The sequence below is a fragment of the Apium graveolens genome, chromosome 8 (genome assembly GCF_009905375.1).
Source record: "Apium graveolens cultivar Ventura chromosome 8, ASM990537v1, whole genome shotgun sequence".
Lineage (NCBI taxonomy): Eukaryota > Viridiplantae > Streptophyta > Magnoliopsida > Apiales > Apiaceae > Apium > Apium graveolens.
The window spans coordinates 265,298,356-265,442,534 of NC_133654.1; the positions used below are offsets into that span (position 1 = coordinate 265,298,356).

Sequence of the window (144,179 nt, forward strand, 5' to 3'; positions counted from 1 at the left end):
AGATTGTCTCCCATGTTCGTATGTAAGCTATTATGTGTATTATTTTGTAAGTGTGAGAATATGTGTAAGAGTATGTGTACAGATATTTTCGTGATTATATCATGCGTGAGTGTTAAGATTAAGTTGATTAAAAATAATTGCTTTGATTTTTGAGTTGAGTATCCATTCTCTAATTGCCTCATTCAATATTTCTTTTGATCCTCATTCGGATATCCAGTTATGTTTTTACCCTCATCATTTTTAGTCTTTAATTAGTATTGCATTGTTTTATATCCGTATATGAGCCTTTCGCTTAGCGGTCCTTTGTTTTTCTTGTTTTCCTCCGACAAGTATTCTAACTTAGGTGGGCTACTTAAGGGGAAGAGTGTGAGTTCTGGACTTTGAGGAGTTTGATCTTTTCTTAGTTTTCTCTGAGAGTTTGTTGGCGTGGTTGTAATATAGTTGTTTTTTTAATTTAAGAATTGTAAGTTATCGGATTTTTGAGAATTTGTAAAGTTTATCGAATTTTAATGGAGTTTGGATTTAAATAAGTATTATCTTGAGAAATTTTATTCGTTGGGTTGTTAAATTACTAATCTGAGCTAATTATGTTTGAAAAATATGAGTATCCTAATGATCCTTTCTATCTCTTACAAGAATATATGATTAGACTCTGTCAAACTGGTATGAGCTCATGATTGAAAAATGAAGAAGATAAAGTTTGTTATAATTGAAAATGATAGATGATACAAAGAGAGATGTACTCGCAGCTCTTATATAGACCTAGCATCTGTAACTAACTAGTCAACTATAACAGAATTTAGTCAATTATGCTAATTAAACTAATCAGCATCATTATGCTTAACATGCTCCCTCAAGTGGAATGGCTGAAAGTAGTCATAGACATTCAACTTGTAACTCAGTTTGTGTAACAGAGAAGCTCCAATGGCTTTAGTGAACATGTCTGATGGCTGATCCAATGATGGTATGTGAGTAGGAATCACAAATACTCGATCAAATTGTTCACGGACCAGATGACAGTCGATTTCAATATACTTCGTACGCTCGTGGTAGACAAGATTAGAAGCAATATATATAGCAGACTGAGAATCAGAGTGAAACATAATAGGTAGCTCGGGAGAAATCAGCAAATCTTGAAGCACAGCAACGAGCCACATGACTTCACAACAGGTGTTATTCCTAGTGAACTAACAATGAGATTTACAGAAGGGGGGTTGAATGTAAATCTCAAAACTTTTTCAAGTTTTGAGTAGTTTATAAAGACTGTGTGTTCAAGATGAACAAGTGTGTGAATTGCTTTAAGCTGGTACAGACAGATATATATTCAAACACAAATGTAAAGAACACAATAAACCTTTAAAAACTTTTCTGGTGGATTTGTTGTTCCACCAGAGATGGTATTTCAGAAATTCTGTGATCTAAGAATTTGATCACAGCTGCATCCTAGTACAAACTAGATAATTTTTCTCTCAAGATTTTTCTAAACAGCTCTGGAAAAATTCTTTTCTAATTACTAGCTACTACTTGGTTTATATATTACCAAGTTTACAAGTGAAGACAAGGATATATAAAATAATAAAGTAAGATCTCCACTTGTTTCTTCTCCAGTTCACTCCAGTACTTTGTTGACTTGATGTCTCTTTATACTAGAGTAGAACGGCTGCTTTTTCTGATGTTCCTGAAATTAGGCTGCCACATTTCAGTTATCTCTGTTCACCCACGTGCCTCTGTTTGTAGGTACAACTACCACTTATCAACGGTTAATCAACAGAACATCCGTTGAAGCTTTCATCCTTTGATGCACTCATCCGTTGAAGGATGTTATCCGTTGAAGCTTTAGAGACATCCGTTGAAGTTTAGCTTCTCATCCGTTGAAGGTCTTTAAGTCATCCGTTGATACCACTTCATTTATACAAAATTACAAGGCATGAAATATTTACAATTGGCCTTCCTATCTGCATATCTTCTAGTAGTCAACATGACTCATAGTTTCTCTCAACTTCTAAGAATTACATCTTAAATACAGAGACTGAAATATGCTACAACACTAGACTTATTTCTAAGTAAAGCTACACCATCAACGGATAGCCAAAGTGGTCTTATCCGTTGAGGCTACAGACACTGAATTTCTACTTAAGTGTTTTATTAAACATATCATCAAACTAATGCACATATATTCCTAACAATCTCCCCCTATTTATGTCTATAAGAATTGTAGGCATAAATTCAGGGTTAACTTGATGATAACAAAACACTTAACAGATATATGAATTGAAACTAAGTAGAAATTTGAAAATGCTGCAAAAATGTATGTACTAGGAGGAAATTGAAGATTTACAGTATTTCCAAGGATACTCCTTTAGCCTGAGCAAATCATCTTTTTCTTCTTTGTTCCCTGGTTTTCTTTCCTAGCCCTTTGTCATTTTCCTCAATTTGGAGTTGGAGTTGTCTGAAGAATTCAGCTTCATCTTCAACACTGATATCCAACTTAGATTGCATTTCCTTGAGAGTTTCATTGCTGGCAATCTTGAGTTGGTCTTCAAGTCTGAAAAATCTTCTGACTCCTTTATCATCTCTAAATTCCATCAACCAATGAGGTGATTTGTGAATTGTAATTCCCCTTTCTTGAATGAGTAAAGTCCTGGGTAAAGCATTGGGCTCCCTCCAAGTTTTCCTTATATTGGCAATCTTGTTGAAAATTTCAGTCTTGGCAGTTCTGGTAAAGCCAGAATCCTTTTGTATAGCTGAAAAGACTCTAATCAAGGTAGAGTAGCCTTCATTCAGAATCCTGTGGAGAGGCCATGTTCTTTCCCCAGCTCCTTTGTATCTGAACACTAATCTCTCTGGTAGCTGTCTGTAAGCAGCTATTCCTCTTACATCCTCCAGCTCATCCAGATAGAGTTCAATGTTTGAAATTTCTTTTATGTCACAGATGTGAACATAATCATCTTTAGAAATGGATGGCTTAGGCTTAGGCTTTTGTTTTTGAGTGAATTTCTTAGAGGTTATGGGAGGTGTAGATTTGGGTTTTCTTTTCTGTTTCTTTGGTAGTGGAAGAGTGGTTAGAAAGGTAGGCAATTTGATGGTGTCCCAATCAATAGGTTCCTCTTTTGGAATGATTGGTTCACCATGGATGTTTATAGTGGGATTAGCAACAAGAGGTTCAGGTATGGAAGGTAGTGGTTTAGATATAGATTTGGTTACTTCAGTATTATCTTCACTCCTTCTATGTGCCTTGGCCTTTCTTCTGTTTCCCTTCTGCCATTCCTCTCTTTCTTCCATACTCTCACCAAATATACTCCCAAAAACCTCATCTAGGTTTGCAATCTTGTCTTCACCCCTGACTTCAATTCCTTTCTCTTCTTCAACTTGACTTGACTTTAGCTGTTGTTCAAGCTTTGCTTGTACTCTTTTGTCAGCCTTTAGTTGCTTGACTTCTTCCTTCTTGGCTATTGAGAATTTGGGATGTCCTTGCATCACACATATGCTCTTTCCCTCTCTAGAGATAATAGCCCTATTTCTCCTTACAGCCTCATCCATGGTCTCTTTGAGATAAGCAATACTCCTACCTAAAAGCTTGTTCTCATCAGCTTTTGGAGGAGGAAAGTCCACTTCTTTTAAAGGATTCTTTGTAGAGTCCTTATTGGATCTTTTATTGGGCTTGAGAATTATAGCTTGTAGTTCTTTGGAAGAAGCTTCTCCATCCTTATGTCTCCCTACTGGCTTGAGCTCCATGTTGATTGGTTCAATCTTTGTGCTATATTTCACAGATGTTGATTTATCTTGTGTAGAGCCAAACAACAGTTGCAACCTTTCATCAATTCTCCTCCTTTGCTCTTTCACTTGAATTTCAGCTGCTGCTAGCTGAATCAAATCAATTCCATCAGGCTTTCCTTTGATTTGAATGATTGGAGAAGTAGTGATGGCAGGAACTAGCACTTTAGATATTTTGATTTTTGTAGATGGCTCTCCTTCCCCTTCCCTTTTACTCTCCCCCTTTTTGTTATCATCAAGGAGAGGGGTCAAGCCTTGTGCTTTTGCCAGCTGCATTAGGAGACTGGTTTGAGATTGTTGGTTGTGAAGAATGGTGGCCACAAAATCTTCAATAACTTGAACTCTGTCTTCCAACTTGGCCAGCCTTTTCTCAGTAACTGATTCCTTTTTCAATCTCAAAACCAAGTCCTGCAATGTACCATAGGGCATGACTGAATCCAATTTTTCAGAACTGTAGGATTTCAAGTTAGCAATATCCTTCCTGAGATCATCCATACTCAGATTCTGCTTTACTTGCTGCAACTTCATGAGATGCAGTGAGTCCAGGTGAGCTTGAAGGATATCCTTGATACTTGCATGTGAAGTGTTCTGAATGGCCTGTTGAATAGTGTTGATTTGTTTGACTAAGGAGACATTGAATTCCCCTGATCTATACTCCTTTGTCAAAGCCCATTCAGGTAGATTTGGAATTGAACTAGGGCCTTCATCTCCCCCTAAGTTCATGCTTCCATCAAAAGAAACAGAGTCATCATCATCAGAATTTACTCCAAATTCCTCAGATGGCTCACCAGCTGTAGAAGGCATCTTGTTAATAGCAGCTTTATCCCTTTGAAGAGATTCTGTTGTGTGTACTAGATGTAGTGTCTTTTCTGCCTTCTCATTGCCCTGAGCAGCCAACATTTGATAGGCTGACACAGGATGAGTAAAAGTGTCAGCATCCAAGGAAATGTTATCAATTACAGCTTTGTAATGTTGCTGAAATTGTCTTTCCTTTTCAGCATCATCCACAATCATTGACTCACTAGCAATGGCTGGTTCCACCCTTATATCTACTGTACCTACCTTTCTCTCTTTTTCTCTATTTTCTTGCATCAGGGGCTCCCCCTGGCTCACACAACTCACTCCCTCACCTTCACCTACTAAGGTGGTACTCCTCTCACTTACTTTTGCCATGCTGGAAGAAATAGCATGCATTTTTGAGCTCTCAATCTCTCCTTTTGCCTGGGAGCAACCCAGCCTCTCACTCAAATTTTCACTCCCTTCCCTCAATCATAAGAGTGATTGCACAGTATTCATGTTTTCTACACTTGGAATTGATTCAGTTATGTGTGGAGAGACTATCAACGGATGTGGAATATCCGTTGAAGGTGAAACTGATGTTATCAACGGATAACTGCTGTTAAGCTTATCCGTTGAAGAGCAACCACTTGTCAACGGATGAGTGATATCCGTTGAAGAAGGAAAAGAAGATGAAATTGAAAGTGATATAACTGTTGAATCTGTGTAGATTGATTTGAGATGTGGTGACACAGATCCTTCAATTATATCTGAAAGAATTTGCGGGTGATCCAACAAATCATCTAAGAGATGATGATCACCTGTATTTGAGTGGGGCTCCTCCCTGAGTTGTAAAGAGGGAGAATCAGGAATTGATGGGAATAACATATCCACATCCAGAGATGGTGATGAAGTGTTTGGTGATTGATGTGTGATTATTGTGAGAGAATGGGGTTGTGACTCCACATTTATTGGAGCCACATCAAACTGAGTTTGAGAAGGCATAGATACAGATGGATGTATCTGTGCAGTGTGTGCACCCTGTGTAGAAGATTGGGTTCTAGCCTTCTTTCTTCTAATAAAAGCTTTTGTTGGTGAGTGTTTGGCTTCAGTGTCCCTCCCTCGTTTGTTCTGTGTTCCTGGTTGGGAACTATTTTCAATAGTAACATCCTTTTGGGAGGATGCAACTAGGGATGTGCTAGATACCTTTTCAACCACCACAGCTTTTTGAGAAACTGTGGCTTGGCTAGCTTGGGAAGCACTTAACTCTCCTTCCTTATCCTGGGGGTTTCTTTGATGTTCACCCCTCCCCTCACCACTCACACCCTGTTCACTCCCCTCAGGGTTAATGGTTGGTGTTACAACTGTTGTCTTTTGAGAAACAACAGAGGTGGTTTTCTTTGTCTTTGATGTTGAAAGTTTAGTTTTGGTGACCTTGGTAGAAATCTGTTGGGGCATTATCACAGATTTCATGGCCACACTAGAAGATAAAGAAATAGAGGGGTTGGAAGAAGTAGGAGTTGTAGAAGCAATTACCTCACCTACCTGAGGTGCATTCATGATTGGTAAATATACCAATGGCACACTGCTGTTGAGATCCATTCTCAATAAATCTGTAAGAACTCTTTTCTCTTGTGCCCAGCACTTGAGTTTATTATTCTCATTGATTATGACCAAACCTTCAGCAACATGGTTAGCCAATAACATAAAGAATCTAGCATAATAGATGTTATTAGGTCTATTAGCTTTGTTACCTAATCTAGTACCCAATTCTAGCATCACATAGTTGCTAAGGTTAAAATACCTATCAGAAACAAGCATATAGAGCATATTAACAAGAGATGAAGTTATGGCATCAAAATTACTAATTTTCCCAGAGAAAACCTTTATAAAGGCATCCCCAAGAAAACTCCATTATTTCCTAAGGCCTTTTCTTCTAATACTCCCTAAACTAGCAGAGTTAAGAGAATAACCTATGGAATCTAACATGCTGGATACATCATTATCAGTGTGTGGTGTCATGGCATTATTTTCAGGTAATTTAAAACATGCTTGTAAATCATCACAGTTAATACAGTGATTTTTACCTTTGAGAGTGAAGGAGATAGTCATATCTATGGAGTTGAACTCAGCAGTTGTCCAAATCTCCTCAACTACTTCACAGTAAATCGTTGGGGCTTCCAGCATTGCATAGCTAAGTTTACAGTTTTTGATGAAGTCCATCATTTTGTGATATTCTGAATGGGCTTCATTCTTTTCTACCAAAGCTATGAAATTGTTCTTCTCATAGATGAACCCAGATTGAGACATAATTTTCACGACTGGTGCCATTGTTGTGAGTAGAAATTGCAGAGAATAACTTGAAGGTTTTGCAGAGAGAAAATGGTAAATGCTTGAAATTTTAAGAAAGCGTAAAGTAAAAATGAAAAATCAGAAGGGCTTATATGCTTTCAAAAAAAAAATTAGTAAAAGATTAATCAATAAGTATATGTTAGTGAATTTCAGCCGTTTAAGAATAAACTGTAAGTATTCTAACAACTACCTTTAAAACCAATACATACAGACGTATGTATGAGTATCAACGGTTAAGAAAATAGAATCAACGGCTGTGAAACACCTGAATCGACTGATGTGACATTTCAACGGATAAGGCAAATTGTCATCCGTTGAAAGGTACTTCAGTTTTATCCGTTGACGGATAAAAATTCCAGAAATGTATTTGTCTTTCAACGGATAATGAATATCCGTTGATAGAGCAATTTTGACTTTCAACGGATAGGAAACATCCGTTGATGGTATAAACTTTGTTAAAAGTCAAATTTGTTCTAGCAACTAATATATTTCAGGCTTCAATTCAAATTGCAATAAGGACATGAATTTTAAGAGTAATTAAGCATACCTAGCTCACTTACTAATCTTGTGAATGTTGATTCATCAAGTGGCTTGGTAAATATGTCTGCAATTTGTTGTTCACTTGGAACAAAATGTAGTTCCACTGTACCATTCATGACATGCTCCCTAATGAAGTGGTACTTGATATCAATGTGCTTGGTTCTTGAGTGCTGTACAGGATTCTCTGTTATGGCTATGGCACTTGTGTTGTCACAAAAGATAGGAATTCTATCAACATGAAGTCCATAGTCAAGGAGTTGATTTCTCATCCATAACACTTGAGAGCAGCAACTTCCAGCAGCAATGTATTCAGCCTCAGATGTAGAAGTAGAGACTGAATTTTGCTTTTTGCTAAACCATGATACAAGCTTGTTTCCCAGGAATTGGCAGGAGCCTGTTGTACTTTTCCTGTCTATTTTGCAACCTGCATAGTCTGCATCTGAATAACCAATTAGATCAAAGCCAGATTCTCTAGGATACCAAATACCTAAATTTGGTGTACCCTTGAGATATCTGAAAATCCTTTTGATAGCTATTAAGTGAGACTCCCTAGGATCAGCTTGAAATCTAGCACACAGACATGTAGCAAACATTATATCTGGTCTGCTAGCAGTTAAATATAAAAGTGAACCAACCATGCCTCTATAACTTGTAATGTCCACAGACCTTTCAGTCTTATTTAATTCAAGTTTGGTGGCAGTGGCCATGGGAGTTTTTGCAGATGAACATTCCATTAAGTCAAACTTCTTTAAAAGATCATGAATATATTTAGTTTGACTAATGAAAATTCCATTACTAACTTGTTTAATTTGTAAACCAAGAAAATAGGTTAGTTCTCCCATAAGGCTCATTTCATAATTACTTTGCATTAGCTTAGCAAACTTTTTACAAAGTTTATCATCTTTAGAACCAAATATTATGTCGTCTACATAAATTTGAACAAGTATACTAGAGCCATTAACATTCCTAAAGAAGAGAGTTTTATCAACAGTACCTCTAGTGAAGTGATTCTCCAAAAGAAATTTTGATAAGGTTTCATACCAGGCTCTAGGTGCTTGCTTCAGTCCATAGAGTGCTTTCAACAGATAATATACATAGTCTGGAAAATTTGGATCTTCAAATCCTGGAGGTTGACTTACATAGACTTCTTCCTCTAATTTCCCATTTAGAAATGCACTCTTGACATCCATTTGATAGACTTTGAAATTGGCATGAGCTGCATAGGCTAGAAAAATTCTGATGGCTTCAAGTCTTGCAACAGGAGCATATGTCTCATCAAAATCTATTCCCTCTTGCTGAGAATAGCCTTTAGCAACCAATCTGGCTTTATTCCTTATGATAATGCCATTTTCATCCATCTTGTTTCTGAATACCCATTTTGTGTCAATAGGACTCTTGTTCTTTGGTTTGGGTACCAGCTTCCAAACTTGGTTTCTCTCAAATTGGTTTAGCTCTTCCTGCATAGCTAATATCCAATCTGGATCCAATAAGGCTTCTTCCACTTTCTTAGGTTCCTCCTGAGATAGAAAACTACTATACAGACATTCATCTTGAGTAGCTCTTCTTGTTTGCACTTTAGATGATGCATCACCAATGATCAGTTCAAAGGGATGATTCTTGGTCCATTTCCTTTGAAGTGGAAGATGTGCTCTAGATGAGGTGGCCTCAGTATTGTCATGATGTGAGACAGAGTGTTGACTAGTTGAAACTCCCCCTGAGTTGTTGGTCCTTTGCAGGGAACTTGGAGTTCTATCAACTGATGATGTAAATCGATTATCCGTTGATAAACTATGATCAACGGATGCTTCATTTAGTACTTCAACGGATGATACACCATGTCTTTCAACGGATACTGCATTGCCTCTATCAACGGATGCAGAATTCTGACTTTCAACGGATGCAGTATTTTGTGCATTATCCAAGGGCATGTTTTGAATCCCTTTTGAAGTGTTATCTCCATCAGTCTCCTCTTCACTATCATCACAATATATCTCAAAGTTGTCAAATTTGAGTCTATCATATTGTCCCTCATCTGTTAGTCCATCAATCTTTTTATCATCAAACACAACATGCACAGATTCCATAACAATGTTGGTTCTTAGATTGTAGACCCTATAAGATTTTCCAGCTGAATAACCAACAAATATCCCTTCATCAGCCTTTGCATCAAACTTCCCTTTATGGTCAGATTGATTCCTTAGTATAAAGCATTTACATCCAAAGACATGAAGAAAGTTTAGAGTTGGTTTTCTTCTCTTGAACAACTGATAAGGAGTCATGCCTTTAGCTTGATTGATCAAAGAGATATTTTGAGTGAAACAGGCACAATTAACAGCTTCAGCCCAGAAATATGTTGGTAACTTTGATTCTTCAAGCATTGTTCTGGCAGCCTCAATTAAAGATCTGTTCTTTCTTTCAACTACCCCATTTTGCTGAGGTGTTCTTGGAGCTGAGAACTCATGCATGATTCCATTTTCTTCACAGAACAGCCTCATTGATAAATTCTTGAACTCAGTTCCATTGTCACTCCTGATATTCCTAACCTTCAGGTCAGGATGATTATTGACTTGCCTGATGTGATTGATAATGATTTCACTTGCTTCATTCTTTGATCCAAGAAAATAGACCCATGAAAACTTTGAGAAATCATCTACAATCACTAAGCAATATCTTTTTCTTGCAATTGACAATACATTGACTGGTCCAAACAAATCCATATGTAGCAGCTGTAATGGTTCATCAATTGTTGTTTCAAGCTTCTTTTTGAATGATGCTTTCCTTTGTTTGCCTTTCTGACAAGCATCACACAAACCATCCCTTGAGAATTCAACAAGAGGAATTCCTCTTACTATGTCCTTTTTGACTAGATCATTCATTGTCTTGAAATTCAAATGGGATAGCTTCTTGTGCCATAGCCAACTCTCAACTGAACTTGCTTTGCTGAAGAGACAAGTAATAGATTCTGCATTTGCAGAGTTGAAGTCAGCTAAGTACACATTTCCTTTTCTAACTCCAGTTAGAACCACTTTGTTGTCTTTCTTACTAGTGACAACACAGGCTTCAGAATTGAAGGAAACTGTATTCCCTTTATCACATAGTTGACTGATGCTCAGTAAGTTATGTTTGAGACCATCAACTAATGCAACTTCATCAATGATGACATTCCTTGTTGAAATCAAGCCATATCCCATAGTAAACCCTTTGCTGTCATCTCCAAAGGTTATGCTAGGGCCAGCTCTTTCCTTAAACTCTGTGAGCAGGGAGAAATCTCCTGTCATGTGTCTTGAACAGCCACTGTCCAAGTACCATAGATTTCTTCTATTTCCCTGCACACCATAAAATCAATCAATTTGATTTTGGTACCCAAGTTTCCTTGGGTCCATTCTTGTTAGCCTTTCTCCTAGACTTCATTCCTCCTGCATCTCTAGACTTAGGTAACTTTGAGTCAACCTTGGTCTTAGATGTAGTTGGTTGAGGTGTAGGGTTAGTCACAGAATCATTTAGCACATTTGGAATATGATAAGGCATGGATTGTGCATACATGTTATTCCACATAGGCATATTGTATGGCATTTGAGGCATACTAAATGCAGCAAGATAAGGATTGTTAAAATATGGCATGTTTGCAAAATGTGCATAAGGATTCTGTTGAGACATAGTAGGCATAGCATGTAGAGATGATGCTGACATGTTAGGCATGGAAGAGGGTACAGTTATGGGGGTTTTTTTAATAGATTTACAATTAGCAGATAGATGATTAACACTACTACAATGCACACAGCTTTTTCTAGGAGCATACCTATCAGGTGTGTAATAGTTATGTTTGTTAACACCTACCTTCCCATTTCTGTTAGATTTTCTTTTAGTTTCCTTTTTATCCTCAACCATCTTGAGCCTATTATTTAACTGTTCTAAGGTCATGTGCCCTATATTCACCTTACTGACATCTTTGGATGTGCTTGCTTCTTCTTTAACAAAGTTCTTGGAAGTTGAACCAAACTTTTTGTTGAGTTTCTTTAGATTTTTACTAATAGAAACATCTGCCTGTTTTAATTGAGGAACCTTCAACGGATGCTCATTTTCTTCCTTCAACGGATAACCTTCATCATCCGTTGATTCCACATCCGTTGACAGCCCATCAATTAATTCCAGTTTCTTTTTGTTTTTATCCCAGGCAGTTTCACAGAATGATTCAATTCCTTGGACCTTGGCAATTTGAGCACTAACATCCCTAGATGTTTTCCAGGCTTTAATCACCTCTTGCTCTCTCTTTAATTGATTAGAAAGTATTTCTACTTTCTTAATAGATTCAGCTAGTTCATTCTCAACAGATATACAATGCAGCTTGGTTTTCTCTAGGTCAATCAACTTATCTTCTAACATAGCATTTCTATTACTTAAAAACAGATTGTTCTCTTTAATCCTACTATTTTCTTTAGCAAGAGATTTAAGAGACACACGCAAATGATACAATTCAGTAGACATGTCATTAAAAGCATCATTGCACTCTTCTTTAGTAAGTTGTGTTACATCAGTGGTGATTACCTGAGTTGTTACCTGATTGCTTGATGAACTAACTTCATTTTCCTCAGAATCAGCCATGAGAGCTAAGTTGACATACTCCACATCTTCATTCTCTTCCTCTCCATCAGCTGCCCAATCTTTTTTTTGAGTAATGAAAGCCCTTTCCTTTTGCTTGAGCAGATCAAAATATTTCTTCTTGTAATCTACTTGGTCAAATTTCTTCTTTTCAGAGGTTGGCTTTCTGCACTCACTTGCAAAGTGTCCACTTATACCACAATTGAAACACTTGAACTTTGATTTGTCCACCATGTTCTTATGAGGTTTAGTGGCTCTAGTGTTTTTCTTAAACTTCATCTTTGCAAATCTCCTGGACAGAAATGCAAGATGCTCATCAACACTATCAGAGTCATCTTGACTGGAGTTGTCTTCATTTTCAGCAACTTGCTCTTTTCCTTTGCTTGATTCCTGATATCTTGTACCATCTTTGGAGTTTGATGTAGATCTCACAGTTTCTTATCTGCATTCCCTCTCATTTTCAGCTACCAATGCAACTGAACTTCCTTTCTTTCTCCCCTTCTCCAATACCTCATCCTGTTCCAACTCTAGTTCATAAGTCTTCAAGATTCCATATAATCTTTCAAGAGTGAAGTCCTTATAATCCTGAGAGTTTCTTAAGGAGACAGTCATGGGTTTCCATTCCTTTGGCAAGGATCTTAAGAATTTAAGATTTGAATCCTTCACCTGGTACACTCTACCATACAGCTTCAATCCATTCAACAGCTTTTGGAATCTGTTAAATGTGTCATTTAAAGATTCATTTTCTTCAAAATGAAAATACTCATACTGTTGAATGAGAAGCTGCATCTTGTTCTCTTTTACTTGTTCTGTACCTTCACACAGCAGCTGAACTGTGTCCCAAACCTCTTTGGCAGTTGAGCAATTTATCACATTATCAAACATATCCTTGTCAAGACCATTAAACAAAATGTTCATAGCCTTCTTATCCTTGTGGACTTCTTCTGTGTCTTCCATTGTCCATTCTGCTCTAGGTTTTGGAATGGATTGACCAACAGCAATTGTGGCCGTAGCAACTGTGGCTACTTTGTGGGGAATGTGAGGACCATTCTCAATACAGTTTACATAACCTTCATCTTGGGAGAGTAGATGAAGGTGCATTTTCACCTTCCAGTGGTGATAACTGTCTCTGTCAAGAACTGGGATTTTTACTCCAATATCCTTCTTACTCATCTTTGTTAGATTCCAAGATCTTTAAACTCTTTGTTTGTCAAGAGCCTGCTCTGATACCAATTGTTATTCCTAGTGAACTAACAATGAGATTTACAGAAGGGGGGTTGAATGTAAATCTCAAAACTTTTTCAAGTTTTGAGTAGTTTATAAAGACTGTGTGTTCAAGATGAACAAGTGTGTGAATTGCTTTAAGCTGATACAGACAGATATATATTCAAACACAAATGTAAAGAACACAATAAACCTTTAAAAACTTTTCTGGTGGATTTGTTGTTCCACCAGAGATGGTATTTCAGAAATTCTGTGATCTAAGAATTTGATCATAGCTGCATCCTAGTACAAACTAGATAATTTTTCTCTCAAGATTTTTCTAAACAGCTCTGGAAAAATTCTTTTCTAATTACTAGCTACTACTTGGTTTATATATTACCAAGTTTACAAGTGAAGACAAGGATATATAAAATAATAAAGTAAGATCTCCACTTGTTTCTTCTCCAGTTCACTCCAGTACTTTGTTGACTTAATGTCTCTTTATACTAGAGTAGAACGGCTGCTTTTTCTGATGTTCCTGAAATTAGGCTGCCACATTTCAGTTATCTCTGTTCACCCACGTGCCTCTGTTTGTAGGTACAACTACCACTTATCAACGGTTAATCAACAGAACATCCGTTGAAGCTTTCATCCGTTGATGCACTCATCCGTTGAAGGATGTTATCCGTTGAAGCTTTAGAGACATCTGTTGAAGCTTAGCTTCTCATCCGTTGAAGGTCTTTAATTCATCCGTTGATACCACTTCATTTATACAAAATTACAAGGCATGAAATATTTATAATTGGCCTTCCTATCTGCATATCTTCTAGTAGTCAACATGACTCATAGTTTCTCTCAACTTCTAAGAATTACATCTTAAATACAGAGACTGAAATATGCTACAACACTAGACTTATTTCTAAGTAAAACTACACCATCAACGGATAGCCAAAGTGGTCTTATCCGTTGAGGCTACAGACACTGAATTTCTACTTAAGTGTTTTGTTAAACATATCATCAAACTAATGCACATATATTCCTAACAACAGGTATCAGCCATAGCTCGATACTCTACTTCTACAGAAGAATGAGAGATAGTCTGTTGCTTCTTACACTTCCAGGATACCAAAAAAGAACCAAGCAAGACACAATACCCAATTAAGGAATGCCTTGAATCAGGATCACCCCCAATCTGAATCACAATATAAATGAAGATTTAGAGGAATGTTGGCTGCAATTAACAACCCTTGACCAGGGGACTGTTTGATATATCATAACACCTTGAAAACAGCGTGCATATGATCTAAACGAGGCTGATGAAAAAACTGAGACAACACATGAACTGTGTATGATAAATCAGGTCGAGTGATTGTCAGATAAATCAATCGACCAACAAGCTGTCGATAAGCAGAAGCATCAGCCAAAGAGAGAAGAACGGATGTGTTGGCAAGAAGTTTATGATTCTGTTTAATAGGAATAGTAGATGGTTTAACAGCAGCTAAAATAGTGTCTCAAAGCAAGTCCAAGGCATATTTCCTCTGATTCAAGTAGAATCCCTTGGTTGACTTGGCATCTTCAATACCAAGAAAATACTTCAGATGTCCAAGATCCTTGATCTTAAATTGAGTCTGTAAGTACAATTTGACATCTCGAATTAATATCTCAGGCGAAACAGTGCAAAGAATGTCATCAACATAAACAAGAATAGCCATGAAGTTGTTATTAATATTCAATGTAAACGGCCTGTTTCCACTTTTGGACTGCAGAAAACCATATTTCTTTAGAGCAGAAAGAAAATTGGACAGACCATCTTCGAGGAGCTTGCTTGAGCCAATACAAAGATTTTTTAAGTTTGCAGACATAAGCATCAAAATTAGAAAGGCGTGTTGATGACAAGGTGGCATAACCAGGTGGAAAACACATGTACACAGTTTCAAGTAAGTCACCATGCAAAATGCATTTTTGACATCAAGTTGAGTGACAGACCACTGTTTAGAGGCTGCTACACTAAAGAGCAATCTGACAATAATCATTTTAGCGACAGGAGCATATGTATCAAAATAATCTCTGCCAAATGTTTGAGTAAAGCCTCGAGCCACCAGACGAGCTTTATACCCTCTATAGAGCCATCTGGAAGATATTTAATTTTCAAAAGCCATTTACAATAAACAATATGTTGATCTGTAGGTCTTTAATCAATATACCATGTGTCATTATCTTCAAGAGCGGCAATTTCAGTTTGTATTGCTTTAAACCGTCAGGATGAGATGCAGTTTGCTTAAATGTGTAAGAAATGGGAGTTTGATTGATAGCAGTGAGATATGCTTGATATTGAGGTGTAAACATGTCATAAGATAGATGAGATTGAAGTGGATACAGAACAGTAGAGGAATTACCTGAGTCTGAGATAGAAGAAGGAGCTGGTAAAATTGCATTGCTAACTGGCAGACCAGTGAAATCCTTGAACCTGGATGGTAGTTATTTTTGTCTAAGAGGTCTAGAAATTGGAACAACATTTTTTAGAGCAGTTAAAGACTTTGAAGAGATGTAAGGAAGAGATGTAGATGATTCAGCAAGAACAGATATGTTATCAACAATAGTATGAGTGTCTTCAGAAACAGAAACAATGATAGGAAATAAAGGAGTATCAGTACTAATAAGAACTGACTCATCATTTGGGAGTTTGTGATAAGGAAATGTGTGTTCTACAAAGATAACATCTCTAGAATAAAAGCATTTCCTGGATTGTAAATCTAAATTGTATACCCTTTTTTCCCAAAAGGATAACCAATGAATATGCCCTTAACTGATTTAGGTTGAAATTTATCAGATTCATGTGTTTTGGTAGCATAACATAAACAACCAAAATACTTGAGAGTAGAATAATGAGGAACATTCCAAAACAAAAGTTCAAAAGGAGTTTTGAACTGAAGATGTTTGACTGGTAACATATTAATAATGTGAGTGGCAGTTAATATGAAATCCCCCCAATAAGAATTGGATAAATTGGACTGAAATTTCAAAGCTCTTGCCACATTCAACAAATGTTGATGTTTCCTCTCCACAGTGCCATTTTGATGTGGAGTGGAAGGACAAGAGGTGTGATGAAAAATTCCAAGAGAAGCAAAGATATTTTGCAAATGATAATTGGTAAATTCAGTGTCATTGTCTGATCTTACAATTTTAACTGTTTTGTTGAACTGAGAGGTGACATAAGTCAAGAAATCTTTGGCTAGGGAAGGAACTTGAGTTTTATCAGAAAATAAAAAAAAAACTAAGTATTTTTAGAATAGTCATCAACTACAGTTAAGATATAACTATAGTTAATATGATTAAGTTGTCTATAAGGACCCCTGATACCATGTCAAACTGGTATGAGCTCATGATTGAAAAATGAAGAAGATGAAGTTTGTTATGATTGAAAATGATAGATTATACAAAGAGAGATGTACTCACAGTTCTTATATAGACCTAGCATATGTAACTAACTAGTCAATTATAACAGAATTTAGTCAACAATGCTAATTAAACTAATCAACATCATTATGCTTAACAGACTTTTATATTTCTTTCAACATCGTTTAAAGTTGTCCTTTTAAAGAGAAATAAATGTTGAAACATGAGTGTTTGTTCGCAGTAGCATTTGTTGAATTATAGTTCCATCGCAATCCCTGTATTCTTTGCTCATATGATAATTCCTGACAGTTTGCTATTAGTATTGGGTATGATCTTAGCATGTAATATATGTTGTTTCCATATTGCCCGTATTAGTGTTGATATGACCGTGTTACCATCTATAGTTACCATGCACAGTGTGGATCTCGTAAAGCGAAAGATTAAGGGAAAACAAATATATTATACAACGCACATTACTTGGTAAACAAATATATCATACAACGCACTGTAAAGAGTAGTCAGATTTCAATTTCATATAACTAATTTAACAGAAGATTTAAATAAATGAAATGTGAGCACAACTGAAAATTTGTCTTCCCTGCTAAAGACTATGAAGTGTATTATTACTTTATCAGTATGCTTCGTTCCTTCGTCTCTCCCGGAAGTAGAATAGTTACTTTATTAGTATGCTTCGTGCCTTCGTCTCTCCCAGAAATAGAATAGGAGTTGCTTTAAGCTTGTAATGATTTAGATGGATGTCGAATGATTGCTCTTAGAATCACCATTGACCATATAGCAGCCTAATCAAAGCTCCTGCTGTGAGCTTTGATTCTTGCAACTTCAATTTTTATCGGGTTAAGTGTCATTTTTAATATATCAAGACTTTTGAATGCTCTGCAACTTCTTTAGGGTCATGCCCTCCTGTCAGATTTTTTACTTTTTTTTGCTAATTAATTACACATACATAAGCCAGGAATTAATCGATCTCCTGACCTCCCGTACAAAATGACATGTGATAGATTTTAATTTACCACTATATTGGCAGTGATCTGCATTACACAAACACGAAGCTCTATGTCTCAGTATCACCAAGCACTACAACATATTTGCAATCATACAACTGTTTATTTGTCGTTGTGTGACAGGTAGAGTTTCCGTTGTCTATCCAACACTCGTGTGATCGAAACTTGGACAACGGTTGTCTATACACTTGTAATAAGTGAGATTCAACAACGTTTTTTAATAATGGTTACAATCAAGAACGCTTTTTTTAAAAAACTGTTATGTAAGCATATCAGCTTTTTTCAATCTAACGGCTAATATCTAATCTCATTTTAATCAAGGGATGTCATTCCGACACTTCAGCAATCCGAGTAAAATGTTTACAACCTATCATTGGGTGCCACCTCATCAAGTGGTACCCATTAAAGTTATAAAATAACTATTTCAGACAACTGTTTTATTCCGTTGTATGAAGGTATCTAAGACAACCCTTGTAAGAACTGTTGTGTGAATTACACAACGTAATATCTAAAAGCTTGTATGAGACCAACTAAGACAACACTTTTGTTTTAACATAAAACCGTTGTATAAGAATATCAACTATTTTTTGATCTAACGGCCCATATCAAATCTCATATCAATGAAGGGCTCTAATTTCGCCACCTCAACAATCCTTGTGAATGATTTACCACCTATCACGTGTTGCCACCTCAATGCGTGGTACCCACTGAAATTCCTTAGACAACTGTTTTCATTCCGTTGTTTGATGGTTTAGATGACAACCTTTCTGAAAAACCGTTGTCTGAATTACACAATGTAATGTCAAAACCGTTGTCTTATATCCCTATACGTTAACATAGTAACAACGGTTTGTAATCGTTATGCGAAAGATCTACTACAACACTATATTTAAAAAACTGTTGTCCGACTCGATGAGAGGATACAACTTGTACAACAGTTTAAAAAAGATGGATATCCGTTGTTTGTTCTGGAGCTAACACAACTATTTTTTCTACAAAATCAATTCACCATTGTATGATTTTTTAGGACAACCATTTTTTTTTAACCGTTGTCTGTCAACCGTTGTCTGATTGCAAATTTCTTGTAGTGAAGACTTGTAAATTTTTAAATTCCTGAATGCATCAAGCAGAATGTAATATGTACAAGAAGAGTACCATTGCTGGGTAACATCGTACCAGTGTCACCCACGCTACGATGCCAAGTAGATCACCAGGACATACATGTAGGCCTTGTAGCTAAAGAAGATTTAAACTCCTAACAGAGAAGTTACTGATTTCTTGGTCTCGTTCCATGAAAAATATAGGCTCTTTACCTGTAAATGTTATCAAGAATTCCAGCCATGAATATGCTCGTTACCTGTAAAAGTAGCATGGCCTTACTCGAGCATTTGGAATATACAAGCGAAATTTGTTGGAGTTCCTTTATACAATCTACCACTGAAGGTCTTTCCCTACTGTCAATTCGAACACAGGGTGATGCAGGTCTGCAAACATGGCAAGGACTCCATCTTGTATGAATTCTGTTTCATCTCGGGGTCTATATCTCTTACGTGCAACACTCCAGAGACACCTGCTATTCACATTATTTGGTACTGATAAACTAATTTCTTATGCCATTACTAGTACAATATCAGTACGACAGCATTTGAAGAAAAGAGTAATCTACACCTGCAGTACAAGATTTTTGTCATCGGCTTAGTTCAGGTACATCATACATGGCTCTCCGTCCAGTCAAAAGCTCCAAGAGAAAACAAGCCAAATGCTTAAACATCACTTTGTCAGGTGAGCTTGCCTGTCTGTTTCAAAGAAACGCAAAAATCAAGCTTCTGTGCTTGTCGATAAATTGAGAAAAAACAAAAGCCCGCTTACTAATTCACTTCCAGTCTTCTTTTATCCTTCTGGAAAATAAATTATTCACAGAAGTGTATATTAAAGATTTCTGTATTTGGTGAAGTCCCTGTGAACTATATATAGGGACTCATGAACTTTGACAAACTTTACAAGACTGTGCACTAACCTTGGTGCTTGATTGACAATATATGAAACTAAGGATATGTAGCTAGCATTCTTATGTAAGAATCAAAATAATTAAGCTATAAAGATACCATTTTAACTTCTTTATACCATTTTAACTTAAAATCAACATAACTACAAGCTTGCGGCTATGAACTATAAATCCCAGAGGTGTCCATAGTTTCCCGGTTAGGACCATTATATTCGACGGAGACCCCCAAGGGTCCATAGTTTCCCTGTCAGACCATTATATTCGACGGAGACCCGCCCGTCCATAGTTCCCCAGTTATGACCTACTCGTAAAAATCCTTGACCTTATCAAATATTCATAACTAAAACTTCTTAAACTAACAGCTTACATACTCAAACATAAAAGACAGTAATGTAAACTCATAAACTCTATGCACATCCACTTTCTTATTCATAGTCGAAACCCTCGACACAATATCAATGTCTTTGTCACAGTTTGGAAAATTCTCCTTCCACCAATCCTCACACAAACACGATTGCTAACTCTTAAATTTACTGATATCAACAATTGTATAATATAAATGCTAGTTTTTCAACTTGTTCGTATTTTCAATGAAGATGCGAATTATATTAAATATTAATGCATGCAGCAAGCATATTAAACGACGATAACAACAACTAGCAATCAATTCAGGTATTTTCAGGATTAGAACAGAATTACTAATATTCATAGCTCACTAATTCATCGGACCAATGTTGTTTCCTAAATCTAGACTACATATCATGATCATACCTTGGCTGTAATTCGTGCCGAGCGAGCTCAGTTTCGAACCGGGCATAATTCCAGTCGGAATTAATCGAGTCAAGCCGCGTCGGCTCGTTTAACTAAACTAGCTTAAACCTCTGCCCGAACTCGACTCCTTTAATTGCACGAGTCGAGTCGAGCCGGCTTGTTTAGCTAAACGAGCGAATTTTAACGAGTCGAGCGAGCCAACTCGTTTAATTTGACACTTAATCGCGCCTAAACCTCTACCCGAACTCACCTAGCTTAATTTCATTTCACGAGTCAAGCCGAGTTGGCTCAAATAATAAATGAACCGAAACCACTAAACTCTCGGCTCGTTTAACTAAACAAGTCAAGTCGAGCTCACATAAACGAATTCGAGAGCTCGCCCGACTCGAATTACAGCCCTAATCATACCCGTCCGGTCAGTTATATTTATTACATTGACACGTAGTTATAAATAAGGTTTAATGGCTACACACCTGAGTAATGTATAAGTTTATATTTAAGTAATAATAATTTTCCGAGTAATATTAAGTTTATAACAGGTCGATCGATAGCTGGATAAGCAGGGGATGATGCCAAAAGTGCACAGATAAATTTAATTTTTGTCTTTCTTTGTGTCAAAATTGAAGTTTGATCATTCAACGACACGTGTCCAGCTAAACACCTTTGAAGGTGAACACCTTTCTGCCACGTAGCAGGTATATTAATAAATCATTTTTTCTTTAGTACGTATATATTAATATAACCCTATCCAAACTCATTTCTTTCCTTAAACCTTCTCCCTCTCAAGTCTCATCTAATAAGTGTTACTCTTGTAAACGCACATATACAACGCGCAAATGGCCTTGAGGACTTTCCTTTTAGTAGTTCTGCTCTCCTTTTGTACCCTCCAGCTCCAGGTATATAACACACTAAAACAGTAGTAACACACCTCACTCTCAATTCGATCGAGACCGGTCAAATTTAGCCGTGTACAAAGAATTCGACCGTTTAATCTTGTTTTTCTAAGTTCTACCCATAAGTAATTTCTTTTTTTTACTTTTCAGGTTTATTCCCAGATTAACTATGATGAACAGGACCAATTTCCCCTGCAGGTTGTCATTATGCATCATCTTCTAGCTAGTACCTGCGCACACGAATTAATCGGTACATGTATTAATACGGGTTTCATGTCATTTTTCAGGTGGTAAAAGGGGCCAACAGGAGGCTCTTGACATATGTTGGTACGTTCTTCGGCTTAATTAATTACTTGCCTTTTTTTCTAATAAGATGTCCGAGTCATATTACTCGTCTCGACTAATCCTGAAGAGGGTTGTCATGATTCGGTTAACTTGATCTAATGAGTTGAAGTTGGTTATATATACAGATTGTAAAGGGCTATGCCAAGTGAGATGCGGGGCGCATTCAAGGCCAAACCGGTGCAACAGGGCATGTGGAACATGTTGCGCTCGATGCAAGTGCGTGCCTCCCGGTACTTACGGTAATCGCGAGGCTTGCGGCAAGTGTTACACCGACATGACCACCCATGGCAACAGGCTCAAGTGCCCTTAATTAGTTCCATCAAACATATCGTGGTGTGCCTTTTAAATTTGTATAGTAGCCTTAAATTGTTACTCCTTCCTGGTCTCGGCCAATTGTTATCGTTTCTGAGATAATGTCCCGTAAGTATTTTAAGATTAATATAAAGTATCATTTTATAACTTTTTTTAAAAATTTTATTTTTTTGAATAAAAATAGAATGTTTAAACTTCTATTCAGGAAAAGAATTTTTTTAAAAAGTTTATAAAATTGTTTTTTTATTTATGTTAAAATACTGTCGAACACTATTTTAGAAAGGATAACAAAGGGACGGAGGAAGTACTGCTTTGAAACGTCTATAAATTACCTAGCTAGGTGGTTGTTTTTTTAATATAATTGGATATTTAATTTTAAGTTGCTCTAATAATTAATATTATTGTATTTTGAATAAAATTTATTAATGAGATCATTGTTTCTTATAAAAAATGTTAATAGGAAGAATTATTCTGACGCGTATTATTATTATTATGTTCCACCTCCGAAATTTGTAGTGAAATTTTTTATTTGCGATGCGCTTTTTCATACTCTTTTAAAATGAATAAAAACAACTAGATTAAATTTGATCGAAATTCACTAGCATATTAATAATCATCTATTATTTTGTATAACCTTTTAAGAAATAAATAATCCAATAATTGAATTTGTAGCATGTTCGTGCAGCTTTTATTACCCAGTAAAAGTTTAAAATGACTAGAGAAAAATATATATACAAGGAAATGAAAAGGCCATCATATATAAAACATAAAAATTTATAGTTTCCATCTACATACGTATGTAAGAAAATTTATACTTTATGAACCATTTGTTGGTGGTTTGCTAGGAAGAGCTACACATTTTTACGTTGAAAAATAATTCATTTAATTTACTCCAATTTCTCGGTCAGGCAATAATAATGGCAAACTAAACTAAAGAAAAAAAATACACTCAATAAGTAATATAAGCAATGTAAATGTTTATAGCTATTGCCTATTGTCAATAATGTAGCCAAAACTTCTCATAGTAATAGTATGAATTTTATTTTCCCACAGTTATTTTATTTTCAATCACAAATAAAATATAATCCAAATGACAAACTTGCATGATCATAATTCATAATTATTTTATTTTCAACTACCAATATAATAATATAATTCAACTAAAAGACTTGCACGATCGTATATTTATGATTTATGTAAATTCAAGTGCCCGATGAAATGATATCGAAACCAACTACGTAGTTGTAAAAGAAATTTGTAGTTGCTCGAACTTGAATACTTGAATTTTTTATAATTTAAGATACAGTTGGATTGGTTTGTAGCTTGCAATTTCAAACATGCTCAAATTGACGAATACGGATTTTCGAATTCAGCCTAACAAAAATTTGAATTGAACACACACAACAAAGTTTAACATTTTGATGATAAAAAAAAATTAATAGTTTTACTTAGTACTCCCTCCGTCCCAAAATGATGTTCCTATATTGACTTTCGGTACTGCTCACGGTAAGCGATTGACTACTAATTTACGTCTAATTTATAATATCAAACATAGTCATGAATGATCTCGTTGGATTCGTATTTATCAGTACTTTAATACAGTGAAATTTTTATATTTAATACTAATACGAATTTAAAGATATTAACGATCAAAAGTGTGCATTGGCAAACGTGTCCAACACAAAGAGGAAACGTTTTTAGGGACGGAGGGAGTAACTAGTTAATACCATATTTGAGGAAGAAAAATAAGTAAACACCTTTGAACATTAAACAGATTAATGAAGATGTGATTGATAAATTGATGAATTATTGATAAATTGTTGAATACAATCGATAATATCAAAACGAAATTGATATATAGAATCGTTAACAATTTGTTTTGGTTGCTTATATTTTTTACTTGTTGATCCATATATAAAAAAAATTGACTAAATAAATCAAAACTTAATATTAATATTAAATAAATAAAATTTTGCTAATATATTCATGATAAGCAAAAACCGGTTTAGAAACACAAAAAAAGTTTAACATACGCATGAAACACAACATTGAAACACAACATTTTGCGCATAGATACTAGAGCGGTCAATTGGATCATGTCGTGTACTTTCGTGTCGTGTAATTTCGTGTTTCGTGTACGTAAACATGAAATCCATATCCGACTCGAAATGCTTTCGTGTACCCATATGTGAAACCCATATCCGATTCGAATCGTGTCGTGTACTTTTCGTGTATATTAAATAAAAAATTAATATAATATATATACATTAATTATATAAAAAATCTATTTTATGTATAATTTAATGAAATATGAAGAGTGTATATATAAATACCCTATATAAATATATATATATATATATATATATATATATATATATATATATTTACATAGTATTCTGTAAAAAATTGTAAATATTTATATTGTATTTATATTATATATATAAATATATGCATGTGTTATATATATTAATTTATAAATATATTTATCTCGTGTAATTTCGTGTACCTAAATTGAAACACATATCCGACACTAAATCTATCGTATAATTTCGTGTTCGTGTACATTCATGTTTCATATACCAAAAATTAAAACTCATATCCATATTTTTTGTGTCGTGTTCATGTGTTGTGTACGAAATTGCCTGCTCTAATAAATATCACTATAACAAATGCAGTATAAAATGTGAAAGTAAGTACAATAAGAATTTATACTATAAATATGAATGTGAAAGCAAGTACAATAAGAATTTTATTGTCCATCAATAATTTATTTTATATTCATGAATAGTGATAGGGATAAATAAGTCCTGATTTTATAATTAATGGGCTGATAGGCCCAATAATAAGATGTATAATATTCAGACCAGAAAGGTTAAGCCTGATGGACCAGATCAGGCCTAATGGAATAAAAAAGGCCCAAAAGCCCTGATTATTAATTAATTTCGTAATTAATTAATAAGGGAGAAATCAGATGTTGAAAAGAGTCCCGATAAGGATATAAATCCTTAGAGATTAGCCCCAAGGGGACCTAAAAGGATAAGGAATCAGCTTCCTACTTCCTAGGACTCCTAAGTCTATCCTAAATCAGAGGCTTGTCCATCAAGTCTCCTATACCAAGTCCAATTCAAGGACTCCCACATCTATATAAGGGGTCTCACCCCACAAATCAGAACTACGTTTTTTGACTTGATCCTTGGCAATCAGCAAGGTACGTAGGCATCTTGTTAAGGCGGATTGAGTCACGAAACACAAGAGCAGTCAAATCGAGTCTCGAAGCTCATGTTCCTTAGTATTAAATACAGCAATTATATATATTAGTTTTAATCCATAACATTTGGCGCCGTCTGTGGGAACAAACGAAACAACAACCATGGCGAGAACACGGAGAACAACCAGCACTCTGGAGGAGGGAACACCATCAGGGACAACCCAGGTGATTTCATCAACCGTGGAGGTTCCTCCCCATTCAACTTATGCATCTACTCAGGGGGAAGCCCAGACAGGGGCAACTCATCCTCAGCCACAAGGGACAACTCCCCCGACTATTCAAGGTACGAATCCTCAAGTTCAACAAATACATATACCTGTGAATTCTCGACCCGTCGGGTATGAATATTCAACTATTGTTACCACTAACCCCCCTTATGGGATGCCCCTTCGCCCTGAGGTTGGAGGAAGCGGATATGCTAGGCGAGGCGAAGCACGAGGGCAGTCACCCCCCTATATACGAGGTTTGGGTCCTATTCCTGAGGATCGGGAATTTTCTGGTCCTTATACTGAGAGAGACTCCGAATCTTCGGATGATGAAGCGGCCCCGAGAAGGAGGCGTCCTGGAAAAGAGCCAATGACCGATGGAAGGCAACGCCCCCAAAGCACCCCAGGGGCGAATCCCCAAGAAGTGCAGGAAAGGATCAGGGCTCATGAGGCTGAAATCCAAAGGCTGAGGCGTGATTTGGAGGCTCACCAGGCCACCAGACCCGAGATATCTCCTAGGGGGAGAAATCCTCCTCCTGTCATAGACCTGGATGGTCCGGTAAGAAGAAGGGCTGTTGTCCCAAGAACTGATCCAAGCAATCTCCTTCCCCTTGGAGATCCTGATGATCCAACTCCACCCTTCACAGAAGAGATAATGAATGCCCATATCTCAAGGAAATTCAAGATGCCCACTATCAAAGCCTATGATGGCACGGGAGACCCCGCTAATCATGTTAGGACATTCTCTAATGCACTGTTGCTGCAACCCGTGAATGATGCTATAAAGTGTCGGGCCTTCCCTCAAACCCTGTCAGGTATGGCTCAAAGATGGTACAGTCGTTTGCCCCCAAACTCTATTGGATCGTTCAGAGAGTTAAGTCAGGCTTTTATTAAGCAGTTCATCAGTGGAAAAGTCCATGAGAAAAGTTCAGCATCTCTTATGAGTATTGTGCAAGAAGCTAAGGAATCCTTGAGAGATTACCTGAATCGTTTTACAAAGGAGGCTTTAAAAGTCCCAGACCTTGATGATAAGGTAGCTATGATAGCACTGCAACAAGGAACTAGGGATGAGTTTTTCAAGATGTCCTTGGCCAAACGTCCCCCTGAAAATATGTTGCAGCTCCAAGAGAGGGCAGGGAAGTATATCAAGGTTGAAGAAAGCATGAGGAAGACCGTAGTAAGTAATGAGCCCACTGGAGGCAAGAAGCGGAAAACTGATCTGGAGTATATCGCTAAGGATAAGTATCCTAAAACCGAACAAAACCCTGATTCAACCCCCAAGAAGGGAGGACCTGGGCAAAAGTTCACCGAATACGCTAAGCTGAATGCTCCCAGAAGCCAGATCTTGATGGAGATCGAGAAAGATCGAGATGTTCGTTGGCCTAAGCCCTTGAAGGCCGATCCAGCCAAGCTAGATAAGAGCAAGTATTGCAGGTTTCACAAAGATGTTGGCCATGACACCGATGAGTGTAGGCAATTGAAAGATGAAATTGAGTTTTTGATTCGAAAAGGAAGATTGAACAAGTATACTGGAGATGGAGGGGACAGAAATAATAATGGAAGGAAGAACTTTGAAGATCGTAGGAGGAACCAAGACGATCAGGGGCGAAACCCCCAACCTAGAGGACCAGTTATAAACACCATTTATGGAGGGCCGAGACCTCGAGGGCCTGTGATAAACACGATCTTTGGAGGTCCAACTGCTGCTGGATTGTCCAAAAATTCCAGAAAGGCATATACTAGAGAGGTTATGCATATTGTTGGAGAAGCCCCGAAGAGGGCCAGGACAGAAGTAACATTGGCTTTTGATGATTCCGACCTAGAGGGTGTGAAGTTTCCCCATGACGACCCGCTGGTCATAACGCCGATAATAGGAAATAGCCCGGTTAAGAGGGTCCTTGTGGATAATGGTGCTTCTGTGGATATCTTGCTCCACGACACCTTTCTAAGGATGGGGTATAACGACTCCCAGTTGACACCAACCGACATGCCGATATATGGATTTGCTGGAGTAGAATGTCCTGTGGAAGGGATAATTAAATTGCCAACCACCATAGGTACGGAGCCAAGGCAAGCGACTCAGATGCTGGATTTCGTGGTGGTAAAGGCTAGTTCAACTTATAATGCTATCATGGGGAGAACAGGGATACATGCCTTCAAGGCAGTCCCCTCTTCCTACCATTCAATCATGAAGTTTCCCACCCGAAACGGGATTGGAGAAGAGAGAGGAGATCAAAAAATGGCTAGAAGCTGTTATGTGGCCTCTTTGAGGGCAGATGGAGTCGGGGGGCAGGTTCTTCCTATTGAAGATATGGATGTTCGAGAAAATGATGAGAATAGAGGAAGGCCAGCAGAAGAATTGGTTTCGGTTCCTTTAGATCCCAAGAATCCTGAGAGGATGACTTTCATTGGAGCCACATTAGAGGAGCCCCTTAGAGGGAAGTTAGTGAAATTTTTGCAAGAAAGTAGTGATGTGTTTGCATGGTCAGCAGCTGATATGCCAGGCATAGACCCGGAGTTAATTACTCACAAGTTAAACGTGGATCCAAGCCGGAAGACAGTAAAACAAAAGAAAAGAAATTTTGCCCCGGAAAGACAAGAGGCTATAAAGCAGGAAGTGGAAAAGCTCTTAGAGGCTGGTTTCATTGAGGAGATTCAATTTCCGGAGTGGTTAGCAAACCCTGTAATGGTGAAGAAGGCTAATGGAAAGTGGAGGATGTGTATAGACTTCACTGATCTGAATGATGCATGCCCCAAAGACTGTTTTCCGCTGCCTAGAATTGATACTTTGATTGATGCCACCGCTGGACATGAAATGCTGAGTTTCATGGATGGGTTTAGCGGATACAACCAGATCAAAATGCATAAGGATGACATTCCAAAGGTATCATTTATCACTGACTTTGGTGTTTATTGTTATCTTGTTATGGCGTTTGGTCTCAAAAATGCAGGAGCAACCTATCAAAGGTTGGTAAACAAAATTTTTAAGGATCTTATTGGTAAGACAATGGAAGTCTATGTTGATGACATGTTAGTCAAGAGTCTAGTAAAGACTGATCACATAACCCATTTGAGGGAAGCTTTTGAGGTCCTGAGGTACCACAAGATGATGTTGAATCCTACGAAGTGTGCTTTCGGAGTAGGATCTGGAAAATTCTTGGGATTGATGGTCTCAAAAAGGGGAATTGAGGCTAACCCCGATAAAATCAAGGCGATCCTGGACATGGAACCACCAAAAACCATCAAGGATGTCCAGAAGCTCACAGGAAGGGTCGCTGCGCTAGGACGATTCATCTCCAAGTCAGGAGACAAGTGCTTGTCATTCTTCAAGTCATTAAAGAACATTAAAGACTTTGTATGGAGTGAGGAAAATCAGAAGGCATTTGAAGAGTTAAAGAAGTATATGGGCCAGGCCCCGTTGTTGGCCAAGCCAGTCCTGGGTGAAGTTTTATTCTTGTACTTGGCTGTTTCAGAAAGCGCCTTGAGCGCGGTGTTGGTTAAGGAGGAACTGAAAGTCCAGAAACCCGTATACTATGTCAGCAAAATTTTGCATGGTGCTGAGTTGAATTATTCAGCCATTGAGAAATTCGCTTTAGCCTTGGTAATGGCTTCAAGAAAGCTGCGTCCTTATTTTCAAGCTCACCAAATTGAAGTGCTAACAAATCAGCCACTGAGAAATATCATTCACAGTCCCAAGGCAAGTGGGAGACTGATTAAGTGGGCAATAGAGTTGGGAGAGTTCGATCTCAAGTATAAGCCACGTATGGCCATAAAAGCCCAGGCACTAGCTGACTTCGTGGTGGAATGTACCATACCCAACCAAGAAGTCGGGGGGCAGGAAGATACCACACCTCAAGACAAGGGAGTCGACAATGGGGACAAGGAGAAAGAATATTGGGTTCTCTATTTTGATGGAGCATCAAAAACAAATTCCAGTGGAGCAGGGTTGGTTTTGCAAAGCCCTGATGGATTCTTAATTGAGTATGCCATGAAGCTAGACTTCCCAACCACAAACAATGAGGCAGAGTATGAAGCCCTGATTGCTGGCCTTGGTCTAGCTGGGACACTTAGAGTCAAAAACTTAAAGGTCCGTGGAGACTCGAAGTTGATCATATCCCAGGTAAAGGGAGAATTTGAAGCAAGGGATGATACGATGGCAAAGTATGTTCGCCTAGTAAGGGCTGTGATGACCCAATTTAATGAATGCCATGTTGAACACATTCCAAGGGAAGAAAATGCTAAAGCAGATGCGCTATCAAAGTTTGCTTCATCTGAGATTGAAGAAAGTTCAGGAAGTGTGTACTTCCGTGTTTTGAAGACACGAAGCATAGATATTAAGCTTGTGGCTCCCGTAGGCTTGGGGACGTCATGGATTGATCCCATCAAGGCTCACATTCAGACCGGTTGGTTGCCAAGCGATACAATTGAGGCACGGAAGTTAACTGTTCGAGCACTAAGGTACTCTTTGATAGATGGGATTCTATATAAAAGATCTTTCGTGGTTCCTTACTTGAGGTGTCTCAGGCCCGATGAGGCACGCTTAGCTCTTGAGGAAGTGCATGGAGGTATTTGTGGGCAACACTTGGGGGGCAGGGCCTTGGCTCATAAGATAACTCGTTTAGGCTTCTATTGGCCAGAAATGATGGCTGATGCCAAAGAATATGTAAAGAAGTGTGATCGTTGTCAGAAGCATGCACCAGTCGCCAGACAACCCCCCGAGATGCTGACCTCTATCAACTCACCTATTCCCTTTGCTATGTGGGGGATGGATATTCTAGGGCCTTTTCCTATGGCCACAGCACAAAGGAAGTTTCTGATTGTAGCCATTGATTATTTCACCAAGTGGATCGAAGCCAAACCTTTGGCCAAAATCACAACTAAGCAGGTTGCACAATTCCTGTGGGAAAACATTATGTGCCGATATGGAATTCCCCGTATCCTCGTCACTGACAATGGAACACAATTCAACAACGAGGAATTCAAGAAGTATTGCGAAGAAAATGAAATTGAGTTACGGTTCACCTCTGTGGCTCACCTGCAAGCTAATGGGCAAGCGGAGGTAGCAAATCGGATAATCCTGGATGGACTAAAGAAGAGGATCGAGAAGTCAAGAAATAATTGGGTAGATGAGATACTTCCAATATTATGGGCCTACAGGACTACTTGTAGAGTCACGACAGATGCAACTCCTTTCATGTTGGCATATGGGGCGGAAGCAGTAGTTCCCGTGGAGATATCACATTCCTCTCCAAGGATTCAGGCTTTCAACGTAGAAGAAAATGAGGAAGGGCAGAGGTTAGCCCTGGATCTGATCGATGAAGTGCGAGATAGGGCACATACAAAGATAGTAGAATATCAGAAAAAGGCTTCATTCTACTACAACCTAAGGGTTAAAGAAAGGTTTTTTAAACAAGGCGATCTAGTTTTGAGGAAGATAGAAGCATCTGGTGTAGGACAAAAAGGGAAGCTTGCCCCGAATTGGGAAGGGCCGTACAGAGTCAAGAGTGTTCAGGGTAGAGGAACCTACAAGCTGGAGACTATGGATGGTTTTGAAGTCCCGAGAACTTGGCATGCACAAAACCTGAAGGTTTACTATGTGTAGGGCAGTTGGATACGATTCTCACTTGTCATGATGGAGAGTAGGTTGAAAAGCACCTTGAAGCTTTGCTTAGGATTTATATGTCTTATTATGAAGTTTATTAAGACTTGTGTAAGGGATGAATCCCAAACAATTTTTGAAGCTCAGAGAATTTTTCGAAATATGTTTGAATCTCTATGGCATGGCAGTTAAATTAGATGCATGATATGAAAGCCCTATAAAAAGGCCCAATTCAAAGAAAAAAAAGGTTAAAACTTGTTGGGCCTGGAAGTATGTCAAGCCCAGATAAGGGCCCCAAATATTCAAAGCCCAGCACCCGGGGTCCAAAAACTGGAAGAAAATATATATGAGTATTATCTTCAAAAACCAGAAATAAGTCCCAAATCCAAAAAGGATTTGGATAAATGAAGGCCCAAAAATAAGGCCTAATCCTACTTGAGTTAGAAAAAAACCCAGTATAGGGATCAATAAATCAAGCCCAGGGTCAATACTAAGTGCCCAATTAAAGATCAAAGCCCAGAAGGGCCCAAGTTGAAACCCAATACAAGGTTTCATAAATCTAGCCCAGGTTTAGGGCAAAGATCAACCCAAAAAGAGGTAAGCCCAGAAAAGGGCCCAATTAGCAGAAAATTAAATGGCCCCAAATTAAAGACCAATTTAGGGTGGACCAAAGAAGCCCAGTTAAAAGTAAGGGGCCTAATACAAAAAGCCAGTCAAAAAAGGGGAAGGCCCAAGGTAAAGGCCTGGTTTGGAAAAGGCCCGGGGTCAAAAATAAGGTACCCATAAAAGAATTCAGGCCCAAATCTTAGGCTCAAATTTGAGATTGGAAAAAATCCAGCCCAGACTTAGGGCCCAAATCAAATATATGGAGTCACAGAAAGTAATATATCCCAAATCCCAGACCCAATTCGATCAGGTTTCATGTTGTATTCATCATCGAATTAGTTGAGATCGAAAAGGCTTCGACCAAGGCTAGAAAAGGAGGTTAATTCGGTCAAAAATATTTATCAAGACCAAAATGTTCCTGAGGAAATAATCATGCCCAGTTGACAACCCAAGTGTTGAAAGAGGCCCAATAGAAAGGCCTATGAAGCCCAGTAAGAGGATAAGCCCAGTTAAAATGAACCCAAAAGAATACAGCCCAGAATAAGGGCCCAAATCATAGAAATATATGCAAGAAATTAATAAATTACAGACCCATTCGACGAGGAAGTATAAGAAAATCCTGATTGAAGCTACTGAGGTCGAAATTTTGTTGATCAGGGCTGAAAAATAAGCCTAATTCGACCAGGATTGAGACTCATTCGACTAGAAATCAAATGGAAATCTTGGTCGAAACAATCCTGCTCGAAATTGCTTCGACCAAGGCAAGAAAGGCGGCTAATTCGGTCAAAACAAAGAATTCTGACCTCAAACCCTGACCAAAAAATTTTCTGGTCGAAAAAGGGAAAATAGCTGTTTTATTCGATCAAGAATGGCAGAATGTTTTTGACCCTGTCGACCAGGAAACCAAATAAAATCCTGGTCGAATGAGCCCTGCCCGAATTTGCATCGACCTGGGCAACAAATGAAGGTTAATTCGGTCAAAAAGAAGGACTCCTGACCGAAAGGGACAAAAATCCTGGTCGAAAAATTTCTGGTCGAAAATTGTAAAAAAAAAAAAAAAAAAAAAAAAAAAGGAAGGGGTGAAAATCCTGGCCGAAATTCGACCAGGATTCCTGATCGAATAGAACCTGCTCGAAATTCAATCGACCAGGGCATACTGAAGGTTAATTCGACCAGGATCCTGGCCGAATGGATTCCTGGTCGAAATCTGCATAAAAAAAAAAAAGAGAGAAGAAAAAAAAATCCTGGAAAATTACAAAAAAAATCAGGAAATTCCTTAAATAATTTCTGAAAAATGTTAATATTTTCAGAAATAAGGAATAAATCCAGTAAATTAAGGATAAATCCCAGAAATTAGGGAAAAAATCCAGAAAAATAAGGAAATTCCTTAAATAATTTCTGAAAAATGTTAATATTTTCAGAAATAAGGAATAAATCCAGTAAATTAAGGATAAATCCCAGAAATTAGGGAAAAAATCCAGAAAAATAAGGAAATTCCTTAAATAATTTCTGAAAAATGTTAATATTTTCAGAAAATTAAGGGAAAAATCCAGAAATTAGGGAAAAATCCAGAAATTAAGGATAAATCCCAGAAATTAGGGAAAAATCCAGAAAAATAAGGAAATTCCTTAAATAATTTCTGAAAAATGTTAATATTTTCAGAAATAAGGAATAAATCCAGTAAATTAAGGATAAATCCCAGAAATTAGGGAAAAAATCCAGAAAAATAAGGAAATTCCTTAAATAATTTCTGAAAAATGTTAATATTTTCAGAAAATTAAGGGAAAAATCCAGAAATTAGGGAAAAATCCAGAAATTAAGGATAAATCCCGGAAAATTAGGGAAAAATCCAGAAATTAAGGATAAATCCCAGAAAATTAGGGAAAAATCCAGAAATTAAGGATAAATCCCGGAAAATTAGGGAAAAATCCAGAAATTAAGGATAAATCCCGGAAAATTAGGGAAAAATCCAGAAATTAAGGATAAATCCCAGAAAATTAGGGAAAAATCCAGAAATTAAGGATAAGTCCCGGAAAATTAGGGAAAAAAATCCAGAAATTAAGGATAAATCCCAGAAAATTAGGGAAAAATTCCTGGAAATTAAGATAATTCCTGAATAAAAGGAAAAATCGTTGTAAACGTGTAGGTCGCTCCACACTTTACGCAAAAACGAAACCCTGCAAGGGAATGAATAGACTTAACTTCTGCGAAACCTAATCAATGTTTCCCAAAAGTTGGGGGGCAAATGATAGGGATAAATAAGTCCTGATTTTATAATTAATGGGCTGATAGGCCCAATAATAAGATGTATAATATTCAGACCAGAAAGGTTAAGCCTGATGGACCAGATCAGGCCTAATGGAATAAAAAAGGCCCAAAAGCCCTGATTATTAATTAATTTCGTAATTAATTAATAAGGGAGAAATCAGATGTTGAAAAGAGTCCCGATAAGGATATAAATCCTTAGAGATTAGCCCCAAGGGGACCTAAAAGGATAAGGAATCAGCTTCCTACTTCCTAGGACTCCTAAGTCTATCCTAAATCAGAGGCTTGTCCATCAAGTCTCCTATACCAAGTCCAATTCAAGGACTCCCACATCTATATAAGGGGTCTCACCCCACAAATCAGAACTACGTTTTTTGACTTGATCCTTGGCAATCAGCAAGGTACGTAGGCATCTTGTTAAGGCGGATTGAGTCACGAAACACAAGAGCAGTCAAATCGAGCCTCGAAGCTCATGTTCCTTAGTATTAAATACAACAATTATATATATTAGTTTTAATCCATAACAAATAGTATAGTTGTTTAACAGCAAATTATGCCTAAATTTATCCACTTAAAAGAATATTATATCTAAGTAAATTATTAATAATACCATATATCAAAATAGTAAAAAAAAATTAAAATTATTAACTTCAATGTATTGATTTACCAAAAAAAATTGTGAAATCTGTATGAACTTGCAGATTTAGAAGGAAAAGATATGCATCGGTCTGTATTGAGTCTGTTACAGTGGTTAAAAGAGAAGTAAAAGAAAACTATCTATACTTTGATACTTGTATACAAGAAACTGTTATTACATGTGTGTTCTGTGTGTGAATTCTGTTCCAAAAGCTAACTAATCATTATTACAAAAGCTAACTTAGGTATCTAAAAGCTAACTAATCATTATTACAAAAGCTAACTTAGGTATCTAAGAGTAACTCCGACAGCTTTCTTATATGGGTTTCTAACTTTAAATATAAGGAATTTGACATAAAAAATCACTCCAACACTGTCTTAGAAGTTACCTAAATCACTAGAACATCCCTCTTGTTACTTATTTTTAAGGAACCACTAACTATTTCTTATACTATTTTTGTTAACAAAAAATCATTTATCTCTCTTCTTTTTATTCTCTCTATTTCCACCTATGTATAGTATATATATGCCTAAATTTATTATTATAATAATAGCGTAAAATTCTATAGAGACCACCTTTTTTTGAGACCTTGGAGACCGCTTATGTTCTGCAAGCAAAATATTGCACAAAAACATTGCAAAATATATTATTTTGTGAATCATGCTCTACAAAGATCCTTATTTTATTCAAAATCTTGAATATCATATATGTACCGCATGTAAAATATTACAAAAATATTTTATTCTGCAAAACATGTTAACTTTGCAGAACATTTGTTTAGCTTGCAGAATATACAAATTTTACTTATTAAACTTAAATGATCTTCAACAATTTTAATGAATTAGTGATAATTGTAAAACATATTTCATAAAATAATATATTTTAAAATGTTTTGATTGCATGTATTCTCCAAGGTCTCCGACGAAAAAAAAGTAGTCTCCATAGAACTTTCTTCTATAATAATAATAAGGAATGAGGATAGGGATTATTGTTGGAGTTGAAACCATCCTAAATCACTATAACTCAATATTTTATAATATTTAGAGGGAATCTACTATAACACTGTTGGAGTTGTTCTAAGTACTTAGGCGCACTAAACATATACATTAATCTGGTGCATATATGTATGCGGTTGCAGGAGACAGAACAGTTTTAAGAGCCAGATTGTGAAGAAACTATCACAAAAATATGTATTTGGAGATTCAATTGATGAAGTGATTGGTGTATGGACCGAGGTATATTTATGTTGCTTGCTTTCTGATTACAGAGTTTGAACTAATTTACATTTTGAAAGAGTTTGAACTAATTGACATGTTTACATGTAATTTTTTTTTCCGGAATCTTTACATGTAATTTCAAACATGTAGGAAATTGAGCAATAAGGATTTAGGGGCGTTGGACGTTTGGATGCACTTTGAGAATGAGAAACGGGAATGGAAATAAAGGATATGAGAACACCAGTATTAATGAGAATGAAATGAAAAACAAGTGAGTTTAATTTAGCCATCAAGAGGTTCCCATTCCCACCACTAAATTAATAATCCAAACAGTCTATCTTGAATTTAAGGTTCAGATTTCCGTTAACCGGACAAATTAACCATCAACCAAACTTTCTATAAATTAATATACCAATTACCAAATCTAAATAAGTCTTTATTAAAAATTGAAATGAACAAAAAAAAGTGTAATATTTTGATGATACAAGACAATATTTCTGGTTCTGTAAGCAAACACAACTTGTCCGCCTCATGCACTTCAGTTGCAAGTGTTGAAGTGTTCTTATACAATCTACTCATAGTGCAGCAGTGCAGCTACAGAGTTAAAGTGGCAAATGAACATTAAAACAAACACTTATCTGAGTACAGTATTCAATCCAAGATAAACATGTACTAATTTGCAGTTGTAGTAGTGTATTTAGACAAATTTAGATAAAACAAGAGTGCTTTATAGAATGACAGAGCAAACTTGAGGAAAACATTCATCCGTCGGCTTGCAGTAAATTGAGGGAAGAATGTGGCAAGTTGTTCATTCAGATGGATCCTCTTGTGGATACAGAAAAGGCTTAGGAGGCAATACTAATTGTTCGATATCTCCTTCTAGCATTTCGATAACTTTGTTCATTGAAGGACGCTCACTTGGCTTCATTTGTATGCACCATAATGCTACTGTTATCATCTTTTTTACCAACATCCTTTCTTCCTCGGTAGCATCTCTCATCTCAAGCTCTCTTCCTTCGCTAAATTGGTCGTATATCCACGACGGGAAGTGGATTTGGCTAACATGATCTACAAATGGATTCAAGTTTTTCCTCCGTCCAGCCATTTCCATCAGCAACATTCCATAGCTATAAACATCTGCTTTGTATGAAATTCCGCCAATATTTTTGTAGAACATCTCTGGAGCCATGTATCCCATTGTTCCTCTTGCTGCTGTGAGAGTTACAATGCTATCATCCGTGGCATATAGTTTAGCGAGCCCAAAATCAGAAATTATTGGATTGAAATTCTTGTCAAGAAGAATGTTGTGAGGCTTGATGTCAAAATGTAAAATTTGCATGTCACAGCCTCGATGTAAGTAGTCAATTCCACTGGCTACCTTGTAGGAGATTTCAAACATCTTTTCCCAAGTCAAGGAAACAATTTCTTCTTTTATTTCATCTTCACGAAATATGTATTTTTCTAGAGATCCATTAGGCATGAACTCATAAATTAGAGCACGTTTTGGACCTTCGAAACAAAAACCAAGGAGTTGCACCACATTGACATGATGAATCCTTCCACTTGTAGCAACTTCGTTAATGAAATCTTGCCCAGTAGCCTTAGATTTTCCCAATATCTTTACTGCCACAAAAAGACCACTACGAAGCTTTCCTTTATACACAGTCCCGAAGCCTCCTTCCCCCAGTTTGTCTCTAAAATTATTTGTAATCTTCCTGATATCGGAGAAAGCATACCTTATAGGCATCAAGTTGTTTGGAGCCTGAAGAAAATCCTCAATGGTGTCGTACATTGATAAATGTCTTTTCCTAGCTGCATAAGCCAACAACGCGAGCAAAAAGGGTATCCCTAGAATAAATCTTGCAGCAAAAACAATTCCTGCAATTTCCCCTTTTTTTACAAAAAAAAAAGGGAAAGATAGTAATTTGAAGATAAGCAGAGGTAGAAATGACTTCAAAACCAATTTTATGGCACATCAAGGACATATCTTAATACAAATTCTCTTTGAATCATTATGATAATTTTTCTGTGATAAGTGATTCCTAATCAGAAATGTAGTAAAGCAAACACTACATTTCATTTTTCCTACAACTTTGAGTTCCAAAAATAGAAAAAGAACCATAGAAAGAAAGTGTCTTACCAATGTGATTTTGGATGTCTGAGCCTGTTACGCAACAAAGAGAGAAACAAAGTCAACAAAAATACTGATTTATTTCTAGAGTCAATTGAACGAAAAACTGCAATACTCACGTTTAAAATAAAGAACAATGTCATACAAGTTTTGACGCAAGCCTACATGGTTCATGCAAATTTCAGTTAGTAAACCTGAATCTGAGTATTTAGAAAACTAGTAAAGCAAAAGTCTGACAGATAATTTTTTTCCAAACCTGTCACTTTGCTGAAACAAGTAAAGGAATCAAATTTTGGAGTTGTAAATAAATGATGGAGGCGAGTTTTTTACTCACATGAAACTGAAAGATGGTATGATCTGATATGATAAAGAGTACACTCTTCATTGGGATCGCAATACCAAAGATGATGATCCAGATCATTAGTGTAACAATAGCCACATTTTAAGCAGTAGAAGTAACTCCAAGGAATATCAAATCCGCGAACCATTGCATCGTGAATTTCAAAAAAGTTATAGTAGATGTCGTTATAAGGCGAATAACACATGTTGTTACTAGGAGAAGTGCACAAGACCCAAGCTATCTTGCGAATCCTACAATTGTCAGCTATACTTGACATAAATAGATCTCCAACCACAACATAAGCATAAGAATAAACATAATACTCCCCCAATACTGAAGATGAAAAAGAAGAATTTGGTGAAGTAAAATTGATGTACCGGGTTGAAATCACTGGAGAAGAACAATCTAAAAATGTAAGAGGCTGATTAAACTCTTTAAGTGCATATCTACTATAATAATTCTGTGAACTTAAGTCTCCCATAGAGATAGAATGTGATGGTAGAGAAGAATAGTTATTCTTTTGCAGGCCTGGATCAATAACCCTAATTGAAAGATGAACATAGTTGATGCTATCAACATAATATTGCTTATCTGGAAGCAAATATAAGACCGTACGATTATTGATGCAAGACAGCCTACAAATGAAGAAAGAAGAATCACATTTCTGATTATCACCTTCAAGTGTAGAAGGACAACTTATGTTTTTGAAATTACCGCAAGAAGAAGAAGACAATGCAACAGCTTTGCAGCTGAATAAGCTTGAATAAGATAGTACTATAAAGATTTTTATAAACACTAAAGAGAGTTGAAGGGAGTCTGGAGTCCTTCCCATTTTTTTTATTTCTTAACTTGATAAGTAAATATTCATCTAGGTAGAGACTAGAGACCAAGACTTGTAGCATCCTTACCTCTTAATAGTCTTTTTATATTTGAAGTATAAATCTTTTCAAAGATTTAATTTCTAATGTGTAAAATTCATCAAAGAAAGCTGATTTCTACAAGTTCTTCTTTGCTGGCTGAAAAGTCCTGTGATATTAAAGAATGTTTCAAACTTTTGAATAAAAAATGTAGTGGAGGACTTGAGGTCAAGTTAGTAAACGGATGATTTGTGCAGTTATACTTCATAGGCGAAGACTTGAGGTCAAGTTAGTAAACGGATGGTTTGTACAGTTATACTTCATAGTTGAAGACTTGAGGTCAAGTTAGTAAACGGATGGTTTGTACAGTTATACTTCATAACTGAAGACTTGAGGTCAGGTTGGTAAACGGATGGTTTGTACAGTTATACTTCATAGTTGAAGACTTGAGGTCAAGTTAGTAAATGGATGGTTTGTATAGTTATACTTCCTAGTTGAGGACTTGAGGTCGAGTTAGTAAACGGATGGTTTGTATAGTTATACTTCCTAGTTGAGGACAAAGTAGTTTGGATTGGCTAATCAATGAATTTTCAAGTATTTGTTAATCTTTCTCTGGTAATACTAGTTGTTGCAATAAGAGGATCTGCAGCAGAAAAAGCAGAAGCTGCCGATGAGGAGTGCAGGACTGGAAGATGCACCCATCATGGCCCAGAAATTCGGTTCCCGTTTCAGCTCAAAGAATGGCAGCCTGAGCGGTGTGGCCTCCCTGGTTTCCGAGTTTCTTGTTATAGAGGAAAAACTATGCTGCACATCCAATATCTTGCAAACACAACTCTCCCAGGAATCCAGCTCCTCCTTTCTAAAGAACAATCCATCCGCTCGATCAACTACAAGTCCCAAGAGATAGAGCTTGATCCATACGATTTCACCAACACTCTGAAACTTGTTTCCACTTCAATTTCAACGCAGTCTACAACAGTTCCTCCGTTTGAAGGATTAGATTTAGAGGGCAGCAGTGCTTCATTTGTCAGCTGTTCCTCAAGAGTTGATGGTCAGTCGGATGTGCTTCCAGTAGTGCTCACTTCCCTGAGAGGGCAGGCTTTCCCAGTCTACTATTTGCAAGCCTACATTTCCTCTGATGTACCAATCATAACTTCCTGTACAAAGATTTTCAGTTCTTCTCTCCCAACTGGTCTTCTCGCGGGACGGTTTTCGCTAACCATTAGTTGGTCAACTCCAAATTGTGGGATATGTGAAGCCAAGGGGAAGTACTGTAAGCTGACGAACAATGGTACTAGTACTATCTGTTTATCTAAAGGTATGTTCATTACAACTCTAATTAATAATTTATTGATCTTGATGCATGCCAAAACTTTATGTGATCATAATATTCCTACCAACTTTCACATATTTAGAAGTTAACAGTGTGAATAATTAATGCTACTCAAAAAATTTACAGGCCATGGTTCAATTAAACCTATTGCAGTTATAATACCAGGTGCTACTATAAGTGTGCTTGTAGTCGTAGTACTGTTGTATTACATTATCAGATCCTACAAGCAAAAGAAATATGACGAACAGAGAATTGAAATGTTTTTGACGGATTACAAGGCCATGAAACCAACAAGATACTCCTTTGCTGATATCAAGAAAATAACTAGTCAGTTTAGTAATGAATTAGGACAAGGAGGTTTTGGCTCAGTTTATAAAGGTCAGATCACCGATAACATTATTGTTGCAGTGAAGGTCCTCAAAAGTGATCCGAAAGCTAATGGGGAGGACTTTATCAATGAAGTTAGCACTATAGGGCAAATTTATCATGTTAATGTTGTTCGCTTGGTAGGGTACTGCGCTGATGGCTGCAATCGAGCTCTTGTTTACGAGTTCCAACCTAATAGTTCTCTTGAAAAGTTCACATACAGTGGTAAAAGTGACCAATACAATTTCCTTGGTTGGGAGAAGATGCAAGAAATTGCATTAGGCATAGCCAAAGGAATTGAATATCTTCACCAGGGGTGCGCTCAGCAGATCCTGCACTTTGATATCAAACCTCACAATATCTTGCTGGACCAGAATTTCAATCCAAAAATATCTGATTTTGGGCTGGCCAAGTTGTGTTCCAAGGACGAGAGCATTGTGTCCATGACTATGGCTAGAGGCACCATTGGATATATTGCACCGGAAGTATTTTCGCGGAATTTCGGGAAAGTGTCATCCAAATCAGATGTTTATAGTTTTGGAATGTTATTACTTGAAATGGTGGGAGCAAGGAACAATACCACAGCGGGAAACAACACTGAAACATACTTTCCGGAATGGATTTTTCATCGTTTGGAGGGAGGTGAAGAAGCAGCAATTCAAATAGAGGAAGAGGCAGATTCAAACATAGCAAAAAAACTAACGATTATCGGACTATGGTGCATAGGGTGGCATCCGGTGGACAGACCTGCAATGAAACGCGTTATTCAAATGCTAGAAAGTGAAGAATGTCCGGCAATGCCACCTAATCCTTTTACCTCATCCAAAGTTAAGAAATATACAAATGATCTAGAAGTCATTTCTGAATCTGAATGACAAATTATACATTCCTATGTATCGTCTGTTTTGGCTTCTATGTCAATAAGCATGAAGATGTCATCGAGTCTGTTATGATCTCTGTAAAACTGTACTTTTCAAGTCCATGTAACTAATCTAGTTGTAATTGTTCAATTACACTTCTATTTGATACTTATAGTACATCTTTGATCTTCTACTATGTTTCTTGTCTATCTTGTTGTTAGATTACTCGTAATAAGTACACTTACTCTGGATTCAAAAAAAGTGTGCGTGTGTTATTAATTATCAAAAAAAAATACTTTAAAATAGCGGAAATAGAACGCAAGAACTAGAATGATACCATCTGTCCACGGCTACTGGAAATTGATTCTAATTTTTTGATTTAAGGGTTCTTGCTATAAGATAATTTGCGTCCACGACGTGTTTTTTGAAGACTAAACAAATAAACATAGCCCAACCTCTAGGCTCCTATTTGTTACTCAGTCTCACTGCATTGTTTACGTTACTTTTCAGCACGTTTTTCAATATTCGTTTAACTTTCATAATTTTTTTTTAAAAAAAATTCTGAAAAAAGTTTCATGTTTAAACTTTTATTCAGAAAAAAAAATTTAAAAAACATTATAAAACTATACTTTATTGAAGTCTCGAAATAGGTGCAAACAGTGTACGTAAAAAACTCACCGGACGGAGGGAGTATTTTCTTTTTTTTGAATAAAACGTACTTGCTTATACTAATTTAAATCCAACTCAAGGTTACATGAAATAAAATCTGGAGCAGCACTAAACCACTCCGTAGGACCTGACATAGAATATGCAGCTTGTGCTAATACATGAGCCACACTATTCGCAGATCGACTAGCAAAAACAATCGACACTTCCTTAAAGTGTTTAAGTCTACTACTACAAGTTTCCACAATAGTATCAAAGTTTGATCTCCCTCGATCCCTCTGAAATGCATCCACTAGTAGCTTGGCATCTGATTCAAAGATGCACTTTTCTGTTCTCCATCCTCGAATCCATTCTAGAGCTTCTTTCAAACTGCACGCCTCCGCCTCTCGCACCTGTGCAGTTCCATGCAATACATTGCATCTTGCTCGAAGAAAACGGCCTCTGCTATCACGAGCCACACAACCGATCCCAACGTTACTGCCTCCTGCACAAAACGATGCATCGATATTTATCTTTATCCACCCTTCCGGTGGTTTCACCCATGTTTTGCAGTGTTCAGTAGTCACACTCCGGTTTGCACCCTCTGAGGCTCGAGCACGTTTCCAATCAGCCACCAAATTAAGTGCCATGGCCTTAATACCAAAAGCAGACATATGGACTCTCTCCCACACCCATTTATTCCTCCTCGTCCATAAACTCCAACACATCAGACCCACCATAATCCATTGTTCCCGTGTACCCACTTCAAGCACTCGTTTAAGAATTGACATGACAGTATCATTTTGTATGACCCTGACCACATTTTGCAATCCCACTGAACACCATACTTCTCTTGCAATACCACAAGTAAACAGAACATGTACTGCATCTTCTACATCTGCATGACACCAGGAACAACAAGAAGAAACATTCACCATTTTACTCCGCAAAGCCATTGCCGTTGGTAAGACATTAATACATGCCCTCCATAAGAAATTAATCATCTTTCCCGGTATTTGCAAACCCCATATCTTCTTCCAAAAGATTCGATCCAACCCTGCATATTCACCTCGAATTTTCCTGTAGCAACTTTTAACAGAGAAAATTCCTTTGTCTTCTAATGCCCAATACCACGAATCTTCTTTACTCTGTATAGGAAGTGGTATTTGTAAAATGAGTCTCCTATCCCGTTCATTGAACAAATCTGAGACCACCTCCACATCCCATGTTCGTTGAGTTTCATCCATCAGATTCTGCACCTTGATATCCTGTAACTGTTCATATGGTTCCGTTGTGATATACCCATCATCCAGAGCAGGAAGCCAAGGCACCTTCCATACTGTAGTCGTCAAACCATTACCAATCCTCTTACGTACCCCCCGCTTCATCGTTTCCTGGGTTTCCATAAGACTCCGCCAAAGATAACTTGGATTTGAACCAAGTGAAGCATTTAAAAAATCTGAATTTGGATAATAACGTGCCTTCATGAGTTTACTAACCAAAGGGTTGCTCTCCACCATCAGCCTCCATGATTGCTTTGCCAACATCGCTATATTAAATTCATTCAATTTCCGAAAACCCAACCCCCCTTCTTCTTTGATTGTGCACATTTTATCCCACGATAACCATTTAATCCCCCCATTCGTTTCCCCCTTCCCCCACCAAAAGGCGTTCATGCGTTTTTCAATCTTGTCAGAAACTGTATTAGGTATCAAGAATAACTGCATCCAAAAATTAGGTATGGATTGCGCTGCTGTTTTGAGCAATGTAACTTTCCCATGTCTTGATATTATTTGATTGTTCCAGTTCTGTAATTTGTCATCCACCTTTTTTACCAGGAAGTCAAACTCCCCTGCCTTATTCCTTCCAACACGCATTGGAACCCCCAGATATCGTCCAGGTGTTTCTGTTTCTCGAACACCCAGTTCATGACAAACCGCATTCCTACATTCCACAGTCGTGTTAGGCGAGAATGTAACCACTGACTTGTTATAATTCACCATCTGACCTGAATTTTGTTCATAACGATTCAATATCCCTCTCATTACCCCTGCTTCACTTGCATTTGCACGAAAGAAAAAGTAACAATCGTCGGCAAATAGTAAGTGCGATATTGTTGGTGCCCCTCGTGCAACCGTACACCCATGTACCAACCCGACCTGCTCACTCCTTCTAATCATGGCACTTAACCCTTCCGCACACATTATATAAATATAAGGTGAAATAGGATCACCTTGACGTAATCCCCTTTGAGGCACAATATTACCAAAAGCACCATCCTCATGTGAGAAGCTATAAGACACAGATTGCAAGAACTTCATTACTCGAGTTATCCACAGCTCATGAAACCCGAATTTTACCATCATGTTGTAAACGAAGCCCCATTCCAAGCGATCATACGCTTTAGAAATATCAATTTTTAAAGCAGCCAATCCATTTTTACCTTGTGTCTTCCTCTTCATGTAATGATTTACTTCAAAAGCTAACATTGCATTATCTGTAAGTAATCTCCCTTCTATAAATGCACTCTGCCTATCAGATATAATCGATCCCAAGCACATTTTCAATCTGTTAGCCATAACCTTAGAAAGAATCCTCACCAATACATTACAAAGCGAAATGGGTCTAAGATCAGACATGGTTTGAGGCACTTTCACCTTTGGAATTAAGCAAATTACCGAATGATTTATACCATCAGGAAGAACACCTGTGTCTATGTACTGCTGACAAAACCGGACTACATCATCACTCACCACACTCCAAAAAGATTGAAAAAATGCAGGATTAAGCCCATCCGGACCTGGTGATTTGTCCGGATGCATAGAAAAGACTGCACTTCTGACTTCCTCTCGTGTAACCTTAGCTATTAAATCGTTATTTTCTGCTTCTGACACCCGTTTTACAGCCTCCCCATCTGCAATATTTCCATCCTCACCCGATGCAGTAAACAATTGAGAAAAGTACCCCTCTACAACCTCCTGAATCTCCTGTTTCGTTTCTCTCCAGACACCATTTACGTCCTTGATTCTTTTCATGCGATTAGACTTTCTTCTCCCAGACGCATACTTATGAAAAAACCGTGTATTATTATCCCCTTCCCGTAACCAAAAATTTTTTGCCCGTTGCTTCCAGTACACCTCCTGTTTCTCCAACAGATTCATGTATTGCCACCTAACTTCATTATACAGATTAATCCCACAAATATCTCTTCGTGAACGAAGTTTTCTCAGCCTTGCTCGATACTCCTTACCCTGTCGCTTGTATTCTGAAGCTAAGCCACCTCCCCACTCCTTCAAACGGACAGCACATAAATTAATTTTATTCACAATATCCAGGCCCAATGCTTCATTCCACCCATTCCGAACCACCAACTCACACTCCTTTTCACGTAACCATGAGTTCTCGAATTTAAATCTGCGCTCCTTTACTTGATATACCTGCTTATTCAAATTTAAGAACAACGGCAAATGATCAGACGTAGCTACTTCCAGATTTTGAACCTCCGCTTGTGGAAATAGACTGCACCAATCTTGATTTGCTAAACCCCTATCGAGTCTCTCTTGAATCCAGTTCGGCTTACCACGAGATTTTTCCCATGTATACTTATCCCCCACGTAGCCTAAATCCCTCAATCCACACTCATTTACTACATCAACAAAACCTTGAATCAAATGAAACGGATGAGGTCTCCCCCCTCTTTTTTCATCCGCACTCATCATATCATTAAAGTCCCCGATAATACACCATGGAAGATTCGATCTACCCGCCAAATCCTTCAATAAATTCCATGATTCTTGCCTTCTTCCCCGCTCCGGACAACCATAAAAACCAGTATATCGCCATCGCCCAACTTGCTCGTTTACCACTTCGAAATCAATGTAATGGGTGCCCCCATCTTTTATCTCACACCCTCCTTCATTCCTCCAAATTAACGCCACTCCACCACTATGACCTTGAGCATCAACCGACCAGCAATCAGCATAATTCAGAGCTTTACATAAATCACTTATTTTTTTCTTTTTTGATAAGGTTTCTGATAGAAAAATAATACTAGGTTTTATTTGTTGGGTAAGCTCTTTTAAAAACCGAATTGTACGTGGTTTACCCAGCCCACGACAATTCCACGATAACAGACTCATTGTTGTAGGCGGGCCTGCACAACAGGTCCCGCCTCTAGCAAGTTTTTTGGCCCGACATTAGATATATCCAGCCCATTTGACTCCACATTAATTATCGCACTTGTATCTACCATAACATCCTCATTCCCCCTCTTTCGTTTTGAATCCATGACAACTGTCTCATCCTCACTTATGTTCCCGCTCACCTCTATCCCTTCCATAATTTTAGCACTCAAATTATGTTGTCCACTCTGTTGAGAACACTGGCCAAACCGTATTACACCTGTCTCTCCACTAACTTCGGTAACTCGCCCGTCTATCTCCATGAATCTCTCACCCATATTTTTCGCCTGATCCGCACTACCTGGTACCTGAATTCCACCGGAATTCGAACGCCAATTCTGTCCTCCATCCCCACCATTACGTAACCACCGTGCTCCGATATTCTGATTCTTCCCCCCCTAGTAGGAGCTCGTAACCACGTCCCATATGACCTCTCGATAGTTTTATCAGGATTCGCATAGACAATGCCACAATCTCGGTCAGAATGTCCAAGCAAACCACATACAAAACAAAACGTACTTAATCGTTCGTATTTAAAATTTATCCATGACCATACACCTCCCTCCCTCTTGAGCTTCATTCTTCTCTTAATCGGCTTATCAACGTCCATTATAACACGAATACGATAGAATACTTTCCACCCTCCATGAATATTCTGAGAATCAGCCTTCACAAAAGTTCCCACATAGTTCCCTACATTCTCCAGTAACTTCTCTGACATCATGCCTACAGGTAGATCGTAAATCTGAACCCATATCTCCATTTTATTTAACTGGACTGAATGGGCATCCTCATTTGCTTCTAATTTGTGATGTAACAGAAGGTTTTGTTCGAAAGTCCATGGCCCCCCCTCAATGACTTTTTGTAAATCAAGAAAATGATAAAATACGAATGAATACCGTAATCCACCTAAATCATGAATCTCCATACCCTCCCTAGGTCTCCAGATGGATGCCAACACATTCTGCATGGCCTGAAAATTGATATTCTTATCTGTTAAAAACCTTCCAATCAACACAAATGTTGCTTGTCTTTGTGTATTCTCCGTTACCCCTTCGATCTGTTCTCCGCCTTCTTCCTCCTCCAATGCTAGACGTGCATACATCGCCTCCAAACTCATTGTATTTGACCCCATTTACGTAACTGAACAAACTAATAACAAATGATTAAACCCTTGTCACATGAACAAGACACTTGCAATTATGCAAGACTGGATTGGGTAGTTTAAGACACTTTTAAACTTGCTTTAACAAGATATTATGAAACATTCAAATTTTATCATGTGTTGGTGAATAGGGGAGCCAATTCAGTCCACACATCGGAGGGAGTATTTTCTAAGTATGAACAATTCAACTTTGGAATTTTGATAGCTACTCAAGCAATGACTGGTTGACTAGTAGTTGTCAGAATTAATTTGTTTTGCATCATTGATATTTGTATGTACTCTAAAATGACATTTTAAGTTTTTTTCATCATTTTTTTATAATATATGAAAGTGACTCAACAAAAATTTAAAATTATAAAGTATCGCAAAATATGATGTGATTATGCAGAGAGGAGAAGGAGAGAAGGTAGGGTTTTGAATCAATGCATAGAATATGATCCGAATAAACTTAAATTCTTAAAAAAAAATGACGAATGTAGTTATAATAATATATTAAATATTAATATATATCTAATTTTTATTGCAATTATTTCCGATTTTCAGTTATTCCTAAATTGGTAGCTCAACTGATTAGTTCCGATTTTTACAACACTGACCAGTAAATAATAAATAATGTAAATTGTTAGATACTAACGTGGTCGATGAATAAAAATACATGTAATAAACAAGACATGCTGATAAAATTGATTTTAGCTATGGAGATGATGACGACGACAAACACTTACTTCAAATTATTTTATAACTTAATTTACTCCAGTTTCTCAACAATCCTATTAACATAATTAAATACTTGCCTAAAAAACTATTGGTTAAATATTATTTAATAATGTCATTAATTTTAAAGATGAGTAGCAATTTAAAAAAATGTTGTATCTAGTATAGCATATAGAAATATATTTTGTATAATCACGGAGAGGGTATGATTCTTGAACTTGTAAAGTTGCGTGATCATAAATGAAAAAAATTGTAATATGTCAAATAGAAAACATGTATATATATATATTAATTAGAATAGATAATCATAACCTACACAAAATATAAAGGATTTTTTTCATAAATATCTAAATTGCAGAAAATATTTACAAAAATACGGATGAAGGGCAACCTCATATGCAACCGTTGCAATCTCATATGCAACCGGCGTCCGTATTTTTATAAATATTTTGCTAAAAAATGTTATTTTTGGTAAATTTCCATACTTTTAAACTCGGGCTTTGTATTAAAACGGGCTGTCCAACTTATTTGATAGGCCTACAATTGTTTTGGTGGCCCAATAAAATCGGACTTTAGCAGGGAACTTGGGCTTCACTGCAAGGCTGCCAACATAACTCCTTTGACCATTTGTTTGTTGATAAAGTACACAACATCCTCAAACTGATAAAACAAGTTCAAGATTTTTAAGATTAATTGTTGTCATAAAATGGCTTCAGTTATTACATCAATTTCATTTCTTGTACCATCTAGTATCTTATCAGTTTCTCACTCTTTATCTTCTTCAGCTACTTGTGCCTTACCTTGTAAAAATGGTCTTAATTTTAAGGATTCATCTTTTTGTTTGCATAATTCATTCTTGACAAAGAAAAGGAACAGCCCCAATAAGCTGATTTGCAATGCTGCTGAGTATAAGTTTCCTGACCCTATTCCTGAATTTGCTCAACAGGTACTTATATGTGTGCTTGAGAGAGAGAGATAGAGAGAGAGTATAAGTATGTGTGTGTGAGGGAAGGGAGAGAGAGAGAGAGAGAGAGACTTTGTGTGTTTGAGGGGGGAGGGGGAGAGAGAGAGAGAGAGAGAGAGAGAGAGAGAGAGAGAGTTTGTGTGTTTGAGGGGGAGGGGGAGAGAGGGAGGGGGGGGAGAGAGAGAGAGAGAGAGAGACTTTGTGTGTTTGAGGGGGAGGGGGAGAGAGAGAGAGAGAGAGAGAGAGAGAGAGAGAGAGAGATTATTGTGCGTGTAATAAAATTAATTATGTGTGTTTATGTAATGTGGTTGCAGGAGACAGAAAAGTTTAAAAGCCATCTGGTGAAGAAACTTTCAAAGAAAGATATGTTTGGAGATTCAATTGATGAAGTGATTGGTGTATGCACGGAGGTATTTCTATGTTACTTGCTTTCTGATTATAGAGTTTGAACTAATTTATGTTCCGGAAGAGTTTTGGTTCTAAAATTTAGAAAAATTTAAGATGCATTTGAGTTATATGTTTACACCTAAGAATATGAGTTTTTGATGATGAAACCATGACTTCAAATATGTGGAGATTGTGTTGATAGGTAAAGATGTAAGTTTGATGTTACTTTATATTTTCGAAACGATTGCTTAATGATGTAACTGTAGAATTATTTTAATAGGAGATTTTCATGCTTTTTTATGAAGTCTAGATTGATAATAGCAGTATCAGTATCTGAGGTAGCGAATCTCTGTTCATATATTTTTCCTTTCCTCGTTAAGCTATGAATCTTAGGATTGTTCATATTCGCTGCTCAAATCGGTGACTTCTTTCCACCTAATTAGAAATGTGTAAATATGTATAGTAGGGGGGGGGGATTTTCTTTTGTTTATGCCATGGCAATATACTGAGGTTATAATGTACACTGTGTGAGCTGTGTCCCTGAGAAATTTAGTGTATAGCATTGATGCTCTTAGAACTGCAGAAACGAGAGAAGATCAGAAAATGCTGAGTCCAATATGCTTGTTAGGATAAGTCCTATGATGCAAAACTAAGTTCCTCTCTGGTCACTGAATGACAGGCTCTATTGTTAGCAGATGTTACTGAATACTGAATATGCTTCGCCAATGTACTAATTGCTACTACAATAAAGCAGCGCATATTGCTGAATGATTTTTCTTTTTTTAATACCAAAAATGCTACTGTGGTATAAAATCTACGGAAACTAATTTCTCTATCTGTGCTCTCATTTTATTATCTCATGACTAAATATAAGTGGACAATATAGTAAAATCATACTGTTTAACAAAAGATTTTCTCGTCAAAGCATAAGGTTGAGAATTGAGAGGTGCGTTTAAGGGTTCATCAAAGGAGAAAGTAGTAAGACTCGTGCTTTCACCCCATCTATTCCTTTGTTTTATCGAAATTTTCAATTAGAGAAACCATTTTAGGTAGGATCAAGAATAGAGGGGGCCTTGCCAACAAATAGAAACAAAGGGGTCGTCTATATTTTCAAATCTTAATCTTTCAATCCCTTGAACTAATTGAAATTTCTACCGAGCAATCGAGCATTCTCAAATAGTGCATTGGTTACTTGGAATCCTCCTGGTGCTTATCTTGTAATGATGTAATTGATAAATTATTTTTACCTGGAGATATTCATGCTTACATAAGAAATATAGGATTGTAATAGAAGTATCAGCTTCAACAAATTTATGTTCGTGTTTTACCTCTGCCCTTGTTTAGGCTTGAACTTTCTTACCACTATTCATATGCCTTGCACATATTGGTGACTGGTTCCTCCTAACTACAGTATGTTCGTAAAACAAGAGGGAATTTTCCCTGGCATGACAATATACCTACGTTCCGACTTGCAAGCTTGGTAATTAGACATGGTCACTACTTTATGTTAATTTCAGTACACTACACGTAAGCTGTCATTGAAACATACAAGTTTATAGCTCTGGAACCCATAAATAGATCGAAAACTGAAGGGGAGAACTCCAGCATGTCTTTCGCATCTTGCGATGCAAAAATAAGTTCCTATATGTATCTGGTTACTGAATGATGTTAGTGTGTAGCGCAGTGCTGTAGAAAGACTGTTTTCTAACGTGAGTCATATAAATGGATGATGTTTATTTAATTGCTATTAACTTTGCTGATTGCTGATATTACATAGCAATATTGCTGAATGAGTTTTTATTTTTTTCTTTACATGCTAAAATTGCTACTGAAGCTTGTGAGAATTGCTATAAAGAGTTTAATTCTGTTCTGTCATTTGCAATTATCACATGACCAAGTACAACTGTACAAGTGCGCAACACCATAAAATCTTTAGTCACGAGATTAACTTTTCCCAACCACATTTGATTGAAGCAAACAGTACAAGGCTCGTACTTTATTCCCGACTTCCTTTTGTTGTTTGTGTCTGTTGTAGCATTAATAATCTCTGCCAATACGATTTCAACGTACAAGTTTAAACACATGTGAATACTTATCGATATTATTTTGATTGGCATTTGTTCTCAACAGATCTTCAATACTTTCATGCACACAGAGTATGGGGGTCCTGGAACTCTCTTGGTTGAACCTTTCATTGACATGGCTGATACTTTGAATGAGAGAGGCCTTCCCGGAGGCCCTCAAGCTGCACGTGCCGCTGTTAAGTGGGCCCAAGATTGTGTGGACAAAGATTGGAAGGACTGGAATAGCAATCACAGCAATTAGTAAATTAGTAGCAGAATAGTTTAGTATGTTTGAATGGTTGTGCCAGCGACATCGTTTGAGCTTGGCACATTTTTTAGAATTCTAAATACAGGACTCTTAAGAATCAGAAACAGAAGTAGTTTGTATTAGTAAATCATTTTTGGGTTGTTTGCATTGTTATAGTAATGTAAGTGGGATGTAGTCGTCTACTTTGTTAAAATTGACAGCAAAGGTCATCTGTGTTTTTCAGCATTGTTGGTCTAAGAAGTTCCTATTGTTGTTTATCTGTGTCCCATAATTAAAAGTATAAGAGTTCCTGACCTCTCTTCAGTTGAATACACTAAGATCTGCATACTTTCATAACTCATTATCAAGCCTAACAAGAATTTAGATTGGAATTGTATTTCTGATGTTTCCAAACTCCAAGAACATCTCAACTTAAGGAAACTTTCAAAATAACCATGCCTGAACTTAAAATAAAATAACTTGCTTTATGCACATATATATAGCATTGGGTGACTAATATGTTTCACACAATCACAGCGTGAGAAAGATCAAGTATTCAACCTCTATAAAGCTAGATTTCCCGTGTAGATGATACCACTGTATTTACATAAACCTTCACAATTTTCTCCAGTAACTAACTAGACATCAGTCGTAGAAGAAGAAGATCGAGCATGCATGTAAAAGAAAAGATGGAGCTGATCAGGAATCAGATTCCTTATCATCTATTAATTCATCCCTATCTACAAAACGCTCGAGCAACTCTTGCTCCCGCAGAACCAAGCAGCTGTCCCCTTTTCCAAACCAGGCATACCTTCGCTTAGCAATGTAGTCATAGGCAGCATCTCTTATAGGTCTTGGGACAATCATGAGAGAGCTAAGAGCAGAGTATGGTAGAGGCAAGTACGACAGCACCCTCAACGCAGCTGCAAAATGACAGAACATACAAAACTTATATACAACAGAAATAATCAACAAAATCTAAAGCAGTGAAAAGCAGTAAATTAAAAAATTGACAGATATAGTCATCCAGATTTTGTTTAAATTTTCTGGCATCCCAAAGCAAAGAGAACACACGTGGTTATAATAATTCTTTACGAGATTGTTATGGTGCAGGAAAGCATCAATAGAGAGTTCTAACCTGCAGATCCTTGGTGGTATGCTCCTGGGCCCTCAATGAATATGAAGCGACGAAGAACATCCTCTCGCTCAACTCCACACACTCTCATGTAAGGTTCTGCAGCCTTAGACTGAAGACAACAAAACTTAATTTTCTTGTGTTTGTCTACTCGAATGACCTGCTTCACCCCTAAAGAGAAGAAACATAAAAGACTATAACATATGCATGGTCTAAAATTGGTGGTCTCGAGCAAAATTTGATAATACACTAACTCATCTTCTTCAAAAGAAAGACTTGAATACGAGCATGCAAATATTATCTTTCGATCACCATGTTTAGCCAACAGAATGCAAACTTTATAAAATTATACATGTGAAATATTTTGATGGTTATTAGCTGAAAGCGCACTATATAAACATAATGTGAAAGATCAATATTTAGTGTCAATGCAAGGAAATATACCCCAAAAACAAAAACTAAGCAAACTCACTCATTCAGTGCCAAACTGTACAAGCAACAGCGAAAAGTCTTATGATCATTTATATATATATATGGGCTACAAAAAATTGTAGCGAAAAATAAAACCAAAAGTGAAGAACAGTCCCAAATGTAGAGGTTAAGTAGTCGTGAAACACGAAACCTCAACACAGTAAAGCATGTACTTTATCCCTTCATCAAATAAAAGAACATTAGCTAAAAAAATATCAATACATATACCAAACAATAACACAGTACAAATGCAAATAAGATTGTCAAGCCAAATGAGTTCAAATATTCACTCAACAGCACACATCCTGTCCTGTTATCACAATACTCATATACTAATAATTTAAAATCATCTCCATTCGTCAAACATCTTCATTTTTACGTAAATTCCTAAAATCCTCCTCGTAGTTACTATGTTCTAACTTTCCCCATCAACTTACAAACCACAATCCAAAAAATACATCATATGTAATCAAAACACAACTTAAAAACACTCAACACCTTCTTGTTAGCACTCCATCATTTCTTCAAACTTAACTCAGCTTCTTCTTAACATAAAAGCACTTCACATTTCTTTCTGCTTAAATGCACTTTCTCCAAACTATTAAAATGGTACACTCATAGTACTCAAGCTCACAAGTTCAAAATTACAACCATCACTTTTTACTAAAAACACTCTAGAACTTACATCACAACATTATGCACAGTCATCGCAAACTAACTTTTTTCACAACTATTAAACAGTTAATCTCATAGTGCTCAAGCTCACAAGTGCAAATCACAACAATCATTTTTTACTAACACTCCGAGAACTTATATTACGACATCATGCACAGTCATCACAAACTAACTTTTCACAACTATTAAACACTTAATCTCAGGGTAATCTAGCTCCAAAGTTCAAAATTACAATAATCATTTTCCACTAAAAACTCAAGAACTTACATTACAACATTATGTCCAGTCATCGGAAACTAACTTTTTCAAACTATTAAACACTTAATCTCATGGTACTCTAGCTCAAAAGTTCGCAACTACAATTAGAGCGGGCAATTTGGTACACGACACGTGAACACGACACGAAAAATACGGATATGGGTTTTAATTTTTGGTACACGAAACACGAATGTACACGAACACGAAATTACACGATAGATTTAGTGTCGGATATGGGTTTCAATTTAGGTACACGAAAGTACACGAAATTACACGAGATAAATATATTTATAAATTAATATATGTAACACATGCATATATTTATGTATATAATATAAATATAATATAAATATTTACAAGTTTTTATAGAATACTATGTAAAAATATATTTATTTATATATACACTCTCCATATTTCATTAAATTATACATTAAAATAGATTTTTTTTTATATTATATGTATATATATATTATATTAATTTTTTATATAATATACACGAAAAGTACACGAAAAGTACACGACACGATTCGAATCGGATATGGGTTTCACATAAGGGTACACGAATTCATTTCGGGTCGGATATGGGTTTCATGTTTACGTACACGAAACACGAAATTACACGACACGAAAGTACACGACACGACCCGATTGCCCGCTCTACCACAATAAGACATTAAGACATTATGCACAGTTATTGCAAACTAACATTACACTACAAAAAAAACTCGAAAACTTTCTAAAAATAGCATGATCCCCCAAACACAAATCCTAAAACCCTTGAACCCTAATTACTCATCAAACACATCAAAACACAAACAATTAAACAAATAAACACATCAGATGTTCAAATTTATATATTTATATATAAATTAAAAAGATGATGATGATATTTTTATACCGCCGTGACAGAGATGACAAACGCCGTCATAAACAACGACACGTGGCTGAAGAAGAGTGGGCTCCACTAAAGGCTTCACAGTAGCCGTGACATCGTCTAGTAACAGATCATCTTCGGCAGCTGCGGCGGCGGTTCCGCCGGAAGTTAGAATATTCCGGCGAGTTGAGAGAAATGAACAGCGGCGATTGAATGGTTTAAGTGTACGGATTGTAGTTCTCAGCATCGTTTTGTGACCGTCGGATTGATTTGATTGGATGACGATGCTTATTTATTTCGTGATTTTTTATTTCATTCGTTTCTTCCGCTCCAAGTCAGGTACGAGTGGGTTAGCAGTTCTCCGAATTAGTGGAGATGCGTGAAAGCGGGTTTTGATATCGGATTAAAAAAAAAATCCCCCGACCTGAGGGTATAAATGTGAAATTGGAAAAAGAATATTATTTTAACGAATTTATTATTTTATTTTAATTTAATAATAATATAATAAAAAAAAATAAAAAAATTATCCAATAAATACTGTGCATAAAACAATTCTTTTTAATATTTTTTTTATCGTAGGTAACCCGCAGCCGCTACCATTCGGGTGCGTACTGGATAAACCCTACGGGCTCACGCAATAGCCTGCAAACCATGTGAACCAAGCTAAACCACATTTAAGCGACAGATTCTGACTCAGTAGGCATAATCATAAATTCTCTTTTCGTGTGATTCGAATCTGTGACCAATAAGATAATTTTCCTCTTTTTAACCAATTGAGTCAACCCTTGCGGGTCTCTTATATAAAATTGTTCTCAACCGAACCGAGTCAAACAACACACGGAGGTTTATGCGTTTGACTTCGAGTTTGATTAAAACGTTTAGGTTGGAGCTCTAACTTGATAGAAACTATAATTTAAACTCATCTCGACTCGTAAAAATTTTGATACGTTAGAGTTTAACGGATTAATTTCACTAGACATTGATGAAAAAATTTTATATGATTAATTTGGATTGAGTTCAATTACATATATTATATAAAATATAATATTAATATTAATATAAAAATGAAAAAATAAACTTGATTCGGCTCGCCAACTTCACTACACGAGTAACTTAAAACTCGAGCTCAGCTTAATATAAAATTTTAATAGCTCAACTCTATTATTACAGAATCAAATTTGATATTTACAATATAATTTTTCTGGGATGTAATGGGCTATTGTTTTAATTCAAATTGCTTCTTCATTCGCTAGCATTTTTACTATGCACATCGACATCAACCAAAGCAACGAGACGCAAATATCTTATGGGAATGCACTAGATCATCAATGCTGATAGCCCAACAAGAATATCTTGAATAACTATTGAACTATGTTAATCGGATACTCGGACTCGGTTAGGACTCGGTTAGAAGTGTTCGACATGAACACGTGTCCAAGTATCGGATTCAGCAACATTTTAAAAAATATGCATGTTTTTGGCTTAAAATAGGTGTTAAAATAGTTGTCTAAGTCCGGGTGTACATGTCTAAGTGTCGAGTGTCCGACCCGTATGGCGGATACTCAAAAGTAAAATGAAGAGTCCATACAGCACAACAATAACCCATTAACAACATGTTCTTTACATAAAAATTTCTTTGAACAAACATTACAAGTACATATGAATAGGAATGGACAACATAAGTTGTTCAATGATACGGAGGATAATAAGCTCGGACAGTGTAAAATGTCTGCAGGATACCTAAAACGATTACAAAAAATGCAGCTAAGAATGCTATAAAACTCCATCTATTTTTAAAATAATCTCGTTTTAAGTCCTTATAGGATACTTTCCATTCAACATACTTGATGCTGATGCTGAGATACCCTTTCACTCTGCGCCATCTCCAGACTGGAATCTGATAGTTTTCAACCTCGTTGCACAGATCTGCATAACAGAAATCGACGAAAGCAACTTGACTGCATAAACTTTTAAAGAAATTTGTAATATCTTCGACGTCTTCTGATTTCATGATGACATTTAGCCGCTCAAGCAAATTAGCATCTTCTGGAGAACGAATCAAAGTGCTCATAAGTTTCACATACGAGGTAATGGTATGTGTGCCCACGCTGATCTGTTCTAGAGCAATGAGATTCCTAAATATTGTGTCACTAGACTTATCAATGACGACTTGTGGGATAAATATAATTCCATAGATGAATCTTATGTCCACTATGCTCCTGTAGCCCCGTGCAATTTGGAATCCAGACTTGAAGAGTTGGGTTGCAGATCTTGTGAATCCGCAACTTTTGGGAACGCGTGTGGAAGGTAATTTTGGCACGAAAGTGACATTGCAGACATGGTGCAACAATTCAAGTAGATGATTGTAGGTACCATCTTTCTTATTTTTGGGAGCCTTTAAGTAGTTCAAACGCAACATGGGAACAGAATCGAAAAACCATAAGACATAATCTTCTAACGACATGTGTGGATGTGTTCCATCAGATGCAGTGTTTGGATTTGATACCAAATCAAAAAGTTTTTGCAGAACAAAATATGGTATTTGGTTCTCTAGTAGCATCAAATCATGTTTCAGAGTTTGCACCATTGTAAAATTACCTGCAAGCGATTCAAATGGGACTCGCTTTCAGGGGGACCTTGTAGAAATTCATCTTCAAATTTTTGTGTATTTATCATCTTGCACCTGTAAAAGAGTTCAAGAATAAAACAACCGTCAACAAGTAACATCTCCACGAACTGATGTTTGTCTAAATCGATATCTTCAGCATACCACGCCCGGGCCTTCTCTTCCAAATCTAATATATTTTTTCCATACACATACAAGGCCGAAAACTCTTTAGTCTGCATTTTTGCCCGATCAACAAAAGCTAACATGTATAACCATTTGAGCTCCTCCATAGCATGGAACTTAGCCTTACGTTTATGAAAAGGACCGATTGATACCATTTGAGGCGTGTATGCTTCGTGTTTCGTTGCTCTGAGTTTACCTGGAACTCGATAAGCACTCGATTCTCGTGGTCTGCTCCTTAGGAGATTTAGCGTCTTATCTACCGATTCAAACCACTTCTGGAATTTCTCTTCACCTCCGGATGAGTAATTTTTGCTTATCCTCCATTTGAAAGTTGGCGTCTGCGTAAGTTTTAGGTTTTTTCCTTTTTTACCAGAATCCATTTTAGTTATTCTGCATAAAATTAAATTGATGTATTATACTTCTTCTATCCTTGAGTTTGTAACTTGTTATAATTACTATCTGAATAAGGGTATTGTTGTTTTTGATATTCATAACATCTTTCTTAAACATACTTTGACCTGTAAAATTTGGAGATAAGAAAGTAAGATAAATAACAACCAAATAAGGTTCACGTACACTCTTACCTAGTGGATATACATGTAGGTGGATCCGATTTAGATCAGATCGACCTAAATTTACATCAATATTCATTTATCGGATCAGATTTGATCCATATTTTTTTACTTAAACTAAAAGCGTAATCAACCATTGCAAGGTCTTGAAAGGCAAACATAATAACTAAATAAGAACATAATAACTAAATAAGAATATCTGAAAGTTAAAGTACGCACTCTGACATAATGGAAAATCTGAACAAATGCATTCAAAAAAAATAAAATAAACCGAAACTGAACTGATCCGAAACCAAAAAAAGTAAGATATGTACCTGTTAGTTTGCAGACGAAGTCTGAGCAGAGAAAAGTCTGAGACCACAGATACAGTTGATTTACATTGATATCTTGAAGCTATATTTATAGTGCATTCTTATTGTCCTATTGGCAAGTTCTTATGGAGGATTTTTATATATAATGTCAACTCTAGTGCATTCTTATTGTCCTATTGGCAAGTTCTTATGGAGGATTTTTATATATAATGTCAACTCCAGAATGGAAGAGAGGGGGAATATGGACAAAAATGTTTTAGGTACATTTGGTTATTATAAAGCATGTTCATAGAAAAAATTGTTTAAGTTCTCGTCACTGCATGAAAGTCACATTGAAGATAATTATTGATATAATTATTGAGTTCATGCAGTAATTGCAACCTAATCTCGTACAAAAATTCAGCTTAGAGCAAGTCCAACAGATTCGTGTATGATATCCTAACTTAAAATATAGGGCATTTGACAAAAAAAAAATGTTCCAACAATGTCTTATTGATGCCTTATATCACTACGACAACTTATTTGAGCCTTATTTTTAAGGCAATCCTTATTTTTAAGGCACATCTTATTTTGTCTAACTTATATTTTACAATAAATTTTTATGAATATTCTATTTCTCTCTCTGCTATATATTATATTTTAATGATAAAAGGAATTATAAACAATAAAATATAAAATGATATAAGTACACGACACGGAACGAAAGTATACGGAATAAATAAATAATTAACTTTTTAAAAATATATAATATACATATATATACTAAATACTAAATGTGAATTTACCTATTCTAAATAACATATATATAATTGTAAATACTAAAATATATTTTATTGTTCACTGACTACGTGAGTGAGTATTTAACCATTTAATTATCTAATGCATTTTTTAACAATTAATTTTTTTCGTATATAATCCGTGTACTTTAGTGTACTAAAACGGGTAAACACGAATATATTAGTTCCGGGTTAGTGTCACCAAATTGGTACACGAATGCAAATCCGGTTCGGGTTCGGGTTTAAGGTTTGATACACGAAAATATGAAACTACACGGAAGGTTTGTACACCACACGGAACGTTGTTGCCGGGTCTAGTCCCAGATTCCTCCTCCTTTGGCTGCTAGAAGATTACATATAGAGATGGCACCACAGATTTTAAAACTCTTTTCCGTTGCTAAATATATTTCCAAAAACATCATACAATTTGTACTAAGCAGTATTCTTGACATTATTTAGCAAACTTACAATCGTCTAACTACTTCTTAATCCTTATTTTCCAGTGAAGCACCTGTTCATCGTCAGCTTTGTTATTTCATAACAGCTGCATCAGCCTTCTTAGCATACTTTGAGAACACATCAGTAAGCACAGCCTTCTCTTTCATCTTTAACCTGCATGATAGGGTACATCAGAACATCTGGCTATGCAGAAACTGAATATTACAATAAAAAATGCACAGCCTAAAATATACCTTTTTGCGGATCCTGGGATATTCAGTTTTGGGGACTTCTTTTGCTTCCCTTTCACCACAATCTTTTTCTTTTTGGCGCTGTTCTTTTTGAGCTGCTGTGAGGACAGTGCATTGGATGGAGACACTTTGTTGGGCATCCAATTATCGTCATCCTCGCTGCTTTCCAGCATACTGAAAGCTTCCACAGCTTCTATGTTTTCCTCTTCTGCAGATATATGCTCATTATCTTCACTGCCATATTCTCCATGGATAATAACCTTTGACTTTGAAGCAGAATTTTCGATGTCAGAAACAGCATCTAGGTCGTTTGCGCTAATATATGCTAGACGAGGCCCGGGAGTACTTCCAACCAACTTTTCAGGAGCAGTCTTTGATGAACTTGGATCCATCATCTCATATTTTATTTGCTTTTGAATCTTACCAAAAGCTATACTTTGTCTTGAAAAGGTCTGTATGAACCTACCAACAATAATACTTTGTTAACAATTGTTTAAATTTCCTCATATTACAAAGCAGTCATAATCTGATTCCTAGTGTTTGCAAGCACAAATACTTTACATTAAAAAAAAGATAATTTTCTCTCTACTGTCATTTATTGGCTACAAGATTTCAGTGGTATAGTTATCCTCTTCTTAGCCGCAAGACAAATGTTAAGAAAAAAAGAAGATGAAAGTAATATTTATTATATCTGACCATTTATGGAATCACAGAAATTAGAGAGAACAACAAATTTATTGTCCCCTTAATTTAGGAGTTATGGTACTACCTATTCGCATCATCGGTTGACTTGAAGTGTATGAAGGCAATTCCTGTGCAGATAGGCTCCCTGGTTTTCTTGTTCCCAGAAACAACTGGGACTATATTAATCATTCCGGGAAATCCTTTAAAAGACCGTTGCAGATCCCGAATAATATTCTTTTTCTTAGGAAGGTTGACCAAACGTACACGAATTCCACTTGACACAAGTTCAGGCACTGCAAAGCTCAAGTACAACAACTCAGCATCAAGGTGGAAAAATAACCAACTAGTAACAATATATTATAAGAACTTCCTGCCAGTATAAGAAATTCCATAGAATAAATATAAGAATGAAGGGGTAAGGCAGTAACGACTTCTTTCTCCTATTCGTTCAATGGCGCTTACATATGGAGCATCTGGATAAAGGTCAATGAATCCGGCCCGGTTAGAGAGAATCGGAGCCTCATTCCTATGTATTGGTGGTTTTTAAGAGAATTTTTTTGATTGAAATATATATAGGATTTCTATTAACCGTGTATTCATACGTAAGTAGACTCATACGATTCAATTTCATTACCATTTTCCCACATTTTCCAGATGCCCTAATTCCATTCACCATTCCTGTCAACTATTTGAACACACCGTTATACTTTCTCATTCAGCCTTCACCCTAAATTGACCCAAAGTAAAAATGGTACATACTAGAATTGATATTAAATTGATTCTCGATAAATAAATTTTGATAATATGTAAGAGTGTGCTATTAATTAGATTTCTATGCCTGATTAAGGTATTTATTTTGTATAGGGTTGTAATCACAACCAGTTCGAATTTATCTACCATGGCTCAGCTAGACTCGAAGTTGTATAGAAGTCATCAAGTCGAGCGCGAATACAAGTTCTTGCTCGTTTACCTTTATGAGTTGAGCTTGAGTATGAGCCGAACTCGACTAAAACTCAACTCTAAATTCAATTCAAACTTGTTTATCACATTAAAAAAAATGTTGTTACTTATATTTCAAATTTAGAAACTGAAATAAATATTTCAAAAATATTTATTATAAATAATTTAACTATCAGCACATAAGTAAACTCAACTCAACTTGTTTAATTTTGGCTCGACTAGCTTGTGAGTAAACTCGACTAAAATCAGTTAATATACGAATCTTGTCTGTTATACAAATATCATTTGGACAGTGTATTGAGCTAACCCAGCTTGTTTAAGCGGATTGGCTAGTTTTAAAAGTCAAACTTAAAATTCATCTATTAGAAATCGGGCTCGACTCAAATTTTCAACCCTGACTTGCACATTTATTTTTAATCATTGTTGTATCTCTTTGATATATACATCAAATAAATACAATATTGAGACGTGAGGTCAAGCTAGTCGAGATCATATTCTAAATTATTCTACATATATTAGAAAAAGGTACCGGAAGCTCCAAACTATATCCTACCAGCTAATGAAACTCAAAAATACACGCCACAAATCAAGGTATAGATAAGTGACAACAACTACATTTATAAAGTAATGAAAATATTGTTGTTGCACGTATATTCTCTCAACCTTCATGTACCACGGTCTGCATATATACACACTTATGTAGTACTTTAGTTTTGAAATAATAGAGACTGCTTACACTTTTTCTTACTTGAATGCGATATTATAACATCACTACAATTTTTGTGATGTCAAAAGTAATTCCTAGCATTGCAGCCTAGTATATAGGTCGCAGTTTCAAGTCTCAATGGACACAAATGGGTGCCCGTGTATTTATATTTCTTTTGATTGGGATTATTAAAAGAACAAGTAATAACTTTACCCACTAAAAATTTGAGTATAAACCTAATATCTCCATCTCTAAAATTTAACCCTTAAAGAGAAGTAATGTCACAAACAATAAAACAAGATGGAGGCACACGGAGAACTAAAGTTGAGAAGGTACTGGTAATTACAAGCAAGAAAACTGCACCATGGGGCACTAGATGATTCTGCAACAACTGATTATTATTGTAAAGCACCTGACTTTTCCCGAAATTCTAGAAGCATAACAAAATTTGTCTTCTTAACAGAAATTCTAACTAAAACTTCACTAGGTCAGTTCGCTAAAATCTCTGCACAAGCCTTACTTAAACACATGCAAAGTGCAAACATAATCTAGTCGACTAGAACAAATGAATAACTTCAGGAGCAACATCGAGATCATATTCCCTATTTCAAAGCACAACTTAAAATAACAAACCAGAACTAGTATTCTAGTAATAGAAACAAATTCTAACAATAAATGAGCCTCATTTACCAGCAATAAAATTAACCATCAGGTTAATAAAAAACACAACTTTATCAAAACCACAAGATACTATCCCAAGTCAATTTACACAACAAAATATAAGCAATGTGCATACTATACATATCAAATTTATAAAACCAAACAATGAATAGTAGGACACCAACTAACCTTTCGGTTTTAATTGTATCTTAAAATTACCACTTTACGGATTATTCAGCAATAAAATCAACCATCCAATTACTAAAGAACACAACTTTATCAACACCATAAGATACTATTCCAAGTCAATTTACACAACAAAATAAAGCAATGTACGTGCTAAACATATCGAAAATTATAAGATTAGACAATGCATTACACTTACTAACCTCTCGGTTTTTGTTGATTCTTGGCATTACCACTTTGCGGGTTATTCTTAAGCTTATTAAGATTCGCAAGCTGAGCAATCCTACTCTGCTCAATTTCCTCAGCCAACTTATCCTCAATAGTAGTATCATACTCTTTACCTTCACCAAAACCTAATGGCTTATTCTCAAGCCACTTTTTCATATTTCTCATTGGCACAATCATATCTTCATCTTCATTAAACTCACTCTCTTCTTCATCAAAATCATCATCATCTTCATCAAATTCATCATCCACTTCTTCAAAATCATCATCAGAATCAAACCCCTCCACTTCCAAAGAATTACTTGCACCTTTTCTTGGGCTTTTTGTGGCAAATAGACCCGACCCATTTCGAATATTGCCAAGAACAACACAAAAGCCAAAATGGGTCAGTTTATTTGAGTGAAATGAGAGATGGGTTGGCGTTAATTTCATGGAACATTGAGAAAAATGTGAACTTTGAGGTTCTTGGGTAGTTTTACACAGTGGAAATAATGTTCTTATTCCGGTAGCCAACATTGCCGGAATTTCAATTTGCTCCGGCGAAAGCCTGAAATGTGTTCAAGGATTTTGTTTTTACAAATTTTGGTTTGAGGGTTTGAAGAAAGATGATAATGTTAGATTGTTTTTGTGAAATCTTAAACAAGAAAGAAAAAAAAGTAATGTGGATATGCAAGGTTTAAACATAAATTCAAGTCCATCAAAGCAAATATTCAAGTCCATCAAAACAAATACACATGGCCCAGTATGGATAATAGGTAGGAAGATAAACATATATGTCAATAACTTTCTTAGGTAAGCCCAATGGACTAATTTTCAATCCTACAAACTTGGTAGGTTTTTAATCAGAGCGCGATCAAATATCTCGAATGATTAAGGAATTATTTCTTGGTTCTCGATTTGATTTTCACTCATCTTGAAATTTGTAGGATTAGAAAACTCGAACCCGACATGATAAATTTTATCTGACTCGATTCGAGTTTGACTTTAAATTTTTACATACATTTGGCTAAATTTTTTAGGATGCTCAAAATCGTTGGCTATATGTCATTTAGGCATATAAGTCTAATTAGTAAAAGAAACCTACAAACTTAGTAGGGATAGAAAACTCGAACTCGACATAATAAATTTTATCTGATTCAATTCGAGTTCGAGTTTAAATTTTAACATACATTTGGTTAAACTTTTTAATATGCTCAAAGTCGTCGGCTCGATTTGTTAATGAATTGAATTTAGACATAATTCGTAAACTCAGATAATTTTGAGTTCAACTTCATAAAGAAAGAAATACGAACTCAAATAATTGAAAACTCAACTCTTTTAATAAAAGCCTATCAAAAAAGATCAGAATGAACTGCAATACAATTCCTAAAAATTTGGAGAATGATAGACTTCATACGAGTGTGTTTAATCAGCAAAAACCTTACCAAAAAAAATCAGCAAAAAGATATAAAGATTTTGATGCAATAAAAATGACCTTGTTATATATTTTGGGAGCCTAAGAGCATCTCCAATCACATAAAATTCTTAGCTAAAAATCATTAATACATAGTATAAATAAAAAAATATAGAGATTATGTAAAAAAAATTCATCTCCAATGGTGCATTCCCCTTATTTATAAATATAGTCAACCTCTTGATGTTGGCTATATTTGTTGAACCACTACACTATCACAGACTTTTAAGAAATATGTTAAAAAAATTTAATCACTTATTACCATATTGAAATAAAGTATTCTATTTATAATAATATAAAATTTTAATAACATACTATTTTTAAAATATAACTAACCAATATAGTCAATACTATCAAGCATAATACCTTACAGGTTTAACAAATGTTACATATTATCCTACAGGCCCAATTTAGCCAATTAATTATAACTAACATCATTGGAGATCATTGAAGATGCTTTAATCAAAAGGCAAAATGGACCTAAACAGTGTGTTTAGAACAAGGACAGCCCAGTCCACTAAATGTCCAAAGCTTAACATTTATACTGCACTCTGTTTATCAACAACTTTATTATCAGTAGACAGTAGTTGGGGTTTGGGTTTCAAATGAGAAATATATTTTGACACATTTGTTTTTTGATATTTTAATTTGTTATAAAGAAATCAAAATTTACAAGAAATAATACAATCTATATATTAATGACTAATGAAATTCTTCACACAATTGTCAGGTGTTATTTAAACGGTCCCTGACACATGATTGTCAGGTATCAGGACCCAATATTAATATACATCTACTATTAACTGAATTTTGGTACAATCCCAGCTCATTCTCTTCTAACAATGAATTTTCAACTATTAAAATTTATAGAAATATATGTACATATCATATAACATTAAATAACTCGAAAAGACTTGTACAAAAATAGAAAAATATATAATAAAATGTCGAATGCTCACATCCGTGTCTCGTTCTTAAAAATTCTTCCTTTTTTAATAATTAAATATAATTTTGGGTCTCGAAACTGTTACTTTAAAGGAATTTAATTATAAGTACACTTAGAATTAAAATTAGGTTGTCCAAGTAATTCAAAGATAAACAAAGACATGCACAAAAGAGTTTGCCATCCACCGGTTTGTCTCTAGTCTTAACTTTGTCCACTTAAATATTTATTTGAAAATCTGAGTTTTGTTTCTTGTTTATTGTTGGAATTGAAAACTTCAAATTTGAACACATGAATAATGATTAACAAAGTTGGTAATTGAAAAATAAAAGCTTCAACTTGAAGCATGTTATTCTATTATGTCCAAAATAAACTTTTTGCAAATACAGTAATTATATTATTGATTAGAACAGTATGAGTCATAATCATACACTAGTGTCTCAAACTGATTTATTCAAATTAAAAGTAATACTTCATCTGTGTCTTTCAATTGTTTACATTTTTTATAGAGTGTTCGACACGCATTTTAAGGTGCATATAAAGTATAGTTCTGTAATTTTTTTAAAAATATACGTATATTTTAAAAAAAATTGAGATATATAATATTAAAAAGAACATCTAGTTGATTCTAAAATTCGATTTTCAATTTTTAAATTTAAAAAGACATTTTTAATGTTCAATTAAAATTAAATCAAACTAAGGGAAAAAAGATCAATAATTCAATTTGAAACGGAGATAGTATATATATTATACTCCATCAATCCCAATTTATCTGTCCGGTTTGACTTTTATGCGTATTTTATTGTGTATTGACCGCATAGTTCTGTTGATTATTTTTCAAATTTTATTTTTGTAAATAAAGATTTAAGATTTAAATTTTTTTTTCACAAAAAAAAAAATTTGAAAAATAATTAACAGAACAACATGGTCAATGTACCTTAAATTACGGAAGGACTAACACCGCGAGCATATTAATAGGTTCGGCTAGCTATATAGCCACTATGTAGGTAGAGAATATAGATATAATTATGAAATAAAGACTATAAAAAAGGATACGAAAAGGAAACACACACTGGGGAAATTAATTAATTAAAAAAAAAATTATTTACTTAATAGTCATTGCTACGTCATAAATAGGTCATTAGTTTGAAGGAATCATCATTGCAAATTTGCAATGCTTGTATTGAGACCAAATTTAACTCATGTCGGTATACAGACAATTTTTGCCTCTGCCCTCGGGGTCGGGGATGTATGCATGTATACGTCATGGACGGGTACTCGACCCGTATTTTAATTTTTCTTTAAAATATAATTTTATTAATTATTTTAATTATTTTTTAAATACAATTTAATATTTAAAGTTTAATTCTACAAAATAAAATCTTAAAAATTAATTATGAGAATATATTTTATATTTATCTTAAAATACGTGTTAAATATTGAAAAAAAATGTATAGAAATAAATGAGATGAAGAGAATAATATTTAACATTTCGCGAATGTAGTTCATTTTGTTATCTATTAAGATACCGACTTACTGTTCAACTCAGTAATGCATTTCTTTTTTGTTATTAAAAAAGTTAAGGAATTAGTTGGTTTATTCTTGGCATACTTAAGATTTATTTGTTCTAATGAGTTCGTAAACTCGTCAAAACAAAATGTATAATATAATAAAATATCTCATAATATTATCTAAGTGAATTAATATTCATATAGTTACAACAATTTTTACGATTCGTTTATTATAATTTGCTAGAGATTTAAAAATATATTTAAATTCGAATAAAAGGGTGGAAAAACTCGAAACTATTAAGTAAATAGTGCGGAGAGAACTCGAAACTGAGACACTTTTTAAATCGAACTACGATATCACTGAGAAAAGTTAGTCACTATAAAACGATTAAATTTCAGAAGAAAAAAAAACTGAAATAATATCTTATTTTATTCAACATGTCACAAATTTATTGTTTCGTGTATATTTCAAGTTATTCAATATCTTATCACCGTTTCTTGAATGTGTGTGTAAATTTTGAGTTAATTGCACTTTGCAACCCCTACATTTTATTGAATAACAAAACTATATACTTACTTTCAAAAATACAGTTTGCAACCCCTAACTTTAGACATTAAATATAATATGCATTCCTTTAACTATTTTGTTAAAAATATTTATATTGTGGAGAGTAAAATTGAAATTCAACAAAATATTTAAATAATAATTTTAATTTTTTTTAAATTAAACTAAAATTTAGAATTTCAAATTATAAAAATTATATTAATGTCAATTATTTTATTACTCGGTATAATTTTTAAAATTTTAAAATTTAGAAATATTTAGAAACTTTATGATTATATATATAAACATATATCTTGCTTAATAAATATATTTTAAGTATTTAACATTATGATTAATTTAGAGTATTACTAATTGAAAATAACTTTAATTTTTTTCATATAAAAAATGCATTAAAGCAAATATTTTAACTAATTTGAAATTTTAATTATTAATATTAACATCTTAATTTCAATTTTATAAGCGCAAAAGATGCATGTTATAGTTGATATTGAAAATTAAGGGTTGCAAACTGTATTTTTCAAAATAGGTATACTGTTTTGATTTTAAATGAAAGGTGGGGATTGCAAAGTGCAATTAACTCCTAAATTTTTATGATTTTGGGCCAATTTTTTTGACATTGTAGTGGCCGACCTCATACCTTCATTGGTGTTTCACTTGGGAAAAAATACGATCTATACAAGTGATAATCAAATTCTTATGCGCGAGTTTACAAAAAAGAAAAATATGGATGTACTCTCCGTCCTTAAAAACGTTTACTATTTGTATTATATACATTTGTCAATGCACGTTTTCTATTATTAATATCTTTAATTTCATATTAGTATTAAATATAAAAATTTCATTATATTAAAATACTCATAAATACGAATCTAACAAGATCACTCATGATTATATATAATTTTATAAATTAGATGTAAATTAGTAATCAATCACTAATCATAAACATTATAAAAAGTCAAAATGAGAAACATAATCCGGGAGTGGGAGTATAAGACAAGATGGTGCAAGTCTGCAAGATAATGACAAGTACATACAGAGATAAGAAGCAACATGAGAATCGCAAGGTCCATAGACAAGTTGACATGTGGTATTATGTCTTGTATCTACATTTCTCGAATGCGTTGTTTAATGTGATTTATTTCCCTATCAACGGGATCTATTGGAAATTTATACCATAAACATCACGTTTGGATGTGTTTTGCGTTGCAGAACGTATAAAGAAAATGCGTTACTCAAACAAATTCCGATGTCAATTTCCCTGGCCTAACAAGAAAAGGCAATGATTATATGAGAAGTGATAAACGTCATATTTTAAAATATTTGCTTTTAAATTGTGGGATTAATGATTTATGTAACGAGTATTTTGTAAAGGCCGATAATTCATATCCAACGATAGTTGGCAGATTTTCTGTTCACGAAAAACTTTCGTGAATAAGAAAACTCTAAATAAAAAAAATAACCGTGGATAAAGTAATGTGACACTTCAGTGTTCAAGTAAATTTCCTATATTAAAGTAATCGTGGATACATTGCTAAAATTAAATTAAAATAAATATTATGTGATATACTAACACATTATTTTATTTTCATTAGACAATGATCTTCGACTTCCCGTAAAAGAAGCGAATGCAACGAGGGATAGCAGCTTGACAATATTCCTTGTGCGAGTATATATTACCTGTCCAGTACTCCACCTGCATAACACTCTGGAAAAATAACCTATGTATATGCTGGGCCTGGCCAGCTGACTGAATACAGATACACAGACCCGTGACCCGTAAAATATAAATAAATTATAAAGAAAAAGAAAATTAAGATAAACGTGGAGCTCCACCGACCACTGTTCTCAAAATCCCCGATTTTTTAAAAAATTCCCGATAATTCCCCGATTAATCCTTAAAAAATATTTGGCCGATCTATTTTTTGAAATCCGATTAATATTTATAAAATATTTTTGAATTATATATTTCATAATAAATAAGGTAAATATATTAAATATTATTAAAATATTTAAATATATCCGATTTTTATTCCGATTAATCCCCAATTTGTCGATTAATCTCTAATCGGTACCTAAACCGATTAGTATCGATTACCGATTTTTACAACCTTGGCACCAACATATAATGAGACTGTATTCAAATTCATAGTGTTAGTATGGAATCTGTATCACGTATGGAATCCAGTTAACATAATTTGTGAATTCAAGGCAAAGGGCCACACCAATCTACCTACTCATTCTTGGCTTGCCTCCTTGTCTATACTATCCAAGTTCTTGTGCTACATGTACTGTGGTACTATAGATCTACAGCAGACAGATTGTTATGCACCATAAAGTAGACATCACTGCGGAAAATAATTGATTTATTTATTACTTGTTTTGTTGAATGTATTGTTAGATTTTTTTTCATTTTTGTTCTCGTTAAACTGATGTCCGGATAATTTACGGGCATCTCGACTAATCTCTGTCATACCACCTTAATTGATGACTTTGGTAAGTATAGATAGTTTTAGCTAGGGGTGTAATCGAGCCGAGCCGATCTGAATAGTGTCAGGCTCGGCTCGAAATCGATTACATTAGTTTGGTCTCGAGCTCGACCGACCCTTTAATTTCAAGTTCGAAACTCGGCTCGTAAAAGGTTCAGTATGCTCGAGTTCCGATCGAAAGCTCGAATTAATTCACTAAATATTAACAGAAAATTGGAAATGTGATCGGTTCGCCTCGAGTTCGACTCCATAAAAATAAATAATATATAATAAATATTAAATATTAAATATTTACATAATATTATATTTATAATAAAAAAAATTGAAAACAATATAGGCTCGATAAAGCTCGCGAACCTTACGAGCCAAATAATTAGAAGCTCGAGCTCGAGCTCGGATCGATTATTTTCGAGCCGAATTTGAATTTTTTACGAGTCGAGCTCGAGTAGCTCACGAACAGTTTGACTCGTTTACGTCCGCCCCTAGTTTTAGCACTTTACCGGTTTACCCTCAAGTTTTTTTTGGTGTTTTAGTTGTATATTGTATATATGGTGGTCTTTATAAGTTAGCTTTTGAGCAACAAATTAGCTTTTTAAAATAAATGAGAGCTTTGATCAATTAATACCTTCAATATTAGTATTTAATAGTTAATATTTTTTAAAACAATTGATCTTAAAAAATTAATTTTGAAAAAATTACTTGAATAAATTTTTCCAACAAATATATACAAAAAACTAATTGAAACAGTTATTAATTAAACAGTTTTGTTGAAAATAGGGATATTCAAACAGCTAATTAAAATTATTTATTCAAACGACTAGTTAAAACAGTTACTATAGTTAACAACTTCTCCTTATGTCCATCGCCTTTGCCCAGTTGAGGAATGAATTATGGCACCCATTTTAATGATCATTTAAAGTGTAGTTATATAAATTATTAAAAGTGACTCCCAGATCTATCAGCAGGCCCTAAACGGTAGGTCAATAACAGTATATACATGGAGTACTCCATATTAGTTACCAAATGACAATGTGTTTAAGAAAAATGAATGCCATGTTGCCATTCACTGAAAGGTCAGTTGCCATCATATCAGATTATTAACATTAAAACAAATTGCAGCTGTCTCCCAGATGTGGGCACTTTCTTAATGGGGTTTTCCACAAAATACTACTACTGTACTACATGCATGTTTAATACAATTTCGTGTGCTGCTAAGAAGGGCACCCCCGGGAATCTCTCCTTTTCAAAGCAATCATATTAGATATAAACCGCACTTAGCGGACATGCTCTAATTCAGGATGCAGAATAATAATTATGCTCCCGTGATATTCGATTATATGACAAAGTGGATAATTATCCTCTTTTTAATCAACTGAGCAAATCATTGCGTGCACACTATAGCATTTTGTTCAAACCATTTTAAGAATGAGTAAAAATTGAATCTAAAATCTGGGAGGACAAAGATAACCTATTATCATCATATTACAAATGTAAGAAAATTACTTCTTCTGTTTTTTATTATATGATGATTAATATTTTATATCAATATTCTTTGACCCGATAGTTATATATATACATTTAAAAAAAATTGAATAAAAATAGACAATATATCTTATAATTTATAAAAATAAAATTTTAAAAAATATATTTTAAACTATTCCGTCAAATAACATTGAAATATGTAAAAAAAGTACGATATCTAATAAAAAAATAGAGGGAGTAGTAAATATTTTAGGACACGACATCGTTACTAAACTAAATTGTCATAAAAAAAGAATAAAGTTATTGAAATTACCTTAGCAATCAATCCCTTTTTGTAAAGAAAAAATTGGGCTGAGGATCCTCAGACAAGTCACCTGAGGTTAAGTCTTTTCTCCATATAAAATTTTAATGGTAAATTTATAAATACAAACACAATCCCCGCATTTACAAAAATATACCTATCTTACAATCATTTTCTTTTAACCTCTGACAACTATCCTGAGGTCATCCCCAGACACATTAATCCGTTTTTATAAATAAAAAACCGGGCCTGAGTTTAATGGCAAATTTGTAAATATAAACATAACCTCCTTGCATTTACAAAAATATTCTTATCTTACAAACATTTTCTTTTAACCTTAGACAACTATCGTGAGATCATCCTCACGCACATCAATCCCTTTTGTAAATGTATACAATCACACCCTCTTGTATTTATATGAAAAAAATTATAAGCTCACGGAAACTTTTGTGACCTAACATCAGGTAAACTAATCTCAGAAATATAATTATGTAAAAACAATGATTTACATGTTAATTAAAACCTATTACTTAATAATTATGTAATATAGTATGTATGAATTGCTAATTAACTTGGATAATGATGAGAAAATATAAAATGAAAAATAGCAACTTGACAAATAAAGGGAATAATTGCACTTGTGATTGGAATAACATAAAGATGGCTATAAAAAGGTTAAACAACTTCCCGGAGGGAGGTGAAGTGCCCTTTAATTTTGTTCATGTCAAAAGTTAATAATTGCGACATTTATTTTCTACACTAATTTTTATGAACCTAAAAAGTTAAATCATCCGCATGCTCCACTAAAACATGAAAAGCTTACTCCTTCGGTGTTCTAACTTCAAATCTCCAATCATATAATGTACTATGTTAATGTTGTTATGGCAAAGATTATGATAAATATTATGATCCATAATATAATACTTATTTTGGTACTCCCTCTGTTTTTTAATATATGACGTTTGATTTTTTGGCACACATATTTAGGAGGGTTGACCACACAGCTAGAATTATTATTTTTTTTAAAAAAAAAATTGAATAAAAATATGAGATCAAAACTATTATTTACAAAAACAATTTTTCAAAAAAAATTATTTTAACTATACAGTCAAACCTCCTAAACATGTGTGCCAGAAAGGAAAACGTCATATATTAAAAAATAGAGGGAGTAGTAAAATTTGAAATTTGATTCGAGATTTCGAGTTTAGTACTATTTTTTGATAAAACAACGTATTTATTTTTAATTATAATTAATCTGCTATTACACCTACAATAAATTGGAAAATAATGGTTTAATTTTACTCGTTTTAACGTTTTGACAGTGAAATTTTTAATTTAATAATTTATTGTCAAGCTTATATTTTTTAAAAAGATGAATAAAAGTCATTTGTTAAGAACAATTGTTAAACCTTTGTCTCTGAGACCTGACCCTGAATCATATTTTTGAAAATAAAAGTAATACTGAAAATTTAAAATTTCGGCCATTAAAATACGAAAGGAGTTAAATTTGGCCCGGATAATCAACTCTCTAGTCTTGACTCCGGTAGGGATGGCAATTTCGGATTTTGGGTCGCGTTCGTATTTGTGAACAGGTCAATTTCGGGTCAAGTAAAATTACTTAAAATAAATGAAAATAAATAATTAAGTGGAAAAGAACGAAATTATCATCATTTCTGATTGGCCAGCTCGTGTTCAGTTCACTATCGAGTTTTCTCTCAATAAATCGGATTACGAATTGAGTAGTAAAACCTTATCTGGGGAACTGACAATTAGCACCCCACAAGGTCACGTGATTCGAGTATACGACTCTAACTAACATGACAACCATTCTTTACATATTTTCCATAGCTTCTACTTTAGATTATTTTCCATAGCTTCTACTTTAGATTTACCTTCGCCCGCCACAAGTTATTTTCATTAACTCGTAATAATAATAATAATAATAATAATAATATATACACAACAATTGCATGACATGAGTAACATAAATATTTCTTTATGTTTTTAATGTATTTAGATCATACGAAACAGAAAGTTGAGATGTTCCATACTTGTACATGTGTAGTGTGTTGCATTGCAAGGTTTAAACTCTGGGAACACCGATTATATTTTGTTAATACATTTTTATAATTTTATATTTTTGAGATATATTTTTATATATTTTCAAGAAATTTAAAAATAAAAAATCATAAAATTTTATTTTAGGAGGACATGTGTCCCCGTGCGCCTTACTAGATCCTCCCCTTACCCCAAGTAAATTTTTGTGGAAAAAACATTTGATTGAATTGATTTATTATGATTTAGGATATTTTATCTGATTTAATCGGGACCCGGTTTAACAGTTTTATAATTTAAATTTGATGCTAACGAGATTAAATTTAGCCGGTGTTTAACTAGAATCGAAGATCATAAATTATTTGATCATCGCTAAATAGTCGATTACGTATTTCAAAATTAAGATTTACTTAGAAATTATTAACTTAATTAGTGATCAAGGTCATGTATTGACCGTAATTTCTTTTGCATTTATAGATGCAATAACAACGATAATGGAATGACACGGGGTGAAAGTTTCATCGGGCCGAATCGGACTTTTATCCGGACTTTTATCCGGACTTTTTTTATCCGGACTTTCATAAATTCGGGTTTTTCGGACTTCGGGCCGGACCGGATTTTCGAAAAAAAAAGAGACCCATCGGGCCGAACCGCACCCTACTTTTTTCCGAATCGAGCTTTTCGGGTTTTTTCCGGATCGGATCGGATTTCGGACTTCATATTTTTTGAACATCTCTAGGTGAAACTAGGCCGAAAACCTGAATGAATTAAATATTAGTATATTTTTTTTTACTATTTTCTTGGTACTATTGACGACATTTCATCTAAATTTCATGATTTTAACATCCTAATCGCGTTCCCGAATTGAATTATTAAATTTAATTAATTGTTCACTTGGTTATCGCGCAGGGGTATAAATAAACTTAATTTACATAATTTTTTTGGATTATTACTAGTAGTGACTTGGTTCTTCAAAGTCAACAATCCATATACGTCTTAATGATAGTACTGCCACTATTTCGAATTTTTTAGTGAAATGAATCTTATTTTCTTAAAATTTACTCCTCCCTAAATAGGGGATCTGTGTGCGTTTCGTGAATATTAATATATTTAAAATTTAAGAATTGTAGGGAGTCAGAAATAAGAAAGAAAAATACTATGACATGCGACATTGCAACAACTAATTTTGAACATACACAACATTTAAGCAGGGTCCAAATTAAAATCCGTTTATTGGACACTAACTTATACATGCACCTTATTTAAACGTAGTATGCTCTGTGCGTAAATTTTATCAGACATGACATGACTTGACATTTTTGATAGTATATTATTGAAATTGAGAAATGTCATTGCGGTATTAAATGAGTTGGCATGTAGGGTGTCAAAATTAGCATCCCATAAAATAAGATGTTAATTTCATTCTATGGTCGCAACGCGGTCTGGTCGCAATAATGCGGAAAATATCATTTTTTTAATATATTTCAATTATTAAATTTTTATTATTAAATTAATGAAATTAACATCTTGGAATGACAACCAATTTGATGTTTATGAAAGAATGATGCTAAAAATGTTATAAAAAAAGAAAATATAAATATAATATTTTTAATTACGTGACAAAATCTTCGAAATGCTATTATAGCTTAATGTGTATGTGTAATTAGTGTTAAACTCATCAACCCAATTTAGCCCAATTCAGCATTTGGTTGGCCAACTTGTCAAGAACATGGACCAAGTTTGAGCTTGGTTCTTTTTTAAGCTTTTCAACAATTAACACAACTATATACCTGTATTTTTTTTATAGAGTAGTGTTAGGGTTACATAATTTTGTACAAAATATTTATATATAATAACATAACATTTGATATGTGATATTTTAATTGATTTTGTTAATATAAATATAAGAGTCATTCAAATTAAAACACACCACGTGACATTATTTACAAAATTTTGTATATCATTCTGTACATCTAACATTTTTTTTTTAATAATTCATTTAGTCAGTGTATACATGTACTTATTATGTATTTTAATAATGGAATAATAATCCGATTTAAAAGAAAAGGAAAATCTTTTTACAACTCAATATATTTACGTCCATTGTACACAGATAGAGAAACATCAAACCTAGTTATCAAACTCAAACCCTCCTCACTTTCCTATTCCCGCCGTCCACAAATCCCGGCAACTCTTCCGATCAACTTTCCGGCGAGCATCAACAATTATAAGCTAGCAATGATGACAACACCATGAAGAAAAATTACTCATCATGTCAACTATTCTATCGTACGCCGATGACTTGTTCTCCGACTTACTCTGCGGCGAGGACTCCTGTAACTTATCGGGAGACTTGCCGGAGTGTTCGTCGGATATCGAATTTCTGGCCGATTTTGAGGAATCAGTTGCCGGATTAATAGAAGACGAGAAAAAATTTGTTCCCGGTATTGATTACGTCGAGAGGATTCGAGCTCAATCAGTAGAAACATGTGCGCGTGAGGATTCCATTGCATGGATTCTCAAGGTACACATATCTTTGGCACTCTAAATAACATACAGGTTAATATCTAAGTAAATCCCGCTTATCATAGTGTAATATTACACAGCCTTCCTTTCTCTTATCGAAAGAATGAAGAGGCTGTTTATTTTATATTCTCGGGTTATTTGTGTGTATGTACCAAAAATATTAAAAAAATAGTAATTGCAAATACATAAAAATCTGATAGCATAAATTAAACTAAATATAGGTTGAGATAAAGTTTAGCCCCAATTTTATTTACACGAACTCACCTAATTCAAATGCACTTTTCTCGTGAACACGAAATGACTCAGCTATAAGAACTCCAATGATAAATTAATAGTGACAAATCTAGAGAAGCTTTGTTCTCATTGGAGCCGCATTCATATAAATCAGAATACAACACGAACACGACTCGAAAATTATGATTGTTTGTGTGCAGGTGCAGCGTTACTATGGGCTACATCCATTAACGGCATATTTATCCGTCAACTATATGGATCGTTTCCTCAACTCCAATCATCACTTGCCGCCGGTATAGTAACTCCGTCAACTTTTAACTTCGCCAAACTGCTAGAAAGTTTAATAGCATCATTTATTGGTTTAATATTAAAATTAAGAAATCGACCTTTTCTAACATTAATAGTTGTTGACTGAGTTCAAAATCGGTGTCCCCTATTCGATGTACTCATCTTATTGGTCATTTTTATATTTTAAATATATGTTATATTTAAATGCAGGGACGGAATCAAAAATATAGTTTATAATATAGTTTATAGGGATGAAAAATGTTCGGGAGACTAAATCAAATTATTTCGTATATTTTCAAACTTTTATTTTAAAATTTTGATGATTGTTAATTGTATAATGTAATTATGACATTATATATACATTTTTCTAAAATATAAATAAACTATTTTATTTATATTATAATGCATTCTTTTTGTGCTTCTGCGTAGAATTTTGCATACAAACTTGGCAACTTTTTTAACTACATCAAATATACATACTTTATGATTTATCCAAGTTTATGTCCACGTAAGAATGCTGTCCATAGTGATTATACGTATAATTAGACATAAAAAATAGTAAAAAAATATTGTTTTAAATTTTAAAAAGATTTACAAATTTTAATTAAGTAGAAACGAAAAATAATTGAGCGTGCGAAAATGATCTGTCAAACATATGTAATAGAAAATGGTTTTTAATTTCTTCGCTTGAAAATGGTGTGTGTTTGTCTATTTAATATTTATTTGATATTTTGTAGATTATAATAAGCTTCTAGATGGGTAGGGGTTAGGTAAAATACCAAAAATAGTTAAATTATAGGTTGGCTCTAATTAATTAAGACATTTTGTCTAATCATTTCAGCAAACAAATGGGTGGCCATTGCAACTGTTATCAGTGGCTTGCTTGTCATTAGCTGCTAAAATGGAGGAATCACTAGTTCCTTCTCTTCTGGATATTCAGGTAAATTACACATTTTCTCATTGTCCATCCTTTCATTACAATCACTTAATTAAAAAAAGAATAGTCCTAGGCGTACAGAATTTTGTACAAAAAATTTGTACAGAATGACATTATAATTGATGTGAGGTGTTCTAATTGGGTTTGTTGATGTGAATACAGGAGGTCATTCCAATTAAAACACACCTCATATCATTAATTTTGTACACAATTCTGTATACCAAACATTCTTCTTAAAAAAGAAAAAGAAAAATACTCGAGATCCCAAATTAGTTTATTTTTTTATATAAAATGTCATTTGTCATGCTTGCAGTGCATTTACACAAATGACATCAATAAAAATATTTAGTAATAGACATATTTTGTATTAATTTTTTATAAATGATTTTGGTACTTCTAGCATTACTCTAAAAATTAAAACGGTGATACAATTATCGAATTCCAATAATTTTTCAAAATATTTTAATGGATCTGGTTGGAGCATAACCCTAAATATATGCATTTTTTTACAGGTTGAAGGTGCAAAACATGTATTTGAACCAAAAACAGTTAGAAGAATGGAGCTTCTTGTATTGGGTGTACTAGATTGGCGGCTAAAATCTATTACACCATTTAGCTTTCTCAGCTTCTTCGCTTACAAACTTGATCCTCAAGGAACTTCTACACTCTTTCTTATATCAAGGGCTACTGAAATCATTCTATCAAATCTCCAAGGTACGCATATCTGTATCCATGCATGCACGCACGTCAGTTTTATCAGTTTTATTTCTCTGTCATGAATACATAACAATAATGCTTTGAGATTTTAGAAGAACCGGTAACTTAACAATGTATTTATCTGAACATGAACAGAAGCCAGTTTTCTGGAGTTCAGGCCATCATGCATAGCTGCCGCGACAATTCTTTGTGCAGCTAATGACATTCCAAACTTGTCTCTTATTAATGCTGACGATGCTGAATCGTGGTGTGATGGGCTCAGAAAAGTAAGGTTCATGCAACAATGTATACTGTGTATATTTGATTTGGTTTCCGGTAATAAAAAAGTTGAATAGATTATCATTTATCGTCGTTTGTTCAGGAGAAGATAATCAGCTGTTACAGGCTAATAATGAAAGAAGTTGAGGTTGATAAAAGGCCAAGGAAGAGATCAAAACCCATGCCACAAGCCCGAGTCATGACTCGGGTCAGTGAAGTATCATCTTCTTCATCTTCATCCTCATCTTCTTCATCTTCTAAAAGGAGGAGATTAGATAACAGCTCCTGGGCAGATGATGACAGAGGAACCTCTGATTAAGGTGGTAGAAAAAGAGAAAGCAAAGCAAACATATGAATAAGAATAAGCAAATAAAAATAAAAGAAAGAAGATGGAAGAGACCTCATGGTGGTCCAACATGTTTGGAGAATTATTTAGAAAAAATCTTAGCTTTTGTTGAGGGGAATGGAGGGCCATTTATTAACATGGCTTTGGCTTTGGAGCTTCAATTCCCAATGAAGGGGATTGTATGTACATAATCTTTTTGGAGTGAGATTTTGTTTATTGATTATAATAATACTACTAGTGGGAGTCATGGACTACATGAACTACATCAAGAAATGTTTGAGGATGAGATTGATAATATTTCAAAGGTTGCATTCATTGTTAAATCATGAATGCCTTTGAAATGAGGGAGATGATGAGGCTATGAGGGGCCATTAATGGGGGAACCTTGAAGTTTGAGCCATGGAAGAAAAGTCAAAGAAAGTCTCCTCTTGAATCTTGGTACAAGAAATTTTATTTTTTTAATATATATAATAAGATGGCTCCTTTATAATGTGTGTGCATGCTTTGGAAATGTATGCTCACACGTGTGATAGTTTTTTGGCGGGAAATTTGTCTAGGATGGGCCTCCTTTGAGTGATGTACTTACACGTGTGTAGTGAGGCTTACACGTGTGTGTTTTTTTCATCAACAAGTTTTGGGATTTGTTTGATTTTTTTGTGAGGGGAGAATATGAAATCCCTTAATTCATGGCTTTATTTGGCCTGAAAATGTAAGAAAGGTCTTTGGGGCCTTTTGCATGTGTGTTGTATTTTTGATCAATGAGAATAATGTTGAAAATAAATATATGTAAATAGTTGATTACTATGTGTGCTCTAATGAGTGTGGCATATGTGCATGTGAATGACACTGCAAAAATTTGTAGTTTCTTGAATTTTTTAGCAGGGCATTTATTCAAAGTTATGGTGTTTTCTGAGACATGTCATGCATTGCACTGCAGAAACTCAGAATTTTAAGCAGTGAAGTAGGTTTGAAGTGTTGATAAATGTAGTGAAATAGTTATTTTGAGAGCTCTTTTTTACTTCCAGTCTTATAGATTTCGGAAATTGAATTTATTCGGTTGAGATACCGATTTGTGATTTATTGAAAGATTTTTAAAAAATCGGATGATTTATCGGAAATCGGTAAAATCAGACAAATATTTATCGACGATTTTTGAAAAATCGGTCGACTTCTATAACAGATCTTCCAGAACGAAAAGATGGGGTAAAATGACAGAACTACCCAGGGATGCAGGGTAAAATGACAGAACTGCCCCCATGGATGCCCATCAACAGACCTGAAAAAGAGGGCACATATGGTAAAAGACAATAAACCATAAACCACAAAAGGGCACATATGGTAGAAGACAGTGTAAACTGATTGTACTAAGAGTTTTATTATCTAATCTAGATCTGATAGGGAATCAGGAGTCACATTCATGGTGCATCAAACAGGCTGTTATATAGACAATCGGCAAAGAAAAACCAACAAATTTCAGTACCAATAATAACTGTTCTGCTTGGACTTATATGTTCCATAGTCCATATAGAGTACGTATATAATCATGCATGCAATGTATGTATTGTGTATATGCCCTAGCTGGAAGGGCATGACTTGCATGACAGTCGCATTATTATTTATTTTACACATTGACTGAGGATCAATAAAAACATCGCTTGGGGTACCCCATTTACTATTTCTCCCGATACCTCTGTTACAGGAAATCAAGGCTAAATATATACGAATTTTTAAATTGGACCATCTTGATTTACTAATTATAAATACTAGCTTACGGCCCGTGCATCGCACGGATCTTGGTTAATATTTATATATTTTTAATTTAATTTCATATAATTTTAATAAAATTCTGTATAAATAATTAAATATTAATAATGATTATATAATTATAATTTCAAGTTAGGTTCAAATAGTATAAATAATATATGATTGATGAGATCTTATTCATAAATAATAATGTAAATGTTTGTTGTTGGTTAGTGAGATTCAAATCCGAAAATTTAAATGTATCTTTATAAATAGTATATGTGTTTGTTGTTAACGGGATTCGAACCAGAGAACTTATATGCATTTTTATAAATAATAATATAAATGTTTATTGTTGACGGGATTCGAACCTGAGAACTTGTGGAGTGTATTTTTTTAGTACGTGAATCTAACGGCTCTGATTATTTGATGGAGAGGATACGGTCGTGATGTAAAGGGATAACCAAAATGAGGGGTTAACCAAACTATAAATTATACCTCATTCCCGCTATTATAGTATACTAGCTTAAAACCCGTGCGATGCACGGATGACATAGATTTTTCTTTAATATTATATATTTTTTTAAAAAAATATTTTGAATTCAATTCTTAATTTTGGTCATTTAGAACTTTAAATGACATGACTTCATGATAATTATATTAGTAGACGTATATGTTCAAAATTTTTTAGAACATCTAAACTTATTTAAAGTGATAGCATTGGTAGAGGAATATTATTATAACAAAATTATTATTTTATTGAGGATAAAACTATAATGTCTCCATTATGTTGGGACCTTAAAAAATATTATTTAGCATGATGATTACTTAATCGATTAACTATAACTCTATAAAAAAAATTTAAAAAAAACAATATTACTCATTGAACAATATAGTTTTATTGATAATTTTATGTGTATTTTTTTTTAAAAATAATATTTATGTTTTAATTTAAATTTGATTTTTTAATTCACATCAATATGATACGAATTTTACTTAGTCTAATATAAATTTAATTTATCTCAGATCAGTGGTTTACATTATTTTATTTAAGCCTGATGTCCAATACATCGATCAAATCAAACTAATTATTTTTAGTTTAATTTTAATTTTTTTAAAGTCCGGATCAATAAGATAATTTTATTTTAGACTGAATAATTAGTATATGATTTTATTTTTGTTGGTCGAATCGTATTTTCATTTTAGTTTTATGTTAGTCTGAATCAATTGTATAATGTACTTTTTTATGCTGGATAAATAAACATATATTATTTTATTTATCCAAGTTCATTAGTATAATTTTTTTAGGAGGATTGATTGTATTGTTATTTTATCTTAGCCCGTGTCACATGATATATCAACTAAATCTTAATAATTATATTTAGTTTGCTTAAATTTAATTTAGCAGGATAAATAACATATATTATTTTGTTTATCCAAATTCATTAGTATAATTTTTGTAGGAGGATTGATAGTATTGTTATTTTATGTTATCCCGAGTCACATGATATATCAACTAAATCTTAATAATTATATTTAGTTTGCTTAAATTTAATTTAGCTCGAAGTAAAATAATATAGAACTCAATATGAATTAAAATATAATTGGTAGAAGAAGTTAAATTTAATATATATATTATAATGATATAGAGTTCGTTATAAAATGGATAATTGAAATTGGTAAATCAATAGATGAAGTTGACTTCAATATCAATTAGAATTAGAATTGATCGGTCCAATAATTAGAAATTAAAATAATTAAGGGTAATTAAGTAATTTCAGCAAGTACCGACCGACCGACTACCAAATTTTTAATGTTTCGTATATTATAATATAGTATAGATAGTATAGATACATTTATATCATAGATTTTATAATTATTCATATTTAATTGAAAATATTTTTTAAATTTTATAAAATTAATACATACACTTCAATGAATAAAATCTTCTAAGGATTAATCGTATTTTTAAAATTGAAAGGGTCGGATAACTTGTAGATAATTAATCGATTAAATTTGAGATTTTTGAATACTGTCTATAAATGAAAATAGACCGGTTGATTTTAATCTAATCCAGTAATTTAATCAAATATAGTAGTAACCTTGAGGCATAAAAAATACGTTATATTTAAACACTTAACTCTAGGCGCGGATATCTACACTCTTGACATATATTTATTATTAAAAAACTTTCGCTAATATGAAAAATTAAAAGTTTAAAAAATATTAAGAAAGGATAGATTGTCGGAGGACATTTACCCCATCCTCCCAAAATTATTGTTGAAGAGATAAAAGTAATAAAAAATTTCTATACAAACATATATATAGTTTCATATAAATAGAAAATCTTATAATTTTTAAAAATCATATGCAAATGATAATTATAAAGAAAAAATCAACTATAAGTAAAAATTTGGGGACGGTCATGTATTTAGGGGTGAACAGCGGGTCAGAACCGGACCTGGACCGGACCCGAAAGAATCGAGAATCAAATAACTTATATGTATTTTTATAAATAATAAATAAATATTTATTGTTGACGGGATTCGAATCTGAAAACTTGTGGAGTGTATTTTTTTAGTACGTGGATCTAACAGCTCTCATTATTTGATGGAGAGGATACAGTCGTGATGTAAAGGGATAACCAAAATGAGGGGTTAACCAAACTATAAATTATACCTCATTCCCGCTATTATAGTATACTAGCTTAAAACCCGTGCAATGCACGGATGACATAGATTTTTTTTTAATATTATATAAATTTTTTTAAAAAAAATTTGAATTCAATTCCTAATTTTGTTCATTTAGAACTTTAAATGACATGACTTCATGATAATTATATTAGTACACGTATATGTTCAAAACTTTTTAGAACATCTAAATTTATTTAAAGTGATAGCATTGGTAGGGGGAATATTATTATAACGAAATTATTATTTTATCGAGGATAAAACTATAATGTCTCCATTATGTTGAGACCTTAAAAAATATTATTTTAGCATGATGATTACTTAATCGATTAACTATAACTCTATAATTTTTTTTTGAAAAAAACAATATTACTGATTGAACAATATAGTTTTATCGATAGTTTTATGTGTATTTTAAAAAAAATAATATTTATATTTTAATTAAAATTTGATTTTTTAGTTCACATCAATAGAATACGAATTTTACTTAGTCTAATATAAATTTAATTTATCTCAGATCAATGGTTTACATTATTTTATTTTAGCCCGATGCCCAATATATCGATCAAATCAAACTAATTATTTTTAGTTTAATTTTAATTTTTTTAAAGTCTCGATCAATAAGATAATTTTATTTTAGACTGAATAATTAGTATATATGATTTTATTTTTGTTGGTCGAATCGTATTTTCATTTTAGTTTTATGTTTGTCTGAATCAATTGTATAATGTACTTTTTTTATACTGGATAAATAACATATATTATCTTATTTATCCAAATTCACTAGTATAATTTTTTTAGGAGGATTGATTGTATTGTTATTTTATCATAGCCCGAGTCACATGATATATCAACTAAATCATAATAATTATATTTAGTTTGCTTAAATTTAATTTAGCAGGATAAATAACATATATTATTTTGTTTATCGAAGTTCATTAGTATAATTTTTTTAGGAGGATTGATAGTATTGTTATTTTATCTTAACCCGAGTCACATGATATATCAACTAAATCTTAATAATTATATTTAGTTTACTAAAATTTAATTTAGCCCGAAGTAAAATAATATAGAACTCGATATGAATTAAAATATAAATTGGTAGAAGAAGTTGAATTTAATATATATTATAATGATATAGAATTCGTTATAAAATAGAATTGAAATTGGTAAATCAATAGATGAAGTTGACTTCAATATCAATTATAATTAGAATTGATCGGTCCACTAATTAGAATTAGAATAATTAATGGTAAGTAAGTAATTTCAGCAAATACCGACCGACCGACTACCAAACTTTTAATGTTTCGTATATTATAATATAGTATAGATAGTATAGATAGTATAGATACATTTATATCATAGATTTTATAATTATTCATATTTAATTGAAAATATTTTTTAAATTTTATAAAATTAATACATACACTTCAATGAATAAAATCTTCTAAAGATTAATAGTATTTTTAAAATTGAATGGGTCGGATAACTTGTAGATAATTAATCGATTAAATTTGAGATTTTAGAATACTGTCTATAAATGAAAATAGACCGGTTGTTTTAATCTAATCCAATAATTTAATTAAATATGGTAGTAACCTTGAGGCATAAAAAATACGTTATATTTAAACACTTAACTCTAGGCGCGGATATCTACACTCTTGACATATATTTATTATTAAAAAACTTTCGCTAATATGAAAAATTAAAAGTTTAAAAAATATTAAGAAAGGATAGATTGTCGGAGGACATTTACCCCATCCTCCCAAAATTATTGTTGAAGAGATAAAAGTAATAAAAAATTTGTATACAAAGATATATATAGTTTCATATAAATAGAAAATCTTATAATTTTTAAAAATCATATGCAAATGATAATTATAAAGAAAAAATCAACTATAAGTAAAAAATTTGGGGACGGTCATGTATTTAGGGGTGAGCAACGGTCAGAACCGGGCCGAACCGGACCGGACCCGAAAGAATCGAGAATTGAAATAGGAATATTTTAAGAACCGAACCGGACCCATTTATATGTAAGAATCGAACCGTAAATTTCGGTTCGGTTCGGTTCTGAATCAAAAGAACCCAATTTATATTTTATTTTATATATATTTATTTTGCATATTATTTTATATTCTAACCTTTTAAATTTTGACTAGTTTTGATTATTTATTAAGGGTAACTTAGTAAAAGAAGATTTTTATTAGTGGTGGATCATTTTGAATTCGAATATTTTCTAATATTTAAGAAGAAAAATATTTATAAAAACATTCAAAACTCCATATATATTTAAAGAAACTAGTAATACGATAAAAATCATACTTTTTTTTAAATTTATTAAAATATTATAAATACGAAAATATAAAACGTAATATATATATATTGTATTTATTCATTTATATACGGTTCGGTTCGGTTCTTACGGTTGTAGTATGCTAAGAACCGAATCGAACTTAGAACCGAAATTTTCAGAAAAACAAGAACCGAACTGGATCCGAATTAGTTAAGAACCGAACCGGAACCACAATTTTTGATCGATTCGATTCTCAGTTCTGAACCGGAAAATGTTCACTCCAACCTGTATTAACGACACGATACTTTCTTAGCTCACATATTTAGAAATATTGATGTAGTTTTGGATTTTTGTCAACAATAGATTCCTAATCTAATTTGCCTAACCCCACAAATCACAATAAAGTTTGTTCATTATAATACCTTCTAATAATTTATACAATACGCACGTCCGTTAAGGATTACGTTAGTTGCATTATACGAATCTTTACAACGTAGTTATTTTAAATGATAGTTTAATTTACTCGTATTGGTCAACTGTTTTGGCAAATGAGATTTAATTTTATTACTTCCTTACACTGTTTGACTGTTCTGTGGTCAAATTTATAATTTTTCGTTATCGAAAATTAAAACTATTTTATTATTATTTAAAGAAAATGAAAATAACATACTGAAATGGATAAGTTCTGCTCTTCAATGATATAATTTTTCATTCTTCTCAATTGTAAAATATCTATAAATAAGATGTTTACGGGATTATATTTAATGAAAAAGTATATATATAATTTTCCTGTCTTTTCTATATATTATATACCATGTATATGCACGAGTTAAGCAAAGTCATGACGGTAAAAAATGATGTCTCTCGAAAATTAGTCGAATTACGGTATCTGCATAATTTGTCGAGATGTTTGTAAAGTGATCCCAGAGTGTGTAATGAATAATAAATAAATAAGTAAATAAATAGATACTCCCTCCGTCCCAACCAATTGTTTATATTTGGTTTGAGCACGGAGGTTAAGAAATATGTATAAAATAGTGAAAAAGAGAAAGAACAGTGAGTAAAATAGTGAGACCCATTTATTTTTAATGTATAAAAAGGAGATAGTGAAGTAAAAGTAGTGTAAAAATGAAAAAGAAGTGGGAAAGTGATGAGACACATTTACTATTTTTGGTAAGTTTTGAAATGTAAAGAATTGGATGAGAAATTCCAAAAAGGAAGGTGTAAATAAATGGTTGGAATATAGGGAGTATATACAAAGATTATTAAACATTACATTAACTCAAGAACATTATCTGAGATCTCTGTTATAGAAATCGGCCGATTTTTCAAAAATCGCCGAGAAATTGCTCAAAAATCGGTCAAAATTTTTGATCCGATTTGACCGATTTCCGATAAATCGCCGATAAATAAAAAAAAAATAAAAAAAAAAAGAAGAAGAAAGAAGAAGAAAGAAGCTGGTTTTACATGAAAGAACTCAAGTGTGTCATGTGACAAAAGCTGGGGGCAAGCCAGTTAAGCTTCAACATCACACTAGCTCGCACTCTCTTTTGCTTTGACATTTTTCCAGAACATCTCAAAGTTTCTTTCTACAAAGATAGGGATCCTATGTAAGCCCAAAAACACAATTTTTCTTCACTTTAAAAAGCATGCATAAGGTTTTTGAAACTGCAGAAGCAGAATATTGTTGCAGACTTGCAGTAGTACTTTAGTCTCTCTTTATTTGCTTTTCTTTTACAGCTGGAATTTCAACTTTGTAGAGTCCTCGTAACAATGACCGAATATAGAGGACCTCTTATAATTTCCATAAGAGCAAGTCCAACGGCTCCCTTATACGAGCTCTTAAGTTCAATTATAAGGTTTTTGACAAAAAATGGCACTCTAACAGTGTCTTAGTACTTTGTTAAATGACTAAGACATGACCTTCATTTTTTATTTTTAAGGAACTTCTATTGCTCCCTTATAACATTTTTAACTCCAACAGTGTCTTAGTACTTTGTTAAATGACTAAGACATGACCTTCATTCTTTATTTTTAAGGAACTTCAATGCTCCCTTGTAACATTTTTAACTATAAAAAATTTATTTCTATCTCTTCTTTTTACTTTTCTCTTTCTCTTTCTTCCATTTTTTGTCCATATCTTTTCAAATTAATTAATAAAATAATAATAAGTAAGAAGTATAGGGATCATTGTTGGAGTTAAAATATAAAATCATATCCTAAATTATTAAGAGCCAATATTTTATATCATTTATAAAGAAGCTACTAGCATACGGTTAAACTTGTTCTTATATAATTACACTCATAAAATGTTCTACTTCAATTTATGTAGGTACTCCTGTAATTTGAAAGAGATATTAGGGAATGTTTTATTAAATAAAGACTGTGTGTTAGGTGACCATTTCTCCTAATTTGATCATAGAAAATCATATTCTATAATCAATATCTCTCTCGTTCGAAGTCCATTTTTTGGGTTGAAGAGTAGACAATTCTTCCTTTTTCAGGTCTAATTTTCGAATTTCAATTATTAGGTAAGGATCTAAACCCATCTTTGTACCACTACATTAGTGCATGTCTAATGGTGTGTTAAATGTTATACTATATCTATACTATAGCACAAAATGTGAATTTTAACAATCGAATGGTGGTGTAAACACTGTCCTAAAATAACACGGTTTTATAATTTGTGCTAAACATAGCACAAAATATAACACTCTCCTATATTTGTCACATTACAAAAGAGTTACAAAAAAAGAGGGAAAGAGAGAATAATTAAAAGTGAAAAAATTTTATACACATAAATAGAAAAGTTAGTTAAATTTGAAACAATTTAGTTAAATATATATAGAACCAACCATTGGAGACGTGATATTATTTTAGCACAAAAAATCACCTTTTAGTTCTAAATTATAGCAATAGGTGCACATATTTTTACAACAACATTGACTTTGCTCTTATAATTTAGTCACAATGTTTCAAACTAACGAGAATACTGAGTATAGTAGAGACTCAAATTTGATACATTTTACAAACGGAGCTCTGATGTAATGTTAAGTGATCGGTTCTGGTTCTGCGCTTATATAAAGAGAGAATGATATTTGAGTAATTAGGGATATGATATTGCGCTGAATGCAAGACAGCACTACTCTCCGGTAAGCTAAATACGTCCCCATCCCATGTTGTGATTCAGAATTATAAAGATGAAAGCAAACGAAAAGGATATCTTTTTGTTCCACCTTAATTATTGTAGCAACCAAGCATTTTGTCTCTTCGAACAAAACTTATATACACGTACGTGACTGAAATTCGTATACAGTACAACTGAGTGCGCTATCTTTCGTGCCATCACTCTGAAAAATAAGGAAAATGTTTGGTGTACAAAATTATGTACATAATTTTGTATACAATGTACATAATGATAAGTGGTGGATTTTAATTGGAATGAGCCCCGTATTTACATCAACAATTAAGACACCCAACATCAATTGTCATGTCATTTTATATAATTTTTTTGTACAAAATTCTGTGCACCTAACACTACTCTAAAAAAAATTAATATTGATCATGTATAGAAGGTCTTCACTTCAACTGCTCTCTAACAAATGTATGTCAAACACCCTAGCATATTATACTTTATGTGTAAATTACAGTTTTTGGTATGAATTTACAGTGCTACATGTTTTCACGTCAGCAATCTATGTTATTCGGATTCGGCTAGAATGAATACGTGTCCAAGTATTGTATGCGACAACATTTTGAAAAATATGCATGTTTTTAACCTAAATTAAGTGTCCAAGTCCGAATATTCAAGTCCAATTGTAGAGTGTCCGACACGGATACTCGAAGGTAAAATGAAGAGTTCGAGTAACATAGTCAGCAATATTATAAACGATATGTTACACAGATCGTTTTTCTAGATTCACCGTGTACATATATCTAACCATTTAAGTAGGGTTTTTTTATTGGTCACAGGGTGGGCATGTGATGTAGAAAGTAGGGTTGAGTATTTAAAAGAATGTGTTTAATTAGGGAGCTAAAGTGGGAGCACAACATATGGCTTAGCTTTACAACTCAAAATCTAGCTTTGGATACCATATATTTAAGCATGAAAAGTAAGAAACTGAGGAAGATATATGAAGGAGCTAGCTAGGGCATCTCTGTGATCTCGAGGGAGCGGTGTGTGTATATAATCAAGTTCTTTTCTTTATTGCTTTTAGATAGTGCTGCAGCCTGCAGGTTGCCTGATATGGACCTCCAATATATTCTTCCAGTGGAGACAAATTAGTCATCTCTGTAATCATATAACTAACCATGCACATCAATATTCAATATACTTAGCATAACTAGCTGTGTTACTGTGTATACTAACATGCATGAATATTTAATGGAAAATACTAGGTGTGTAATATTAGTTCTCAAAATAGTTATAAAATGACCCTGGTAGATTTTTATTGGTTAAATATGAATGGATTCTGCATTCACACTAATAGTTTCGATTAAATTATTTCAAAGTGTCATATCGCATGCGGGCCGTACCACATCATTTTGTAACAATTTTTTATAATTTTTTTGCCAAGTATTGCTAGGTGTACAAAATTTTGTACAAAATGACATGACAATTGATGTGAGATGTTTTAATTGGACTTGTTAATATGAATACAGGGGTACATTCCAATTAAAACTCATCACATATCATTATATCATTATGTACAAAATTTTGTACCAAACATTTTCCTTTTCTGCCTCTAGCATTGTTCTTATTTAATATTATACATGTGTGTTTCATTAATCTTTTTCCATATTATTTAAAATTTTCAATTGAAGAGATAAAAAGTGCATAATATGTCGAGAAATAGACAGATAGTGCGTTATCCTGTTGGTTAATTAAACACATTTATTTAATTGAGGTAAAAAATAAAACCAATTTATTTGTTTACTAGTATAGATATATAGTCGAATCTTTGAGTATGCTTTACAATTAAAAGCAGGGCAATTAAGAATATTGACAAAAACCCAACCAGAAAAGGAGGAACCAAAATAGAAAGTGAATTGTACTCTCGCTTTTGGTTTTAATATTTGTGGCTTTAAATTTATGAAATTATGGGTGGTACCAACTTTAAAAATATTGTCAAAACTTGATACAATAATGTGATTGTAATCGTCATATTATATTATGTACCCTAAGAGCATCTCAAACCATGTAAAACTCTTAGCTAAAAATCATTAATACATACTATAAATAAAAAATATATAGAGATTATGTAAAAAAAATTCATCTTCAATGATACATTCCCCTTATCTATAAATATAGTCAATCTTTTGATGTTAACTATATTTGTTGAACCAATACAAACCTTTAAGAAATCTGTAAAAAAAAATATAATCATTTATTATCATATTGAAGTAATATATTCTATTTATAACAACATAAAAATTTAATAACATCCTATTTTTAAAATATAGCTAACCAATATAGTCAATACCATCGAAGTACAATGTCTTACAGATTTAACAAATTTTACATATTGTCTTACAGGTCCGCTTTAACCAATTATTTATAGTCAACACCATTAGAGATGCTCTAAGTCCTATCTATTCAGCAAATTACAAGATGAAATACTAGATATACTTGTAACATATTATATATTCTAAAAAGCGGATTAAGCAGCCCCAGTCATTTTAGTCAAAATATCATATCTTTTTATAACTTAACATACCTACAATAATTTTGCCGGAATTATTGTTAGTGTGAGAATATATTTCAGTATTAATGAAAATATAATTTTACGAGAAAGAAATTTCGGCACTATAATTATATTTATATTATGTGACCGGAAAAAAAATGTAATAGCTATTTTACCCAAGTTTCACAAGTCACATAATACAGAGTGTGTTTGGTATTGCTATTACAGACATCAACAATAGCTTTTCGCTGAAAAATAGTTAAAAAACTGTTTGGTAAAATTTAAAAGTTGTTTTTTGGAAAAATGCTTTTGACCTAAAAACTGCATTCAGAGAAAGTAAGTCCCTCGTGTTTTTAGAAAAAGTTGCTTTTCAGCCGTTGCGGGAAGGTCTGATTTCACCATCAAACCTTACCAAAAATATTATTATTTTTAATTTTTTGTATCAAAACATATACGTATCAAAAAAATTACAAAAAAATCATCTGATTTTTATAATAACACTTTTTTTAGCAACACTTTTTCAAACCGTACAATAATTTTTAACAACAATTTCAAACAGAGTTTAAATATAATATTGAAAAAGTTAACTTAGGTACAATTGTACATATTTCTTATTTACGGCTTCAAAAACGAACTTCACATATTTTATATTTCTTGTTTTAAAGCATAAAATCAGAAATATGTACAAATGGGCCTGAGGGAGCTGTCAACTTTATATGCATATAGTGATTATTTTAAAATAATTGGTCTGGTCACACTAGACTTTTAGTTTTTAAACTAAAGCCCACGCCCTTTTTGACATGTACACGGCCCAAACTTGACATGTACACGGCCCAATCTGTTATCTTTGCCAGTTTGTAAGGAGTACACACCATGTTTGAGACCCAGTAGAATTGAATAATATGCTAATTGCTACAGCCTTTTGTACTATGGTTACTTTTCTTTTTGAATATATGTAAACTAATTAGTATCATTTTCGAACCCATAACCATGGACGACATTTTATGTTGTTTATGTATATGGTGGTCAGGACTTCGACTCCTGGTGTGTGCGTTATCAATTAGCAAAAAATAAGTCTACGAGGACGAGACGACTGATGCAAGAGACGTTTAGTTTGCGAGAAGGAAACTTTGAATTTATTTCCAGACACATGTCGACGAGAGGAAAAGGCCAATCTAATAAGAATCTAGTTGCTGATCTGTGTTTCGAGGTTTTAGGACATCAAAGGAATTTACAGTAGATATTATGTAGTTCTTCTGTGGACGATATAGAGTTCACATGAGTTTAGTTCAATGATTGATTCTGAAATGAAATATGGACCTCAGAGTAGAGTAAACAGTTCCATCTGAACAGCTCTTATGTTGCTGTTTTTAGCTTTTTGTTGATGTTAACATCAGAAGAGCCAATTTAATGAACATGGACCACTTTATGATGATTTAAACTGACTGCAGAAAACTTACACTTACGATAAACTCGTAAACCAGATATTTAGAAAATTATTGTTCAAGGAGGACCTGGAGGAGGACCTGGAACATTGCTGATGGCTCTCGAGGAGAAGAAACTTCCAGAGCGCCTTTGGCCGCACCGATATCCTTATTATGTGCTCATAATTATCTCGAACAGGACTGGAAATTCTTGAACTAAGAACCGCTGATGTGATTTCAGCTTCGTTGTCCCATACAATGGACAAGTAATTGCATTTTCTTATTGAACTCTACTGCTAAGAACATGAATTAAGATACAAGGCAACTTTAACTTATGTTTGTCATGAAATAATGTTAGTCATGTTGTTGCTCTTGCTCTTTATACCACACAGACTTCTTAATGGTCGATATGTTCACACACTGGACTACAGTTGAGAGTTTGCTGATTAAACCTGAGAACCGCGTTCCTTGGGTTCTGTATAACTCAACAAACACTAGCTTGCAGCCTCGGAGATGCTCTGCAGTGAAGGGCGCCATGATTTTGACCTTGCTATTGAATTGTTTGCTGATCCTTGCCTCGGCCTTTGTCCTTCATTTCTCGTTGCCTGCTTATCGGAATGATAGCACAGTAAGTTTACAAGACAGGAAACTAATAATGTATGACTGTTACTTTGTTATGATCATTGACTCATTCTCTTGTTCAATACCTTCTCCAGAACATGTATTCTGTGCTTTTTGTGCTGATTAATACACTTTCTATGTTTTTAAAAATCGAAAAGCTACTTTATTTTGCAAAGAAAGTACAGGTTTATACTTGGAACAAGGATTTTCAGGATAGAAACTTGTGACAGGTAGGTAATTTGATAAGTAATCCAAGGCATCTCAGGCAACAGAACAATAATGCAGTAGACTAGTAGTATATAAGGTTCTCTTACACGATTACCAAGATCGAGATTTATTTGAATTGTTACCTGGATCGATCTTTCAGCTCCAGAACTTCTTGCTTCTGTTTCACAGCTTGAATTCTGATCCTCAGTATCCATCTCGCGCAGGTTCTTGTTCATCCGGGCATAACTTTTTTCTCTCAAAACTTGCATCACCTCTACACGAAAACGATTCAAACAAAAACATTCAGAACCATGACATTATACATCATCATAGATGAACTAGTAGCATTTGTATTCTCAAAGAAGCTAAACAAGAACCAACCAACCTTGAGAGGTAACAAGCCGATAAGCTTTACCAAGAACAAGCCTGTCGCTTGGCCTGAGAAGCTTAACACGCGTAAACTGCACTGTTTTCACCTTTTCTTTCAACTTCTCCTCTCCCTCAGCAGACAATGGTATTATAAGAGAAACATAGTGTCCTGGATTCATTTTCATCACTTCACTAACACAGACTGACCAATACATCCTTTCGATTCTCCCATCTGGATGTTGTACAACTAATGCTGCTGCATCTACTGCCTGACAATTTCCCATATCTCCACAACACTTTGAAGAAACAAGAGATAGACAAGGATGAGAAATAAAAGAAGGAAGAGATATGTCTTGGCAGTACTCACCACCTTGCAGAAATGATACAAGATGTCTCACTCAAGTTATTCATTCCACCCTCCCCTCCTGCAATACTCCTAACCACCTTTAAGGCACCCTATTTATATCGAAACGACTTTTCTTTAAATATTTTCGCCTTCATAAACTATTCATCCCATTTTGTCTTTCATGCCTTCTGCAGCTTGCCAAGAGGCCAAATCATTCCAAAACCAAAATTTCAAATTTTTGCATAATTCTGAAAAATAAATGAATAAAAACTCGCAAAGACCCTACTTCCGAGTGAACGTAACGTTTTCTATTTTCTAGAGTACGATATTGACGAAAACAGTTTTTCTATTATTTAAAGGGGTTTTATATTAAAGTGCCCACCCTTCTTGTTAAAAACTATCAAGTGGCTATCTTATTTCCGGGGGGACTCGTTTTGACCACTAAAATCAAAATACATATCAAACGGTTAAATTTTGAAAAAAATTATATAAAAATTAACGGAATCGTAATCGGTAAATGATGTGTGACCCACATGAATTACAAAAAGGAACGTTATGCTTCTTTGTTATTAAATATTCTAACAAACCCATCATCAGTTCATTAAATTTTTGGTCATTTTTCTTCAAAATTTATCGAAGTGATATATATAGTGATTATATTGGCCAAAATGAGTTCCCGTGAAAATCGGATAGCCATTTGATAGTTTCTGACAAGAACGGTGGTCACTTTGATATAAAACCCTTATCTTAAAATATGAAATCTAAAATATGAATATAATCTTTACACGTATAACCCTACACATACTTACATACCTTACTTTCGAGTGGACCTGGTACGTTTGGTTTGGTTTTGTTCAAAATTTAAACTAAAGATTCAAATAACTAATTCGATGGCTACACATTTGGAAATACAAGTATATCTATAACATCATGATTAAGACATTTTGCATACTAAATAATCATGTCAACAACATAAGGGTGCCGGCAACCTTCTTGAGGTGCTATTAGGTTGCCATTTGTATGCATTTCAAGAACCTTGGACTGGCATGCTTGGCGTTGTTAATGGAGTCGAGTTTATAGATTAAGAGGTATGTTTAGTAATTCTTAATTCATAAGCAAGTAATAATTATTCCTAAATCCAAATCAAAGCGTGCGTTTGAGATTCCTTTCACTCTACAACTTTATCCCCATGTTTGTCATGTTCTCTAGCTCTTCATGCTACATGCCAGCCAGACACTTTTGACTTCCTATGCACTTAAAAGCTTTGTTTCAGGTAGTTTTGTTTGCAGATACAACTTATTTATGATTTGTAAAACTACAATAAAAGTCCAAATTTGGACCAACACCCAACAATGGCCTAAATCTCGGTCCAAATTTGGACCGATAACAGTGCAGTCCAAATTTGGACCAAACTCTTGGAGTGGTCTTAGCTATCGAGTATAAATTGTATACAGTTATAGTACCTATCAAAGACGTTGTCAACATTCTTTGAACAAGTCCAAGACAATGATCTTCCTCGTAAACTTTCTCTAGTTGACGAATGTAGTTCTGTAAGAATGAAGCCGAAAACAAGGTCCATGTATCAGGATATTTAACCATTCTTGATAGGTGACTGATTCTAACGTGAGATTTTCGTGATGAAGTTTTAAAATGAAGATCGACTCCATACGAATGGCCTGGGAGTCGAATCCCAGAGTCGACTCCCTTGACCTGATTGACATTGTCGATTTGTCTTATAATTCTCGGATGTTTTCCCCCCTCGGACAAATGATTGTAATAGCCAGGTCTCTGGTCTTCCATTGAGACACATTTTCAGATTCAGATGGTAGTGAAGTAGTGGTTTTACTAAGACCTAGCTGATTCTTACCTGGTAAGAGTAGCTGCAACTGTACTGAAATTATTACTTTCTGACTCACTGTTTCCTTCTTAGAAGCATAAAAAATGTAACTCACACTCACAACTTTCACTAATAAGGTATTTGAGTAAGATTTATTAAAAGACAAGCATCTCCGAGCAGTTACTAAGGATCGAACAGTGGATCACGGACGTCATAAGCAAATAAAAGTAATGGACAAAGTAACAGGAAACCTTAAGACATATACTTTTACATAAATGTTGGATTTTGAACTTATAATTATGACTAAAAAGACCTTAAAATGTAACTCACACTCACATCTTTCACTAATAAGGTATTGGAGTAGGATTTATTGAAAGACGAGCGTATCCAAGAAGTTACTAAGGATCGAACAGTGGATCACGGACGTCATAAGCACATAAAAAGTACTGGACAAAGTAACAGGAAACCTTAAGACATATACTTTTACATAAATGTTGGATTTTGAGCTTATGATTATGACTAAAAAGACCTTAAAATCTTTGGCCCCTGCAAACTGGCTTAACATAATTCCATTATTTGGAAAATCTTGAGATTGATTCACTTGCATAAAAACATTTTAGGATCAATGTCAGACTATGTAAGCCATGTGAAGTGTTGGGGAAATATTGTTATAATTTCTTAATGATAAATTGACTATTTCTTGTTCAAACATGACCAGGTGGAGTGGTGGGCTACAATTCCAGGTTCCAGTTAAACCTCGATGAAGTAATAATCGATAAAATAATAACCTCGCTAAAATAATATTTTTAGACACAGTGTATCTTTACTTCCGATAAAGTAATAAACTCGCTAAAGTAATATATTTTCTTGGTCCCGACCTATTACTTTAAAGAGGTTTAACTGTATTTATTTGGATGGTGTTTTATTTGTGTTTTTGGGGGATACACAAATGTGTTTTTGTTACATTGTGAGCTAAGGATAGGTTTTATAGATAAAGCCTAAGAGGTGGAGTTTATAACAAAAGAAGCTCTAAAGAGAGAGTTGAGGAGAAGATAGCTTATAATTTCAACTGATAAACCATTCTTCCCTACAGGCTACACTAATTGGAACTCTATGTGAACTAAGAGCATCTGTGCAGATTATAAACAATCTCACACTCCCTTGAGTTCAAATATTAGTGAATCATGAATTAGCAAGCCTATAATTACAGCAAAACTTGGCTGCACTACTTTGACCTAAAACACAACGAGGTTCGATTATTGATACGATGCATGCAATAGAATATAAACGTCAGTAGAACGAGTAAACTCGAAGCTATTTTCTGCAGCCAAATCTCAACATTAACTCAACACTACAAAGACATGATCATGGTAGGCATATATGCATCAAATATAAGTCCTGAATTTATTCCTTAGGCGGATACTCCTCTCTCCTGTAACTATAGATTCACAAGTATTTAAAGCAAGTATCCATTTCCTAAAAGAGTGTAATGGCAAGGTAATGAAGATAGCAGCACTGGATATATAATCAGTCACTCGACAAAGCACAATATTAGGTTCTGTAGACTACTGTATATCTAATTAAGCACTTTAGTCCATGTTGTGTCAAAATAGAGAGGTGCATACATGTACTGACTGTTGCACAAGTAGAAAGAGCATGAGATGGGATGTACTGCTAGTTTTTTTTTCTTTCTCGAGTAGCAAAAAATCAAAAGAGAGGGAGAAACGATCAAGAATTCCAGGTGTGATACCCACAAGAGCTGCTACAAGATACCTCACACGGTTATAGAGAACTTCCCCATCAAGCATATTACACAGACGGAAAAAATTTGTTGAGATTGAAGGGCAGGGAATAGAACTCTTCACTCCTCGTATCCGTCTTATATGACCTGAACTTGTCCCACCATTGCATACCCCTGTCCTTCCTAGTAGTATTGTCCTTTTGATGAAGCGTGACATCTAGAAACCAAGCCAACAAGCCAGCAACAAATGCTTCCGATGAGAATGGGACATTAATCATATCGTTGAACTGCCAAATTAATGAAGTTAACAGTTATAAAATTATTAGCAGGGAAATATACAGAAGGACAAAATGCACATAACTAATACTTTTTAGTGTAAGGCATAGAAAGAATACGATTGCTTACCCATCTGGATTTAGTGTGGACAGGACTGTAGCCCTTCACCGCCAAGTACTCATTAAAATACTGTGGAATCGATAATCCCATAAAAATTGAAAAGCCTAAGATGAACTTGGTTCTGAAGCTGTTTAAATTGCAAAACTGAAGGAAACTAAGGCCACCGGCACCTAATATATGCACAATTGTTGGCAAGATTAGTTATGTAGTTTAGTGGTAACAAAAAGGCAACAACAAAGCTGCAAGCACTTACCCACATAGGCGAAGAAAAGACAATACAAAGCTGCAATGATTGGTGCAGGAATCGAGGCAAAGACGGCTCCAAATTTTGCTGAACATATGAGCAAATGAAAATAAAAATCAACAAAGATATATTTTGATCATTTTAAATTAATTCAATGCATTGCAATAATGAGGAAATTACCAAGTATAGAAAAGAATATCATGAATCCAGCAGATATCTGCACAACCCTTCTGCTGCCTACACGTGTCAACGCTAGCAAACCAGCATTTTCCCTGTTAAGACATAAATCTATTCCTATCAGTCATGAACTTTGTTTTAAGGTAATTAATTCCATTAACATGAGCTTCATGAATCTTACACAGATACCGACGACCCGTTTCCAGTTCCAAAAATTCCAGAGAACAATATTCCTACTCCCTAATACATAGACAAACAAATAGTAACTATAAATTGCTGATGAGAAGTTATGAAGATCGCACAGAGAAGTTGGCAGCACCTTTTTGAAGGGACAGAAAAGGGATTAAAATAAAAGCGTAGAGAGTGAAATTATGTTCACATTGCTAAACAAACTCATGCACTAGGAGCAGAGAGTAGTAGCAAATTGTCATAGTCTTGTAATTTCGGTTAGAAATGACTTTGGTATCTTGCTTTAGGCATGTAAAAAGATATTATTGAGGGTAGGTACAGACTGAGAGTAATGTAATCAAATCATACCTGCCAGCCAACTCCACGACTGAGGACGGACGGTGGTATTGGGGTAGCACTTGCATACCTTGACACAGCAATGAATGCACCAGTGGACTGTTGGAGGAGCACATATGTGAGAAAGAAGAAAATAATGACCCTTCTCTTGAATCATATACGAGTGGGAAGCTTAAAAAACAATGCATCAACTCATGAAATGCCAATGCAAAATAAACAGGTGAATCGTCCACAGAGATAAAAAAATTAACAAGAGGGACAATCATATGCATCCTGTATCAATGACAACGCAGCCTTGAAAAGGAAAACTTGAACCCATTGCAAGGGCTGCCAGATAGGATTAGAAAACAATCAAACATACATGATTGTAAAAAAGCTATGAATTTTCATCCAAGTTTCTAGTGTGCAAATGGGCCTAAATTCATTAAAAAAGGGGGGAGAGCAGAAGCTAAACCTCAATTAGAGCAACAAACGAAGCAGCCATCATAGCAAAAGCTTCTCCAGCATCAAAGGTGGGAGCTCCCCACTGGAACGGGTACGGGACTCTTATCCTGTATGAATGGAAGTGTATCAGAGGAACATATAGCACCAATTACCGAGTTACAGGTCCAACTTGTACCTTCCTTCGTAAATTAAATACATAAATTTAGCGTGTGAATCCTAATTAACTAGCCACCTACTTGCATATATTTTATTCTCTGTACATAACTCATGGCATGATACTAATTGAGGCCCCAAAAATTCAGAGCAATCAAGTAAGCCATACCATGGAGCTGCACCAATAATTCCAGCACGGTCTGTTCTGCAGCTCATTTGGGTTGTTCTTGGTGAGTGCTTATAAGCTCCCCCAACAGTGAGAAGGTGAGCATATACCCACACGATAATCACCGAGAATATAACAGCAAAGCGGTCAAAGATATGCCTCTCCCCGCCCATAAGATGAGGTATATACTGTGTATGGAAAAAAATTATAATCAGCTCATGATATTATAAGTTCTTTGTTGAAACACTGCTCAATTCAAGTCAGTATCATCTGCGATATTTGTTGGAAATGTTTCCAGTTAAAGGTAATTTAGATAGTACCTGTGAGAAGATCAGTAGAATGATGAGTTGGGGCAGTCCAATTTCGACACATTTTGTGAGCTAACCAAAAAATTGCAACAATCATCAGCCAAGAGAGCAAAGTATGCAGTAATATTTGCTTGTAAAAAGGTGAACAGGTCTAGTTTCTGTAAATTCAAACAAGCATACAAATGCTTACCAGTGGAAAACCAAACTCATATAGCCCAAACCCTGCAAGCGACACCAATGGAACTACGGATAGTGGACTCATGAACCTTATAAAACAAGCAAAAGGCACATTAAATGTGTAATCTCTTACAGGATGCTGGTATCATGAAACCAATACTATTGTTGTATATTTAACAATCTATGATATAAGAATCCACTGTAAAGATTTCATATATAATAGTACTAAGTAAACCTCATCACATTACGCCAAAGCCCACTAAAACCAAGAACAATTTGAAGGGTAGACGCAACAATAAGAGCTCCCTGTGTCCCCCGCATTATCTTCTCAAATTTCTGCATAAAGAAGTAATCAGAACAACAGACTTATGGGGTTGCATTTGAAAAAACAAGGAAAGAAGGGGTCAATAATGTACCTCCACAGGATCTACAAGGTCACTGTATCTTCCAGCCAAGATAATTGACAGAGTTGTCGGCACAAATGTATACGAGGCTCCAATTACAGCAGGTAATCTAGAGCCGAACAACGTCTGCATATAAGTATTTACCCCAGCCACAAAAAGTAGTGTTTGGATCATCTTTGCCTTCTCTTCCTGAAAGTAAAGCCACTAAACTATCAAAGCCAGTTTCGATAGCGAAAACCAGCCAAAATTCTAAACAATACCAATACATCACAAGCACCATTAAAGCATTATCTGGTAATCGCGAAAACCGAAGACAAAAATGCAAGTTAAGCCTTACATTTCCTCCTCCCATTTGTGGAACCAGAGTAGTAGGAATGAGAACTGTAGTGCCAAGCATCACAAGATAGTGCTGGAACCCAAGTAAAATGGCCTCAGCTGCATAAGTACCAAACCATAACTTAAAACTGATTAGCAACACAAATCACTTCAATGTCATCAAATAGAACAACAATAATCAAAACCATCATGCAAACATAAAAATCTCATTTCCAACATACAATAGTAAACATGATCTACACATCTAAAAAGCCAGACAAGGGTCCCAAAAATCCACAAATTCCATGAAACATAAGCACAATTGCACAAACCAAGAAGATTTAGGCCCTTAAGTCCATTATACATGCAAATGCATAACAAACAATAAACAAACATCACAAAACACATCAAACAGAACAACAATCATCAAAACCATCTTGCTAACATCAAAAATTTCACATTAGTCCATTGTACAACAAAAAAGCCACACAAGGGTCCCAAAAATCAACAAATTCCAAGAAACATAAGCACAGACCAAGAAGATTTAGGCCCATAGGTCCATTGTACATGCACATATGCATAACAAACAACAAACAAGCATACAAAAACATGTTCATAAATATAAAAAAAAATAAAAAATTAAAGAACTCACGCCAGGGAGGAGGGCTAGCGATACAAAAAGCAATATTAGGCAACTGATCTTTAGCTGGATGTGGAAGCAACTCTTCTTGTTTTGGTGGTGGTGCATGTCCTCCTCCTGCCATTATATGTCTCTAAACAAAAACCCTTCCCTCAAAAACCCTAAATCTCACAAAACCCTGCAACACATACCAAGAACTCAAATAAGCTAAAAATCAAGAAAATCAAAGTAATAATTTTTTTAAACCAAACAAGCTGTACTGAAGTACACACGCCAAATGCATTTAGGTCTGAAAAAACAGTACAATAATAGGTCAATAATATGAACAAGTACTCATTACTTACTGTAAACTAAACCTTAAAAAAACTGAACTTCTTTGCTATCTTAAATCTTTACTTGATGATTATGAGATAAATAATGTGCAAGAAGTTAAGAAGAAAAAAACCATTCAAAGGAAAGTAAGAAAAGAAGGAAGTAGAATTAGGAAAGCTAGTAAAAGAGACAGGATATGTCTGAACAACAACTGAACAAGTAAAAGAAAAGGAACAGTACTGTTGTTGGAAGTGCATGCAGTGATATAAATGTGTGTGAATGTATAGGTTTGTGTGTGTTTTTGGGAATAGTGTAAGCTTTTCTTTCTTTTACACGTAGAAATAAAGCTTAAGACAGCATCAAAAGAGCATCTCGACCCTTCTGCTTTAATTCTCAACTTAACACTTTTTGTTATGCTAATTCCATTTCTTTGTCACAATTTGATGTTCTTAAGATTTTTTTATGAGTAATGTCGTAAAAATTTAAAATCCGTTACTCCATTTTGTTTTCGAAAAAATATACTCAGAATTCGTAGAGTATTCGAAACTAGTACTCAAATCAGGAATGATATTATTTTCTTATTTATTTAATAATACTAATGTTTTAGTGACACATTAGCGATAATATAAAAAACAGAGTTTAAGTATAACCTAACTTAAATCCAGTGGAGTTAGAGGTAAAATATTTAATTTTTTTATTTATTCCGTTATATTATAAATTTTAAATTATTAATATAAATATATAATAATAAAAAATTATAAAAAAATAGTAGAATAACACATTGTCGTAGTTTAGCAGAATAAGTATAGTATATCTAATAGTTTAACAATTTAGTAGTTTAGCGGATATATAACACTATTTTTTTAGTTTTTTTAATAATATGATAAGCTCTGATTGTAGTTTAGTAGAATAAATAGATTATATGAGTAGTAGTTTAATAATTTAGTAGTTTAGCGGATATATAACATTATTTATTTATTTAATTAATAGCCAAAATTAGGAAATAACCGTTAAACTAAATTATAACTCATTTCGATTATTATAATATAGTATAGATTGTTTATTTGATAATTTTTGACAAAATATTTAAAAATAAGTTTTAATAACTAATCACATCATATAAAACTTCACATTTATTTTGACCGTAGTTTCAGTTTTAGTTATCCCGGAATATTTTAAATTATCCGTATACAATAAAAGTTTTAAAACCGTGCTTCACAAATATTTTATTGTATTTAAAAAAACTCCAAAAGACTAATAATTATGCATTCACGAAAAGACATCTACAATTAATTTAAGCTTATTACACAAAAGACTTAACTAAAACTAATTCATACAACGCATAATTGATCATAAACTGCAAAGAAAATACTAAAAATTCAGTAATTATTAATTTAATATATACAAAATGTTTAAAGGCTAATTTTAACTGGACCCAAAATACAAAGCAAATGAAAATTAATATTTATGTGCTAGTTAGGTGGAAAGGCTCTGAGTGGATTTATATTAATGTTAATTAATAATTATAAAGAATGTAAAGGTAATAAAAGAAAAAGGGAAGCCTGTTATTCCCATTTCTTTATTTACTTTCGTCACCCTGCAATACAAGAATCTGGATTTAAAAAGTGGTAAGTGAACAGTGGTTGGGATTTTAAATTAACGAGAAAAATTAAAGGGGACAAGAACCGTTGTTCTAAATTATACTTTATGTCCGTTCTTTCTTGGTCACGTAGATTATTTACGGTCGTATTGTTAATATATATAATGATATTATATTATTGGATAGTTTCATTATTATAATATTTTCTTTTTTAGGATATTTTTCTTTATTATGTATGGTTGTTGTTTATATAAACCTCTTTTCTATTGTAATCAAAAACAAGTCATATTATAATAAAATTCTATTTTTCTTAATTCTCTATATACTTTATCACGTATAAATTATTTCTGGGTGACCCGGGGAGGCCCAAGAACGTAGATTAAAGATGGCGAAAATGCCTATATTATGATAAATATGTGGTTGTATAATAGTAAAATATATATCAAATTATTTATTTCAACGAGCATTAGGTGTTAAGTTTATTATAGAGAAAATAAGGGAAAGTAGATTATATTGGTACGGACATGTTTGGAAACGACGTGCATCAACCCCGCTTAAAGGAGCAAAACGAGGTCGATTGCGGAGAAAGTGGGTTAATTAATTGAGTTTGAATATGGAGATATTAAATCTCACGGCTGACATGATATTAGATTGCATTGCTTGGAGACGATGGATTAGAGTAGATGAGGTTATATCTATTGGTTCCCCGCCTATTAGACCCATCTAATTTTGACTAAAATCATGAATTCTGTTAGTTTGGGAGCATAAATCATCTAAAATTCAAAGAAACATCTAAGACATTCGTGTATGTATATTTTTCATGTGAATACAATAATGGGCTCAAGTTTATGTCATGCACTTATCTTGTTTCTTTTGTTGTATTAATATCTATAATTTTGTTCATTTTTCATATATAGCACACATCACTTTTGTTATCGCGCACTAAGCTGAGGTATTCATGAAAGCAACCTACATATTTTTCTGATATAAGCATGGTCTGCAATTTTTTACCCTTCTTTACCTTACCTGTGTATGTTTGGATCTGTTTGGTTATACTCAAAAACATTAATTTTCGGGGCCTTCTTGAGGCTCAAATAAAAAAAAGGAACATTTATTCACATTTTACTGAAAATGTCTAAATAATTTATATATATTTTTTCGTATTTCACCTAACTAATATCTACTTAGGCCTTGGCTGTTTTAATTCACATTTTATCGGGCTCGTCCGCTACAAACACATGCTATATCATATTAAACGAAATATTATTTCGCAATACCGGTAAATTATAGTTTTTAATTTAAATCCATAATATTCTTACTTTTACGTACACAATACCATGATATTATTTAGCGATATTGTATGTTGTATGCCTGTATGACATGCTTACACCCAGGATACATGTTTATTTTGACTTTTGATCAGTCAATTTGATCAAATTTTAACTGAAAATGATAATAATACTTTAGATAGTATTTTTAGTTTATTTTAAGATTTAACTTTCAGATTTAACAAAAATTAATCGATAATCTTTAACGTTAAGTCAAAAATTGATACTAGACTTGAAAAATCAAAATGGACATATAATTGGGGAGGAAGTATACTTTATTGGGCAGTTGGGCTTCCGGATATTTTGAGTTTGTAACGCAAGAGTTTGAAAAGAGCTTTGGGGTCGTTTCAATTATTGGGCATGCTATTTATCTCTGTTATAGAAATCGGCCGATTTTTGATAAATTGCTCAAAAATAAGTCAAAAATATTTGTCCGATTTGACCGATTTCCGATAAATCACTGATTAATCATTCAATTTTTTAAAAATCGTCCGATAAATCGTAAATCGGTACCTCAACCGAATAGCTCCGATTTCTGAAATCTGTAACACTGTTATTTATACATGAAATTTAAATCATTAAAAATTTCAAAGTATAAATAAGTAAATAATATCATATTTAGATAAAAAATTGATAATGTTTAAATTCTTATTGCATTTCAAAAAATTAAATTAAACTAATTCTTTTTTATAATCAGGTAATATGTATTCTCGTAAATTTCGGGATAAGCGTTTTCGAAGTGAGATAAGCTCTTGTACTCAAATCTCGAAGTATAATAAGTATTTGATGGATTGAATACTTATTTCTTTTTCCATCATGTCATCATTTGACTAATATTCTCTTTAGAAGGTTACTCAATTAATATTCTCAATCGACCCCTATTAATTTAAAGTAAAATGTTAAAAATACATAAAGAGTACATTTATTAAAGATAAAGTTGGGTATTGGGCCTTGTTAGGGCCCAAATAGAACATGGCGCCGTAAGATAAATCTTAAATAGTAACATGGGGATGATGATGAATTGATGATAAAAAATAAAATAAAAACAAAAAACTAGAAAACAGAAAACAGAACAATACGTATACAAGCATTATGATGGATCTAGGACTTCACATCATCCTTATCTCACTTTAATTAAATCATTTTTGTTATAAAGAGTTGTTCAAACTAACACAACCTACTTTGAAGCATCCAAGATTTAATCAAGGTAAGTGTTACATTACTAATCACTCTTAAACTTGTTGATCTTTTTCTCATAATCTTGATGGTTCATTTTAGTTTCACATAGTTATCATGGTATTGCATGAATCTTGTCTAGATTGCATGCTAAAAGTACTCGTCGGAAATTTAAATACTCTTACGTTGAACTGTCGACCTTTTGTTATTGGTTGAATTTATTTCGAGAGACAAGTAGTAGTCGGAAATGTAAATACTCGTACGTTGAACTGTCCACCTTTTGTTATTGGTTGAGGTTATTTTGAGAGACAGGTAGTTGTTGGGAATTTGAATTTGAATTTAAAGAGGTGTGTCGAAAAGATTACAATTTACAACTTTTTCAATGAAAAGACTTGGAACTATCAACTATGACTATGAGATTTTATGGAAGTTACTAGGTTTGATTGTTTTCATTGCTAGAAAGATTGGTATTGAGAAAATGACTTAAAAGTAAAAGTAAATCAAAACAGATTTAGAGGTTGAAGTTTCACTTTCTTTGTAAAACTACATTAGAAGACAAGTAAATTATACACACCTTTCACTTTGCTGTATATTCTCTTTTTCTTATTCTTCAAGTTTGAAATCAGTTTGTTGTTGTTGGCAGATGGTAAATTATGCTTTCTGTTTTGCTTTATACATACTCTTAACCGGATTCTCGGATTCTCGTAATACTTTTAAATATTTTCAGGGCTTTCCATTTTGTTATGAATGGAAATTTAACTGCTGCAAAGATTCTCTGACTCTCTCTCAGACTAGTTTGTGTTAAGTTGTAATCTGCATCCCCGTTCTTTAATTGGCGAGGAAATTTGTTCTCAGAACTAGTATCATGATTCTGCGATTAGCCTCAGTGTGGAACAAGCACCGGAGAAGCAGAAAAGAGGATCAGATTGACCCCTGTATGTTTCTGCTCCCCACTAATATTGTGCGTCGTGTAGATTATATAAGCTGTTAAATTGAATCTTGTTAGTAAATCAGGAATTAATAATACTTGCAGGGAAATTTAAGCCTCTGGAGTATTGGCAACTTGAAGATCAGAGCCTACCTGTAAAAAGACAACAGGATGCCTCATCGGTTTTCACAGTGAAAGAAATGGAAGAGGCGACACGTTCCTTCTGTGATGAAAATTTTCTGGGAAAAGGTGGTTTTGGTCGAGTTTACAAGGGGATTCTACGGTCTGGAGAGGTATGTACCACAAACATTATCACAAGACTGAAACAATTAACATGTCATTTTTACATTTGAGATCATAAAACTGGTATTTTTCAAAATTGTACATGAGCTTATTTTAGTGGAATTCTGTATTTTGGACTTGGAAGGTTGTAGCAATCAAGAAAATGGAGTTACCTCCCCCTAAGATAGTTGATGGGGAGCGGAAATTGTCAGTTGATGGGGAACGAGAGAGAGAATTTCGTGTTGAAGTTGATATCTTGAGCAGATTGGAACATCCAAACCTTGTGACTTTAATAGGCTACTGTGCAGATGGGAAGAACAGGTTTTTAGTATACGAATATATGCACAAAGGAAACCTGCAAGATCACCTAAATGGTTGGTCCTTAACTTGATGCTTACGTCTGCTAATCAGAACTGCAGCAGCTAACTTGAGTTTTTCTCTATCTGGATATTAGGAATCGAGGATGTGAAAATGGATTGGCCATTGCGGCTCAGAGTAGCACTGGGAGCAGCGAGAGGACTTGCTTTTCTCCATTCAAGCACAGCAATTGGAACTCCTATAGTTCACAGGGACTTCAAATCCACCAATATTCTTTTGAATGCCAACTACGAAGCAAAGGTGAGTTTTTTCTTGTTCTCACGTATAAAAGACAGAGATTGGCTTCATGTTCATATTCTTACATATTTGCATTGGCAATATCTCAGATATCAGATTTTGGGCTTGCAAAGTTCATGCCAGATGGCCATGAAAACCAAATTACTGCCACAGTTCTTGGTACCTTCGGCTACTTTGATCCTGAGTATACATCGGTAAGCTTCTTGATGCAAATAAAATAAGGACTCCTCCTACTTGTGTCGTGTTGATCCACATATAACTTCTTAACTACAACATTAATACCACATGAACTTCTTGAATGAGCTAATAGGAAAAAAAGAGAGACTGGAAGTGATTAGTAGTAAGCAGGCTTTTGTTTTTCGTCACTTTATTAACCAGCACAGGAGTTGATTTTTGCGCTTACTTTGAAACAGACTGGCAAGCTCACTTTACAAAGTGATGTTTACGCATTTGGAGTGGTTTTGCTTGAGCTTTTGACTGGCCGAAGAGCTGTGGACCTGAACCAAGGACCCAATGACAAAAATCTTGTACTACAGGTATAGAAATACTCTTTAAGAAGTTCAAGCCACCTCCGCTGCCTCATGTTAAGCTCCTTCTGAGTAAAAATGTATTTGAGATCATCAAATACTGTTATACTGGTGTTGTACAAGTAATGGCATAAGAAATTTGTGTTTTTAGTTCAAAAAATGTTACTAACAGGTGTCTCTGGAATGTTGCAGGTAAGACATATAGTAACCAACAAGAAAAGGCTTCGGAAGGTCATCGACCCAGAGATGAGACGGAGTTCATACAAGATGGAGTCCATTGCCATGTTTGCAGACCTGGCATCACGTTGTCTTCGAATTGACAGCAGGGAAAGACCTTCGATGGAAGATTGTATAAAAGAACTCCAACAGATTTTGTTTGCAAATTCCAAATGCTCGAGTAAGGCCATGCTATTTCTTGGAATGGTCTAAGAGGCCAAGTATACTATTATTTTGCATCGATTTGCAGTACATAAGGGCTCATCATGGCTGAAAATTCTTGATGATATCTACAGGTAAAGAGCCTAAAATTTTCTTGGAACGGGACCAAGAAGTCAGTAACATCCCTGTCAGGAGCTTAAATCTTCTTTAGCTACGAGACCTACAAAATTGTATATAGATATATCAATGGTGAATCAATATTGGAAGAAGGAACATTTACATGTGTCCTGGTGATCTACATTGCATCGCGAGTGACATTGATAAGATGTTACCCCAGCAACGGTACTCAACTTGTACATATTTACATTCTGCTTGATGTATTCTGGAATCTAAAAATGTACAAGTCTTGGTGGTACTGAGACATAAAGCATCATATTTGTGTAATGTAGAGCACTGTCAATATAGCGCGATACTATTCAGTAAGCAACAAATTGTAAATTCTGCTGAATGAAGTACTTACAAGTAACCTAATTAGTTAGCAGAAAGATTAAAGAAGTAACCATAGTTACAACTAAAAAGCTCTACTATATGAAGAGTTGGCCACAGTAAACAATAACGTAGAGACACCCGAATTAAGGAACCATATTAGTAACTGCAGGTACCTCAAAAGAAAATATCTGGGCTAGCTAGTCTGGTTAGTATCTTCATAGAATCATCGACTATTTATGAACCGTGATCTGCAGTAGGGTGATCTGCAGTAGGTTCTGATACATCCATGTCTGTAAGAGTGACTGGGAGTTAATTGTTGCACTTAAGATTCTTATCAGTCTACAATGTCAATATTATAAAGATGTTATTGCTCTTATGAACACTAACCAGGTTAACTGGCTACTGCATACCTACATAAGGGAAACCACATCAATCAATCTGCAGTGCAGGCAAATATCTCTCCATACGATCATCTGAAATATTAACCCTTATGTAGGTATGCAAAAATTCCCATAATCGTCCAAACCAACCCTTTCAAACCGCCCAAACCAAAATTTTATGGTTTTGTAACGGTTTGGATTGGTTATGGTTTTAATTTTCCAAAACCCGAAAAATAATGGTTTGGTTTGGATTTATCTTTTATACCGTCTGTTATATCAAAACTATTCGAATATATTAAAATATTTTAATTATATATTTTGAGAATACATATATTGCATGAATTATTGATATTTATAAGTAGTAAAATCCATATTATGTTAAGTACACTTGAATGTTAAATATTAAAGTTAAACAATCTAGATTATTACATAATGAACTTGTTTAATTGATAATTTATTAACTTATAATTTTTTTTATCTAGTAAATATATGCATATATTTTTTTTAACGGTTTAAATAGAAACTGCCCAACCCAAACCGTAATAATTTGGGTGGTTTGGTTATATAAATAACGGTTAGGGTTACGTTAATGATAAAATAAAATGTAAAACCGCTAAAGTTGGTTTGGATGGTTATCAGCTCTAAACCTCTAAACCCGCCTATTCCAACCGATACTCACCCCTAGCCCTATACGAACAAATGCCACTCATATAATAGTTCTATATTTCCAGGAAGTCGCTTCTTTTAATAATGTAACCCGTGCAATACATGGACCGTCATTCTGAACTTTTAAAAGGGCCTCAATTTCTGTTCTATTTTGTGAAACAATTAGACTTGTAACACTTACTTATCTCGTGAAAGCATCTCGACCTTGCCACACTGAACCAGAACACTATTGTGACAGATAGAAATGGTATATGGGTACTTTATGAAGTGCAATCTAAGTATGATCTGAACCTACGTCTCTCCAAAAAACAAGATAAAGTTCTACTATAAGCTCATAATAAAGATAAAGATTTAGATAGCTATATGACCATTGATGTCACAATAACCATTAAACAAGCAGCAGTAGCAGCATCTGCTCAAACTTCTCAGGTTTGGAGGCCCGGGATTCGAAGTACACGAGGGCGTTTGAAAACTTGCATTTCATTTCAAATGAGGGATTTCAAATGACAGAATTTGAGTTGTCATTTCAAATTCTCATGTTTATACTAATATTTGAATGTCATTTGAAATCCAAATCCAAATTCCCAAACAACTTATTTGATCAAATTCAGAATTTCAAATGAAATCAAATTTCCCGAACGGGCGATTAAGTGTTTGATTCTCCGGCTCTTGAGCATCTCTTGTAACAATATTAAGCAATTGCAGATAACAACTTCACTAGAAGTGGCACCCGGATGGGGCATATGAAAACAGTTCTTAAATGCAGTATATTACAGTATGTCTCTAATCTATCAGGTTTGCTGCATAGTACTTCTCAAAGTAACAACAAACTTGGGATTTGATGCCTCGAAAGTTTTTCTCTTCCACTCAGCAACTTCAACTTGAGGCCAACTGCAATTTTGAAAGCAAATATTATTATCATGAGACAAACACATTTATAATGCAAGAAAATAATATGATACCAACGAAATACTACAGGGATGAAGAAGATTGGTTCAAAAAATATGTGCTCGGACAAAATAAAATTAAATAAATTATCACAATGATATTAGTTTAGGATACAATTTCTTCACATATCATCCTTTTAATTACTTAAAGATAATTGCGATCATAAGCAAATAAATAGTAGATTACCATTCATAGAACCTCTTGTCATCAACCGAAATGTATTCAGCCTCCATACTTATATCATCGGTGTTATAGGCAAAATTTGGTATTGGATCATCTCGGGTCAAATACGGGTCAATTGGAATTGAGTTGAGGCAAAAGGATGAAGAATTAGGTTTTAGGCTGCAACGCACGAGAGGAGGACGCGCCCTAGGGGTAGGATGCGCCCAATATTGAGTGAAGTGAGTAATATGAGTCATTTGGAAGAAAGATGCAATGGGTGCACCCCGTAGAGTGAGGACACGCCCTAGGGTTGGACGCGCTTTCATTAGATGAAATGCAGGATATGGATTACCTATGTGTTTGGATTACAATACAAGGGAGAATGTGTGCATTCCACAGGGCGAAGACGCGTCCTAACCTAGGGAGATGCATACTTTTGGATTCATTTGGATAGTTGGGCTTGTCCTCACCTAGGACAGGGAAAATAAGGACAAGTTCAGGACAAGGCAAACATGGAAGGAGTAATGGAGAATTATTTTCACTAACATATTTGTTGTAGGTACTCTTTGAAGAATTCCCTCCTTGAGTCGGTCAAGGAGGGGGATGTCCGTGAAAAGCTTGAAGGCCTCCTGGGGTATGCCTGAGGACTGAAGACCTCCTCCTGTATTCAACGGGTGTCCTCGTTGGGGATGCGGGGTTACTACTGGTGTATGCTTTGGGAGCTCTGTTCTTGTATTCAACGGGTGTCCTCGTTGGAGAACTTTGGAGTCATCTTGCACTTTGCACCCAAGAGCTTGGGATCACCTGTCCTGCTATCTGGTGGGTTATCCTTATTCGGGGGACAGGGACGCGTCTGACATTTGGGGTGAACCGTGGCTATACATGCGTTCGTAACTCAAGGGAGATAGTTGTAGCGGAATGTTATCCTTGCGCAGGGAGATGCATAATCCGTGAAGTCCTGCGATTACAAACGAGCCTTGGGCCTTCGCGGTTGGGCCTCATAGTAGGACATTTCTAAAGCTAGCGGAAGATGGATTCTGGACCGGGTCTAGGAATAAGAAGTCTAAGCCCATTAGATTTCTTGTTCCCTAAGAACTACGTGGGCTTGATTCCCTATAAATAAGGATACGTAGACAAATTGTAAGGGGTCAGAAGCGAGAGCCTTAAGGAGCCACCACCAACCCTAAGCAATCTCAGCCCCAATTCATCACAACCATCACACTCCGCTCACTTTTCAGGTAAAGAACCACCATCGTAGATCTTGATTTCGGCGACGAACCTCAAACTTTGTTGATACCAAATTCCTCCGTCAACAAATTGGCGCAAGAAGGAGGGGTTCTGATCAAGATCATAATCTCAGGAGGAAGAGATGTCTCATCACGATGAAGGTTCTTTACGCAAGAATTAAATGAAAGCCACGGAGGAGTTTGCAAACAACGGTCACGAAGGAGATCCGTGAATAATTATTTTCAGCTAGGGGGGTCAAAGGAGATTTGAATGTAGTATCCGCGACTAGGACGGAGATTCATGGATGATGATTTCCAGCCATGGGGGTCGAATATGGGATTTTATTCTAGACATTATCGTTACTAGAATTCTATGCTTGCACCGCAACCTTCATCCTATAGTAATACGACTCTCTATTCATAAGAGGGAATAAATATATAATATGTAAATACTCCACTAGGTAGTCTGTCAATTGATAACTTATATATCAACACGACCCGATTAGTAGTACTCAATCTCAACATCCATTCCAATACAACTCTCACGGCTGTAATCGGCTCATTACTCGTAAAATCATTGTTGCATTACTATGGTCCACCACTGACCTACTGTAGTCATTCATTTTCTATGAAATCTTAATAGCTAACCATACGGAGTCCATACATGTCGTATCGAATTCTTCTAAGGAGGCAACATAATCACCATTCCATGATTCATGAAGAACACTCCTGAACTTGGCGTACATATGACATGAAGCAGATAAAATTTGCAGAAGAGTTTCAATAAAAAAAACGATAGCAGGTTGATACCATTCTTAATCATATGTCTTTATTAGGATACATAAAGCTCAAAGATTCATTTAGTCCTTTCGTAACATGGTCCTGGCTTATTCTTTAGGTAGGACCTTCTAAGATAGATAGTCCGCTCACGGCGATTTCATAAATTAAATCTTTACCAAACTACTATCACGGTTGAGTATCGCACAATCATCAGAAGGAATGTCAATCTTTCAAACCATAATACAATCTTCACGGCTTTAACCATTATCACTGTATTCCTCTGGCACGAGCGCCGATAATTGTCTTCTTACACTTAAAGTGTCGGCAACCTCTTTGGCCTTTCCTGATAGTACTATTTCCTTACAATCAATGTCATTTTAACCATCTTCACTAAATTTTCTACCTCATTTCAAATCACTGCTTATGTGAAAATACTTTTCTTAAGTCCTTGTGATAAAAAAAATCACCATTTTTTTTCCATAAGTCACTGCCTTAGTCTTTAAATGTAAACATTATCATGGCTAACTCTTGATCATACTTAGGACGTCTTTTATCTTGGGCCCTTCTTGCTTTAACAATTCTGACCTTCATTGGTTCAATCTATACTTCTTATGGTTTAACACGTGCCCACCTGACATTATTATAATTACGCCATATTTCCTTCATCAAGATTTCTATTATTGAGAACTTTGAATATTACCTTTCTCCTTGTAAAACCTCTAAGGTTATCCTTGAATCGTTCCTCCTGTATTCCCCAGATACAGGGCATATCAAAATATCATTTACTAATACTAGAACCATTGTTTATACACTTCTGAAAAATTTCTCCACTGATCTATAAAGGTTGTGGTTACCTTAATCCTTTCCAATTCATACTGTCAAAACTTATACGGTCCCTGTTAAGGGTGAAATGTCAACCTTCATGCATTCCCCTATGGTTCATCTCAAGTTATCGAAGTTATATCCTTAATTCCACTTTTAATAAGGTACTTGCATCCTTCCATGGATAAATCAAGTCATATATCCTTGATAGATTATCTTATTCAATCATTCCCACCCAGATAGTCTATACCAATTTCACAATAGCATCCTTATTCAAACTGAGGTCAACCCCTATGGCCTTCAAAAGATAACAATGGTTACCCGCTTTTCTTTCCTAATTTGGTAATGACAACAGGGATGTTCTGGAAGATATTGGCCGTGTTCAACGTGAACTTCTTCTTAATAATTTCTCATTTACTTTTGTTGTTTATCTTAACAGTCATCTCAATGTTGGGATATCTTTCATACTCGACGTCTCCCTTTCTGGGTATCATGCCACCGGTCTTACACTTCACATTCTTGAAGGTCACTTCCTTCATCCAATTTTCCTAATTTCTTACTTTCTTGTCTCCTCAGTCTATCCGCGTCTCATTATTTATCCTTCGAACTATCTCAAGGTTTCCTCGAATCTTCCCAACTTACAGGGGATAAAATATATGTATCTCTTATGCCTTCAACCATCAACTTTAACTTATGGTGAATCACTCTCATCCTGACGAATACATACTTTTCTATTTCTATTGCTACGAGTCTTTAGGGTTTTCTCATACCCAACTCCCTTATCATTCCTCAAACTCTATTGCCTTTATAATCCGTTCTATTACAATCATTTCATGAACCCACTAATCATTGACTTCAAACATCATGTCGTTCTAGGATTTGTGTCCTCAGAACGAATCTTGACAACTTTTACAACTTAGATTCATAATTCATCATACTCGTCCGCCTTTGTTCTGGCTCTAAAGCTCTTACACTATCTCCATAACCTTGGGAATTACTTTCCCGAAAACTATAGACTGAACTGTAATCAGTTTATTCTAACCTCTGGCTCCGTGCCTTTCTTGGTCTTTCACCAGCGGGTGGCCTCTCTCTTGGGGGGTAAGTGACAAAAACAACTTTTGTTTTTTTTGTGCTTCGTCAATCATTAAAAATCTCAAATGATTCCTATATTTCCTTTAGCCAGGCTCTTGCCTCGGCTAGGTCAGCTTGTTCCTTGGAACTCTGAGAGCTTAGTGGCTTAAAGGTCCTGAAAGAATTTCCCACCGCACTGTCTCCTCATGGTGGTGGTTGGGGATAATAGTCTAAGTTCTTTTTAGACAGGTCCATGAATTGCCGTATAGGAGTACCGTCTCAGGTCTCCTTTCCTTACTCGACTTTCTGTTTCCTTAGTATGAAATGTTTCATCCTTCTCCCATACTTGGGGTTATCTTATACATTAAAATCCTTGTTTTCCACTTCATTATGTTATGGGCTCCTTCTTTCTTAATGGCAACCTCCCTGACTATCACATTCGGGGTTTGCCTTAAATCTTATTCCTCGAGCTATGGATTTCATCTAAGATCCGGTTCTTAAGCTCTTAAACGTTTGGAACCCAAATTCTGTAGGAATACCTCGTTATTCCCTTATCATCTTTCTTGGTATTAATCTCTTCTCCAGTCATTGACTCTCTGCCTTCATTCATCACTTTTTCTTGGCACAATATGATCTTTTTCGATAATTTGGGTTGTATTGCAATCTCAAACAGCGTTTCGGTACCGGATTCCGGTTACCTTCACTTCTATTTCCATTTTCTCAAAATCTCTTATCAACTCTCCCAAAGACATTTTCATCTTGAGTCTCTCCTTTATACTAAGGGCATTAGCCATCATTTTGGCTTTCCCTGGATGATAAAGAATCTCATAATCGTAATCCTTGATTAGCTCTAACCACCTCCTCTGGCGCATGTTGAGCTCTTTCTGCGTGAAAATGCACTAGAGCACTTATGGCTTGTGTAAATCTCGCATTTCTCTCCATACGAGTAGTGCCTCCAATCTTTAGGGCAAAACTATTGCCACGAGCCCAAGCTCATGGGTGGGGACATCAAATTTTATATTCCCTTAATTATCTTGACGCGTACGCGATTACCTTGCTGTGTTGTATAAGAAGCACCCTAATTCCTTATGCGAAGCGTCATCACACATCACAAAATCTCCTCTTCCATCCGGCAACGCCAACATAGGGGTCGTCACCAACCTTTGCTTTAGTTCTTAAAAGCTGTTCTCGCATCTCTCCGTCCATTCGAACTTCTCAGTCTTACGAGTAAGCCGCGTTAAAGGGGCTACTATCTTTACAAACTTGAACGAACCTCCGGTAGTGATCGGCCAATCCTACCTCTAGTAATCGCCCTAACCATGGTCATCAATTCCTCAGTGGTCCTTTATTCATTCTTGTCAGGATCCTTCACGGGATCCTTCTCAGCAATAATCCCTTCTAGGACAACATCCTCAACCGCTACATCCTCAATATGAACATCATCCGATCCCGTGTTAGGACACTCTATCGGATCCATAATCTGATCTCCAATAACTAATAAAATATCATCGCATTGTTGCTCCTCAACCTCAGGGTTCGGAGTCCCGCTACCATATACGATAACGAACTACGCCTCTATCACGATATTTATAAGGGTTCCCCTAAGGGTTTTAACTGTCAGTACTACGTTAGGTAGTCCGACTATGAACTTGGCAAGAGTTCTTATTTATCTTAGTGAAATTATTTTAACCTCACTTCATCTCTGAGGTTTATAACGCTTGGCTCTAATACCATTTCTATAACACCCCCAAATCCGAGGTCGGGGATTTGGGTTGTCACTAGTTCCATTTCTCTTATCAATACTTAATCTCCACCGTCAACCAACTACTGCGTACTGTGACCCCACAATATACACACACACACACACCACAAGTTATAGTCTCAGAGATGAATACCAAAAATAACACAAGTCATTTTATTCCACAATTATAAACCATTACACCTTAAAAAGGGTTTCTGAATAATTTACATATTCTTTGCCATTATTATAATTCATAAATATACATAAGTCTGGTACATCAAAAGTTGAAAGCCTAGCCTATTGGTAGATCCTACCTCAGCTACAACGGCATCAACGCCTACAGGAAACTGGGGAACGTTTCCTATTCGCTCACGAATTGGAAGCTTGGTCCTGTTCATCTTTGTTTATCTGTTGTTGTGTGATGAAAGAAGAAATCAAGGGTGAGCAATAAGCCCACCAAAACAATATGTATAATGATTAACAATATATGAGCATTCTCATAGCACTCATGAAAGTCTTGGCCAAGAAGAATTGAACCAAGTTTGTTATCTTAACGCGACTAAGTCGCAAAATATTCAGTATATATATATACATATATACTTTTCACAATCTTTGAAATCCTCTGACATGTATAATATACACAGAGTTCCAGTTTATAACTGTATAAAAAATATCGTTGCAAGGTGATCTCATATATTTAACCTTGTCTCAATGTTTTTCTGAAAATTTTTAACATGCATAAGATAATCATTTACTAGATATAAGTTTAAAAGATGAAGTTACAAGATACTCCAATATACTTATATCTTTTCCGAATACTACTTGAACTACCACTGTTCAAGTTATAATTAGTTTCAAAAGTTCATCACACTGATGAGACTACAAGATAAGACTTGAATAGATTCAATCTTTGAAATATCATTCAACAGAAATGAAGTTACGAGATACTTCATTAAGTCCCGATATATATATATATATATATATATATATCGATATATATATATATATATATATCTCATACATTTCCTGAAAACCTCTGTCATGTAAAGTATGAACAGAGTTGTAATATCCAATGAATTTGGAAAGAAAAGAATTTTGGCATAAACCCGATATTTTGCTGATCATGAAAAGATACCAATAAGTAACTTTTTCTACTAGTAGATGGATGAATCCCCCACCGGTCATCACCCTGGCCTCATTAGGACCTTGTGCTGGACCGCCACCCGACCTCTTACGCGTTGATGAACTGCCACCCAGCCACTTACACTTTGATAGACCGTACCCCGTCCTGTCGCTTATGCCGACTCAATTAGATGGGCTTACTTCCCGAACATTGGGCAAGTAATCAAATTGTTTTCTCAAAACATCAACCTCGTTGCGAATGTAAAATACACCACAGAGCCGGATCCCTCAGGTTTTTGAGCGAGTATTTAAATCCCCTTCGAAAGGAGGATCTTAAACATAAAAATGAGTTTTGGGATCCGCCCTAACTTTTAAAAATCATTTTGAAGACTCGAAAACATTTTTAAGAATGTTTGGAGTAATGCTGATTTAATAAAATAAATCAGTCCCAATATATTAGAAAATATCTGAATATTATTATTTAAATAATATTCCCAGAAAGAATAATCTTTATAAAAATAATTGAAGTAGAAGTTTTAAAACTCATACTTGAAATGAATATTAATAACCAAAGATATACTTATACGAAAGTATGATCTTTATTTGAATAATCGAAAATAAGTTTGATTATCGAAACATTATTCTTTAATAAAATAAAGAATATTATTAAGTAAATAAGCGGAGTCATAAGTCCTCGAATGAATATTCAAAATAATATTCATTAAATAAAATAAACGGAGTCATAAGTCCTCGAATGAATATTCAAAATAATATTCATTAAATAAAATAAACGGAGTCATAAGTCCTCGAATGAATATTCAAAGTAATATTCATTAAATAAAATAAACGGAGTCATAAGTCCTCGAATAAATATTCAAAGTAATATTCATTAAATAAAATAAACGGAGTCATAAGTCCTCGAATGAATATTCAAAATAATATTCATTAAATAAAATAAACGGAGTCATAAGTCCTCGAATGAATATTCAAAGTAATATTCATTAAATCATAAGTCCTCGAATGAATATTCAAAGTAATATTCATTAATAAAAATAAAGTTATCGAATAAACCTTATTCGATTAATAGTTTTAAAAACTATATCTATATATATATAAATATATATAATATACTCGGGAACATCGACTCCCGGTTTTAGAAAATGTTCACCTTTGGATCCCCTATACTAAGGGTATACGCAACTACTGCTTATCTCTAGCATAGGTATTATGCAACTTATAAGCATTGAATCAACAATTAGATATCAATATTATGAAACATGCATACATATAAACCATATCAGCATGCTCCAATATATCGCAAGATTTTGCTAATAACAATCATGCATCTATCACAAGATAATGCATATACATATATACATCACAACAACAGTATAACGGGTAGAAAACTTGCCCGAGTGTTCCCAGATATACTTAAGATTAGAGTGGGTCCGATAACCTATGAACAACAACATAAGTCGGAATTAAACCCCGGCCGCTTAAGAAACTAGACTTTAACCAATTGAACCCTAACGTTCGCTTATGGTCACTTCTACGCTTAACGAATCACATAAGTCGTTCGAGTACCCTCGGCTCCACCATTTTTAATAAATTGACCATTAAGAATTTTAAGGCGATTCTTTCGCGAATACCCTACCAACTGCCTAATCCACTTTACATAATTGTTTCATAATCCAATTAGTCACTTAAGGGCCTTAACCAAGGTTTTAAAGTAAGGCGAGGGGTAATGGTTCGGTCGCGAAACGTCGTTACTTAAAACGGTCGTTTCTCCTAAACCGTACATCGGATTCATGCGAACCATATATCAAAACGAAGCTCGTAACATGAACTATCTAATCATGGCAATGGTCAAAACCTAACAGTGAGTTCACGGGTCCTGATGTTAAGAACAAAAGCAGTCTAAAGTAAATCGGGCATTACGACAGCTATGTTTACGCGATTACCAAATTTAAACCATTCCAATCAATTCACAATTCAACCCACAATCACCACTACAACCAAACTTCATCCATTCTTTATTACAACAGCCCCAACAACTCAATATTTCCAATTTATACTACTTCTCAATCATGAACTAAGAGCTTACTTAAGTTCATTAACTAATAATCAAGATTTACTACTCCAAAAACATTACAAAACCAACCAATCTCTAAATATTCAATAACCATGCTCCTCATCAACTATACTACTCATAACAAGCTTCTTAACATTCAATAATTATGCTAGATTAAGAGATTATACCTTCCTTGTGAGTAGGAGTAACTAATGAGCTTGAAACAACCTTGGAAAATCCTTACTAAAGCTTTATCTAAACAAAAACACAAGATCAAAATTTCAAGTTCTTAAAAAACACTATTCACTCTCTTCTTCCATGAATTATAGGAAGAGATTGTGAAGGAATTTGAAGCTTAGACTTATAGGATATCTATATCTATGTACAAGGAACCTTAGATAATTACCTCACTAATTAACAAAGCTTGGAACTTGAATTTGAGTTTTTCTTTCTTTGAAATGGAGATGAAGCCGAGAGCTTCTTCTTGAAAAGGTGAAGTCAAAATGTGTTTTTGTGATTTGTTTTGTTGGTTGTTTTGTTTTTGTTTTGCTTAATTAACCTTTTACCATGGTAAAATTTGTGTGGCTTATAATCAACCAACAATTCCTTCCCATTTGGTCATGCTTATGTCATCCTCTTATGTCATCTTCCCACACTTGTCTTCTTCTTGTTGGTGTGATGACATCATCATCACTAACCTCTTTGATTAACTCCTAATTACTTGGCTAATGATCGCTGATCTGTTATACGGTTCGCTTAACTTTCGTTTTCGTTTATCGTTTGAGGGATCATACCCGGGATCTTATTACTTGGGTTCCATTAACCTTTCTCAATACATTATATTCCTTTTATGATCCTCTCTTATAATCCTTGAATTTAAATCTTTTTTATCATGATACCTTATACTCAATTCTTTCGGTATCTGGTGGATTTTCGGGAAAAATCAAAGTGTTCGAATTTGGATTCTGACGATCTTTACATACACTTATATACCATCTAGAGTACTAATAAGATCTCAGAATAACAATAAAAGAACCTCTACAAGGTAAGGCATGAAAAGTTTTCTTATTCAGCAAAATCACTATTCCTAAGAGTTACAAAAAGTCCAAAATTTTGGGGTTATTACACGCGCCCTCTGCATGTGAAACATTCAGTGGAGAATTGCCCTCCCAGGGCGCGCCCCCACAAGAGAAAGCCTATGGAAGTTTTCAATGAATATGTCTTGATGATCATATGAATTATAGTCACTGCTTCAAGAATGGCTCAGCTAGAACCACTTCCTCGTCTTTCAAGACGCGCCCTCAAAATAATATTAATGGTGAGGTGAACTTTATTGACTACAAGGAGAATCTTAATATTGGAACTTCAAGAGAAAAGAATCTATCAGAGTAGAGGTACCATGAATCCTAGGACGCGCCCCTTGATTTTCAAGGTGAGGCCCCAGGACATGAATGAGCTCCTCCATCTAAGGATGTAATGTTATATCCTCAACAGTTATAAGTAAACTCTCCAAGGCTATCTCTCTTAAGGCGCGCCTTCATTGAAATACCCATGTTATCTTCCTCGACATTATAGACATAATTTAGAAAGAAGCAAATGAAGTACAATGATCTTCCTAGTATGTCGAAAGTTTAGTTTCCGCGAACGCGCCCTCACATCCTCAATAATATGAGTTTTCAGGACGTGCCCTGAGCATATTTGTCTCATATGTTAAGGCTTTTTCTTTCGATATGATTACCAAGGTCATCTGGTTAATTTTAGTAAAAAAAATATGGGAGTTACATTAGAAACAGATGAGGAAGATAATGCTCTAAAGTACTTTTGTCAGGGTTCACGCTCGGGGGGGGGGGGGATGCTCAAGGTCTGGAAAACACCCACATTTCAGCAAATGCTCAACTTCAAGAAAATGTCTCTAAGAGTGAGATGCCCTTTATTGGATGCCACTTCGTGAGATGCCTCGCTAAAAGATGTTTCTACATGAGATAGTTTCTACATACCTTGAGTTTCGTTGAAGATAGAAGCCTTCTAAGAATATCGATCGTTATTTGGTTTTGTTACAAAAAAATTCTTTAGAAGACACTTGTCGAGGTAGATGCTCCTCTTATAGAGGACGCTCCCTTCAAGGATGAAGACCTTATCGAGATAAGCCGCGCCTCTTACAGAGGACGTGCTCTCCAAGGATGAAGACCTTGTCGGGATAAGCCGCTTCTCTTACAGAGGACGCGCCTTCCAAGGATGATTCCCCTTGTCAAGGTATATGCTCCTCTTACAGAGGACGCGCCCTCCAAGGATGAATACCCTTGTGGAGGTAGATGCTCTTCTTATAGAGGACGCGCCCTCCAAGAATGATTCCCCTTGTGGAGGTAGATGCTCCTCTTACATAGGATGGCCCTCCAAGGATGATTCCCCTTGTCGAGGTGGATGCTCCTCTTACAGAGGACGCGCCCTCCAAGGATGAATACCTTGTGGAGGTAGATGCTCCTCTTAGAGAGGACGCGCCCTCCAAGGATGGATACCCTTGTCGAGGTGGATACTCCTCTTATAGAGGACGCGCCCTCCAAGGATGAATACCCTTGTGGAGATAGATGCGCCTTTTACATAGAAAGCTTCCTCCAAGGATGAAAACCCTTGTTAAGGTAGATGCGCTTCTTAAAAAGGACGCGCCCTCCAAGGATGATTCTCTTTGTCAAGGTAGATGCTCCTCTTACAGAGGACGCGCCCTCCAAGGATGATTCCCCTTATCGAGGTAGATGCACCTCTTACAGAGGACGCGCCCTACAAGGATAAAGACCTTGTCGAGATAAGATGCTTCTCTTAGAGAGAACGCGTCCTCCAATGATGAAGACCTTGTCGAGATAAGCCACTCCTCTTAGAGAGGACTAGAGCTGGCAATTTTGTATATGATACGATAAAACAACACGAGAACGACACGATATAAATGGATATATGTTCAGATTTTTGGTACACGAACATGAAAATACACGACACGATTAAACACGAAATTTAAACGGGTATGGATATGTGTTTACATCTGGGTACACGACACGACTCGAAATACATGAAATTAATTAATTAATTAATATGTTTAAATAATATAAATACATTTTATACATATATATTAAATAGTCTATTAATTTTTATATAAAATAATATAAATTTTAGGTTCAAAACAATCGGGTTGGACATTTGGATTTTGGGCCAGAAGCCCACAATATTATTATTACTAGACTTATTACATACACATTAAAGATAAAATTGTTTAGTCTAGGGTTACGTCTTCCCCCCTTTTTCAAAGCCTCTGTTTATTTCCCCCTTTTCCAACGCCGCTGCAATTTGTGATGGAGGAAGCAACTGCAAATATGCCTAATTATGAATCCCTGAGTGACGATGAAGGCGATATGCACGATGAAGACAAAGATGAACCAGCTAATCTAACCAATCCAACAACAGAAGGACTTGTCAAACCTGTTTTAAAGGGCAAGAGAAATAGAAGAAGAACATCTAAAGCTTGGGCTACGTTTGAAGAAATTCCGAAAGGAGAAGATCAAGTGTTGTATGTCAGATGCAAAAGATGTGGTTATACTTGCATTTATAACTCAATCAATGGGACTGGTAACATGCTCAAACATCAAAAAGTATGTCTAAACACATGAGATATAAGGCAAATGTTCCTGGCCAGCAGTCAAGGCTCTATCACAATTCAAAATACATCATTTGATCCCAAAATATTCAGGGATATGATTACTAGTGTCGTGGTAAGACATAATCTCCCCCTTTCTTTTGTTGAGTATGAAGGTATTAAGAATGCTTTTTTGTATGCGAATCCTAATGCTACCTTGGTCAGTAGGAACACTTTAAAAAATGATATAATAGCACTTTACAAACACGAAAAAAAGCTGTTATATAATATGTTCAAAACCTACGATGGTAGAATCTGTTTAACCTCTGATTTTATGGACATCGGTTGCAACTGATGGATACATTATAATCATTGCTCACTACATCACGGATGATTGGGTATTGCATAAGAAGTTACTAAATTTTTCGTATATGCCTTCACCACATACGAGGATTACTATATCCAAAAAAATTTATAAGTTATTGTGCGAATGGAACATTGAGTTAAAGTTTTTTAGTATAACTTTAGATAATGCATCAAGTAATGATGCATTTGTTAATCTTTTGAGAACGCAACTGAATTTGAGGAATGTTTTTCTAAGAAATGGGTAGTTTTTTATATAAGATGTTGTGCTCACATCCTTAATTTAATTGTGCAAGATGGTTTTAAAGACATGGACGATTCAGTTGTTAAAGTTAGAGAATCAGTTAAATAAATTAAGGGATCTCAAGGTAGGAAATAAAAGTTTAAGGAATGCATTGCACAAGTGGCTTTAAATAAGAGTAAAGGATTGCGCCAAGATGTCCCAACTAGGTGGAACTCAACGTATATAATGTTTGATGGTGCTCTTTACTATCAACGAGCTTTTTCACATTTGAAGTTGAGTGATTCTAATTACAAACACGCTCTTACAGATGAGGAATGGGACAGAGTGAAGGGAATATGTAAGTTTCTTGGAGTCTTTTACAATGTCACAAAGTTATTTTCTGGATTAAAATATTCCACAGCTAATTTATACTTTCCGAATGTTTTTTTGGTCCAACTTACATTAATCAAGGCAATTGAGGATAAGAATTACGTAGCAAGATCTTTGGCTACAAAAATGAAGCCCAAATTTGATAAATATTGGGGAGATTATAACACAATTCTTTCTATTGCTGTGGTATTCGATCCACGATATAAACTCATTTTGTTGAGTTTTCTTACAAACTGTTGTATGGAGACTTTTGTGAACGGATTCCATTGCTTCATGAAACTTTGAAGCAATTATTCGATCTTTACAAAGATAGAATCCCGACTTATACAGTTGTGTGTGAACCTGAGCCTAGAAGTTCACTTCAGATGGAGGGATCAGACATAATGAAGGTACCTGCCACTACCTATTTTTCCCAGCCTTTTTTTTATTATATGCGTAATCTGTTTATTTTTTAATTTGCCTATATTTTACAGGAATTTGATGCTTTGGACAGTGAATTGAATCCCACTTTAGAGAAAATCGAGTTAGATCGATATTTGGAAGAGAAGAGGTTAAACATGAGCATTGATATTGATATTCTTGAATATTGGAATTCGAACCAGTTCAGGTTCCCTAACCTTGCTCTTCTGGCTCGAGATATCCTCTTGATTCCCATTTCTACCGTTGCCTCTGAATCTGCATTTAGTACTGGAGGAAGGATACTAGACCAATATCGGAGTTGTTTGGCACATTCAGTTGTTTAGAGTCTAATTTGCACACGGGACTGGAGATTTAATGAAAAAGAAGGTATTAATATTTTTGACAATTGCTTATTAGTTATTATAGAAATTATAGCTAAGCAATTTGTTTATTCTTTTCAATTTCAGTTCTTCCCAATTACTCTCTAGAAGAGCTTACTCAAGATATAATAGCATCGGCGATTAAGGATGATCTTGATCCTGTCTCTTAAGGTAATAGTATTCACATTGTTGTCTAGTAAGATTAAATTCCAGTGCACAACAATTTTATGTATGTGCTAATAATTGTGATCTGTTGCCTTTACAAGATTTAAATTCATGCTGTTTCTCGATTAGATATTAGATATCAGTAACTTCAGTAACTAGCAAGTCTACATGTTATGTTTTCTAATTAATGGTCAATCTCAATCTATTTTCACAACTCAGTCTTGTTCAGATGAAGCAGTTAGTGATTGAATGCCATTGTTATATGTTTAAAGTTATACATAATTAAATGCTAAATTAACATATCATGCTAGCAGGTTTGCTATAATAACAAGCAAACTTAGAAATTGATAGGCCAGACTCCAAGCTAATCAAGTACCATAATTGTTATTATGTGATTCTGCTGATACCACAAGATATGAGGAGTTATTTTCTGTACAGGATGCTTGTTGGAGATGTACCATGGCAGTAAGAACTTCATCTCTGTTATTTTACGTTATAAGAATGATTCTTTGAATCTGTTGTCATAGTTATTTGTATGTCCCATAAATTGAAATTCATTATCTGCAAGTAAAAATGACTGCATTTATTCAAGCTTATTCAGAAGTTTAAGTAAAAATGTATCTGAACTAGTTAATTTTGTTTATCATCAGGGTACCGAGCATTTCAAGCTTATCATGAATATCAAGTATCAACCAGATTCGTGAGATTTTGGCATGCCCTAACGAAGAAGAAGACACTTCAAAAATGTCTACAGCTTGTATTTGTGGAGTTCAATTTATGAACTGATTTTGTTATCCTATCATGTAGGGTATTTTACACTTTAATGTCCATTTTGAATTCAGATGTAAACATAATTAACTTAATCAGTTAATTTCCTTTATTTTGATGAACAATTTCATTTTTTCTTTATTTTCGTGTACTTTTCCATTTCCATTTCGTTTCCGTTTCATTTCATTTTCGTGTAGGTACACGATAAGTACACGAAATATTCCGTGTACTTTGTTTCGTGTTTACACGAAAACTTTCGTTTCGTGTTTTATATACTGTACGCGTACACGGATGACTTTCGTCTCATTCATGGAATACCTTACTCAGACACGAAACACGAATTACATGACACGAAACTACCCGACACGACACGAATTTCCAGGTCTAGAGAAGACGCGTCCTCCAAGGATGAAGACCTTATCGCGATAAGATGCTCCTCTTACAGAGGACGCGTCCTCTAATGATGAAGACCTTGTCGAGATAAGCCGCTCCTCTTAGAAAGGACGCGTCCTCCAAGGATGAAGACCTTGTCACAATAAGCCGCTCATCTTAGAGAGGACGCTCCCTCCAAGGATGAATACCTTTATTGCGGAAGACGCGCCTCATACAAATGACGCGCCCTCCAAGAAAGTTACCTTTGTCGAGGAAGACGCTCCTCGTAAAGAAGAAGCGTCTTCTAAGAATGTTAATTTTGTTGAGGAAGATGCCGCCTCTCTAAAGGGCGCGCCCTCTAATATTTGGTGATTATAGAAGACCTTAGAAGGCTCGACTTTGATTTGAATAAAAGAATCACACTTTTTGTGGAAAAGACGAGATCAACGGTTTGGAGCTATGATTTGGCAAGAAGCAAGAAATCAAATATGGAATGGTATTGTGTCATCGGTGGAAGGATCTCTCTCACCAACAAGACACATCTTCCTTGCATCAAAGGTTATTTATTATTTGAAGATCAGAGAGCTAGTCTTTTATTCTAATCGCACCTTTCCTTCGAGCGCGCCCTCCTATAATGACCCTTTCAGTTTAAGGTGCGCCCATAGAAGACCAATACCGGGATGAAAATATTAGAAAAAACTCTCAGACCTTTGTTAATGGATTATGCTTCTCAGAGGTATGCGAGGTGCACACTTTTGTACGATTTCTCTTGTTTCTTGCACCGAGTTAGCTCATATAAGCTTAGAGATGTGGTGCATAAGTGATAAACCTCTTTCGACAAATCAAGGTTAAAGTTGTCAAGAAGAAAAAACAGATTTATAGGTGAAGGCGGGAAAAATATGAATAACAATTGTGGACACGGCAAAGAGTGAGGGCACACCTTCATGGTCGACACAGAGGATAAGATTTCGAAGACGCGCCCTTGGTTAAGAATGCGCCCTCATAGAGGAAGATGCGAAAGACGCACACCCATGCGATTGGAGAATGACACAAAGGTTTGCTTGGATTTAGATATTAGAATTCCAATTTTGTTTCCAACTTCATATGGAATTCGGGGGTAGTTGTTATAGCCAAAATTTGGTATTGGATCATCTCGGGTCAAATACGGGTCAATTGGAATTGAGTTGGGGCAAAAAGGATGAAGAATTAGGTTTTAGGCTGCAACGCACGAGAGGAGGATGCGCCCTAGGGGTAGGACGCGTCCAATATTGGGTGAAGTGAGTAATATGAGTCATTTGGAAGTAAGATGCAATGGGTGCACCCCGTAGAGTGAGGACACGCCTTAGGGTTGGACGCGTTTTCATTAGATGAAATGCAGGATATGGATTACCTATGTGTTTGGATTACAATACAAGGGAGAATGTGTGCATTCCACAGGGCGAGGATGCGTCCTAGCCTAGGGAGATGCATACTTTTGGATTAATTTAGATAGTTGGGCTTGTCCTCACCTAGGACAGGGAAAATAAGGACAAGTTCAGGACAAGGCAAACATGGAAGGAGTAATGGAGAATTATTTTCACTAACATATTTGTTGTAGGTACTCTTTGAAGAATTCCCTCCTTGAGTCGGTCAAGGAGGGGGATATCCGTGAAAAGATTAAAGGCCTCCAGGGGTAGGCCTGATGATTAAAGGCCTCCTCCTGTATTCAACGGGTGTCCTCGTTGGGGATGTGGGGTTACCATTGGTGTGTGCTTTGGGAGCTCTGTTCTTGTATTCAACGGGTGTCCTCGTTGGAGAACTTTGGAGTCATCCTGCACTTTACACCCAAGAGCTTGGGATCACCTGACCTGCTATCTGGTGGGTTATCCTCATTCGGGGGACAGGGACGCGTCTGACATTTGGGGTGAACCGTGGTTATACCTGCGTTCGTAACTCAAGGGAGATAGCTGTAGCGGAATGTTATCATTGCGCAGGGAGATGCATTATCTGTGAAGTCCTGCGATTACAAACGAGCCTTGGGCCTTCGCGGTTGGGCCTCATGTTTGTCTATATGTTATACTGTATAGCCTAATAGATGACTTTAATTTGGGCCTGACATGCTCTTTTTGACTGCATGTGTAAACGGCATCCTGTGTCAATTTTATTTTTTAAATTTTTTCCTTGCACAATTTTCTTGCAATTCTGTTGGATTTAAATTATTATATCTATTTTTAATATTTTAATAATTTCCGTATCCCCCGCACCCGTATCCCCATTTTTGAAATTTTCTGAATTCTCGTATCCCCGCACCTGCACCCGTGCTTCGCAGGATGGAGGGAGTACATATTAATAACTAATATTCACTAACACTATTGAATGTTTGGTAATTAATACTTGTATCTATATGAACATATCCTGCCATAATCCTATAATATTTTTAATAATATGTATTATTTTAGAAAGTAATAGAACATAATTAAAAATTCAGTGATATTGGAATAATTATGAATACACCATAATTTCATGGCATCAAATTGTTAGTAATATGACATAATTTATGTCATCTTAATTGTGGTCGAAGTGGTTGGCGAAAGGAAGTTATTCATCACCAACTAATTTAAAATACAGAATGCCAAACCATTATTTATTAACATGTAGTACGGTCTACGCAACAAAGAAACATCAAAATCGATAACAATATACTAGACCTGGATAACGTAAGTGCTGTTAGGAATATGTTGTGAACTTGATGATAAGTTAAACAAAACACCTTAGTAGATTTAACTTAGTGAAATTTATAGCACTCGATGGATGATCTAATATAGTCCCGACAGATGAACTTTATAGTCCCGACGGATGACAAATTGACATCCATCGAGTGAGTAGCTTATGTAACAAATAAGTACTGTAGCACATTTCTGCAAACAACATGTATTAGTCAAGTAGATTGCGTAGGGTTCTGTAAGTCATGTTGACTACTAGATTGATATGCAGAATAGGTTGACTAATTGTAAATATGAGATGTCTTGTAATTCTGTATAAGTGAAATAGAGTCAAGTGGCAAATAGACTCCCGACGGATGATCTGCAAGACTCCCGACGGATGATCAACAAAGCTCCCGACGGATGACAAACATAGTCCCGATGGATGATCAAATTCAAATAGTTGTTGACAGTGACAACACAGTCACATGCGTTGGGTGTTTGCAAAAGGAATGTGGCAGCCTATTAAGCAGGATTTCGAGAACAAAGAAACATTACCATTTTCATGCAATTGTGAAGATATTCAAAGATGCTGGAATAGAGTAATGATGTAGCATGGAGTTAGACTAGATATGTTTTGTTTTATTATCTTGTCTTATTGTCATGTAAACTTGGTGATATATAAACCAAGTGTAGCAAGTAGAACAATTAACTAAGCAAATACATTCTTCCAGAGAAACATAACAAGTTGTATTCTGTAAGTATTTCTCTGAAGTTTAGTTGTTCAAACTTGTAAGCAGTTGTGAGCTATTCACAGCTTCACAGAGTTCTCAATTTGATATATATATATATATATATAAATATATATCTGGTGGATACATTCAAATCCACTAGAAAGTTTTAAAGCCTTGTGTTTTATTACTTAGTGTTTTGATTTCAACTATCTTTCAATTCCGCACTTCTGCAAATCAAACATTGTTATATGTATTAAGTTAGAACCTTTTTTTTAAAAAAATAATCTTGAAAAGTAGCCAGAATTACATTCAACCCCCCCCCCTTCTGTAATTCTTGTTGTATTGTTAGGGAATAACAAATGTCTCGCACGAGCTTCAAAGCTAGTTTATAATAATCAACCATCAAAACTTTGCTTGTGATTAATATTTAAATGTCTATAAAATCCAGTTTCTAACATTGCAGATCTATGAAGAAAGCTATACAAAACGATATAGGAATAATATGAAAGACTAAGAAATCAATTTTTTTCAAGGCCTTCAAAAATCTTTAGAACGGGGAAGGGGAATTACTTGTAATCTTCTATTTTTAGTTAATTATCTATATAGTATTTTCATATTCAACTTCTATTTTAGACTTCAAGGATATCTCGAGAAAGGCGCTTGAGACTAATCTCAGGTAAAAGTGTTCTATTTTGTCATCACGAATATCTATCATTTCAAGTATGGAACATCAAAAAAATTATGACAAATTTCAACCTGTTTTGAAGGAATACCTAGGGATGTTTTTCATGTCTTGTCGTAGGAAGCTTTTGTACTATTTTAATTAACAATATTAGTTCAGGTACTTTGTAAAATAATATTAAGGCTCCTAACTTAGGCTCCTAACTTATTGTTAATTAAAACTTACAGCCAAACTTCACAAAGTACCTAAACTAATGTTGTTAATTAAAATAGTACAAAAGCTTCCTACGACAAGACTGGAAAACATCCATAGGTATTCCTTCAAAACAGGCTGAAATTTGTCATAATTTTTTTTGATGTTCCATACTTGAAATGATAGAAATTCGTGATGACAAAATAGAATACTTTTACCATCACTGATCATGAGTTACAAGGGATGTAACAATTACCATAGTAAATAACTTGCGAGCTGTGTATGACTATCATCATCGTCTTTAAACATATTTCAAATGGAAAAACAAATTATCATGTTTTTATACCCGCCAGTGATTAATGATATGGATATCAAAAAATAAGTAATAGAAGTTTTTTTTTTCATATTTTTCAATATAACACATGTATAAGATAAATAAAGATATATCAGATAGGGTACTTAAGAAGTAGTTAGTTTCAAGATATAGCCCTAATCGATTGTCGTTGACAGAATAAATTAATCCCCAAAAATAACATGTTCATTTGGGTACTATCCAAATAACAAGAAGCTAAGGAAGCTAATGACACTTTTATTCCATATAACATTTCCAGCATTAGACAAAGGGAATAAAGTAGTGTGTGTGTGTGTGTGTGTGTGTTGGTCTAGTGGTTAGGGAGGTTATGAGTTTGAATCTCGGGGTGCGCGTGTGTTGTAACTATAAAAAAAAGGGGGGAGAAAGTAAATACCTCCGGGATACCACAACTAGACCTCAAGAGCTCATGACATCCAAAATTTGAATGCTCCATGTATAGCTTTCTAGATGAGTCATACAAAGCAGATGAAACGAATGAGCGACCCAAAGATATCACTTCCATCTCATTAACAATATCGGCTTGCCTTGATCCTAAATCTACTACTGCCGGTTTCACTTTAGTCTTAACTTTGAGGACAAAAAGATTGTGAAAAAAGTCAATATAGTCTTCTTTGACGAGAAGCAATGTCCCATCAGTTATCCTTACAATTAGATGAAAGAAACCAAGACTTTTTATTTCAAGTGTAGAAAAACAAAACAAGTATAACGGAAACAAAGACAAAATATAACAATCATTTATTAAGAACTCAAATGAAATTCATAATCAGAATCCTTTGGATTGAAAAGAAGTTTAGCACAAGTCAAGATAGTAGCCTCATAGTCAAATAATTCCAATGTATCACGAGACCAGAGCAAGTTGAAGACGTCTTTCCATATTATTTAAAATTTTGGGGTGAAAGATTGAGAACAATGATCATATTTGGATTGTAGTGCTTATTAAAAAGAAGCATAAGTAGATACTCTTTTTATGTTATAGGGGTTCCCATGTTAAGTCAAACTATGGGGTAAAAGGCTGAGAATAATATTATATTTATATTTGAATGCAACGGTAATCTATCCACTCAATAGTCAAATATTTTAATGAAAAAAGTAATGAATTCAGTGTATCCATTCAAGAGTTATATGTTGTTGTATGCTCTTGATTCAGATCAATCACACTCATTTCAAACCAAGGCTTCTCAACATTAATGTATTCAAAACAAATAAATAGTAAAATCATTTATAAACAAACATTGTCTAAATAAACAATTTTTTTCATAGATTCGATAGTTGCATTAAGAGAAGTGACAAATAAGACAATAAGAAAAAGACTTACACATGTTCAAGGACGATAGGAAGATAGATGTAGGAAGTGAATAACCACACAGATGATTACCGAAAAAGTTCATCCCAACTACATATTCTGTGTCAGTGACAAGCGGGCCACCTTCACAAATCTAATCAACCATTTAGTTTGTTACTTATCCGGTAATAAAAGAGGAGAAAGATATAAAGACCTAAACTACCAAGTGAAATTCAAATATTGTACATGTTAATGCTAGAAAATATAGCATATATATTGAATGTATATGTATTCACATTAGTCTCGAACAAAACACGGTCTAAAGGATCACAAGCCCACCCGAAAAATAATAAGAAATCAACGTACATATCATTCAATCATTAAAAGGAAAATAATAAAATATTTAAGCAACATCTATGATAAAAGCTACGGAAAAATCTCAGTTAGGATGGAAAATTCTACGCCTGTGAAAATGAAAAAATTAAAATTTATAAAAGAATTTGTTTGAAAGTTCATCTTAATACATATGTATAAAAAATTATACATGTTTTCTCATTTTATTTATCATATAAATTTTGTTTCTCGGAATAAAAGTTCAACATTTCCATTTATATTTTTAACAAAACAATAATTCTAGAGGTTCAAAAAAAAATTCCAAAAACATGAGCTGTAGGTTTTTGATTGATTATTTTCTCATAAATATAAAAGGACCTGACATGTATTGATATGGGTCCCACTAAATAAAATATACCATATGTCTTTTAGGAGTTATTTTAATCTCAAACATTTCTTTCTCTTTTATCCTATATATGCATACATATAAGCGTGATTATACATAAATATACCCTCACTGCTTATGTATTTTTGTGTGTCCATAGATTAATTTTAATCAATCTATACATAGGCGTAAATATACTAATTTCAAGTCAATGAGATACGCATTTTACCGCAGTTAATTAAAAATGAAGAAAATAGGTTATTTTCTTCATTTTATTAAATCATAAGTACATATAATCCTAGAGAATATTTATGACGTCATAAGTTCTAACATATATAACCCTATGTCAAATCTTACGTCTTCAAAACTAAACACCTACATCTAAAAATTAGTCTAAATAGATATAGTTTAAAAGTTACTTCAAAGGTTATGTTTTCAAAACTAGTTACATCTAAATAAGTCGGGATAGATATAACCTAAAAGTTCTAACATATACCACCATGCATCAAACACCAAATGTAACATCTTGAAAACTGAACACCTACATCTAAGTAAGAATGATACAACATGTTAAGTCTTCAAAACTATCTTCAAAACCAAATACCAAACACCCAAAAAAATTATTACGTCCAAAAATTGTACCGCCTATACCTAAAAAAAAATTTAACTAACACGTGAAATACTATTTCCATTTCTAACTTAGCTAATATGTGCAGAATCTTGCAGGTCTGTGACCACCCTTTTTCCAGTTAATCTTGGCCTTTGGTCTTGTATTCTTCAAGCTACTTTGTAGACTTTTCAATCTAGTGAATAGATTGTTTGTTAACTGATAATCTTGAATCTTGAACTTGTCTGCATTCTGTATTTGAGAAGTATGTCGAGATCTCCAATTTGTTCTATAGAGAAGTGACATCTCGATAATTATAATGACTTATCGATATCTCTGAGTTCTCTATGGGTATACTTGACTTGTCGAGGTCTCTAAATCCTTGCATGTGAAATGACTTGTCGATATGTATGAGATCTTTACATGTAGAAATGACTTGTCGATATCTCTGAGATCTCTGTATACATATTTTGACTTATCAATATCTCTGAGATCTCGATATGAGAAATTGACTTGTGGATATCTCCAATTCTTCACATCTTCATTTGACTTGTCGATATCTCTGAGTTCTCTACATGCGTAAAATGACTTGTCAATATCTTCAGTTCTCTACATCTTCATTTAACTTGTCGATATCTCTGAGACTTCTCTATAAGCCATTTTGGACTTCTCGATAAGTCATTATGGACTTCTCGAATGACTTCTCGATATAACTTGATATGTGACTTGTCGATATCTTGACTTTGAACATTTTTCATAGAACAGTTTTATTCAACTCCAAGCTTCTACACTTTTCTCTGAGGCATGATCATGGCTTGATCTTCTTCCAGAATTTATTCTTTAGCTTGAATCTGTTCACAGAAAAATTCCCAGTCTAATCTTCTAGCTATTTTACTAACTCAAGAAATACAATACAAAATACAAAATTGATTATCAAACAACTTAATCTTAGGGTTGTCAATGTGACTTAGTCTTGTTGTTGTACAGACATGTCTTGCACAATAATTTGTTATTAAGATTTATTGATTGATTAAGAATTTTGATCATGTGAATAGAATATTTTAGGTTTCACCTAAGATTTGAGTTGGATAGCATTGGAGTTCGAGAACCTTAGAATTGGAATAGATTGACTTTTGGACTTCCGTTTTTAGTTGTGCTTTTGTAATAGTCACCTTTGTAATATAATTTTGGATTAATTATCGTATTATATATTAGTTTTAATTTAGATTTAATGATCCGGAAGTGCGGGCTGTTACAGTTAGTAGCAGAGCAGGCTGTCTTTCGGAGTGTATTAGGTATGGGTCTAGTACATTCCCTAGGATGTGTTTTCGTGGACCATAGTTTAAGTTTGACCTTTATGAGATTAGCAGGCGTAGACGTATAGGTTTTTTATGAATTTGGGGACCAAATTCTTTTTAAGGAGGGTAGTATGTAATATCCCCTAATTTTTAGAATTAGATTAATAATAGAATAACGGAATAGAAAAAATTAAAATTAGACAAGGATAAGGACCAGGATTTAAAATTGATTTAGACTAATAGAACTAAATTTGGATCATTTTCTAATATGGATAACTTGTAGGTTAAGAAATAGGGCTTTGTATCCTTATAAATACATCACATTCATTTTTCTCATTTTTAATATCAAAATTCGTAGGGCTTTTTCTCTAAAAAATCAGTATTCTTGTCAATTCGTAGAAAATTCTTCTTAAGTCAGAATTCGTTGATTCTGGAATTTTCGGAAAGGTCTTTTCGTTCTTTACACCTTTCGTGTTTCGTATTTTTCTTAGAAAACGTCGTTTAGATGGTCAAAAAGGCTAAATAAGGATCTGATCAGAATTGGAATCGTGGAGATATACGAGATTTTCGATATTTCGTTTTTTGATGGGTTGCTAACGATTGATTACGTGCTCTACTATGAATTATCTGTTTGCGTGATTGAGGTAAGTAACTACTCTTTACTCTGTATTACTTATTTGCTTACGCATTATGTAAGTAACTATTCGTTGCTCCGTAGTATTTATTTTTCTACATGTTTTGTAAGTAACTATACGTTGCTCCGTATTATTTGCTTGCTTACGTGTTTTGTAAGTAACTTTCCATTGCTTCGTATTGTTGTGTAACGTATCTTATATTGTTTGATTCATGTGCTTGAATATTTTTTTTTATTATCCTAAGTATGAAATCGATATGTGATTAATAAGATAAAAAATATTCGGAAATCCCCAGTCTTAGTCATGTATAAGAACTAGAACCTGATCACTGGGTAGTGTGATACATAGAACTTAGAACTAGTTTGCGCATGTTCCGGAACACATCGATACTCTGTCAAGCTTCGGTTTCACTTGACGAGGGACGTAAACTAGCCCTCCACCGAATAAGAATTAGAACCCGATCACTTGGGAAGTGTGGCATAAAGTATAAGATGTCGGTCACTGGTAAAATGTGGCATAAAGTATAAGATGTCGGTCACTGGTAAAGTGTGATTTAGGACTGTGGGACTAAATATAAGAATTTATTATTAAGATCTATTGATTGATAAGAATTTTGATTATGTGAATAGAATGTGTCATGTACTTCGCTTTGATAATGGTTATTGATTATATCGTGTGCATCTTTGTTCACCTTGTTATCAAATATATGTGTAATTTTTTGTGATATGTGTTATGTGTCAAGCATGTTTAAATTGTGTTTTCGAAAAACTTAAAATTATTATTTTGAGCCGTTTGACGGTAGTTGCTTGTTGGGTTTCTCCGCTCATTCTTTTAATATTTTAAGTTTCGCCTAAGATTTGAGTTGAATAACATTGGAGTTTGAGGACCTTAGAGTTGCAGTAGATTGACTTTTGGACTTTCGATTTTAACTGTGCTTTTGTAATAGTCACTTTTGTAATAGAATTTTGGACTTATTATTATATTATATTTTAGTTTTGATTTAGATTTAATGGCCCGGAAGTGCGGGTTGTTACACTTACACAAAAAATCCTTTAACATATAAATCTATAAAGCAAATCTCGAATCCACAAGGAAGAATTCTTGAATCCACAAGAAAGAAGAGAAAATTCTTTAGCATTTTAATTTCAATAAAAGATTTTATTATATGTTACATCATAAGATTGTTTGTATAATAATACAAAATCCTAAAACGAAATATAACAAATCCTAATATAAACAAATAATAATAAAAGTAACTTGAATATGTATCCATTTAGCATGAGCATGCACAATCTCCATATCCTTCACGAAACCTATTAGTCAAAAATTCCAATTTGGCATGATCATGCAATCCAGCAACATGACATCATTCCTCATCAGGATGAAATAAAATTAAACATAACCTATAATTATTTTAAAAAGTGAAATACTTGAATCTGTACTCTTTATTAATAAGCGAAACCATATTTTATTGCAGCACAAAAGTCACAAAGTATCAAAGTGCCAAATTTTGGTACTCATCTAATACGAATTGACTTCTATTCCCTGTAAACTTTGTATTTTATTATTAGTGTCCATCCAATTGTCTATTTACTTTTATAAAATAAAAAATGATTTTTAAGCGAACTTATAATATATATTAAGATTTAATTAAACTATGTTAATTAACTAAAATAACATTTGTTACTTTTAATTTGAAAAGTTACTTTTAGGCTATTTTCTGTAGACTTTATTTTTAATTAGTTAGCGTCCATCCTAGCATTATTTTAGTTTTAAATTGAAAAATATTTATTTTAAGTAATAGTAAATGACATTAGTGACATTTATTATTTAACTGGAAATTATTGATTTAACGATCGTATTTTTTAATGTCCATCACAACATCTATTTACTTTAAGTTAAATTTTTTTAATAATAAGATATTTATGGGTTGTATTTAGATTATATTAAGTAATTAAATTAAGTGTTATAACATTTATTTATTTTTAATTTGAAAAATATTTTTATCAATAATTAAGTAGTAATAAATAAATTATATTGAAAAAACTAATTATCAAATAATATTAATTTATCTAAAATAACAAATATTTGGTTTATAAAATAATTATACACTTCATTTTATAAAAACAAAACTAAAATGTTAGATTTCTATTACAAGTAAAACAATGCACAACCATAATTATACTGGAAAATTTCATAACTGATTGGATTTCTTTTAACTACATAATTATTCTTTACAAGTACCAATTTAATGTTTGATATTAATTTATTAACTTCGATCCGTGTTCCGCATAGGTTATGAGTTTAATTTCATGCAAATACTAATTCGATATTTTTAATATCGAGTCCGTGTTTTGCACGGGTTTTCAACTATACAAGCGAAACCATGTTCTACTGGAACACAAAAATACCAAATCTTGGTACTCACTAAAAAATTATATAATTATTTTTTAAATTTTATATAATTAAATCTCAACTAACACGAATTGACTTATACTCTGTGCAAATTTTATTTTCATTTTAATTTTTACTTGTTAGTGTACATCCAAGTTTCGATTTATTTTTAAATAATCTTATTAGTAAAAGCTGACATGTTAAATTTATATAATAAGTAAAATAACCAAGTGCATAACTACAATTATACGGTGAAATTTCAGAATTACACTTGACTTCGATTTCTTTTAACTACATAATTTAACATCATTTATATATTATATTTCAATCTGTGTTTCGCACCGATTATGAGGTTCAATTTTATGCAAATAATAACTTGATATTATTTTTAATTTAGGGCTCGTGTTTTGCACGGGTTACCGACTAGTATGTTGAATTAAGTTACTGCTATTTTTAAATTAGAATTATTAACTAATTATGGTTAGTATAACTTGATGATAATGGTAAATAAGGAAAAAAATTAATACAATGTGATTGGTCCAAAATTTAGGAATTTTATTTTATTATTTAAAATATTTATAAATTTTCTGATCGCATTTATGCACCAGTTTGCTTAATATCTGCCTTGAAAGTGAATATCACATTTACATTACTTTTCTGCAATTAAACCAGTCTTCTTTTCCGACGTTGAGATAATACAACCTTTTTTTAATCAAATCTTACAACCTAAAAGAGTCTTATTTATGACATAACACTAGATAACTACTAATAAGCAAATAACAATCTACATTAGCAAGCGAAACTGCAATTACTAACTTCATTAGAATTGAATCTCATTAGATCTCCCCCAGTGATTATGTCTTTGCTCATCTTGCATTTTATTATATACTCGATATGCACCGAAAATCCTTCTACATCAAAATTATTTGAAATTTAAGTATTTCACAGCTGCACTTGTCCACTCAATCCCTGAGAAAACTAAGGTCGCTAATTCTAGATTATTACAATTTAGATGAGTCATCTCTGCACTTATCATCTTGCTATGTTGCATAGGTTAAAAACCTGGAAAGACTATGATAGCCCATATTAGCTCAGGCCCAATAAGAGAAGCCCAGGACCCAATTAACAAGAACCTTAGAGGACTCCGAGACACGTGGCAATATCACCACCATCCAGGTGGCCCAGATCCAGAACCTTCCAACGGTCCGGATCTGGAGGTACTTTGGCTCTTCGCAGTCGTCCATGTGTCTTACAGTCCAAAACTCACATACGGCCCAGATCCAAGGTACAAACCCCTAAACCCTAATATGAAGCCTATAAAAGGCTGAACAAAAGGTGTATTAGGGGTTACTTCATCTTTAATATATACACACACCATATTCGAATAATTCCCATTTTACCCTTTCTTTTCCATTACCCTTTCTCAATCTCACACCGGAGGTGCCGTGGGGACGCCACCCCTTTGGTTCTGTTTTGCAGGAGCCCATCCTACAGCTACACCACATACTGCCATCTTTTCTGCTCAAATGGAGGTTGAGTCTGGGTAGGACAAGGAGAGGACCCCGGGGTGATCTGGAATTATCATTGGCGCTAGAAGGAGGGGTCGAACCTCCGACCAGTGGTGTTCATTTTCGCCGCCCTTACTCCGCCCCAAAAGATCATAACACTACACTCCAGTAAAAGTTCCACCCTTGCTTTCTCAGAACTACTTTTTCCCCTAAACGTACTCTCTTAAAATATCGTTAGTGGATCTTGTTTAGCTGCCCTCGTTGTAGTGTTATAATACTTTTGGAGCTCATAGCGGTGGTTACAACGTATTTTAGATCTAAAATATACGTATTAATACTCGAGTTTACATCATCTCTTGCTGTAAGTTTGCAATATTACTAAATAATCATGACGACAAGAAAGAACAAGGCAACCGCTTTCGCCTCTGTTTTGCTGCCTCCGCCCCCACCCAGGGACGGAGATATGGAAGATGTGGACGAAGGGCTCCCTATAACCCGGACTCCCTCTCAACCCCTCCAACCAGGAGATCAAAGAATAACTATTGAGAAAGCTACCCACAAGTATGTCGAAACTTCAGCCAACCCCTGGGGAAACATGACCCCGGAACAGATACAAGCCCTCAATGAGCCTGTGAAAGGAAAAGTATAATACTGAACCTGAGACCCGCCCAGGGGATCAGGAGGAACACTCTGAAGAATCACGGGGATCAATCCTGGATCGAATCGCAAAGAACCTGAAGAGGCCTCCAGAAGATGCCCGGGATGAAATTAAAAGAGCTACTCTCCGAGACAGGATTTGAAAAGAAGAAGAAGCCAAAGCTAAAGAAATCATTGAGAAGCGAATCAGGGATGAAGAAGTAAAGCTGAAAAAGAAATCTCACTGAATCCAAACAAGAACAAATAGCCCGAGCTCTCCGTGATCTTAAAAGAAGAGTCGAAGGCGACATGGAAGTTGGAGCGGCGGCCACCCCATTTACCAGGAAACTGGAGTCTACTCCCAGAGAATCAGGGCTCAAACACTTCAATTTCGACTCCTTTGATGGGTTAGCTGACCCCGAAGAGCATCTGAATTACTTTGAACAAATCTCCAACATTTATGACTACAATGACCTAACTAGATGCTGCTTATTCGCATCAACACTCAAGGGGGGAGCTCAGAAGTGGTTCAGCCGGATACCATCTCAGAGTGTTGATTCCTGGAAAGACTTTCGAGAGATTTTCTTAAAGAGATTCCGGGCTAATCGAATGAACGAACTACAAATGTGTCATTTGGAAACAATCCAACAGAGGAGCAAAGAGTCCTTCCCCAAGTTCATCAAAAGATTTCAAGAAGCCGTCAACCAACTATCCAATCTGGAAGAAAAAGAAGTTGTTAATATCTTCCGGAGAAACCTCCATCTGGTCTCTTGCGAAGGCAATGTCAAGGACCTAATTCACAGAGAGCCCTAGAGCCTGGCCTCAGCCTATGCACTGGCCTCCAAATTCATAAAGAAAAATGATTTTCTCAAGTCAATGAAGATGAATAGGAGAATCCACGACGACGACGAGTCCCTGGAACGTCGATCGTCATATAGGAAGGATAAGAGATTCAAACTAGACAGACATCCGAACTACATCCAACAATCCCCGGGAACCCCACCCCGGGACAGCTATTCTAGACCCCAGAAAAATGAGAGGAAACTAAGAGCTAAAAGGGAGCCCAGGCCAGAACCGGAGTGGACACCCCTCAACCGGCCCCGGGCCGATATCTTGTGCGAAGTTAAAGGTAAACCATTTTATTATCCACCAAAACCGTTACTTGTGCCTCCGGAGAACAGGGCTCGGGACAAGCATTGTGGGTACCACGAAGATCATGGACATACAACAGAAAACTTTTTTTCTTTGAAAATGTTCATCGAAGATCAAATTAAGAAGGGGAACATGAACCAGTATCTTCAGAGAAGGTTGAACGACAAAGACAAGACCCCGGGAAGCGGCAAGAATGTGGTCAACGTTGTCTTCGGCGGAACGGCCTCTCCACCCCGGAGCCCGGACATGAACAATGACGTGATGATAGTACAGCCTTTTCAAGATGAGCCAATATACTCCTCATATTCTGATTTTGAAGGGGTCAATCCGGACCATAACCAGGCCTTGGTGGTGACTCTCGATGTGGCAGATAACGAGGTAAAAAGAATTTTAGTCGATAATGGTTCTTCTGCTAACATAGTATTCGAGCATACACTCAATAGGATGGAGCTCGACCACCTGCGTATGGACCCCTGCCTTGAAGACCCCTTATATGGGTTCAGGAACACTATAATTCCAATCTGGGGCGTTATTTATCTTCCCATAACTTTTGGCACTGCACCCCAGCAGGTTTCTTATGTCATGAAGTTCTACATGATAAGTGCAATATCGTCATACAACATGATCCTCGGAAATCCCACAATCACCAAACTCCGGGCCATCCTGTCGATGATTCATTTAAAGCTCAAATTCCCCACCCCGGGAGGTATAGGAGAGCTGAAGGGAGATAGAGACATGGCAGGAAGGTGCTATGGCCAGGAATTAATCATGGCAGAAATAGAACCGGAGAATCGAAAGAAGATAATGTCCCTCTCCAAGGGACAAAGCAGAAAGAAGCATCGTGAACATCTCAGTAAGAGGCCCAGATTGTATGTGAATATGATCGAAGATTCGGGGTACAACGTAACCAACGTTGATGCCCGGATTCAGAAGTTTGTGGAAACCAAAGAAAATACAAAAGTTGA

General features: G+C 34.6%; 11 protein-coding genes across 17 annotated transcripts; 5 read left to right on the plus strand and 6 right to left on the minus strand.

The window, feature by feature from the left end:
- The first annotated feature begins 21,187 nt into the window (after positions 1-21,187).
- LOC141678370 (snakin-2-like) lies at positions 21,188-22,125 on the plus strand. The gene is made up of 4 exons (XM_074484671.1): positions 21,188-21,335; positions 21,483-21,530; positions 21,620-21,659; positions 21,803-22,125. The coding sequence occupies exons 1-4, from the start codon at positions 21,276-21,278 to the stop codon at positions 21,985-21,987; spliced, it is 333 nt and encodes a 110-aa protein (XP_074340772.1). The 5' UTR covers positions 21,188-21,275; the 3' UTR covers positions 21,988-22,125.
- Positions 22,126-36,224: 14,099 nt separating this feature from the next.
- On the minus strand, positions 36,225-39,175 carry LOC141678250 (rust resistance kinase Lr10-like). 2 transcript variants are annotated; one of them, XM_074484517.1, is made up of 5 exons: positions 38,973-39,175; positions 38,253-38,893; positions 38,038-38,079; positions 37,928-37,951; positions 36,225-37,677 (listed from the first exon to the last, which is right to left on the minus strand). In XM_074484517.1, the coding sequence occupies exons 1-5, from the start codon at positions 39,158-39,160 to the stop codon at positions 36,596-36,598; spliced, it is 1,977 nt and encodes a 658-aa protein (XP_074340618.1). In that variant the 5' UTR covers positions 39,161-39,175; the 3' UTR covers positions 36,225-36,595. The 2 variants fall into 2 exon arrangements, with proteins under 2 accessions (XP_074340618.1, XP_074340617.1); XM_074484516.1 differs by having other exon boundaries at positions 36,226-37,677; positions 38,253-39,156.
- Positions 39,176-39,249: 74 nt separating this feature from the next.
- Positions 39,250-41,848, plus strand: LOC141678251 (rust resistance kinase Lr10-like). 3 transcript variants are annotated; one of them, XM_074484519.1, is made up of 2 exons: positions 39,250-40,433; positions 40,602-41,848. In XM_074484519.1, exons 1-2 carry the CDS (start codon positions 39,698-39,700, stop codon positions 41,687-41,689), a joined length of 1,824 nt encoding a protein of 607 aa, XP_074340620.1. In that variant the 5' UTR covers positions 39,250-39,697; the 3' UTR covers positions 41,690-41,848. The 3 variants fall into 3 exon arrangements, with proteins under 3 accessions (XP_074340620.1, XP_074340621.1, XP_074340619.1); XM_074484520.1 differs by having other exon boundaries at positions 39,252-40,433; positions 40,857-41,848; XM_074484518.1 differs by having other exon boundaries at positions 39,253-40,433; positions 40,575-41,848.
- Positions 41,849-49,028: 7,180 nt separating this feature from the next.
- LOC141676664 (protein PLASTID REDOX INSENSITIVE 2, chloroplastic) lies at positions 49,029-52,312 on the plus strand. The gene is made up of 3 exons (XM_074482359.1): positions 49,029-49,325; positions 49,658-49,753; positions 51,861-52,312. Exons 1-3 carry the CDS (start codon positions 49,086-49,088, stop codon positions 52,053-52,055), a joined length of 531 nt encoding a protein of 176 aa, XP_074338460.1. The 5' UTR covers positions 49,029-49,085; the 3' UTR covers positions 52,056-52,312.
- A 188-nt stretch (positions 52,313-52,500) lies between these two features.
- Positions 52,501-55,787, minus strand: LOC141681023 (uncharacterized). Its single transcript, XM_074487086.1, has 3 exons — positions 55,478-55,787; positions 53,179-53,346; positions 52,501-52,963 (listed from the first exon to the last, which is right to left on the minus strand). Exons 1-3 carry the CDS (start codon positions 55,698-55,700, stop codon positions 52,740-52,742), a joined length of 615 nt encoding a protein of 204 aa, XP_074343187.1. The 5' UTR covers positions 55,701-55,787; the 3' UTR covers positions 52,501-52,739.
- A 1,276-nt stretch (positions 55,788-57,063) lies between these two features.
- LOC141678419 (UPF0481 protein At3g47200-like) lies at positions 57,064-59,266 on the minus strand. The gene is made up of 3 exons (XM_074484733.1): positions 59,131-59,266; positions 58,090-58,634; positions 57,064-58,051 (listed from the first exon to the last, which is right to left on the minus strand). The coding sequence occupies exons 2-3, from the start codon at positions 58,622-58,624 to the stop codon at positions 57,141-57,143; spliced, it is 1,446 nt and encodes a 481-aa protein (XP_074340834.1). The 5' UTR covers positions 58,625-58,634; positions 59,131-59,266; the 3' UTR covers positions 57,064-57,140.
- Positions 59,267-60,279: 1,013 nt separating this feature from the next.
- Positions 60,280-64,660, minus strand: LOC141678708 (uncharacterized). Its single transcript, XM_074485074.1, has 4 exons — positions 63,992-64,660; positions 61,362-61,569; positions 60,596-61,054; positions 60,280-60,515 (listed from the first exon to the last, which is right to left on the minus strand). The coding sequence occupies exons 1-4, from the start codon at positions 64,527-64,529 to the stop codon at positions 60,434-60,436; spliced, it is 1,287 nt and encodes a 428-aa protein (XP_074341175.1). The 5' UTR covers positions 64,530-64,660; the 3' UTR covers positions 60,280-60,433.
- A 12,263-nt stretch (positions 64,661-76,923) lies between these two features.
- On the plus strand, positions 76,924-80,896 carry LOC141678408 (cyclin-D1-1-like). Its single transcript, XM_074484717.1, has 6 exons — positions 76,924-77,333; positions 77,770-77,862; positions 78,699-78,797; positions 79,307-79,508; positions 79,647-79,777; positions 79,873-80,896. The coding sequence occupies exons 1-6, from the start codon at positions 77,082-77,084 to the stop codon at positions 80,086-80,088; spliced, it is 993 nt and encodes a 330-aa protein (XP_074340818.1). The 5' UTR covers positions 76,924-77,081; the 3' UTR covers positions 80,089-80,896.
- A 12,912-nt stretch (positions 80,897-93,808) lies between these two features.
- LOC141677399 (uncharacterized) lies at positions 93,809-95,603 on the minus strand. The gene is made up of 3 exons (XM_074483320.1): positions 95,163-95,603; positions 94,921-95,051; positions 93,809-94,554 (listed from the first exon to the last, which is right to left on the minus strand). The coding sequence occupies exons 1-3, from the start codon at positions 95,428-95,430 to the stop codon at positions 94,444-94,446; spliced, it is 510 nt and encodes a 169-aa protein (XP_074339421.1). The 5' UTR covers positions 95,431-95,603; the 3' UTR covers positions 93,809-94,443.
- Positions 95,604-98,827: 3,224 nt separating this feature from the next.
- Positions 98,828-103,589, minus strand: LOC141677398 (nucleobase-ascorbate transporter 6). 3 transcript variants are annotated; one of them, XM_074483319.1, is made up of 15 exons: positions 103,572-103,589; positions 103,032-103,197; positions 102,402-102,499; positions 102,077-102,253; positions 101,896-101,996; positions 101,674-101,749; positions 101,496-101,555; positions 101,179-101,363; positions 100,867-100,963; positions 100,425-100,511; positions 100,069-100,127; positions 99,891-99,982; positions 99,720-99,797; positions 99,476-99,636; positions 98,828-99,357 (listed from the first exon to the last, which is right to left on the minus strand). In XM_074483319.1, exons 2-15 carry the CDS (start codon positions 103,141-103,143, stop codon positions 99,139-99,141), a joined length of 1,602 nt encoding a protein of 533 aa, XP_074339420.1. In that variant the 5' UTR covers positions 103,144-103,197; positions 103,572-103,589; the 3' UTR covers positions 98,828-99,138. The 3 variants fall into 3 exon arrangements, with proteins under 3 accessions (XP_074339420.1, XP_074339419.1, XP_074339417.1); XM_074483318.1 differs by lacking the exon at positions 103,572-103,589 and adding an exon at positions 103,376-103,565; XM_074483316.1 differs by lacking the exon at positions 103,572-103,589 and adding an exon at positions 103,364-103,565.
- A 3,733-nt stretch (positions 103,590-107,322) lies between these two features.
- LOC141676746 (putative serine/threonine-protein kinase PBL28) lies at positions 107,323-110,703 on the plus strand. 2 transcript variants are annotated; one of them, XM_074482455.1, is made up of 9 exons: positions 107,323-107,466; positions 108,163-108,370; positions 108,469-108,656; positions 108,791-109,019; positions 109,100-109,263; positions 109,350-109,454; positions 109,674-109,796; positions 109,980-110,184; positions 110,300-110,703. In XM_074482455.1, exons 2-9 carry the CDS (start codon positions 108,301-108,303, stop codon positions 110,374-110,376), a joined length of 1,161 nt encoding a protein of 386 aa, XP_074338556.1. In that variant the 5' UTR covers positions 107,323-107,466; positions 108,163-108,300; the 3' UTR covers positions 110,377-110,703. The 2 variants fall into 2 exon arrangements, with proteins under 2 accessions (XP_074338556.1, XP_074338557.1); XM_074482456.1 differs by lacking the exon at positions 107,323-107,466 and adding an exon at positions 107,939-108,081.
- Positions 110,704-144,179: the final 33,476 nt, after the last annotated feature.

What these genes read in the sequence shown, in the direction of transcription:
- LOC141678251 (XM_074484518.1), top strand. Translation starts at nt 39,698, where the DNA reads ATGAATTTTCAAGTATTTGTTAATCTTTCTCTGGTAATACTAGTTGTT. An exon ending in TACTATCTGTTTATCTAAAG is followed by an intron (nt 40,434 to 40,574) that starts GTATGTTCATTA and finishes AAAAATTTACAG; the next exon opens with GCCATGGTTCAATTAAACCT.
- LOC141676746 (XM_074482455.1), top strand. Translation starts at nt 108,301, where the DNA reads ATGATTCTGCGATTAGCCTCAGTGTGGAACAAGCACCGGAGAAGCAGA. An exon ending in CCTGCAAGATCACCTAAATG is followed by an intron (nt 109,020 to 109,099) that starts GTTGGTCCTTAA and finishes TCTGGATATTAG; the next exon opens with GAATCGAGGATGTGAAAATG. An exon ending in TTGATCCTGAGTATACATCG is followed by an intron (nt 109,455 to 109,673) that starts GTAAGCTTCTTG and finishes ACTTTGAAACAG; the next exon opens with ACTGGCAAGCTCACTTTACA.
- LOC141678408 (XM_074484717.1), top strand. Translation starts at nt 77,082, where the DNA reads ATGTCAACTATTCTATCGTACGCCGATGACTTGTTCTCCGACTTACTC. An exon ending in CCAATCATCACTTGCCGCCG is followed by an intron (nt 77,863 to 78,698) that starts GTATAGTAACTC and finishes TAATCATTTCAG; the next exon opens with CAAACAAATGGGTGGCCATT. An exon ending in CATTCTATCAAATCTCCAAG is followed by an intron (nt 79,509 to 79,646) that starts GTACGCATATCT and finishes GAACATGAACAG; the next exon opens with AAGCCAGTTTTCTGGAGTTC.
- LOC141681023 (XM_074487086.1), bottom strand. Translation starts at nt 55,700, where the DNA reads ATGCTGAGAACTACAATCCGTACACTTAAACCATTCAATCGCCGCTGT. An exon ending in TTGTCATCTCTGTCACGGCG is followed by an intron (nt 53,347 to 55,477) that starts GTATAAAAATAT and finishes TCTTCTCTTTAG; the next exon opens with GGGTGAAGCAGGTCATTCGA. An exon ending in ATACCACCAAGGATCTGCAG is followed by an intron (nt 52,964 to 53,178) that starts GTTAGAACTCTC and finishes GTCATTTTGCAG; the next exon opens with CTGCGTTGAGGGTGCTGTCG.
- LOC141677398 (XM_074483319.1), bottom strand. Translation starts at nt 103,143, where the DNA reads ATGGCAGGAGGAGGACATGCACCACCACCAAAACAAGAAGAGTTGCTT. An exon ending in CGCTAGCCCTCCTCCCTGGC is followed by an intron (nt 102,500 to 103,031) that starts GTGAGTTCTTTA and finishes GTACTTATGCAG; the next exon opens with CTGAGGCCATTTTACTTGGG. An exon ending in CACAAATGGGAGGAGGAAAT is followed by an intron (nt 102,254 to 102,401) that starts GTAAGGCTTAAC and finishes CTTTACTTTCAG; the next exon opens with GAAGAGAAGGCAAAGATGAT.
- LOC141678419 (XM_074484733.1), bottom strand. Translation starts at nt 58,624, where the DNA reads ATGGATTCTGGTAAAAAAGGAAAAAACCTAAAACTTACGCAGACGCCA. An exon ending in TGAAGATGAATTTCTACAAG is followed by an intron (nt 58,052 to 58,089) that starts GTCCCCCTGAAA and finishes AATCGCTTGCAG; the next exon opens with GTAATTTTACAATGGTGCAA.
- LOC141677399 (XM_074483320.1), bottom strand. Translation starts at nt 95,430, where the DNA reads ATGGGAAATTGTCAGGCAGTAGATGCAGCAGCATTAGTTGTACAACAT. An exon ending in TCGGCTTGTTACCTCTCAAG is followed by an intron (nt 95,052 to 95,162) that starts GTTGGTTGGTTC and finishes GTTTTCGTGTAG; the next exon opens with AGGTGATGCAAGTTTTGAGA. An exon ending in GAGCTGAAAGATCGATCCAG is followed by an intron (nt 94,555 to 94,920) that starts GTAACAATTCAA and finishes TCCGATAAGCAG; the next exon opens with GCAACGAGAAATGAAGGACA.
- LOC141676664 (XM_074482359.1), top strand. Translation starts at nt 49,086, where the DNA reads ATGGCTTCAGTTATTACATCAATTTCATTTCTTGTACCATCTAGTATC. An exon ending in TTCCTGAATTTGCTCAACAG is followed by an intron (nt 49,326 to 49,657) that starts GTACTTATATGT and finishes ATGTGGTTGCAG; the next exon opens with GAGACAGAAAAGTTTAAAAG. An exon ending in TGATTGGTGTATGCACGGAG is followed by an intron (nt 49,754 to 51,860) that starts GTATTTCTATGT and finishes TGTTCTCAACAG; the next exon opens with ATCTTCAATACTTTCATGCA.
- LOC141678250 (XM_074484516.1), bottom strand. Translation starts at nt 39,090, where the DNA reads ATGGGAAGGACTCCAGACTCCCTTCAACTCTCTTTAGTGTTTATAAAA. An exon ending in ATACCATCTTTCAGTTTCAT is followed by an intron (nt 38,080 to 38,252) that starts GTGAGTAAAAAA and finishes TGAACCATGTAG; the next exon opens with GCTTGCGTCAAAACTTGTAT. An exon ending in CATTGTTCTTTATTTTAAAC is followed by an intron (nt 37,952 to 38,037) that starts GTGAGTATTGCA and finishes GTTGCGTAACAG; the next exon opens with GCTCAGACATCCAAAATCAC.
- LOC141678370 (XM_074484671.1), top strand. Translation starts at nt 21,276, where the DNA reads ATGGCCTTGAGGACTTTCCTTTTAGTAGTTCTGCTCTCCTTTTGTACC. An exon ending in AGGACCAATTTCCCCTGCAG is followed by an intron (nt 21,531 to 21,619) that starts GTTGTCATTATG and finishes GTCATTTTTCAG; the next exon opens with GTGGTAAAAGGGGCCAACAG. An exon ending in GAGGCTCTTGACATATGTTG is followed by an intron (nt 21,660 to 21,802) that starts GTACGTTCTTCG and finishes TTATATATACAG; the next exon opens with ATTGTAAAGGGCTATGCCAA.
- LOC141678708 (XM_074485074.1), bottom strand. Translation starts at nt 64,529, where the DNA reads ATGTTGGCTACCGGAATAAGAACATTATTTCCACTGTGTAAAACTACC. An exon ending in TCAACCGATGATGCGAATAG is followed by an intron (nt 61,055 to 61,361) that starts GTAGTACCATAA and finishes TATTGTTGGTAG; the next exon opens with GTTCATACAGACCTTTTCAA. An exon ending in ATCCCAGGATCCGCAAAAAG is followed by an intron (nt 60,516 to 60,595) that starts GTATATTTTAGG and finishes CCTATCATGCAG; the next exon opens with GTTAAAGATGAAAGAGAAGG.